The sequence below is a fragment of the Rutilus rutilus genome, assembly GCF_951802725.1.
Source record: "Rutilus rutilus genome assembly, chromosome: 4".
In the NCBI taxonomy this organism is placed as follows: Eukaryota; Metazoa; Chordata; class Actinopteri; order Cypriniformes; family Leuciscidae; genus Rutilus; species Rutilus rutilus.
In genome coordinates, this window is record NC_140212.1 from 27,585,876 (window position 1) to 27,730,054 (window position 144,179).

Below are 144,179 nucleotides of genomic sequence, written 5' to 3' on the forward strand. Positions count from 1 at the left end.
ATTTTCCTTGAGCTTTTGACATATAAGAGGTCATCATACTATAAGAATATCCTGTAAGTTTTAGAACTGAAACTTCCTTGTTAGTCCAATAAAAGCTTTTATTGACACCAGGCACAGCGAACAGGTTTTTAAAAGTGGGGATCAATGAGGTCAAAGGGTATCAAACCCCGCCTCCGCAGAAGAAGATTAACGCCTACTTCCTGTTTAGCCCCGCCCACCGATTCACGGATTACATGAAACTCATTATAATATTCAAAACTGTTATCCAATCATAGTAGTGGGCGTTTACTTCCAAGTCTTCAATGCGGCACGCCCTTAACATAGAACATAGCCTATTACTTATTCATTTTGATGTTTTTGAATGTAAAAACCAAGCGAACATCATAAGTTGACCTCAGACAACAATCTACACCACTCTACAGTAATTTGACAGTACCAGTTTTGGCCACAATCTTAAATACGGTTCCTTTAATTGTTAAAAGAATGTGTTCTCGATTAAAACACCCACGTGATCTTATTCCTAAATGACAGTGGTTCACTGTTTATTAAACCTTTGACAAGTACAATCAAAGTGAACATTTCATACCTATACATGACAACGTATGAAACGGCTTCACGTACATTCTTTTCAACCACAAAGTATCATTATTTCTGTGTTAAAATAATTAAAAGTATGAAGTTAAAAGTTTATATTTCGGATATAAACACTGATGTCTACAGCAGTGATCAAACCAATGAAAGTAATTTTTACGCTTCACATAAAGATTGCATCGCCAACACTTTGTTGCGCCAGTAGGTGGCGACAAATACTGACTGTTTAAAAATGTATTTGTCATTGAATCATTCATTCAAGAGATTCAAACAACGCTGATTCATCCAGTAATGAAATAAGTACAGTCTTTATGAGTGAATCATTGAATCATTCATTCAAACAGATTTTTTGTTTATTTTTATAATTAAAATTAATTGAATATTTAAAAATTAGACTGCAGCAATTATAATTTTGTCAGAACCTCTAGTAAATTTGTTATTTATTTTCTTTAGTTGTCTATTCAGAATTGGGGGAGAATCATGAATCAAAATCAAATTTTTACAATCAAAGAAATTTTGAGAATCGGAAAATGTTTAGGAAAAATAATTGTTAAAGGTATAGTGGAGGATTTTCTTTTTCCGGGTGGATCATCAAGACTATTGGTCCTCCTAGTTGTCAATCATTCTGGTGATATGTTTACGTAAGGCCGTCGTACGTGCTCGTCCCTAGGTAGTTTTCGCTTTCTGCGCATGCGCACTTTCGGGTGTAGCCTATGTGTGTGGTGAGCTACGGTTTCAGCCATTCATTGAAGCTCGCCGTTCTCACCGGGTTTTTTCAAAATGTCTGCAAGAGAAAAAATGTCTACGAATTGTATGACAAGAAGAGAAAGGCCTCTGAAGAAAGAAACAAGACCAGAGTGTTTTTGGGAGAATATTTCACACGCTGGCGTGCGCTAAAAGCACAGGTTGGGCTTCCCACTGATGCCTCAGTCGCGAAGTTTCTACTCGACAGGTAAAGTTTGGCATGCTATTTGGAGAAATCCATTTAAAAGCACTGCTAGTAACAGTTAATGTAAGCTATGATTAGCGATGCTAGCCCTTGCACAAGTCACGCACCGCGCAGACACGGTAAACATCTCAATTTGTCTAAAGTAGCCTTATGACCAAATGGTAAAAGGTATCACGCTGAAATGTTCTAAAACCTTGTGTGTTCATTTTTGATAATTCCAATGTGTTCACCATAGTATTTATTACACAAATGCAACAAGCTACTTCTCCATTGCAGATCATGTCTTGAGTCCTCACTCAATCGATCAGTATAATAAGTAAATAAAACACGGAAGGGCATTTGACATTTTGTCTTGCATGAATGTTTTTGAGGTAGTTTATAATTTGCAACATAATGTGCCACCAAACGTGACTAGCCAAATTTGGATGCCCTTCCAAACAATCTACTTTGATGCGTATCTGTGCACTAAAATATAAAAGATGTTTTATGCTTGTACTTTGTTATAAAGTAGGCTTGTATGAGCCATGCCGACAGCAACTTGTAAACAGAGCGTGCACGAGGAGAACTAGGCTCGTGCATGCTCTCTCGTGCACACGTTTAATAGGCGTTCCCTCTCGGGTGTTGCGCATGTGCATTTTTTCAAAAAGTGGAGAGGGCGGTTCTTTTCTAAAATTCGAGAAAATCCTCCACTATACCTTTAAGTAAAAATTTTTTTGTTCTGTTGTAGTGGAATATGCCATAGCGCTATTCAGGGCACTCCCCACACTCTTTCCTTCTCCAACTGCACCACCTAAGAAGATGGGACATGCCAGTGAGGCATTGCTTCATGTCCTTCAGGTGAGAGTTTGTTTACATTTTGTCACATCCAACACTTTTTTTTTTTTTCTTAAAGAAATTTGTCAGGTTTTTTATTTCTCTTTTTTTCCTCAGCCAACAGAAGACCCCACCATCTACCTTCAGAAGACTGGGGTTCTTTATCTACTGTAACAAAGTACTTACTGATGTTTTTTTGTTTTTTTTTTCAACCATCTTTGCAACAAATTGTTCTGGAGTTCTATTTCAGTTCCAGTGACAGTTCCTTATGCTTAAACGTGAACGTAATGCACTACTGTACCATCATCTTTTTTCCTGAGTGTCAGGTAATCTCTTTCAATTGACAGTTCCCCCAAAAATGAAAATGTTGGCATCATTTACTCACCCTCAATTTGTTCCAAACCTGGATCAGAGACTTGATGGCACCCATTAACTGCCACAGTAAATACAATGGAAGTCAATGGGTGCCATCAACTCTGATTGCCAACATTCTCCATTCATCTTCTTTTGTGTTTAACAGAAGAATGAAACACACAGGTTTGGAACAACTTGAGGGTGAGTAAATGATGACAACATTTACATTTTTGGGGTAACTATCCCACAGTGTTTAATGAACACACGGTAAATATTGTAATAAAACATTATTTTTGCTGTTGTTTTTTCAATACTTAAGTGAAGTTTAAGCAATCACTGTTTTGAGAAGGAGCAAGTAATGTTTTTCCTTTGATATCTATGGTTTTAAAAGACAAACTTGAAATATTGAAGAAATAATTGTTGGCTGTACTGGTCTTGATTTCAGTTTTTGTTTTCTTAAGTAATCTTGGTTTAAGTTTAAATGCTTTGTCTCATTTTAAGACTGAAAAGCTAATTTTGACAATTCTTAAATTAAGAAGAATTCTCTTTTTTAGTGGCTCTGGTTTTAAGATCTTTTCTCACAAATTAAGAAAGAAGAAAACGCTTAAAAAATAATTTGCAAGCTAGTTTTAAGTTATTTTTGACTAAATGCACTGCTTGGAATAAGTATTTTACTACTTCTTTCAAGAGATTTTACACTTTTCTGAAGCCTAGATATTCTTTCTTATTTCAAGAAATCTTACCAAGTGTAATTATCTTACTGCACTGGCAGATAATTTGACTTGTTTTTAGTCTGTATTAGTTTATTTCTTATATTTAGACAGTTAATTTTTGCAGTGTAGCAGGAGAGGAGCATCATTCTCAGCCGCAAAGTCAGCGGAGAGCACAGAAAATCTCCAAAGCAGTCGCTGGATAGCCGCAGAGGAGATGGTGAAATCAGCTGCAGTGGTTTTTTCAATTAAAGGCTTCAAAATTCTGAGAAAAGGAGTTTCCCCATAGCGTCTAGCAACGTAATACGAGTAAACGTTTCAAAAGGGAACCAAATCCTATGATTGGTCGAAGTCTTAAAAAAAAAAAAAAAAAATCAGGTTCGCGTTCGCGTGAGAGGCGCTTTGCTTTCACTAAACCACACCAGTCAGAGCCATAGAGAGAAAGAGTTGCGACACTCTTTGATGTCGCCGCTATGGCTGTCACGTGGTTCATGTAAGCCCCAATAGTTCCAAAACATACGCTGGCTGTCATGTTCTTCTATGGGACAGACAGCAGCGATTGTATTATTGAACGGTAAATATAAAATAAAACACACACCCAAGTACTTTTTCAGCTGTTATTGCATTATTGCATTTTGTTAATGTCAGTTTTGCATTTGGAGATAAGTTTTAGACTATATTTTTGGAGGGAAAAGCTTAGTGTTCATGTTCGCATGGGTAGTAGCACTGGCTTTAGCGGCTCTAACTTAACTTTTCCATTTTCATTCATCTGATGATAGACGTCTCATGATATTTATTTTAGCAAAACTGGGCTGTATTAGGCTATTGATTCCCATGATTTAGCTTATAAATTCCGATTCAGCCATTAGCCTACCTTTGATCACGCAAAGAGGTCTGCGGTGGCGGTCCGTTCAGAATTCACTAGAAGCTAGCTCACTTCTTCTGATGAAAGTGGCCACTGGCCACCCCCAGGACCACAACGTGAAACATGATCATGTTAAGACTAAGAATATAATTTTAAGATTAAGCCATACACATATTATCAAAACTATAACAGATTAAAAACGAATTTAGCAGCTACGCTTTTATGTTTGGGTAAGTGCAGAGTGAAGATTTTCCTCTATGGCTCTGGGTTAGTGTACAGAGTAGGCTAAGAGTAAGGGTAGCTGTAACTCAATCCAAGTAACTTAAGCAATTCACTAACAAAACACTTGTAACTTATGTTACAGCTATTGAGTGTTGAGACATCAATTAAGCATGGCTGATACAAATGAAGGTTTTCAAATAAAATACGTTTTATTAAACAATGACAGACAACAAAAAATGTGTGCTTGTGTGAGTGTGTGTGAACAAGAAAAACAAAAACCAGGGGCAGGTGATCCATGAAACAGACAGGACTGGTGATGGCCATAACAATCCTAGATGTCCAGCATTGTTCACACAAGCTGCTTCACTCAAGACAACAAAACATAATGAAAAGTTAGTATATCCCAAAAAATTAAATTAAGATTAAGATTAAAATGAATTAAGTCGCTATAAAGGCGGCAGCGATTCATTACCGAGCTCTTACTGTCACAGCTGACGAAGTCGCGCTAGCTAGCTAGCAGGCAGTGCTTGAAAATAAAAGTACATAAAATATAAATAATTACGCCGTGCATATAAAAATGAAGACCAGTACAAGCCAATCAGATAGATTCAGCAGTCACTCCACGTGCAAATTTGTTTTGTGTTTCCCATACACTACGAATGTGTTTCCCACAGTGGCAGCGCGAAACATAGCCAAAGTCATGGAGTGCAACTTTATGAAGCCAGGGGAAGACACCAAATTTGTTGATAAAGGTGGATCAAACTTGATGAAAAAATTATCGCTAGCGAGCTCCAGTAGCACGATCGTGGCCTGATTTGAGGTAGCTCGCCAACAGGCGGTTCATATATCGCGTCTTTTGCGCGCTCAAGTTCATTCAAAATGTAGGCGCGCGGTAATAAGCGCGCTCATAATTGAAGCGATGCGCTCGTTTTTTTCCATGTTTTTCGGAGGTGGAAATCCATTAGCCACTAAAACTTTTTTGTCGTTGTGGAGAGCGCAGAGCATGGTTGCATAGCAATGACAGACGCCACGGGAAAATCGGACCTAATTTTACTATTAATAATAAAAGATAAGCTAAAGTGCATTGTAAATGTCAGTAATTTATCTTTTTTTGACTCATTCTTTTTATAAATAATCATTTAAAGTCTGAAATATGTGAGGTTTATCTTTTTATAAAAAACTTTTTTGTCAACTTTTTGAACTTGTTCATGTTAGTATAACATGTTGCAAGACACTTTTAAAATCTGGCTATCATTTTTAATGGTATTATTTTAATGTTTATGTAAACAAAAAGTGCATATTGATGCTTATTTTATTTGTTATTTGCTGGTTTTCGACATAAAGCTTGGTGAATTGATTTCATTGTGTAGTATTAGTACTTTTTGAACAGGATTCTGTGATAACTGTGATCATTTTTGTCACTATAATCATGAAATGAAATGTTCATGCCATTTCATCTCTAGTTATGATCTACTGAAATCAACTAATTATGTGTTTTTTTTACAGTATAATATGCAAAGTACAATTTTCTATATAAATTTTTTTTTATATCTGATTCTGTTCTTTTCTCTGACACGCGTTGTTGGGTGTGGAAGGTTACTAATGTGATTGCTTTATCTGTAAATTAAATAAATGCTTTTTCAATGACTGAATTCATTGAAATAAAATGAATTCTTCGATTTGAATTTTTTTTTTGGCAATGCGTCGTAGGTCTTAAATTTCAATCTTTATGGTCTTAAAATGTCTTAAAAAGGTCTTAAATTTGACTTACTGAAACCTGCTACTGTAATATAGGCTTGTATTGGGTTTGTTCATCTCATGTCTGAATGATGTCCATTTATATCCACAAAAGTCACAAGACTCTATCATTTTAAGGGACTATTTATCAAAATGTTCTCATAGGGGAGCACACCCCTGGATCCCGCTTGACAATTATGTTAATCAGGGCATATATCGCTTACCTCCCAGGGAAAAAAGTTCAGGCTCAGGATTTTTTTCTACTATCACCCATGAATATGCTCCTTAATGTTACATACCTTAAGTATTTCAAAGTATTCCAAAGTATTGTCCACTTAATCTTTAATATTTGTCCACTTCTTTAAGACAGAAATGCTACAGTCACTGTAATTTCTTGAACAAGAACATGTGAACATCAAAAGATGCAAACTCAGAGCGAGGGTTTAAACTTTTATTTGAAATCGTGATGAACAGCAATTTGCACATTTAGAAACATATTGATGTATTCACATAAATGATTTACATTTCAAATCTGGTGAAATGGCACAAGTTGGGTTCCCAGATGAACGCTATAATAAACATACCAAACTCACAGCATATGCAGAGATGGTGTTTGTTAAGAGCTGCTGCTCCACTCATGATAACAGTGCAACACTTCGTTATGAAACACAAAGCGTGTCAGACACTGTTTCAAATTATGCAAGTGACATATCAGTAGGATTTCAGTACCATAAACATTCATATTTTAGTTATTCAAAGAAAGTGTTTGTTTGTTTGTTTGTTTCTCATATCTCTTTAGATAACTGGTATCAATCTCAGACTGGTTCATTAAATAGTTTGCCAGGTCTTCTTGGGTAAATGGAAAACACACTTCACACTTTCACATTATTAAGCAAGTCACAGTTCTCATGCAATACGGGGAGGAAGAAAGATCTTTCTGAAGATGAAAAGCATGATATGGTGCAGTGTATTGCAAAAGGCATGAAAACAACTATGTTCTGAAAACTAACTAGAGATTACTAAATTATCAAAAGAGTAATTTAGAGCACAGAAAAACCCAGTCAGATAAAGGCTTATTAAGGAAAGTTTCTGTTAGACAAATAAATTGTATTATAAGGGCAGCAAATTTTTTTTTTTTTTTTAAAGCCACTGTTGAGTAGCAAACAAGCCGTTGGTGTCTCTGGAGTACCAAGAACCTCTCCATGCAGGCTAGCAGTTGTGCATTAAGCTGCATTTCAGCCACCCCTAACTAAAGCTCAAATACCTGTTTACTGTCCCAACAGGGTAAACTACTCAAGTCTGGGATCTTGATTAATTCAAATTTCTATTGTAAAATCTGTATAATAAATTTGTATTTATTGTAATGTTTTCATTATTTATTAAAGAAAATCATAGAAGATCATAATTGCCTACTTTATTTCATCCCTATATCATAAAGAATGCAAAAACACAAACACTGCTGACTAACGTCGATTAGTATTGACAATGTTTTCATTTATTTCAATGTTTTGTTTCAAATGATACATTACTAAAAAAAAATAAGACACATAACCTACTGACATGCATAGCCTTTCTAAATGTACATTAAAAACTGAGCACGGGCTCACAGTCTTAACATTTACTAAGCTTGAATTTGGTCTAAATAATAAAGGCCTAAATTCATTTTCAGTACTAAATTTGGTGATTATAAATTCATTTAACTACAATGTTTCACTTGAATGTATCCACCACAGCCCACAACGAGCCCAACGGCAGAGTGCAACAGACTAATATTTGAGAGAGTGAGCTCTGACACGTTCACTTTCTAACTTTTAGTCTATGGTTATAGCACCACTTCACAAATTCACACTTTCAAACAATTAAGTAGAGTAAGGTTAATGCGTATTTGAGATAAGAATAGTTTGGACTACAAGTGAGGAGATGGGGCAGTGGAGGGAAGCTGATAAACTGTCGACGAACAGAGGCAAGCCATGCATTCTCATTCCTAAATGACAAAGATTCACCTGTCTATTAAACCTTTGACAATATAACACCGGAACTTTACAATTTTCGTTGGCATTGTCGGTGTTTCCCGAAAAGTTCTAACGAACATTCGAAAACAGCATCGCAAAGTTGTGAGGTTCTGTGAGCTTTCGACCCGTGGTAAGAAGCATAGTTTGTTTGCATGACATGTGGACTCAATAAATCCTTATCTTGAGCAAAATAAGCAAACTGACATTCAGTACAATCTATATCTTTTTTTTTTTTTATACATACCAATGTCATTTACGTCTTTTAGTTAGTCAAGAGATTTAAAGCGTCGTTTTTGAAGAGTGCTCATGTGCATACATACTCTAGTATGTAAGAATGAGCCTAGATTGAATCTGGAAATAAAGCAAAATAACTGAGAAAAATAAGAAATAGTCTTCTGATGCCATGTCTGTAATTTATAGCAAAACATTTAGCATTAATTCAATCTCAAACAGATTCATTAAAAGTAGTTATTACTCCACCACCTGCGTAACATCATTAACCAACGAGGTTATACGACCAATTTGTGACAATACAGTTTCGGGAAACAGTTGAGACTAGCTATTTGATTTCTTAAATGATGCATCGTATTATGGTAGTTAAGCAACGAGTTACGTCATTGTACAGGAAACGCACCCCTGGTTGAGAACCATCTGTATGAAGCCATATACAGCCAAAAAAATTAAGATCCATAAATTGCATTATGATTTAGCTTCCTGATGTGGGATTTTTTATCCTGTTCAGCTCTTCTGGATCTGATGTCATAAACCAGCACAACAATAGCAGCTAAAGCAGCCACGCCCACCAGAGCAGTAACAACCAATCGGATCACAGCTTCAACAGCATCAGAGTCTGAGGAGTAAAAGCATGAAAATGAGATCAGCTCAGTGAATAAATGCTAATATCACTGCCGACATCAACTAAGATCAGCGCTGCCGTACCTGAACATGTGTGACAGAGTTGACTGATGTCGAGATGTTGAGTCTTGGCACTGAATGAATTGTTCAGGACACAGCTGTAGGTGTTTTTATCCTGATAATCCACCTCCAGAGGCAGAGAGAGACTGATGCTGAAATCAGACACACTGGTGCTGGAGAATAAACTGTTTCCTTTGTACCAGGAGAGAGTCGCTTGACTCACATTCAAAACTGAGCACAGCAGCACATGTCTGGACACTGATGATGATGATGGAGTTGAAGGACAGTAACAGAAGATGACAGGAACAGGCAGAGGTGCTGGAAAAAACAAGAGAATAAAGATACATGTGGATGAATGGAGATATCAAATTAGATGAGAAAGAAACATTCAGAGAAACCAACACTGATCGAAAGAATAGAACTTCTATAAAACATAGAAGATAAATATAATAGAAGTTAGATGATATAGAAGTTAAATATAAACCTGGAAATCAATTAGGCAATTTAATGTTAAGGATCTAAAGAAGTGTGTTGTCTTTTAACATCTGAATTATAAGATACATATTTAGATCCACTTTAAAACTGGAATAAATAAGAGGTAAAAATCAACTTATTATTAAACTCACAATAGACACTGAGAATGAAAACCTTCTTCACACGGTTGGTCTGCAGTTGATAAAATCCAGTGTGTTCACTTCTGGTGTTTGTGATGTTCAGAGAACCAGTTTGAGGATCCACCTGCAGTCTGTCTCTGAATCTCCCTTCAAGAACATCATCATATACAGTAATGATGTCAGCCGTTTCATTGATTTGAACTATTAAATAGTTTCCGAAACTCCACTGAATCAGATCATCATAATCCTCCATTTCACTATCACTGTGTAAATTGACAGAGTCTCCCTCCATCACTGACAATAACTTCATCTCATCTTTTTCACCAAATACACCTAAAGAACAAACAGAAACAGGGATTGTCACAGATCAAGACTTTCAAATACCTTTATGATGGTAAACAAATACAACATTCACTAAAGTAAATCATTTGAAATTACATACAATTGAGTTAGAATAAAATATGAAACTGATATTTAACTTACCATTTAAAGTGACGATGAAAAACTTCTTCATACTGTTGATCTGTAGTTCATAACGTCCAGCATGCTCAATTCTGGTGCTTGTGATGGTCAGACATCCAGTTTGATGATCCACATTCATTCTGCCTCTGAATCTCCCATCATAATCATCATTTACAGTCACACTGCTGTCCACTACACTGATTTCAGCTATTAAAGTGTTTTCAGGTCCAAACCTCCACACAATAAGATCATTATTCCTCATTTCTCTATCAGTGTGTAAAGTGACAGAGTGTCCCTCCATCACTGACACTGGCTTCATCTCAACACCTAAAAAACAAACAGAAAAACAGAGTGAGACTTGCACAAGAAAATCAGTAATGCGGATGAGAATAACATCTCCAACGATAACTAATGCTGCTGGTATTTGAGCTTCAATGTAGTTACAGTGGGGAGAACAAGTATTTGATACACTGCCGATTTTGCAGGTTTTCCCACTTTTATGATTTTTATCATAGGTACTCTTCAACTGTGAGTGACGGAATCTAAAAAAATAATAATACAAAAATCACATTGTATGATTTTTAAATAATTAATTTGCATTTTATTGCATGACGTAAGTAATGCAAATTAAATACTTAAAAATCATACAATGTGATTTTCTGGATTTTTGTTTTAGATTCTGTCACTCACAGTTGAAGAGTACTATGATAAAAATTACAGACTTCTACATGCTTTGTAAGTGGGAAAACCTGCAAAATCAGCAGTGTATCAAATACTTGTTCTCCCCACTGTATATAAAGGACACTGAGGAAAACCAAACACTGAATCTGTTGCAGAAAGGACTAAACTCATAAAAAATATTTAAAACTCACCAACCAGACACCACAGGCACAAACAGAACCAAACCATGTTCAAATTTTCTTTCAACAGCAGTCCACAAATATAAATGACAGATGCACTGATGTAAGAGCTGGTGTGTAGTAAAGTGTTGTGTAAATAACCATGCATCTTTAACCACGTTGATGTGTGTGACCTTAAAAAAAAAAAAAAAAAGTATAGCTCTTTTTCCTCCGTATTTCACGTTATCTAAACCTTGCAACTTCCTATAACACACACTGTTCTGCTCTTCTTGCAGTCTTCTCTATCTTACACATCCGATTTAGATAATCAGCTCGGTAGGAAAGAAGTTCTTGAACTGACTTAATGGTGTCAGATAAGAGAAACAACATGAAAATGTGCATTGCAGTGGGACGCCTGGACTGGAATTGAGAACCATCTATAGATTGATGAAGAGAGGTGTGACTGGTAGAGGCCTTTCTTGGGCTTGTTAAAGACCAGTTGTGCTGCTGCGTTTTGAATCATTTGTAGAGGTTCCATTGCACATGTTGGAAGAGCATTTCAATAGTCCAGTCTAGAAATGACAAGGGCCTGAACGAGTTGTGCAGACCAGGGTGTGAATGATGGGCTTGGAGGGTTCTTCTAAGTAACCCCCCTAAAGAAGGTGTGATCGTAGGGGGTTTGTAGAAAGTAGCCTACTTGTAATGTGAAGCTTTACTTGTAAATATGAAGACACATTTCTATAGCTCTGACTGATTTTAAATTGTAATTTTTGCAGCCTCTGAAATGGATCATACCATGAAATTTACCTGAGCAGCTGAATTATGTAAACAAGGCTCATCCAAGGACATGCATTTATTGCATGGATAATGTTTAGAAATGCACATGCACAGTTCAGTTGAATGATAAAGTTTGCACTTAATGTAATTTAAATTTACTGTTAAACTGAATGTATTAAGTAAACTCTTTGCACGCTGTTTATCTGTTAATCTGACACACGTGTGATTTGTGTTCCTTTCTATAGCAAGAGTGGTCCTGTCACTTTTTCTATCAGAATTATCATTTCTTTCAGAAAGAAAAATAGAGCAGCATTTTATTTAAAATGTATAATAATAAATTGATAAATAAAGTTGATTTGTGTTAGGCCCATCTGTAAAATTATGCAGCTTTTTTTTAATCTTTTTTTTTGTGTTATATAGTATGTCAAATTTACAGATGCAGAAAAGTGCTGAGATATTTTAAGAGTGTCATGTCATCACTGCTCATTATCACAATACAATATTACTTGTAATTACAGCTGGTCATCAAAGATTACCCCAAAATCTCTAGCTAATCTCAATGGGATTATTGTTGATGATCCTAGCTGGATCTAGAGTTGGTGATGTAGAAAAAGTGGGTAACACTTTATATTACGACCCGCAAACAACTGCGTAAGTAAACCGAAATTACGGTGTACGTTTCTGTAATTATAGTGTACTTCCGTGTAGGTACAAGGGAACAATATGTTAAGTTTTGAGTAATAAAGGGGTAACAAGCAGATATACAACCTGCAAAGAACTTCGTAAGTAAACCGAAATTACGGTGTATGTTTCTGTAATTATAGTGTACCTCCGTGTAGGTATAAGGGAACAATATGTTAAGTTTTGGGTGATAAAGGGGTACAACCAGATATACAAGAAAATTATTTATAATGTAATTATTTAAAAAATGGTACCTATTCTGTTAATATATTCCAGGCAAAAATTGTACGTCTGTTGTATATAAAAGTTTTTTATCACATTTCTGGCAAAAAATGTTCTTGTGCAATGTAGTTACAGGGTAATTTTGACATCTGTGGGTTGTAAATTAAACTTTGTTGTTTGAGTATACTGTAGAAAAGACAATGCTTTATTAAGATGAAAAAGTGTTTTGACATTTTTTTGTAAAATAAAAGTCAGAAATTAAATGGGATCCTTTATTGTATATTTACTGCACTTACCCTGTAACTACACAGAACAAGGGGGTAACAAGCTCCACTTTAATTTACAGCCCGCAGGAGTTACACTTACCCTGTAACTACACAGAACAAGGGCGTAACAAGCTCCACTTTAATTTAATAAGTTTAATTTACAACCCACAGATGTCAAAATTACCCTGTAACTACATTGCATAAGAACAAATTTTGCCAGAAATGTGATAAAAACTTTTATATACAACAGACCTACAATTTTTGCCTGGAATATATTAACAGAATAGGTACCTGTTAGTTTTAAAATAATTACATTATAAATAATTTGCTTGTATATCTGGTTGTACCCCTTTATTACCCAAAACTTAACATATTGTTCCCTTATACCTACACGGAGGTACACTATAATTACAGAAACATACACCGTAATTTCAGTTTACTTACGAAGTTCTTTGCAGGTTGTATATTTGCTTGTTACCCCTTTATTACCCAAAACTTAATGTATTGTTCCCTTATACCTACACGGAAGTACACTATAATTACAGAAACATACACCGTAATTTCGGTTTACTTACGCAGTTGTTTGCGGGTCGTAATATAAAGTGTTACCAAAAAGTGATATAGAGTTTGAGTGGCTGGAAGGATGGGAAGCTCTGTTTCACTAGATTTAGTAGTTGAAGGTGATGTTCAACTATTTCATGTCTGCTAAGCAGTCAGAGATCTGTGCAACTACGTGGGATCGTCTAAAATCGAAAAGTAATGCTGTGATAGCATAGAACGAGCGAGCCTTGGCCAAAACAGTGGATGGACGTAATTCATCATCATCATGTTGACAGATTATTGTTTTAATTAAAATTACACTGTTATGATAGTTTGACTATAAACTATATTTGAGACCATGACCCTGTCCAAATAACCACACTTGTGGTTTTTGCACTCGACCACTTGTCTACTCTCATGACAGTTTGGCCATGTAGATTGTCTCAAGAACTGATACATGGCAGAACAGGGTTACCAACAGAATGTGTTGTTTTATTTCTCAGCCCTGCAACTCTACCTTCTCCCCCCTTCACGTATAACACTAACCTTAAATGGCTATGGCAACATTTAAGGCAAGACATGTTTGTAATCAACAGATCTCGGTCTCCATTGACTACCATAGTAAATATACTATGGTAGTCAATGGGGACCGAGATCTGTTGATTACAAACATTCTTCCAAATATCTTCCTTTGTGTTCAGCAGAACAAAGAAACTCATACAGGTTTGGAACAACTTGAGGGTGAGTAAATGATGACAGAATTTTCATTTTTGGGTGAACTATCCCTTTAACTAATATAAATTACATTTGAAACTCAATACCTAAAAATGTAAGATTACCTACCTACCTACCTTATTCACTTTCAGTGAGAACAGTGTTGTTGATCACCCTTTTCTGCCAGCACATCGACGTTTGGTGACAGTTTAGTTGTGGCAATTCTCAGGACTGATCTCAGGTGATCATCAGTTAACTGGGATCTGTGGCGTGCTTTGTTGATTTTCATCACGCTGAATGTCTGCTCACACACGTAAGTAGAGCCAAAGCCATCTTTGTGACAGCATCTTCTGTGCCAACTGTCGGATGTTTTGAAACTTGGTTTCCTTGAGTGAAGCATAAAACGTATCCACTTTCAAGGAATCAAACCTCTCCTTTAAGACGGAGTCACACTGCAGATCTATCAGTTCCAATGGGTGGGTGCAGGCTCTTGAACACGGAGGAGGATTTGTCAATTTCGTGTGTACTGCCTATACATATACAGGCCTCATCTCTTGCTGATTGGTTAAGCAATTTGAACGTGGTCCTCCCAAACTTTGTTAATATAACATAATTTCACGAGTTCACACTTACAGAGTACTCCCCCAAAAAGATGCAAAATGAACAAAGGACAGCAGCCAGGAAACGGTACTGATTCCCTCCAAAATTTTGCTAAGTCTCGCAGCTTCAGATGGGAGTTCAATATTCGCAGCATCGGACAAGTTAGCCCTGCTGGAGGCCAAACGGAGATGGAGCTTAGCGGCTTGACCTGGAGGCTCTTGCAGCATCCGATGGGAGTTCAGTACTCATGGTGATCGGATGGGTAAGCATTAGGGCTGGGTAAAAAATATTGATTTCTCGATTTTAATCGATGCTCATTTTTACGAACCGATATCAATTCTTAAATCCCAAGAATCGATTAGTCATCCCAAGAATCGATTAGTCATCCTGTTTCAGTTGATGAATGAATGTAACATTGTAGAGCGCATCCCATCCAATAAATCGCAATAATCTTTGTGCTTTGTTACTACTGATATGAAACAAAGTCTCAGATTTCAAATTACATCCGTTTTCTTACGAAATTCAAAAACATAAATACCGTTTTGGCGCAGTGGCGTGAGATCGCTCTGGCTCAGCTCAAGAGAAACACATGATCTTCTCTTCCGCCTTAATAATACCAGTTACTGCGCGAAATAAACATGAATGAGCATCTGAAAGTATGTTAAAAGGTAGAGTACAACTGGTAGGGGGGTGCAGGAACAACAGGAACCCAAGAGCAGATCAATTGAGAATAGGATTTATTGTCCAAAAGATCCAAAAACAATACAAAACATTAAATAATTGGTAGCCGAGCCACCAAGTAAGAGGGCGAGACAGAGGTGAAATCCAATGGACAGGCTGGGGTCAAAACCAGTAGCGGACCAACAGTTTCAAGGAAGAAGCCAAGGCAATAGTCCAGGACGAAAGCAGGGGGGGTCAAAAACCGGGTGAGCAAGCTGAGTCGAGATAGAGAACAGGAACTAGGCAAATAAACAACAAATAATCAGATAAGGTTTTAAAGGTTTAGAAGCAACCAAAACAAGACTTTCGGGCAAGGGGACAGTGGTTAAGCGGACGGAAACCAAGACACACTGATAGAGAACCAAAGAAAGAGAGAAGCATAAGTAGTGGAGAAAATCAGTGCAAAAAATGGGAAACAGGTGTGTGAGTAATGAGAGTGAGAGCACTGATTAGGATGGGATTCAGCTGTGATGGTAGAGTGAGGTGAACTGACAATCAAGGGCCCGTTCTTCGTACGTCGCTAACTCAGTTAGCTGGATTTGATTGTTGACGATTTGGCATTGGTTGGTTCTTCGAAGCTCATCCTGGACTTGCTGTCATAGCAACAGGTCCGTAAGCTTAAACCTGCTCGGGAGCAGGCTTATTTCATGTAAACAGGATTAGATCGCGGCTTTATAAGTGGAGGAGATAGGGAAGTCTGTCGCAGCCATGTCTTGTCCATTTTTACGACAGCAACCTGTTGCGGAAGGTGCAAGAATAATTCGCAGAGCTTTTCGAATTAATCGCGTATTGCGGGATAGACAGGATCCTTTAGCGCAGCGCGACAGTGTAATTGTTGAGAGATATCGTTTTTCTCGTGAGGGTGTTATTTACATCATTAATTTGTTGGAACCACACATTAAGTGTTCAACACGGAGGAGTCGGGCTTTGACAACTGCACAGACTGTGTGCATTGCCCTGAGATTCTTTGCGAGTGGCACTTTCCTTTACACTATTGGAGATGCAGAGAACTTAGTGAAAAGTGCTGTCTGTCGTGCCATTCGCAAAGTTTACCTGGCACCTAAGCAGTTTTTAGGGGTTTTTGTGGTATTTCCAAGTCACTTAAGACCCCAGATTGTAAAGCAGAATTTTTTTGCTATTGCAGGTACATTTATAATTGTTAATGACAGGCAATCATGACCATGCCAAAAAGTATGACTAACAGTATGTGTGCTTCCCTAACGTGATTGGTGCCATAGACTGCACACACATCCCCATCAAGGCCCCACCAGGCCCCAATGAAGGGGATTTTGTGAACAGAAAGGGGGTTCACAGTGTAAATGTGCAGGTAAGTTACTATTACAATTTATAATATTCCAGATTAGTAATATATTACATTAAAAAAAAAAGGAATGGAATCAAAAAGTATGCAGTTGACTGACTAAAATCTCTTAGATGGTGTGTGACTCTATTCCATATCACAAATGTGGAAGCAAAATGGCCAGGATCAGTGCATGACTCAAGAATTTTCAGAGAGTCACATTTATGCACATTATTTGAACGTGGTAAGGGAACATATAAATGTCAAGCTCACAGTATTACACACACTTATGCTGAGCCTAACAAAACTGCATTTTTCCATTATACAGGGGATTTTGACGGGATCCTGCTTGGAGACAGGGGTTATGCCTGCAGGCAGTATTTTATGATGCCCTTCCCTGACCCAAACCTGGACCACAAACCCGTTACAATGCAGCTCTAGCCAGGACAAGGGCACGCATTGAAATGACCTTTGGGCAACTAAAGGAAAGATTTCAGTGTCTGAAGGGTCTGAGGGTTGCACCTGACAGGGCCTGTGACATAATTGTTGCATGTGCCATACTCCACAATATTGCCACCATCAGAAAGGAGAGGACCCCTGTGGTGGGGGTGCAGCCTGATGATGACCTCCAGCCAGTGCACTTGGACCAACGTAGTGGCAGAGCTGCACGGGACAGAATTGTGGAGCACCATTTTTGAATGTGTAATAAAAGACAGGACAAATATGCTTAGTTCCTGGAGTTTTATTTAAACAATTCTTTATAAAGAAAAGCCAGCAAGTCATCTTTTGCCTGCAATAAGAGATAGTTATGTAAAGTCAGCAATACTACTATGTGTCAAATGGTGTATTAGCACTTACTCTGAAGGTCTTTTTGAAGCAACTATCTCTAGTGCAATTTTTATCTTTTTCAAGTTGTCGAGTTCAATTTCTCCTCTTAATTTGTGTTTTTTTCAGGTCAAAATACTCAATTTTTTGTTGAAGATGCCGTTTATATAGGGAACGGATGTCACCCTGTGTCATTTTGTAAAAAAAAAAAAAAAAAAGGGTCAAGACATGCCTCATGCAACAAAAGTAAAAAGTAAAAGTACAACACTGTCCACCTCTGTATCAGTTCTTTGTGCAGAGTCTTCTGCAAGCCTTTCTGTAGGCCTTTCTCTAGGTGTGGACTCCTGCAACTCATATTGCAGACAGAAAGATTAGGTACACAAGTATATACAAATTAGTGTAAAGTTATTTATGCACTTACAGGTTCTTCCTCCAAAGGACAGTCATCTGAGAGGGTTTCTTCACTGTCCTGTGCAATGGAAATAAATGGGTATTACAAAGTGTTGCACTCTCTTCCCTTTATGCAAGTTAGAAAAAGTACTCAACTTACTGCATATGCTTCAGCCACCACTTGCTTGGGAACAGGTAAAAGTGTTGGTGTATTATGTAAAACTGCACACACAAAAAAAAAAAAAGTCATTAAAATTATCTACACTGTAAAAAATATAGTGTGATCAATAACTCATCAATAACGTTGCCACATTAAACAAACAGCCGCGAGTGAAAATTATTATTGTTAAAGCCTAATTTGCACTTTAAGCCTCTGCTCCTAGCACTTTCAAAGCGAAAGTTGGCCCATTATCGCGTTATCCACTTAATTGCAAGACCGAACCAGCTGTACTCACTCAAGCGGTGAAAGCATTCTTCTGTATATCTGTGTATTTTGCGCGCTGTCGCGGAAGCGTCAGCGGAAGCGTTCAGCTCTCGTGTTCAGCCTCCTCGTGTGAAGACCGACTCGGGTAAAGACCATCGACTCTACCTGCGCGACTCCACCGAGCAGGGACACCAGAAAGGCACTTAAAATTCGCCTTTTCCCTTTCCACTTCTTATCTTATCTTTCTCCCGAATCAGCATGTGTTTTCAACACATTCCTGTTATCGTTCGACAACGCCCTTTCATCACGCGCACAAGGCAGCGCGATACTACTAATCTGCGTCCCATTCTCTCATCCTCACACACTCCTCTCTCTCTTTCCGTGGGTCTATGGAATTGTCAGTCAGCAGTCAACAAAGCTGACTTCATTCCAGCCTTTGCATCTCATTCTACTCTCAGTATCCTGGGCTTGACTGAGACCTGGATTCGTCCTGAAGACTCAGCAACCCCCGCTGCTCTCTCTAGCAATTTCTCCTTTTCTCACTCCCCTCGCCAGTCTGGGAGGGGTGGCGGGACAGGGCTTCTCGTTTCCAACAATTGGAAATACTCAGCGCTCTCTTCTCTATGCAACAACAATTCATTTGAATATCATGCTATCACACTTACAACTCCCAGTAAGATCCATATTGTAGTAATTTATCGCCCCCCAGGTCAGCTGGGTAACTTCGTAGAGGAGCTGGATGTGCTGCTGTCCTCTTTCCCTGAGGACGGCACCCCACTTCTAGTCTTCGGTGACTTCAACATTCATCTCGAAAAACCACATGCAACAGACTTCACCTCTCTACTAGCCTCCTTCGATCTCAAACGACACATCACCACAGGTACTCACAAATCAGGCAACCAACTGGACCTGGTCTACACACGCAACTGCATCACAGACAACATTTTGGTGAGGCCTCTCCATGTTTCAGATCATTTCCTCATCACCTTCAGTCTACAACTCGCTACCCCTGCGCCACCAACCCCACCACCAGTCACCCTCAGGCGAAACCTACGCTCACTTTCCCCCTCCCACCTCTCCTCTGCCGTGTCTTCTTCTCTTCCCCCACCCTCACAATTCTCATCTCTGGATGTGAATACTGCAACGGATACCCTATGCTCCACACTAACCTCTACTCTAGACAAAATCTGCCCTCTCTCCTCCAGGCCAGCACGCGCTACTCCTTCTAACCCCTGGCTATCTGAGGTTCTTCGTGAACACCGGACCGAACTCAGGGCAGCGGAGAGGAAATGGCGCAAATCAAAAGACTCATCTGACCTGAGTATGTATAAATCTCTCCTCTCGTCCTTTTCTGCTGATGTTCATGCTGCAAAATCTTCTTATTTCCACAACAAGATCAACAGCTCCTCCAACGCACGACTACTCTTCAAGACATTCAACTCACTCCTCTGTCCACCTCCACCACCACCCTCCTCCTCCTTAACTGCCGATGATTTTGCAAACTTCTTCACCAACAAAACAACAACTATCAGCAGTCAATTCTCAGCTCCACACACACAGGAACCCAGACCGACCCCTTCCACAGCCAATACCCCTCTGTCCTCCTTTTCGCCGCTAACAGAGGAAGAAGTATCTACACTTCTCCTCTCCAGTCACCCTACCACCTGCCCTCTAGACCCCATCCCCTCACACCTTCTACAAGCCATCTCTCCCACACTTCTACCAGCACTCACACACATCATCAACTCATCCCTCCATACTGGCACCTTCCCTACAGCATTCAAGCAGGCTCGGGTCACTCCACTGCTTAAAAAACCAACGCTAAACACATCTTTTGTAGAGAATTACAGACCCATCTCTCTCCTACCATTCATTGCAAAAACACTTGAAAGAGCTGTTTTCAACCAAGTAACATCCTTCTTGTCTCTAAACAACCAGCTGGATGTCAACCAATCTGGCTTCAAGAAAGGGCATTCAACTGAGACTGCATTACTGTCGGTCACAGAAGCCCTACGGATTGCAAAAGCTGCTTCCAAATCTTCACTCCTCATTCTCCTTGATCTGTCTGCTGCCTTCGACACCGTGAACCATCAGATCCTTATGTCCAGCCTCTCATCACTGGGCATCACAGGAACTTCACTCGACTGGTTTGAATCCTATCTCACAGGTAGGTCCTTCAAAGTCGCATGGAGAGGCGAGGTATCCAGAGCACATCAACTGACCACAGGGGTTCCCCAGGGTTCAGTTCTCGGTCCCCTCCTCTTCTCCATCTACACTACATCACTGGGACACATCATACAGGCACATGGTTTCTCCTACCACTGCTATGCTGATGACACACAACTCTTCCTCTCATTTCGACCAGATGATCCCACAGTAGCTGCACGGGTCTCGAGCTGTCTGGCAGACATCTCCACATGGATGAAGGAACATCACCTGCAGCTCAACCTGGCAAAGACTGAGCTGCTCGTCCTCCCTGCCAATCCGTCTCTACAGCACGACTTCACCATCCAGCTTGATTCATCATCAATCACGCCATCAAGGTCGGTCAGAAATCTGGGAGTAACGTTTGATGACCAGCTGACCTTCACAGATCACATTTCAAAGACAGCTCGATCATGCAGGTTTGCGCTGCACAACATCAGGAAGATCAGGCCTTTCCTAACTGAGCACGCAACACAACTCCTCGTCCAGGCCCTGGTCATTTCTAGGCTTGACTACTGCAATGCTCTTCTGGCCGGACTTCCAGCATGTGCTACCAAACCTCTTCAGATGATCCAGAATGCTGCAGCTCGTCTTGTCTTCAACGAGCCCAAGAGGGCCCACGTCACCCCTCTGTTAATCTCTCTGCACTGGCTACCTCTCGCTGCTCGCATCAAGTTCAAGGCATTGACGCTTGCTTACAGATCTATCACAGGCTCAGCTCCCTCCTACCTTCACTCACTCCTACGAGCCTACATCCCCACCAGACGCCTACGATCAATCAACAAGCGACGTCTCGTGGTTCCATCACAGAAAGCCACAAGATCACTTTCCAGATCATTCTCATTCACAGTTCCATGCTGGTGGAACACTCTCCCCACCCTCATCCGGAATGCTGAATCCCTGACAACATTCAAAAAACAGCTGAAAACCCATCTCTTCCATGAGCACCTAAACTCATAAAAAAAAAAAAAAAAAAAAAAAAAAACCTTTCCCTTAAAATCCCACTTATCATGCTTATGCTACTCTGAATAATGCCTGAACTTCGTATTCTGAACACTTCTTGCGTTGTTGTTGTCTTTTGCCTCTTCATGATGACTCGCTTAATTTAGTCCTGATTTGTAAGTCGCTTTGGATAAAAGCGTCTGCTAAATGACTAAATGTAAATGTAACTCATGGCAACATTTTATATTAACTAAAAGTTTAGAAGTTTTCACTTTCACAAATGGTTGAAATTACTGTACCAGCCATTTGGATTATACTTCATTTAATGCAGCAACAAATAATTTTACAGTGTACTAAGAGAATTGAAAGGTCATTTAGCCTACCAGTAATGAAGGTGTTGCTGCTACTGGTCCCTGGCTTTGGGTCTGAGGAAGAGCTGCCCCCATGATGCCCTCCACAATGGTTCGGTTTTCATTCAACCCAAGGACCACCACCTGTTTTTTTTTTTTTTTTCAGCCTTTTTCTTGGTGGCTGTTATTAACAGACAAACACATTATTTAACAGTGGCTTTTAAAAAGAGGAAAAAAAGTGGCTTTTTAAAATAAAGACAGTATAAGAATTAAAGGCTACCATTTTGTAGAATATTCTTGTACTTCACTTTTACTTGTCCCCATGATCTAGTGGGTCCCGTGGTGGCTCTGACATAAAAGAACAAAGTAAATATGAAATTATTAAAATGCAAAAATACATACTGTAGAAAGTAATAGAAACATCTACCATGGACAGCACTTACGCATTTAATTTGTCTGCTAATTTTTGCCAGCCCTCTCTCCTGGCTTTTGCAGACTTTGAGGTGTTTCCTGTCGTTTTAATTAAAGACTCAAATTCGTTATAACCTTCCATTAAAAGCTCTTGTTCTGCTTGGGAGAAAAACTGGGCACGTTCTTTGGCCATGCTGAACAGCCAATAACAACGTTGCTGATCATTGTTTCTACTATCGATACATATCCCCTTTTAAACCAACGCATGAACACGCAATTATCTCAGATAATTCAATCCAGCGATACTAATCATAAACAACAGGTGTGTTCGAAGAACCCAATTAGCCGGATCATTAGCACGATGATATCATCTTGGATGTCTTATTTGATCTCGGATGTAATAAGCAACGTATGAAGAACGAGCCCCAAGACACAAGACAAACACAGCAGAAAGGCTGAAGATCAAACCAGAGTCCTGACAACAACTTATCAAAATCCGTATTATGTGACATGGAATCGCTCAATCAGTGTTTCAACCGTGGAAAGACGTCAGTAAATCAGCTTGTAAACAATGTCATGTAACGTCACATTTACCTCAGAAAAACCATATCCAGTGACCATAAACTCGTTAGTCAGCTAGAAAAATTAACTCTAGAGAGGAGCATTTTGCTAAATATATGCACCATATTACATATTCATTATAATTTTTAATGTTCTTCAATTTTGAATGCATGTTTGAATAAATCTGGCAGGTTTTTGACAGCCACCATTTAAATGTTTATATTTCATATAACTTCATTATTATAAAAATAAATAAAAGTGTAATTTAAGTCTTTCTATACAAATCAGTTCATTTTTACCTTCAATATTATAGTAGGCTAATGAAGCCTATTAGTTGGGTCATATATAGCAATTCCGTGACCGTGGAGAGGGAAGGTTCGTTTCTCACTGGATTTGTCATCTATAAAGGTTAAAGAAAAAAATTAGTCGGGTTGCCCCTCACAAAAATGTGGGGAAAATCTTTGAGAGCCCTATATCCAAAATGGCTGCCGTCAGCCAAGCTGGAAATTAACTTTTTAATGGTTTTGGCCACAGTTCTGCATAATACATGGTTTCTGAGGCTATTTGGGTCATGCAATTCATAAATTATGTAGATTTATTGATTTGACCTATTTTTGACCTTCAAATTCAAGATGGCCGCCAATTTTTGGCTCTTTAAGGCGAGACACTACAGGTGAATAGGGTACATTTTTTAACTTGCAGATATCACCGTGAAACTTTGCCAGTTGATTACTCGCATGAATAGGAGGAAAAAATGTATTGCACGTTTTCTGTAATTTTTTGTTTAAATATGCCAATCAGGCTATATCTAATTAAATATGCGCTAATTTGCATACATTTTGAAGTGACGAATCTGACCATTGAAAAAAACAAGGTTCAAAATTATTTGTGCATTTTGTTGATATATTCAATGAAAAGACATTACAAGATACATTACAAGAATATCTCCTTTTGAACCCTGTAAATCAGAAAATACTGCCAATAGCCTTAAATTCATTTCGGCCCTATTTTTAGCCATAAAATGTCATATAAATCAGGCCAAGAATGATGTATCAACAAATCCCTCTGGACAAACCACAATATAGTTGCGAATACAACTGTAAAGTTTGGTGTATGTATATTCACCTATATTCACTGAACTAGCTACCGGATGTGCCGTGTCAGTTTAGCGGAAGTCGGATGACAAAATTATATTAAAAGTAAATAGGGTGTGAAAGTGTGTGTGGTGCATGCAAGGTGAGGACATGAGGCACCCAAATAGAGTGCGAAGCAAGCTCTTCAGAATCAACACACAGTCAGCATGGCGCACCTTCAAGCACTACACAGTCCTTATAGAAGATGAAGAGTTGAGGGGCCGTCTCACAAGGCTAATTGAGTCAACATCAGCACTGTCAGATCCTTTTGCAAATTACATCATGTACCACCATGTCTGTTGGATGAAGCACATCCACCGTGCCGATTTCAAGCCAGACGATGCAATGCATCTACAGAGTGTGTCGCTCTCAGAGGCAAAGATATTTTGCTGCCCGACGATTGTGCTCATCATCCTTGATACTGAAAGGAAGGTCATATATGTCATTGACAAGGATGATGAGGTATGCGCTGGCGTGGCGTGAGAAGATCATAGCACAGATTTTATCCAAGTAGTCACCCCCAGTGGTACTCTGAACCGTCCCGCTTCCGAGACTCACGGTCTTCAGGTGTGGGGGTGGCAAGCCGCCAGATCAGCCCCATGTCCACAAGGCTAACGTGTTCTTTTGGTTTTTCACTTACTGGGTCTACCTTGAAGAGCTCTAACAACTTGCTCTTCACAGTCTTACGCACTGACCCATCTACATTGTAGAGTGAAAGGCACTCCTGAGTCACTCTCCTCTCAAGGGCTGATTCAAGCTGGATCATTCCTGATCCCTCTGCAAGGTCCACAAGGGCTGCCAGCCCCAATCTCTCCATATCGGCAACCTTCATATGAGCACCAGATGGTGTACAGATCATTGACAGATCTCAACGTGCTGCTCTTGAGGTGGTGGTCTTGAACCATCAGTGTTTATACGAGACAGTGCATGTATGACAGAGCGAGCACGCTGTGGAGCTGTGCCATTCACTGGTAGATCTATCATGGGACGAGCTGGTGGCTCACTCTTGCTACCAGCTGGACATCTGTACTGATGGACCTCTGTCAGCTCTGCACACTTCTGCATCAACTGTGCAGAGATTTCCTTCTTGGAGAGCCTTGAAGCAGGAACTTCATCTGGTTTCTTGTTATAGCTCTCTGGCTGCACATACATAACATTTGTTAGATGGGCTCCTGTTGAGTTGCCTGTCAGGCTGTCAATCTTGAAGTCATCATTGTTGATAATAACAATAGCTGGCTTGCCATCTGCAATCTCCTGTGGGCAGGTTGCTGATGCCTCTACATCCATCAAAGCCCAGTGGTCATAAAGGAGCAGCGTGTCTGCATAGCTGATGCAGACACCACTCTTGTGTAGAGCGTCTACCAGATCTTTACTCCGAGTCATGCCATGGATATTTACACCCAGGTTGATGGCAGTGGTAGTGCGCTTTCCAGTAATATGGTAGGTGATCATGGAGGCCAGACTGAGTGTGGCTGGGCTGAGGCCGGCAGTTTTTTTCTGAGGCTGTTTTAGCCAAGTCAAAAGCTTCAACAGCAACTCACACAACTGTTCATCATTCTCAAGATGATCAATGTAAGGTGGCCAGGAAACAGTAGGTGTGTCTTTGATCATCTTTGATAGCCGTGGTGCCAAGTTCTGGAGGAGCTGCTCATCGCTGATGCCAAAGGATGAGACTGCAGCCTCAATATAGTCACCTCCTCCCTCAACATCATAGACCCACTCGCTTTTGTTAAGCACACTTCTGTCTTTGAAGCCAATTTTCTCTGGATACTCATTAATGAGCAGGTCCTTGACATAAGATGATTTTACATCGCCCACTGCATAGCCATACTCACTGACTATGCGTTTGTAGTCTGCTAAAAGAGACTGTAGTGAATGGATCTCACACTCAGTAAAGATGACAGAATCAACATGTCTAAAGAACAAATTCTTTGCCTCTGAGAGCGACACACTCTGTAGATGCATTGCATCATCTGGCTTGAAATCGACACGGTGGATGTGCTTCATCCAACAGACATGGTGGTACATGATGTCATTTGCAAAAGGATCTGACAGTGCTGATGTTGACTCAATTAGCCTTGTGAGACGGCCCCTCAACTCTTCATCTTCTATAAGGACTCTGTAGCGCTTGAAGGTGCGCCATGCTGACTGTCACGGCTGTATACTTTGTATTGTCGTCTTTGCTGTGTCTGGGTGTGTTTTGCTCCTCCTACAGGTGCGCTGCGGAGCTGGGGTAATCAGGTGGATTGGGTGCACCGCTGCACAGGTGTGCCTGTCAATAAAAGCTTCCTGTTTGGCGTCCTCATTGAGCGTTCCATTCTGTCACATCGATCCCTGGCCAGGACCGAGATGTTGATCGGCGTTGCGGCGTATTGCGAGAACTTTGTTATTGTCTTTGTTATGAAGAATGTGTAAATAAAAAGAGTATTGTAACCGCCGTAAACGTTTCCTCCTCCTTCATTGTTGCTCCCTAACAAGGGCATAACACTGACTGTGTGTTGATTCTGAAGAGCTTGCTTTGCACTCTATTTGGGTGCCTCACCTTGCATGCACCACACACACTTTCACACCCTATTTACTTTTAATGATGTTTTATAAACAAAGTTCGGGAGGAGCATGTTCAAATAATCATTCCAATCTACTCGTCATCAAACAATTATGTCTACCCTAATCAGCATGACAAGAAGTATATATATATCCACTCTGTCAACTCACCTAATATTCCTTGACAGTTTTCCAGCATCCCTCCACCACCCCGACTCCTCACTCTTGGCTCAATCTTTACAGCCAGGAATACGGGGGGAATACTCTGGGTTCGGGCCGAATACCGAGCCCGGAGCCCTCTCCTCGGACAGCACGGCAAATACGCATTTATTCTATCTGACTTATTTGTAAGTGTGAACTAGTGAAATATAATTTTGTCATCCGACTTCCGCTAAACTGACACGGCACATCCGGTAGCTAGTTCAGTGAATATAGGTGAATATACATACACCAAACTTTACAGTTGTATTCGCAACTATATTGTGGTTTGTCCAGAGGGATTTGTTGATACATCATTCTTGGCCTGATTTATATGACATTTTATGGCTAAAAATAGGGCCGAAATGAATTTAAGGCTATTGGCAGTATTTTCTGATTTACAGGGTTCAAAAGGAGATATTCTTGTAATGTATCTTGTAATGTCTTTTCATTGAATATATAAACAAAATGCACAAATAATTTTGAACCTTGTTTTTTTCAATGGACAGATTCGTCACTTCAAAATATATGCAAATTAGCGCATATTTAATTAGATATAGCCTGATTAGCATATTTAAACAAATTTTGACAAATTACATTTTTTCCTCCTATTCATGCGAGTAATCAACTGGCAAAGTTTCACGGTGATATCTGCAAGTTAAAAAATGTACCCTATTCACCTGTAGTGTCTCGCCTTAAAGAGCCAAAAATTGGCGGCCATCTTGAATTTAAAGGTCAAAAATAGGTCAAATCAATAAATCTATATAATTTATGAATTGCATGACCCAAATAGCCTCAGAAACCATGTATTATGCAGAACTGTGGCCAAAACCATTAAAAAGTTAATTTCCAGCTTGGCTGACGCCAGCCATTTTGGATATAGGGCTCTCAAAGATTTTCCCCACATTTTTGTGAGGGGCACCCCGACTAATTTATTTCTTTAACCTTTATAGATGACAAATCCAGTGAGAAACGAACCTTCCCTCTCCACGGTCACGGAATTGCTATATATGACCCAACTATATAGGCTACAACTGACTCCCATAGTTTACAGCATTAGAGATTTGTTTTCCTTGAGAAAATTTGCCATGTACCTGATATCCAGAATCTAATCGAATCGGAATCGAAATCTAATCGAATTGCAAGCTTGTGAATCGAAATCGAATCGAATTGTGAAATTTGTGTCAATACCCAGCCCTAGTAAGCATCAGTCGGGAGATGGGTGGAAATGGATTTCAATTAGGGAGGGCTCTTACAGTGTCCGAAGGGAGTGCAATACTCATGGCATTGGACGGGTAAGCCCCGCCGGCCGGCGAACGATGATGGAGTTTAACCGTTTTGACCAAAAAGGTTCTCACAGCATCCAGCGGGAACTAAATACTCAATCAGATCAGCGATCAGATGGGTAAGTTTCAGGCAAAGAGAGACAATATTTTTTTTCGGCTGGAGGGGGCTCTCAGGGCGTTTGACGGGAGTGCAATACTCACGGCCGGTGAACGAGGATAGATTTTAGCCATTTGAACGGAAGGACTTTTATAGCATCCGACGGGAGTTCAATACTCATACCGATCGGACTGGTAAGCCCTTGATGGCAGTAAGGTGGGAAATGTTTGGCTATTTTCAACTGGGAGGGCTCTCTAAGCGTCCGATGGGATTTCAATACTCCCAGCCATCGGACAGGTAAGCCCTGTCGGCAGTCGATCGGGAATAGAGTTTAGGCCATTTCGACTGGCAGGGCTCTCAATGGCATCCGACGGGAGTTCAATACTCAACAGCATGGAACTGAATTAGCCTTGCTGGCATTTAAATGGGGATGGTAGGGGTGAGCTTCTGTGGGGGCAGAGGGGTTCATACTGCTGCGGTGGTGAGAATAATTTGGACGAGGAACATCAAGATGGATTAAAGCTAAGTTCGAGTGTAAGCGAAGTGCTAAAGCTGGAGAAAAAGAGGGGTGGAATGCGGGTGGTATTCCATGAGTTGCGTGGACGAGTTGATTAGCTGATAATGGTTTGGTGTGCTTTTTTGATGTGAAAGCGATTAGATCTAATGTAGCTCTTGTTTGAATCTGTTGTTGGGAGGGGCCTTTTTGAGCGACTGTGGTTGTGGCGCCTATGCAAAAAGATTGCAGACTGGATCAAGAATTTGAGGTGCTTTTGGAACCAGAAAAGTGTGTGACGGGGTGATTTGAATCATCTGTCAGAATTTCTGAAAGGAAAACCGTGAGAGAGTCAGTTATTTGATTTTTGGACCCAGGAACATGCTTATAATGAACTGATCGCAAGCTGTGATCCAAATAAGGAGTCTTAGGAGTAGAGTTGTTCCGATTCCGATACCAGTATCGAAAATGCCTCCGATACAGCCGAAAATGCTGGCTTTGGTATCGGCGAGTACTGGAGTCCAGCACCGATCCGATACCACGTAATTTATTAGAAATAGGAATCTATTTACTGGTTAGCTCCTTTAGCTCTGACACAGTTCTTCTTTGCCGCTCTTAAAACAGTTGCGCTGTGCTGCCATTGGCAGCTGCTGTTTTAGAGGGGCGAAGAAGAATTGATCACCTGACGCCTCCTTAAAAGGAGCTAACGTTAGCGCATCATGTCGACAGTTTGGCAGTACTTTACTTATAATAATACTTAATACTTTTGAAAATTTGGGATTTTGCCGCTTAATGGAGCATTTAGAGCCAAGGTACTGTTTGCCAGGTCGTAAATATATCTCCAAAACTGTACTACCCAAATTATACGAGACAGGTAGGGAACAGATTTTGTGTATGCTGAAAGACGTGCATGCAATCAGCTTTACCACGGACATTTGGAGCTCCGACGTGTGCCCCATGTCTTTGCTAAGTTTAACGTCACACTGGGTGGACAGAGAGTCAACATTTACCCCTCGAAGTGCGGTGCTGCATGCCAACGAGTTCCGAGGGTCACGTACTGGCACATTAATTGCCGAAGCAATTGAGGGGATGCTAGTAAAGTGGAAAATCGTGCCCCATGTCTTTGCTAAGTTTAACGTCACACTGGGTGGACAAAAAGTCAACATTTACCCCTCGAAGCAATTGAGGGGATGCCAGTAAAGTGGAAAATCCCCAAGTCCAACGTTCATGTTGTTTTGCGCGACAACGCTAGCAACATGAAGAAAGCCATGGACAAGATGGATGTACCAAGTTTGGGATGCTTCGCCCACACTCTCCAGCTGGTGGTGCATGAAGGGCTACTGTCACAGAGAAGTGTGAGTGATGCACTGGCAAATGGTAGGAAGATAGTCGTGCATTTCAAACACTCACCACTGGCTACTACACACCTGGAGGATATTCAAAAAGATCTCCAAATGCCCACCAAACGTCTGCACCAAGACGTAGCAACAAGGTGGAACAGTATCTACTATATGGTCTAGAGTTTACTTGAGCAGAAGCGGTCAATTTCAGCATATGGAGCTGACCACGACCTGCCAGTGACCCTTACGGCTAACCAGTGGGCTTTACTGGAGAAAATAATCACTGTTCTGGCACCATTTGAAGAACTGACCAGACAGATTAGCTCCTCCACCTCTTCTGCAGCTGAAGTCATCCCCTCAGTCACAGTGCTGAAACGCCTGCTTGCTCGGGAGAACGAGGGGGACACGGGTATAAAAACCATGAAAACAACCCTTCTTGAGGCTGTCCAGAAAAGATTTAAGACCATCGAGAATGAGCCCTTGTATGCAGTTGCCACTCTTTTAGACCCACGATTCAAAGACAGGTATGTCTAATAATTTTATATATAATATGTATAATATGTCTATATTATAAACATAATTTTGAAATGGTGTTTTGGATAACTAGATATTGCATTATTATTGATTACTATTGCATTAATGTTACCACTAAAAGCTACTATGGAGGAGGTTGTTTATTTGTTTATTTTACACATTAAGACACTTATTATTTTTCATTGTTTTTAGATACTTCACAGGAGCAGACAGCATCAAGCATGCCAAGGATGCTCTGACCCGAGAGGTGGAGAAGATGGAGGCGTTACTGAGCAGGACCACACCTGAGGGAGCAGAGACAGTGCCAGAAAACGTACTCGGTTACTAACGTAACCTCAGTTCTCTCTAGTAGAGGGAACGAGTACTGCGTAAGAGTATCTTACGCTAGGGGAAAATCCTTTTTCCTTGAGATATTGAAGCCAAAAATTATCCTTAATTTTGTAATAATGCAAAACGCGTTGCGGCAGCATTGGCTGTTCTGCGGCAACTGCAGCAGCCTATCGAGCGAGGCCTAGCGTGACGTCAGACCCAATGAGGGTGCTTCGTGCCCGCTGCGTCACGTCCCGCCGAAACGGGCGTGGCCTAGGCCTATAAATACAGCTCGCAGGCAGCTGATATCTTGTTTTTCATCGTCGAAGCAACCAGAGCGTATGCATGCACGGCAAGATACGCAGTACTCGTTCCCTCTACTAGAGAGAACCGAGGTTACGTTAGTAACCGAGTACGTTCTCTTATGAGAGGTCTCTCGTACTGTGTAAGAGTATCTTACGCTAGGGGACCCAATGCAAGACGCCGTGCGTGCTGGGATCTGACACCAAAGACCCAAGAGCGGAAGCCCGGGGTTCATATAGTGCACAATCACCAGGGAACTCACAGGGAGTCCGGGAAGAGGGGGGGGGGCGAAGCCGCGCTCTTCCACATATAACAGCGTCACTTAGACGCGGATTACATCATACAGACAGGGCGGGGTACAGCCTGAACTGATGGGGAAAGTGGGTCTTACACAGTTTGCCCATTTTATATATTTATTACGGTCGCTCAGTGAGCTGTGCTCAGTGGACGCAGTATTCTCAACCTGATAGCATCAGAACAGACAATACTGGTCATTTAGACCGACAGCAGCCTGGCCTGCAGGGCGGGAACCTCTAGGTTGTAAAACCTAATAAATGTAGACGGGGAGGCCCAGCCTGCCGCCATACATATATCTTGTAAGGCAATCCCACTTGACCAGGCCCACGAAGAAGCCATGCTTCTCGTGGAGTGCGCTCTGATACCCAAAGGGCATTGCATGCCCTTGGAAGTGTACGCTAGCGCAATAGCGTCAACTATCCATCTGGATAGGCTTTGTTTCGACACGGCTAGTCCCTTAGAACGCCCACTGAACGAAACAAAGAGCTGCTCTGTCTGTCTGAAAACAGAAGAGCGAGACACATAAGCTCTTAATGCCCTGACTGGGCAAAGGAAGCTTGCGTCTCCTTCCTCATCAGAGACCGGTAGGGCTGACAGGGAGATGACCTGTGCCCTAAACGGTGTGTTGAGGGACTTTGGAACATAACCGTGCCTAGGTTTGAGTATAACTCTTGAGTCATTAGGCCCAAATTCCATGCACGTCACGCTCACTGAGAGCGCATGTAAGTCCCCTATGCGCTTCACTGAAGCGAGAGCCAGAAGAAACACCGTCTTGAAAGACAGGTGTTTAAGATCAATCGTCTGCAAAGGCTCAAATGGGCCACCTTTCATGGCTTCCAGCACCGTAGAAAGGTCCCAAACAGGGACAGTTGCCCCTTTTCCACCAAGGCAGAGCTGGTGCTGGTTCGGAGCCAGAGCCTAGTTTCAAATCGGTTCTTTGTTTTTCCACCGCCAAAGCACCAGCTCCGAACCAGAAAAACTGGTTCTTAAGTAGCACCAAATCATTGCAGGGTCTAGAACGGAGCCAAGAAAGAACCGCTTTCGTCAGAGGCTGAGGGCGGGGTTACCGTGGCCAACAAGACTGAAGGGAAACTTGTGACCGCCATTTTTAAATAGCAGCTAGTCGCGCTAATAGCAGCTCGATTATAATATCCGTCTATGTAAGTTACGGCGAGCTGCACGAACGCGTTGGATTCGCCGTGTTTGGATGCCGATTTATTTTCGCAAACCCATGAGCATCCATAGTAACGCAACGTCTATTATTGTTGATGCCTTGTTCGAGATGCATCGGAGCAGCGTGGACCGATCAGAGCTGCGGGAGTGTTTGGAGATCATACGACTCCTTGTGCTTTTTGATCGCTTTCGCAGTGCTTTGATTTCATGTGCTGATCGTTCTGCGAGAAGCCGATGCATCTCGAACAAGTCTGGTGTGTTTGTGTTTGGCGCTGCCGGACTAGCGTTGCTGGGCAACATGATACGTATGCAGTGACGTAATATATAGCTCTGTTGTGGCTCTCTGGCCGGTGGAAACGCAAACCGGTTCTTAGTAAGCTCGTCAGTCGAACCAACTCCGAACTGGCAATAGCTCTAGCTCTGAACCAGCACCCGGTTCTTGTTGGTGGAAAAGGGGTATGAGGGAGGTCTGGGAGGATTCAGTCTCTTAGCTCCTCTAAGGAAGCGGATAACTAAATCGTTCCTTCCTATTGACTGACCAAGCGTTGTTCTCGAGAACCCTGCTATAGCCGCCACATAGACTTTGAGCGTGGAAGGGGTCCTGCCCTTATCCAACAGCTCCTGTAGGAAGGAGAGTACCTCCGTCACCCTGCAGTCTGGGGGTGACACGCCACGAGCTGCGCACCAGCCGGAAAACACTGACCATTTCGAGGCGTAGAGATGTCGCGTAGACGGAGCTCTAGCCTGCGTAATCGTGTTTAACACTCCCTTTGGGAGTTTAGCGGGTACCCGTTGATGGCCCAAACATGAAGGGACCACAGCTCTGGGTGAGGATGCCAAATCGAGCCGTAAGCCTGAGAGAGGAGGTCTCTCCTCACTGGCACTGGCCACGGGGCAGTGCTCGCTAGCTGCATCATAACTGGGAACCAGGGTTGGTTTTTCCAGAACGGCGCTACGAGCAGTACTGAGCATCCTTCTTCCCTGATTCGCTCTATCACCTGAGGCAGGAGAGAGACAGGGGGAAAAGCATAGAGCGGGCGGCGGGGCCATACATGAGCCAGCGCGTCCCTGCTCTTGGAGAAAAATTCCAGACAGTGAGCATTTTCTTGAGACGCAAACAGGTCTACTTCCGCTCTGCCGAATTTCTTCCACAGCAGTTGGACTGTCTGTGGGTGTAGAGACCACTCGCCTGCCGGAACATTGTTCCTGGACAGTCTGTCTGGCCCTATATTTAGGAGCCCTGGCACGTGCGCCGTTCTCAGCGAGCGCAGGTTGCGCTGAGCCCACACCAGGAGGCGTTCTGCTAGCCTTTGCAGGTTCCGGGACCTGAGGCCGCCCTTGGCGATTTATGTAGGACACCACAGACATGTTTTCCGAACGGACCAGGACGTGGTGTCCTCTTATTTGGGGACAAAAACGCGTCAGCGCGTTGTCTACTGCCAACATTTCGAGACAGTTTATGTGCAGAAGCTTCTCCCGTTCTGACCATTGGCCGAAGAACGGTCTGCCCTCGAGCAGCGCTCCCCATCCCGAGGTGGATGCGTCCGTCCAGAAAAGATATTATCTGCCTGGGGAACAGAGAGCTTTTCGCCCAATTGACTCTGAGACCCAGATTCTCGAGGTGATCGAGTAAAATGGTCCTGTGCTCTACGAGCTCTGAGTGAGATTGAGCTAGAATCAGCCAATCGTCCAAGTAGTTCAGTACTCGCATGCCCTGTAGTCTGAGGGGTGCGAGCGCTGCATCCATGCACATCGTAAATGTACGGGGTGCTAGGGATAAGCCGAACGGCAGGACTGTGTACTGATATGCCTGGCCCTCGAAGGCGAATCTCAAAAATCGCCTGTGACGTGACGCTATCTGTATTTGAAAATACGCGTCTTTCAGATCTATTGACACAAACCAATCTCCTCTGCGAATTTGCGCGAGGATTTTTCTGGTCGTGAGCATTCTGAACTGTCGCTTCGCAAGCACCCTGTTCAGTTGCCTTAGATCTAGTATGGGTCTGAGACCCCCGTCTTTTTTCGGTACCAGGAAGTATCTGCTGTATAGTCCTCCTTCGCTCTGAGCTTGAGAGAGGGGCTCTATGGCCCCTTTGCTCAATAGTTTCACAATTTCGGCTCGAAGTAGATGTGCTACTTCTGTTTTCACCGTGGTTTCGACGCGCACCGCATAGCGGCGAGGGCGTCGGTGAAACTGCAGCGAATAGCCTCTTTTTATAATGTCTAGCACCCACTTCGAAACCCCGGGCAGCCTTGCCCATGCATCCGCATGAATAGCTAGGGGTTGAATGCGAAGCGCGCTCCGTTCGCTCAGCGACAGAGGGGCTTCGGTGTGCTGTAACATAAGCTTTGCGCTCATGACATTTGAGGCAGGGGGCGCGCTGATAACAGCGGGCAGATTGCCCGCGCTCGACCCTTCTGCAGCGGTCAACCGAGAGGGGGAGGGCTGGGCGAGTCCCGTAGGAACTGACATGTCTGTGCGTGGATGTGGGCGCGGAATAGCGGGCACATTTACAACACTGAGAGCATTGTCCGCCTGAGCAGAGCGAATGCACGTTGGTTTCGTTTTTACAGAAACCTTGAGACATGTAGTACGTAGTGTTTGTGGGCACTGGGTAGTGGGCACACTTACTACGTTTAATGCGCAATCGAGTCGATTTCATGTGCGCGAGCCCTGTGTGACGGGCTGAGCTAGTGTGTAGGAATGGGCACTGGGCAGTGGGCATTTTGTCTACACATATAACACCATCGGCCGTGGCCGGGACACCAGAAAATACACTCTTTTGGGGATTTATCTGGGTAGCCGTGAAAACGGCATTTGTGTGCAGGCAAGCGGGTAGTGGAACCGGCTTGTTGACTGCGAAAAACACTGGACCAGTCGCATTTTTTGGAACTGGACGAGCGATGAGCTTTGGTGGAGGTCCGGCCGCAGCGGGACTTGAACACCATCGTTTCCCTAGGCGTGCTAGGACGACTTCGGGGCCTCGGGCTTCACCGCAATTCTAGGCCGTGGCCCACGCGGAGCAGGGCGGCGGCTGGATGAGCGAGAGCGCGGTCTTGCGCTTCGGGCCTGTCGGCGCTGCGAAGTGGCGGCGGTGGGAGGAGGCTGAGGCTGTGAGCTCTGAGCTGACGGTTTTGCACGGCCTGCTGCAGAACTGGAGCGCTTCGGTAAGAAGTGCTTCATGGCCTGTGACGCTTTCTGCACCTCTGCGAATCTTTCCGCAAAATCCTTGACGGAAGATCCAAAGAGGCCAGCAGGGGAAAGCGGAGCGGACATCTCAGAGAGCGTTAGCCACAGGTGTCTCTCAGTCACGGTGAGAGAGGCCATGCTTCGTCCTATGTCCTGTGCAGCAGACTTAGTAGCGCGGAGAGCGAGATCTGTAGCACTTCGTAAGTCTGGCACGCAGCTCTCGTCCAGCTTTCGGAGGAGATCGGCCTGGAAAATCTGCAGTGTGGCCATGGTGTGCAGCGCTGACGCAGCCTCCCCGGCGGCGGAGAAAGCGTGGCGGAGCAGGGCTGACATCGTGCGGCAAGCTTTAGAGGGTAGCGCCAGCTTAGTGCGCCGTCCAGCGGAGGGCGGGCATAAGTGGGCTGCTATTGCCTCTTCGACCGGGGCAGCGAATGGTATCCTCTGTTCTTGGCATCGTCAACAGCGGAGAATGCCAAAGAAACAGAAGGGCGCATTCTAGCAGAATAGGGGCCGTCCAGGACTTACCGACTTCTTCGTGTAACTCAGGAAGAAAGGGCTCTGGTCTGGACGCAGACGAAACGCGCTCCCCGGGCAGAAAGTACCCATCCAGCCGGTTGTGAGCAGGCTGCTCAGGCGTAGACCACTCGAGGCCGAGGCTCGCCGCGGCCTGTGCGAGTACGCGCATGAGCTCTGTCTCAATGCTAGCTCTTTTACCTGACGATGCGCGGGCAGGGGGCGCGAGATCCTCAGAGCTCGCCCAGTCCTCACTGCCTGACGCCAGAATAGAGCAGGAATCATCTTCTCCCGGCGGGGCTTCCTCGACAGCTTCGTCGACGGAAGCGGCGGCAGACCACGGCCGCTGTCCGTCAGGAAGAGAAGCTGACGAAGCCGGTGAAGCAGGCGGGCGAACCGGCGAGCTTTGGCGGCTGGGAGAAGGTTCCGGAACCCGCTGAGCACGGCGCTTTTTACGGCAGCCGCCGTCAGCGAGCGCGAGAGCTGCATGATCCTCACCCAGGCAGGAAACGCAGATCACGTGGCGGTCCCCGTCGCTGAGTGTGGCTCTGCACGAGCCGCAGGAAGGCATCTTTAAAAAGACGCTAGCTCTTTTAGAAAGCGTGTGTCGCAGCGGCGAACACACACACACAACACAGAGAGTGAAAGGATATGAGCGCCGGATAGCGCAGCGGGAAGGCGATTGAAGGCGGCGCGGCTAGTGACTTCAGTGACGACTCGTCCCGCTGAAAAGGCTTCCTCAGACGGCGCGGCTTCTCTCCAGATCCAGCGTGTGCTTCGCTTGAAGGATGAAAAATCAGATATCAGCTGCCTGCGAGCTGTATTTGAAGAGTTCGGTTGCAAAACGCGATAAACGCCATTTTTTGACATTTGGATTTTATTATTGGAAATCACTGTTCAGATGTACCTTAATCTATGTGTGAATTGCTGCCATTAATAAGATTTAAAAATGTACATTTTAAGCCTACTACAAAATGTATTTTTTTCACAAAACGCGATATCCGCCAGCCCAGTTTCTTTACAAAGTGCGATATAACGGTTAGGCTATAGAACGTTCAGGATGCTGCGCGAGCTCAGGATGTCACGCGAGGAGAGAGTCACCGCTGGTGAAGTGCTCCGAGTTTGCTCAGTGATTTAACGATAATATCAAAACAAAAAACATATATTTTTAAAAAGAGGATTCAATAGGCTAACTAAAAAAACGTTTACCATTTAATTGTTTATACTGTAGGCGAGCTGTCAGTCACGTTGGCTACGTCAAGAAAATACACACACACACACACACACACACACACACACACACAAACAAAACATTGATTCACTAGCTTTTCTTAATGGTATTACAGTAGTAGAACATAGCCTAAGGTGGATATATAGCGTTTTGCAAAAAAAAAAAAAAAAAATGTTGCTATGTTGTGTATGTTCTGGCCAAAACTAACTCAGAATCTTATTATTATTAATCAATCTTTGTAAATACTATTCCATATATTTATGATGTATTGTTTTTTTAACCAATTTAAGATGTTTGACAATGTTAAGATACATATGTTGCATTTTGGCATGGTTTTTGACTTATTTATGAACTATTTATGGACATAAAATTAAAGGGATAGTTCACTTTGAAATTAATTTTTGATATGTTTTAGCTTACCTCAAGGGCATCCAAGATGTAGGTGTCTTTGTTTCCGCAGTAGTTTCAATTTTGATATTTTTAGATCAAACTGTTCTTGTCTGTCAGTCATATAATGCAGGTCTATGGTCACTGGCTCAAAACACAAGCACAGAGTCCAAATTAAAACAATTCCCCATCGTCCAAATGAAACAATTCCCCATCGTAAGTACACATTGATGGCCTAAGACACGAAACGAGCGGTTTGTGTGAGAAAACGAACAGTATTTATATCGTTGTTATCTCTTGAAAACAGCACACGTCCAAATGATCTGACGGCGCGGGCGGGTATAGATATATACATAGATGTCGCCTTGGCTACTGCAGTTCATTGGAACGAAAAATAAAAATATCCTGGATTTGAAGAATATTGTGTCCCTGGCCTTCACTGAGCTCAAGTAATAGTTTAATGTACAAAAAATTGTGAATGAACTTGACTGTTGATGTCTTAAATAATAATGTCAAATAACCAACATTTCTCAAAATGGATATATCTCGTTTTGCAACGAAACTCCTCATTTATAGGCCTAGGCCACGCCCGTTTCGGCGGGACGTGACGCAGCGGGCGCGAAGCACCCTCATTGGGTCTGACGTCACGCTAGGCCTCGCTCGATAGGCTGCTGCAGTTGCCGCAGAACAGCCAATAGGCGCGCGAGCCATCTTGCCTATGTCTGTATGCTGCCGCAATGCATTTTGCATTATTACAAAATTAAGGATAATTTTTGGCTTCAATATCTCACGGAAAAAGGATTTTCCCCTAGCGGAAGATACTCTTACGCAGTACGAGAGACCTCTCGTAAGAGAACCCCCATAAACCCCCACGTATGGAAGCACAGCCAGACAGCAACAGCAGCAGAAAGAGCAGCTTGAAAGGCCTGTTTGAGGAAATCCTACAGGAGCATGATGAGGAACAACTTGTGCAAGTAGCACAAGCACACAAGTTCAAAAACAGACATATTTGACAGAGCAAACGGTCCCACGCTCAGACAGCCCATTCCAGTACTGGGGAGTCAACCAAATTCGTTTTCCCACCCTGGCTGCCACTGCTGCAAAGTTTCTCTGTGCTCCTTGTACCAGCGTTGACAGTGAGAGACTGTTCAGTGCAGCGTAAAACATTGTTGATGCAAGAAGGAACAGGCTAGGAGGAGAGAGGGCAGAAATGCTCAAGAATCTGCCTTTGCTCTTGAAATTATGAGCAATACTAAATTGCTAAAATGCTACTGCAATGTGTAGCCTACTTGTTTTGAAGTATTTTTTGTTTACTGTGTAGCTGCTGCTCTTTTGATTTGTATTTTTTTGTTTACTTTATAGGTTGGTGTTGCACTATTGTTAAATTTAGATTTAAATGCCTTTTTATTTTAGTACATAATGGCTGCAAGTTTTTTTTAAAGGAATCATTAAAGTTGCTGTTGGACTACTGTTTTATAATGTTCTATTTAAAAATTGAAATGCCTTTTATTTTACAATATAGGCCATTATCACGCTGATACGTAGTACTTCCGCATTCGGTGATCTTTGTGCACTGCCACTTCCGGTGAATCACTCATCACTCTGGCGAACCCACAATGGACGACCCTAAGTTTACGTATACTGCATCCCTGGTAAATTTACCCAAAATAACTTTTTCTGACGTACATCGACTAACTGAACAACACTCCATCACAGCCCGCTCCAAAGTGGACAAGGGATACAGTTTCTTTTTCGAGAACTTCATCTACGACTACGAAGGTGAGTGGCTACTAGCTAGCTAACATAACATTAGCTAGGTAGGTTAGCTTATGCTAACGTCAGTTTGGCGTCAGCTCAGATGTTCGTATGGTTATAAGGTGTTTAACCTACGTTAAACCCAACTAAAGTAAGATTATTCACAGGCTGAGTCAATACTACGGAGTTCGGGAAGTCCCCGCTACAATTGAGAATCACTTTAGGAATGCAGACGCAGTTAAGACAATTTTATGTATTCCACTTAATACACAATAAAACAATATACAATAAGATTCGTTAACAACGTATACCTCCTGGAGTTCTTCTAAAATGAGGGCGAGCCACAAATCCGTGAGTACAGTTTACAAACCCGTGGGAACGGATTGCGAAAGCGTGGGCACGGTTTATGAATTTGTGGGTAACGTACAGATTGCAAAAACTGAAGGCACGGTTTACAAAACCTGAGAGCGCGGATTATAAACTCGTGGGTTCGGTTTATTAATCCGTGGGCACGATTTGTTAAACCAAGGGAACAGTTTGATAATTCGTGAGTACGGTTTATAAACTGAGCGGACAGATTTTAAGACCCTCGCCACGGATTTTTTTTTCTCTGACAGGTGACTTCCCGGGCTCCGTACTATTCACCCATTTCATTTGTATTCTGATAGGAAGAACGTTATCCTCTATCTCTGTCAGTGTCAGCTAGCTAACATCAACATACGAGTGTCCCTTTTGCTACAAAGAACAATCCACAGTATATGCATTAATTATAGTTTTGTCTACCAGTGTCCAACATCATTGGCAGGGCGGTGGTTGTCAGGTCTAGGTGTTACAGGTCGATGAGGAAGCGAGAACAGCCCCATTATTTGAAGGTTTTTTTAGGAAGCTAAGGCATAATGGCAAGAAGTTTAACCCCTTACACTGTTACCTGTTTACATTAAGTCAGTCAACAGCCATGTGCAATAAATTGCTATACCTTTGTGACATACGTACGGTATGCAAAATATCAATATCATGATAATGTAACTTTGCATTTAAATTCTTTAATATCCTGTTTGTTGAATCCAACATGTTAATGGTGTAAGGGGTTAACTACTCTACTGCGGTTGCAGTTTTCCTAGGATTTTTGGTTAATTGAAATGCTCTTCCTTACATTTCTATATCATTTGCAGCAAGATTTTCATTTTAGTTTAACTTTATCAACTAAAATTATTAGTGTTGTGTCTTTAATGTAGATTGTTTTCCAAGCTGATGCAGCCGAACTTCAAGAAACCTCATGCAGCTGTACAGCAGGCAAGGTTCTGTGCAACCATCTAGTGGCCTTGTTGTTCCAGAGTGCCCATTACAGCATGTTGCAGGTAAGAGCTGTGGTCTGGGATGATGTTTACATGGGCAGGTTGATTGGAGTGACACTGGTTCTAGAGGTCTACCTTTGACTGTTAACAAGCACATCCTCAATCCCGGTTTGCTGTTCTATCTCTTGTTTTGCAGGTGAGAGCTGTACCACCACCTGTGGCCTGCACAGGCTCTCTGCAAACATGGCATCGACCAAGGACAAAGGTAAGATTGTAGCCGCGTGGAGCTGCACCGCATTGAATAGACTTCCAGTCTATTTTTCAGCCGTGGCGTGAGCTGCCCCGCGTGCCACCCAAGGGGCAACATTCTCATCTGAAATTTAACAAAAAGAGACTGGGTTGAGTTTTGTCATTTTTTATTTTAATACAACGAAGATGATCTATAATGTTGTTTACTGCAAAATCTGTTGTTTAGTACAAATGCACATATTGCCTGGACCATATTAAAATGTTTAATATTTTTATATTATATTTAAAACGAAAAGAGGCAGGTTTGTGTTTTATATTTAGTTTTTTTTATAAATAGGCAAACGTTATGTGCAGTGAATATAATCAACACGCGTTGCCTGAACCACATTTGTGTGGCTATAATGTTTAAGATTTCTTTAAATGAAAACGAAAAGAGTTAGTATGGTGTTTTATAACATATTTCGTTGCCTAAAATATACACAGAGATAACCGGAGTAGCAGAACGAGCTGAGTGACGCGCGCTGTGTCAGAAGGTGGGCGGGGTTAGGATTTCCCAAGATGGCGCCGCCCATACCCCCCATAAACGGCTTCAAAACCGTTCTTCAGAAAGTCTATGGGTGACGTCACAGACGCTTTGTCCATATTTTTTACAGTCTATGGTGCCACCCTTCGCTCCACGAGCAGTGTGTCCCAAACGTTACACCTGGGACACACTGTTCACGGAGCGAAGCGTGGTGCGCGTGGCAGCTCACGCCACGGCTTAAAAATAGACTGGAAGTCTATTCAGTGCGGTGCAGCGCGTGGGGCAAGATCATGTCAAGCAAGATACTATTACAATCATGGCTACTTGTTAATATCATTCCCAGGGGATCCATGCAGAGCCGGTTCAGGACTTGGTTGTTAGGAGACCAAAGCCATCCGCCAGGAGTGTATGCAAATCAACACTCTATCAAGCATACACAGGTAATGTTACTACTGTAACTAATATCATACTGTTGGCTGCCGTATAATACATAATTGTATCTTGCCACTTTTATACACATAGATTATGTAGCAAATATAACACTGCAGTGAGCAAATCTCCAGAAAGACTCTTGACATCAGAATTGAAAACCAAAACAAGCTGCAAGAGATGTGTGGATAATTTAACTCTTACTGTTTTTAATTTTACGTTTCAGGATCCCTCCCTGACCCGCAAGTCTTGTCTCTTGGGAAAGGACTGAAAAACCTCAGGCCGCAACCACTAATATCCTCAGTGCTGCATGGCTTGTCTCAACTCTCCATGGTCGACTCCAGGTTCGGACCTGTGCCGCGAGGTTCACCCCTGTCCTACCAGTGTCCTCCTGTGGTCAAACGCGGAAATTATGTCGAACACCCAGATGCACCAACATTCCCTAAACTGCCTTTAGAGGGGTCAACATTTCCCACTACTTTTCCAAACTTTGACCCAAACTCCCAACAGTTTCTCCATTTTGACATCTTAACTGTGACACACGAGATGGCAGCTGAGAGAGAGGAGCAGACACGTGAGCAGTCTGAGTGCCCATTATGGCAAGCTTTACGCAAGCCTAGAGTGACAGCTAGTAGGTTCTATGAGGTTAGCCATGTGAAAGGGCCATCTTCTGGCCAGACCCTGGCAGGGCGGATACTTAAGGGAGTAGGCCAAACTCCCGCCATGAAGAGGGGCCTTGAACGGGAGCCACAGGTGCTGGAACAATATTCAAAACATTTCAATGTAAATGTCTCACGCTGTGGATTTGTCATCCATCCTGATGCTCCTCACCTCGGGGCTAGCCCCGATGCAAGGGTATATGACCCTAGTGCTGTTCCCTGTTTTGGGCTTGCTGAAGTTAAATGCCCAGACATCTCTAGCATTTCTGAGGCAGGACATGTGAAAATGGTGAATGGTCAGGCAAAACTGAAGCAGAATCATAAATACCACTGGCAGGTTCAAGGTCAATTGGCAGTTACTGGATTGAGTTGGTGTGATTTTATAACAGACACTGAGGGAGACTTCACCGTTGAAAGAGTCTGGAGGGATGATGAAATGATAAAAGAGATGAAAAAGAAGGTGGACCTGTACTTCTTTGGTACGTATATGAATGTGTATCTTCAGCAGAAAGTGAAATGAACAATGAATAAAGGAACTGAATTGATTTTATTAATTCCCTTTTTCTGAGTACATTATTTACATTATTTTGAATACTTTCAGGACGGACTGACATTTAGAATTGATTATAGAGGAATGACTTCTCATTAAATTATATACATCTCATTAAATTATATACATCTCATTAAATTGTATACATCTCATTCAATTATATACATCTCATTCAATTATATACATCTCATTCAATTATATACATCTCATTCAATTGTATACATCTCATTCAATTATATACATCTCATTCAATTGTATACATCTCATTCAATTATATACATCTCATTCAATTATATACAATTATATACAATGTTTTCAGTATACAGTTAAATGCATGTGATCGGGGGAAACACTATTCAACAGGGATGTAGCCTTTTAAATCAAGTGGTCCCTGGAAGTTGGTCATCACACAGCAGACGGTCCACAGCTGGTTGACTGTCCCAGACAAGGTTAGAGGAACAGTGTGTTGCCAGATGCGGTATTCCTTGACTCTGCGTATTGCTCTTTCCACAAGGATTCGAAGTCGGGCGATTGCTTGTGTTTTTAGAGCATCCTCTTTGGTGAACTGCGCTGTGGTTAGAGATGAAATAAGTTAATTTCTATTATTTCAGTGAGTGCCTCAGTCCTTTATAAACATTTGTCTGCACATCTTAATGATTATCATTTTGGTCACAGTTTCAATTTGAAATGTTCATTCCTTTCATGCCTACCTGTCATCTTGAAGGGTGGTATAATCAGCGTTGCCCCACGGTCAGCTAGCAGCTTCTCGATGGTGAAACCCTTGTCTGCCATGCAGCCATCTCCTGGCTCCAGTAAGTCGAGGAGTCCACTTCGTTCAGTCAGCTCTCGGTCAGAGATGGAGCCGGTGAAGAGACTTGACACAAAAGTCACAGCACCACATGGGGCAATCCCAATTAATCCCTTAAAGGTCGTCGTGTTTTTGTACGAAGAGAAAACCTCTGACTGGAGAGTGAGGGATGATGGATTCTGGCATCGCACCTCGGTGCAGTCGATGATTACCCGAACATCTGGACTGTACTGCACAAATTTGCTTGGCATGGTGTTCTTGACTTGCTGTTTACTCATCCAGATGGGAAGGGAGCCAAGGAGCAGGTAAAGGTAGTTGGCCCACGTTATAACAACACGTGAGACAGTGGACACACTGACCTGAAACATGTCAGCCAGCACCTTCTCTTGCAGGCCTGCAGCAACTCGACAGCAGAAAAGAAAAAACTCATCAACCAGTTGCAGTCTACGCGTTGGACTGGGAGAAAGCGGTTCAAATGTTTGTCCCTTTTTCTGAGCTTTCGACCAATAAACCACCATGGAGGCAGATGGTTGAATAGCCTCCCAGAAGTAACAAAAAACATCTCTTGAAGTGAATCTTGTGTAAAAAAGGATGTCCTTGTCTGAGACACAAAATCGGTGAAAAAGCACTTGACTCACTTTCAGCTGTGACAGCTCTGTTGTCAACTCCTTGACTTCGTCTTCCAATTGCTGTATGCGTGCAGCAGCAGCATCCAGTGCACCTGTATGAGATGAGAGAAAAAAATAATTTATTAATTACAAAAATCAACACAAAAATAAACGTTAAAATACTCAACAAATGTTTACTTCATCCCAATTACAAGCAATATAAACTGCATATATGGTTAATATTTGAAGAGTTCAGATGCAAAAGCCTCTAAGTGCCATCTGAAATGTTCTTCTAGAATAATAATTTTTATGAAGCTCGTATATTTAAGTTCAGTAATTTTCACTTAAATGGCAATGAAAATGAATCGCCATTTAAGTGAAATAACTGAACTTAAATAAGCTTGATAAAAATTATCATTCTAGAAGAAAATTTCAGATGGCTCTTAGAGGCTTTTGCATCTGAACTCTTCATTTTCTCTTAACCTTTGTTAGATCACATTTAAGAATTACAACCCTGTGCGGGAACGGCAGGTGTATAAACACAAAACTCACTCTTGCACTCACACAAAATCTCTCTCAAACGTACGTACACACTCACGCGCACACACACAAACACACTTGGATATGTGGTTTACGGGGACTTTCCATAGGCGTTATGGTTTTTCTAATGTACAAACTGTATAATCTATCACCCTACAAACCTTACCCCTAAACCTACCAATCAGAGAAAACTTTTGGCCTTTTTGGATTTCAAAAAACACCATTTAGTTTGTTTTTTATAAGCCGTTTGGTTTATGAGGACACAGATGTCCTCATAAACCACATTTCAGAACACAAGCAAGGCGGCAAACAAGGACATACCTGGTTTAGGAGCAGAACCGTAATCATGTTCAGTCAGAAGCTGCGACGAAGCTGCGACCTCCTCCATCGCCTCTTCCTCACATGGAAGGGACTGCTCCAGAGGAAGGGCTGGGCAAATGTCATGGCCTAAGCGAGTTGATGCTCTTTTATAAGCGGACTCCCTTCTTGGAGTCCCTTCTCCCCAGTTGTTCCACTGGAAACGAGAGGGCACAGACCCGATTTTCAGACGCTTGATGCGACCCCGGTTGGTAAAGTTAGCCATGTCAGCTAACGCTAGCCTGCTATCGTTAGTGTAGTAGTCTGATTCACTAAAGTGCCGGCTACAAACAAACGTGCTACCTTGTTTTATTTTAAAGTTTGGCCCTTCATCCCGACGAACCACTTTAATCCACTTCTTCCTTAGACTCAATTCAGTCGGGAATCCATGAAAACTTAAGTAGGGTTGGCGTTGTTTGTTTGATTTACAAAGTGGAACAGAGCAGTGACATCTAGCCTTCGTTTCAGCCATTGTTGAACTGCGCCGGAAGTGGATATGCACAGAGTTGACAAATCCCGCCCATGAAACCCGGAAGCGTGATAATCCCCTATTGTGGCTGCACTTTAATAATAAAAAAAAATTATTACAATTAGAACATTTTGATAATGTTTTAGACTTTTATTTGAGATATTCACATTATATTTGTATAACCATGTACAGAAATCCAATATGAAATATAACCAATAAACACCAAATAGAGAGTTTAATTTTATTTATAGTACAGATATATACATATTATTATATAAAACTGAAAAAGGTAATGTATTAAATACTTATAGATTAAACAACAACAACATTGATAATAATAATAAAATCTAAAATTGTGTAGAACACAGGAAAAAACAATAAATATGTTAAATTAAATAATTATGTACAGAGTTCAATATTAACAGTTATTATTATTTAGTGTTTACACATCTGAGCAAGATAAAATAACAATGGAAGTCAATAAATTAACTTAAAAAAACACTAAAATACAATGCAATACAATAAAATACTAAACTTTTGGTATTTTAATGAACAAATGGAAATAAATTAAATATTTAAAATATATATATTAAAAGTGCAGTAATATGTTTATACATATATGCATAACACTGTGCAAGGAATGTCTTTGTGTTATAAAACAGTATTTGAGGTCTGGGCAAGTCATTTTTTCTTTTCCTCAATCCACCTCTGCTTCTCAGCCTCATAGAATGGAGACTGGTGAAAGTCTCTCCATGACATTTCTGCACTCATTCCCTGAGCCTGATACAGGGAAAACACTTTAGCAGGACAGTAAATGTATTTGCCTGCCACTCCAGGGAAACCAGTGTGAATATGAGGACTGTTAGGTCCTTGTTTCAGTGGCAGGTGGCAGAATCTGCACAGACGAACAGACGGATGCTCCACTACTGACTTCCTCTTGCTTCTCTCCTCAATCACCCTCTTCGTTTCTGCCCCTCTCTGCCTAGAGGCCTCCAGTTCCCGCTGACAAAAAGGAGTCTCTGCAAAGTCTTCAAAAGGCATTCTGGGGTTGGTCAGGCCCTCTGCTGAATATGTGTCAAATACTTTCTTGGAGCAGTAGAAGTATTTAACATCACCACCTTGATAAAAGAAGTGTATTGAGGTGCCATCACCCATGTATCGAGACTTAGGCTGACCACAGGCTAAACAGGATCTAGTGTGCTTTTTTTGCAGCATATGCTGTTGTTGTTGCTGCTGAACTGCCTGCTGCTTCTCCATAATGTCCTTCACCATCTTCTCAAGCGCTGCCTGGTCCAGAGAAACAGCCTCAGGAACACTCTTTGCGGGTGGATTGACTGGGGCAGGTGGCAGTACTGTCACTGGGACACTGATGGTTTCACTGCCTGAGTGCAAACGCTGCCATAACTGCTGTGTCTCCAGGAGCTTTTCTGGGCTGGTGTTAAGTGAAGCATTAGTGTTCTTGTTTTTAGCAAGGTGTTTTATGTACCTGCTTATGTGCTGCTTTGTGGTTGAATGCAGAAGGCTGTTGGGGTCAGTGCAGGCACTCTGCACCATATTCAGCATCCACCTTTGTAAGTAGGTCCTTGCTCCCGTGGTGCTTGGCCAGCAAGCCATCAATGGATCATTTCTCATTGGATCTGTCCATCTGTTATGGTCCAACACAAAGACTCGACCTCCTGTCTTAATGGGTCCAGTCCGAGCAGCGCAGGGAGAAGCAGCTATAGGCAGTGGTGGTGCGCTTGGCAGTTCTAAAAGAGATTCACAAAATTATTAAATGAAGTATTTCTGTTTTGTGTGCATAGATTAGGCAGACAGATTAAACACACATTGATGTATGAATAATATAATTACCTGCATCTAAAAGAAACTCCTCAGATGTGTGTTCCTTCACTGTCACAGCACTCGGGGTAGAAAAACTGTGAAAAATCACAGTCTGGATCAGCAGCAAGAAGGGTCTCAGCAGAAGAGGAGTCCTCTAAGCATTTCTGAAATTGAGCAAAATGAGTGTAATATGCGAGCGAGAATTATAAAGTACTTCACAACAGAACGAGCATTCAACTTCTCTTTGAGGTGTTGACTTGTCCTGCAGTGAAGGGTTGTCTTTAATTCTTCTTGCCTGTTCTGATGGGTCCCGGCGTAAATGGCCTGATGTTCCTTTCCTGAAAGACACTTTGATTTTCCCGGGAAAAAACACTGTTTTCTTCATGATGCTTTTCTGAAATCATAATGTATTTATTAGCGTCTCAGCATAAGCATGAAAATACTTAAAGTGAAAAAGACTAAAGCATCAGTGATATATATAAAACATTTATTTTAAATTACCATAATATTCCATAATATTACTGTTTCTTAAATGAATGAATGCAGCCTTAAAGCACAAGAGACTTAAAAAAAAGTAAAGTAGTGTTTAATAAATTTGCGTTATTTAATATTCATTATTTAAATTGCTTAATATATGTATAATACATATTTAATATAAAAATATATATGTATAAATTTATATATAAAAAGTTTTAACAAGTTTAACAAATTAAAAATGTTAAATTATACCATTAAATTGCACACACACACATATATATATATAGTAATTTAAATGTAATATATATGTGTGTGTGTGTGTGTGTGTGTGAGATATTAATTACATTATAGGAGGACCAAACCTGCAGAAATTAAAGATGAATGAATACATATGTAAATGAATAAAAAGATAAATAAATGTGATAATAATAGGAAAATAAATAAAGGAGGAATAAACGACTTGATAAAATAAAAATTATTTATTTTTAATAAAATTCATTTTTGTATTTTTATTTATTTATTTATTTTCTGCTTTTATACATTTGTACATACAAAATATTTATTTGTTAATTCATTTTTATATTTGGTAAGCAAGACCAACCCACCTAATTATCATGCACGGCAAATAAATGTAAGAATAAATATAAAAAGTAAATCAAATTGAAATAAATAAAGGTTAAAATAAATAAATCTGGAAATAAATACATATTGGAATAAATACATATAAATATGAATGAATACATAAATAAATATAAAAAAAATAAAAAATTTAAAAAATAAAATTAAAAAGAATAAAAAAAAACATTAAAATATAAAAGCAAAAAATAATAAATTAGGGGGGAAATAATGCGTTTATTCCTTTATTTATTTTCCTATTATCACATTTATTTATCTATGTATTCATTCATTTTTAATGTCTGTAGGTTTGATCCTCCATTACATCTCACTGCACTGTTAACATATATTTAAACATTGTATTCAAGTAACCTACATAGTAAGATATCAATGATGAAACATTCACCTTAACAAACAAAGATACTCTTATTAAATAACAGCTGTATTTATAACGAGAAGTTTGGTTTACTGTTTCTTAACATCACAAACCATTCAATACAATTAACAATAGGATTACATGATAATACATGCAATTTAAATGATAAAATATATGAATAATAATGTATATGCGGTCACCTGAGGTAAAATCTGTCTGCAGGTAGTTTAGACAGTAACAAAACAAAACAAGTTTGCTGACAAGTCCGGTAAACAAATCTCGCGAATGCGAATGATTGATAGATGACAGACACTACGCTTTTTAAATTCCCCGCCACGGAAAAAGCGAAACAGCGCCAGGAAGTCTATGTGTGGCCAAAAGTATATTGCATCCGTAGTGTTAAGCACTACCATAGAGAATGAATGGGAAAAGTTAAGGGAAGTTAAGCTTACCCATATTCGGCTCCCGGGCGGTCGATTCCCCGACGGGGAGACCTAGTCCTTTACTGCTGCCCAAAGACCCATACAAAAGTTTTGCTAAAGCCACGAGTTACAGAAGGAGTTGGCCATACAAAAGGCAATGCGTTGGCCGGGAATCGAACCCGGGTCAACTGCTTGGAAGGCAGCTATGCTCACCACTATACCACCAACGCAGGCGGTTGGACGTAGGCTGGATGCCGGCTTGTGCGGTCAACAAGATTGCTCGCAACACATTAATATTACAGGCTTTTTTTTTGTTATTACAGGAAACACAAACGTTGTAATGCGCACGTTCTCAAAACTCTGCTGAAACAGACTTTCAAGAAAGGATTTGATAAGGAAGAGGAAGATTCATTACAGCCTGTGAAAGCATATATTAATCAGTGTAAGTCACTGACAACAACATATTTTAAGCATTCTGGTTTACAGCTACATCTGACACGCACCCTCAAACAGGAATGTGAGACTCGCTGGAACACTAAGCTTGCCATAGTGGAATCAGTACTTGGTTCTTTCTTGGTTCTCTTTGGTTCTGTCAATGCTTTGCTTTTCCTGAACAGTAACGACAAGTAGGCTCAGATGAGAACTGTACCCTGTAACATTTAACTGACTGGACATCTGACTTTATTTCAAAACTTAATTGCCTATAGCATAAACCACCATGTTAAATAGGGAAACACTCTGTTCTGTTATGCTGTAATCTGCCTGTAAATTGAGGCAACTATATTATTTTTGATGCTTTGGTTTTAAAAGTTAGCCTACATTGTTATTTTCTTATGTTTTGGCCAACTTCTCGGCGATGAAATATGTATATAGTACGACCATATAGGTCTGTGATGTTTAAAAAAACGACTTTTGTAAGATGCATGCCTGTTTTGCATGCATGTGGGTATAGGCTATTTATTTTCCTTATATGATCACAAAGGTTTTGTGTAGACGGAAATTTGGCTTCAGAATATTTTGTAATCAAATGCTTCAAGTAATATTATTTATCCCTGTTCACTCTAAAATGAAATAATAAACCAATGATAGGGTGCCTGCATTTTCACTTTCTGCGACCTCTGATGAATAATTAGAGAGCTGCAGCAAATGATAATGATGATAATAATAATAATAATAAATATATAATATGCGATTGTAAAATCGAAGTGATTGCACTGGCCTAGCAGTCAAACATCACTAATGTTATTATATAAATTAGTCTCAGGCCCTGTCCACACGAACACGAAAAAAAAAGAAAAAAACACTGCTTGATTGGTGAATATCCCTGAAGAAAAGCTAAATATAATTAAATAATATTTAATTATTTAAATAGTTAACTGGAATATTTTGAAAAATAAACTTTATCATCTTATGGTCAGGTAAATAACATTATGCCAAATGTAATAGGAACGTAATTAGGTCACAGTGATGAGTGATTGACAGCGCATACTCCGTGTTAAAGGGATAGTTCACTCAAAAATTCTGTCATCATTTACTCAGCCTCAAGTTGTCCTAAACCTGTATGAGTGTCTTTCTTCTGCTATCTTCTTTAGTGTTCAGCAGAAGAAAGAAATTCATAACATACAGGTTTGGAACAACTTGAGGGTGAGTAAATGATGACAACATTTTTGGGTGAACTATCCCTGCATTAATAGTGCATTTTGAGAAATGCGTGGCCTTATTTTATAGGGTCTGTCTCGGGTCGGGTTTTTCTTTGTGAAATGTATTTATTTATGCACGTCGGGTTTGGGAACTCATGACATTACGTTTTATTAACAAAGTTCGGGACGAACACATTCAAATGATCTATAGGTAACACTTTACAATAATTCATGCTTAACTAATGCACAGATAATCATGTGTTAATATATGACTCATGAAGAACTAAACCATTAATTAATAATTACTGCATCAGCAACTAATAAAGATTCTATATGGTTAATAGATTAAGTAATGTATGAATTGTTATTAATTAAATGTGTCATAATGTATTCATTTCTTAATAACATATTGTATTAACTAATAGTGTAAATAAATGCGTTAATTACCAGTTTGTCAAAGCTATGAACTTTAACTTCCAGTTGTCTGCTTGAATGAATCATTAACTAATGATTAGCCAATGTATCATTATGTTATGACTTTACTTGTTGAGGCACATGACTATTAACTAATTGTTAAGTAATATGCCATTTATGGGTTTTGACAGTTGCACATGTAGTGAATGTAATGTTGGTGAATGTGTGTGAAGGATGGGTGAGTTGGATTGCACACAAATATCAGCACACCAGAATCTGAACTCCTGACGCTGTTACACTGTGTTTAAACTGGACGAGACCAGCTGTCTACACTGGACATGACAGACCATTGCAAGTCCATTTGTCCTTCATTACAGAAGTAGCACAAGAGCTCGGAGTACGTCAGAAATAGAATGTGGCATCAGTTTACTGTCGGAGTTTTGTCGTGTAGCGTTGTGCTGAATCCAGTGTCGAATCACTGACTATAATGGGTTCTACTGTCTTTGTCCAGTCTAGACACAGTGTTATGAAATAACATGCTCGGCCGCATGTTCTCAGTGTACCACAACCTCAAGTTTAACCTGACATATTCCTGTGCATGAACAACGAGGTACTGGATGCGGCAGTTCATTGGACTCAGTGAAATCTTGTTTGTAGATGGTTGGAAATTGAAATCCATGGCTTAGTGTGGATGTCAAAACCAAAATGACATATTACTTAACAGTTAGTTCATAGTCATGTGCCTCAACAAGTAATGTCATAACATCATGATACATTTGCAAATCATTAGCTAATGATTAATTAAAGCAGACAATTCGAAGTTGAAGTACATGGCTTCAACCCATTGCGGTAATTAACGCATTAATTTACACTATTAGTTAATAAAATATGTTATTAAGGAATTAATACAGTATGACACTTTTCACAACAATTCATATACTACTTAAACTATTAATCATATAGAATCTTTATTAGTTGCTGATGCAGTAATCATTAATTAATGTTTTAGTTCTTCATGAGTCATACATTAGCTCATGATTATCTGTGCATTAGTTAAGCATGAATGAATGCATATTAGTGTACACCCATATTGTAAAGTGTTACCGATCTATCCAATCAGCAAGAGATGAGGCCTATATTTATACATAGCCCACTCAACTTTGTTCCACGACAGTTTTCAGCATCCCTCCACCCGTTTCCTTACACTCGCCTGATTACTATCCTAACCAGAGATACGGGGAGTACTCTGGGTTCAGGCCAAAATACAGAGCTCAGAGCCCTCTTCAAATATATCATGAAATGTCTGATACTCAGATTCTCAAATATGTCCAAGTAAATGTATTTTGTCTTTTAATCACCATTATAATGATATGTAGTTGATCTATAACGGGCGATAGGCGCCCCAACCACACACACTCCTCAGACTACCAAATAATTTCACAAAATGTTTTAAAAGGTAAAGATTTTTTAATTGAAACACTTGCAATGAAAAACACCTGCAATAGTTTCACTTTGTAATGTCATTGAATCATATAACAGTAAGAGAGAATAATAGATTCTTCAGAACTTTTTCAATTTAAACAAACAAAAACATTTAAAAATGTCAGTGATGTTTTGGATGAAAAATACATAAAAGAGCCAATATGTAACAGCTTTTGACAGTGCTTCACATGCTCAGCTTCTTGTTCGTCTTCTCACCGCAAAACGTACAGCAGCGGAGTGGCGCGTTCACAATAGCACCTTGTTATTCGGTCCACTGAAGAGTTTTTTTTTATATGGAATTACATTAATACTAAAGTGTGACAACATGTTTATGATGTGTCATGTGCCATCTATTTTTACTAACAGTTACCGTTATCTTCCACCAAATTTAACTAGCTATTAATACAGCTGGCTAGCTATCATCAGCTAGGCATCTTGGCCACTTGAGAGCATGTGCATGCGACAGGAAGAGTGCAAAAAACTCTCCCAGGTCTGAAAAATTGCAAAGCACGGTACACTTAATGCACACTAAATACACACTATTTCTAAACCAGCTTCTGGGCAGCCTTTGAGGCTAAAGCATATCCCATCATTCATCACGTTCAGGAACTTGCGGGCCCTAATTTCGCGTAATGTCTAGAAGAACTTTGCACTGTCAGTTAACCTCAATCATGCAGGTCTTCACACCCAATTAAACATTTTGGCCAAACTCCTGAAATATGTCATGTCAGTAATCAAGTGGTCAAGTGCGATACACTTCCAAATTTAGGAGGGGGGGCAAGCTTGTTGAAACATTATTTTTTTCTTCTTCTTTTTATTTTACTTTTTATCGGCATGAGGTTTATCTTCTTTTTCGGCCTGAGGATCTGCTGCTTCGCTGGGCTTTGTCCTTCCTGTAAAGAATGAGAAAGGCAAAGACTCAGCGAACACGCCTACTCGTCACAAACGATAAAACCAACCCATGAGAAGATGGACTTACCGAAGCAGACTTCCTCAACTCTGAACCTTCTTTCGTCCGTGGAAGGGTGGCGGAGGGTGATGGGCTGACTGAGGTTGATGGGCTGGCTGCCCGCTTGCAGGGCCTTTTGCCCCTCTTCGGCCTGGAGGTAGCGGGGCGCTTCCGGGTCTCCACCTTTTTTACTGGCATGGTTTCCTCACCCTCCACAGCTGACTCAAACAGGTGGTGGTGTTCTGTCACCTGCTTTGCATTTAAGTTCAGCACATAAAATCCATCAACTGTGGAGGTATTGTAGCCCATGAATTGTGCCACTTTATACCAGTCTCCGAGGCTGTGGGTGTTTTTCGCCTGTACGGAGAGAGGAAAGCATAGGTGATGAGTTAGAAACAAACACATCAGAAACTCACACAGCAGAAACAGGCACAGAAATACTTACATGGGTGGCAATGGAGGTCCTGACATCAGTGAACGTGGGGGTCCCAGGCAAGCCCATGCCAGCCCATGCCTCCTGGAAATACTGGTTCAAATTTTTACAGGAGCTGGGCTTGGATGTAAAAAAGAAGTAGTGGGCATCCTTCCCACCCACCAAGGTGGACCTTATGGATAAAAATTCCTGTAGCCACCCATACTCCTCAGCATCCAAGGCCAGCTGGGCTGCCCAGAAGGCCTGGTTGGTCTTATGAGTTGATATCTGCAGAAACAGTGACTAGCAGTGTAAGCATTTGGGGAGAGTTTTACGAGAGAACTGTGCAGAGAGAGAGAGAGAAATAAAACCACTCACGTTGATAACATAGATGCCCTCTCTGGCGGTCTGCTGGCCTTCCTCCACTTCCTTTATGGTCATGTTCTGGAACACCCCACCGTGATGGCCATAAATGCAGGCCAGGTACGCGGTGAGGTGTCCGTAAAATGACCACTGGTCCTTCTTGTCCCCCGACTTCCTGAGGCAAGCTGCACAAAGAAAGGGAGAAGCATTAAGGGGCTCTTTGGGACGCCACAGTTTGAGAGGTGAGGTGAAGCAAAAACTTACCCAGAATCTCTGGAATCTTCCGTTTGGCGGAGGAGCGGCACTCTTTTAACACTGCCTTTGGAATGAGGCAGCCTTCCTTGGCCTGAATTAAGGCCACTTCGTGCACCACTACCTTCCTCCGAAGCAGAGATTTTTCCATCGCTGTGGCCTCCACTTCCTTCTCGGGGGAGCGAAGAGACGTTAGAAGTTTTCTCGTGACCCGGGCAACTTGGGTGGAGGGGGTGGACCGTGATCTCCTCCTCAATATGCGGTAGCGGCGGGTCACATCTCTGAGGGCGCTGCTCAGTGTGTCCACCTGCCTTTTGAGTTCCGCCACCTGATCCTGGAGCTGTTTGCGAGCCTGCTGACAGCAGGGTTTGTCACAGGTCCCCTCCTCTGGAGGGGGTGGGGCATCCTCCAGATCCAGGGTCGAGGCCATAGGCACGGCCGGGTTGCTCGCCCGCAACTCTGTGAGGTCATGAATAATCTTCTTTCTCTTCAGCGCCTGCATGGTCTCTTGCTGGGCAACCCTTGTTAACTCGGTATGGTCCTTTAGGTGGCGATCCAGGCGGGAGGTGGACTTGCCGCAGGAGGGCACAGGGCAAGTGCCCTTGCGGACATCGACCCTCCCCGAGGAAATGCCAAGCAGCAACTTGCGCTCCTGGCTGTTGATGACCTTATGGGTCACCCTCAGATGCTGGCTGAGCTGGTGGTATCCATGAAGGCACAGCGGGCAGTCTACAAGACACATGTCAACAGTATAATAGATCAAAAAGTGGACCACTTTATCATCCCAGATATTATTTATTCAGTGGCCGCCAAATAGTAGCTTTGTGGACACTGCATTTATAGATGCTATTTCCTATTTAATAGCAATTCTTATTGATTAAACCACCTCTACTGTACTAAGCACTAGGGGTGGGAATATTTTGGTACCTCACGATTTGATTCAAATCGAATCTTGAGGTCACGATTCGATTGAGAATCGATTATCGATTTTGAGTAAAATTCCGATTCGATATGTGCATAGATTTGATTGTAGTTTACTGTTTTGTGTTACTTTTCTTATTTGACTGCGGTAGACAGTTTAATAGGACTAGAAGGGAAAAAAATCTACTGAATTAAATGTGAAACTTGACATTTATTTATTTTTTCTTCCCATTTTAGTCAACCCAGTATTATATAACAAATCAGGGTTTTTCCTGGGTCAAAATTGGTCTTCGGTGGTGGCTGACCGACATGGTCATCCACACACAGCAAAGAGTACCCTAGTACCCACATGATCCGCAAGCCCAATATTGACAATAAATGTTCAATTTAAAATAAATACAAAGACACAGGTTGTGTTTTTTTTTTTTTTTTTTTTTTTTAGGTAATTTACTACACATTGTCATAGGCCTATACATACTGTGGATTATTAAGGCTAAATTTTACTAAACACTCTTGCTAAATTAGGTAAGCACACTTACTTTATCATTTCAGATTAGGGGTGGGAATCTCTAGGCACCTCACGATTCGATTCGATTACGATTCAGAGGGTATCGATTATTAAAGTTTTTTTTTTTTTTTTTTTTTACTTGGGTACTTTTAAAGCAAAGTATTTATGATGACCCATAACTTACTTACTACATCTTCCTATATTAATTTTATTAATAAAACAAATGGAAGTGATTTGAACATTGCAAAGAACCAACATGAAAATACATGTGTGCCTGTACTAGCAGTGTACTTGTAGTAAATTATTACAAACTTCAGCATATTCTGAATATTTAATAATAGACTTCTAACCAACATCCTCTGGTTATTTCCAATGAGCAATATAATCCTTCAGACAAAAAACATTTTGCTGTAGCAAATTCACAAACAGTTTTCGTTCAAAAATATAGAATTATGTACCAGCAGCTCTCATATAATGCTTGTGGACTTATGCATATTCTGAATAACATACAAAGCCTCTCTTATTCACAACTAAATAATAAAGAGGTATGACTTGAAATGTTTGCTGTGTAGCCTACCACAATCAAAAACAGCTTATACAAAAAAAGTGAATGAACATCTGCAGAGAGCACAGTCAAAATGTAACTTTTTGTGACTGGCATTGCACATATTGCAGGGCAGTACAACGCAAGTATAACAGATCAGTTTACAGTATATTGATGTGAAAACTAAATAGGCTACTGAAAGCAGCTTTCATACAAAAAATACTAAATAGGTAACAATGGAATTGCCCATTTTCCATACACTAGCTTTTAACGAAGAGGGTGCCGTTCGAATTTGGCGCTCAGGCATCATGCGTCTGTTATGTGCGCGAGTCTGTTATGTGCGCGCCACAGACTGCGCGCGCACTGCACGTCCGCTAGAGTTCCGCCTTTTGCGTTCCGTCAATATTATGTTTTTTTAGAGATTTGATTTTTTTGACATTTGTGAATCGATTCAGAATCGTCCACGTCCGCATCGCGATGCATATAAGAATCCGCGCGGTGCTGTGATCGTTCTCTCCGTCACTCCGTCAGTAGCCTGCTTCACTCACAAAACCAATTACAGATCAAATAAGGCTTTGGCGGGACAAAAAATCGTTTTGGCGGCCGCCAAAAAAATGTCAATGTAGGAAAAACCCTGCAAATGCCCTTTAAGCTGACTACAATCATTAATTTTTTTTTATTAACATTAATGAAACGTATGGCAACAGTTATGAGGCTGCAAACTGTCCCTTTAAGAATGAATGCATGGATATAGTTACACATCCGATTTTCTCCCATTTGTTTCCGTTCGCGTAGGACATAACCATAGGACGTCACCAAAGGACATAACAGACTCTGTTTACATTGAGTACGCCACAGTCCAGACGATGTGCATTTTGACATAATTGTGAGTGTAGCTGTGAAAGAGAACTGTATTCGCAATCACATGCATGTGAGAGGCGGCATCTGTGCGTGTATTTCGGCTGTGTGTCCGTCAGCGTGAGCATTGAGTCCTTTTGCGGCTTATTGTGATTAACATCAATAACTTTAAGTAGTACTGCGAAGTTAAAGAAGTGTAACACTTTAGAGCAGGGCTATTCAACTAGCTACAGTTGAGGGCCGATTATCAAATCGAAAAGTTGAGGTGGGTTTGATCTGGGGGTTTAGTTTGTTTATTTACCAGATATAGTCATTCGGTATAACCAGCCTTGGTCATTCGGTAAAACCGCTATATAGTAAATATTTTAATAGAATAATATTGTTTTTAATAACTAAAGGAACTACAATAATATAAATATAAAGCAGATTAGGCTTTTTTTCTACATTTCCCCTTTTCTCATTTTCCCTGTGCAATGTTTGAGGGTTGAAATGTAGGAGGGTTTAGAGTAGTCTAATACAATTATTACATTTATGAGATCAGTGATAATGTTATTTTATACTTCTTCCATGGTTCACACTATATACTATCTCAACATCAATGTCAAATCATGTTTTTTAATGAATAATTATCTGCAAATTAATAATTTTAGATATATTCATGGTTAAACCGAATGACGTTTTTGGTGACAAATTTTGTCCATCTTGTAAAAAAAAAAGTTTGTTAATAAGCTTGTGATTTAGAAATTTGACCTAGCCTATTTATTATTATTAACAACCTATTTATACTTCAATTAATATAACTATCTTCAACGTGCATCACACAAAAAAGGTGAAAAATATAAGCTCTATGGTTTAACGATTAAAAGATGAGAAAATAAAAGGTACACTATGTAACCTATAGCCAGTGTCTAAAATTAACAATCACCAAATGCCAAATTTGAGCAAACATCGGTGTTGGCGAATATATGAAACAGAGTCAATTGCCAGTTGGCGGGTAACATTTTCTTTTATAAATTCTAACAATGTTGTGAGAACATGAACGTGAACAAACACAAACGACGCTCAGGACAGTTGACAAGCCAGCGCTGCATTGTCACAAAAGTTTATGCATTGGCAATTTAAATATTCAAGCCCAAGATGATTAGTCTGACTACGTCAGACTTCCTACGTCAGACTTCCTACTTCCGCTCAATTTCATTTCGCTTCTGTAGTAAGTCTGAGATAGCAGCTTATCTTTCAGTTTTCCACCGGCTTTCGGACGGCCGGGCCAATCAACGAACAGAGGGCGGGCTGAGAGCCGTGACGTAGAGGCTGATTGTACCGTGGATGCATAGATTTACTTCACAAATAATCTGCAAAAGTCGCGCACAGCCACGTTTACTCCGGTATTTCGCTCGATGGTTTTGTTTTCGCATCATACATGTGTTTACAGTGGAAGTTAGATGCGGCTGAGCATGCGCATAACACACGCCATAACCAAACGTCATGTGATTGGCTTACGGGTAACCAATGGTTTTAAACTTCAGACAAGCGCCCCCCGCGAGAAAGAAAACACTTTTCAATTGTGCCATGCCAGACTCTGTCTACAAAGCAAAGCGAAGTAGCAGAGTTTGGTATTACCAGGCTACAAGATGATGCAAAGGGAACTCAATTTATTACCCCGGCGCTGTGTGGAAAGTTTTATGCACACACATCCGAAGAAAAGCCGCATGTCAGACAGCGGGCGAATGCAGAATTGATCTCTTTTACATCTTCTTGCGCTTGAACATACAAATTCACAAAAAATAAATAAATGCTTGTCTCTGCTAGTAAACAAAGTCGGTTATGTCTTAAGTGAACATAAACAGTAGAGAAAGATGTGTACCAGTATCAGTGTATTGGATCCATGGATTAGGTCTTAAAGTGACAGCAGATTAATATTTCTGCTGCTGTCTGTTTTTAATGTTAATCAAAGGATAAATAAAAAAATCACTTGCTGCTCTTAACTGAATAACTTTTGACACTTTAATAAGGAATAATGTATGTTTAATTTATACAGTGAAGACTATCCAGTGTTATTTTACATTAGATTACTTGCAAATGTTAATAGGCCTATTAGTTAGGCTAGTAGTAGTTTAGCTGTGGTATCGAAACTGAAAAATAATTTGCACTGGTATCTAAAATTTTGGTGTCATAACTGCCTGTTTTTGCAGAAACAGTAAAAAAATATTCATGGCCAGTACATTTACTTTAGTTACCAGCCATTTGCAGGTGTGGAAAAAAGTTAGTTTTTAGTTTCTAGCGATTAAAAAACAACAACACTGCATGCATTTTGCAGAAGAACATTGTTGTGGTTGTGCCTCGGCTCTGCGTGACTGTGAGGATGAATATGGTTATCCTACTGCTCATAAATTATTAAGAGATATAACCAGTTTAGATGGATAGGACCTCAATCTGAATAGCTGAAGATGCTACTGTAGCTTTACACATTAATTGAATCTGTACTTCCTTGAAAATAAATTCTGGCACATGATGCGCTAGATCAACCATAATGAAATGACCCTTCACAATAGATAATGCTTTACAATTAACTCTGTTAGAGAGCTACATATGACAATGTATCCTCTGTTCTGTGTTTTGATTCCCGGAGGTTGGAGAATTAGCTGCTCCAAGACAAGTCAACCTTTGTCACTCGTTGTGACAAATAACTTAAACTACTCCCACACAATACATGTGTCAAAGAGTCTGGAGCAAATTTTCTCTATTTACGGATATGAGACACACATGGGTGAGTGACATATACATAGTTTACCATGAAGTTTACCAAGTGAATCAGGGAAAATGTGTAAAAACTAGGGCTATCAAAGTTTTGATTTATATTTCAGTTTTGATTTATATGCTGTTTAATGTTGATGATCATGTTATTTTACATCTGCTTGCATATGAAATCGTTTGTTTCAGCTTATTTTTTGCCTGTGTTTTGATCTGGAGATACTCTTACAGAAGATGTGTAATCAATTTTGATAATGAAACCAACCTGTTTGGAGCATTTATGAGTTTCAAACTCTTACAGAACAAATATGGTTTAGGTCAAGACGATTTCTATAGATATTTACAGGTTAGGCATTATTTTGATAAAAATATAAAAATAACACTGGAAAAATGCACATTGGGGTTCCTACAGACTATCTTAACATTAATTACATCATTTTCTCTAAATAAATTAGTTTCCAAGTTATACAAAGCCATTCAGCAAGGCAAAAAACCTAACACAGAGTACATTAAGAGGAGATGGGAAATGGAAGGTAACAAACAAATTTCAAATGAAAGTTGGGTGAATATATGTAGAGTACAATGGAGCACTACTGGTTTGAACACCTGGCGAGAGTTCTGTTGGAAGAATATAATCAGGTTTTTTATCACACCTATTCAAAAGAGACATCAGGGTAATGGAGATTCTTGCTGGAGGCTCTGTGGATTCTCAGGAGCCAATCATTTCCACATTTTCTGGGACTGCCCATTGTTAAGCCCTTATTGGTCACAAATATGTGAGCATATTAATCATATATTTGGTAGCAAAATACCTTGCAATTTTGAGAATGTGTATTTGGGCAATGTGGATGTTAATAACTGGAGAAATAAGGACAAGAGGTTGCTTTGGACACTACTGGCTGCGAGTAAGAAAACCATAACCAGGAAATGGTTAAAACCGGACCTTCCGACCATCGAAGAGTGGGTCAACATAATCCAAGAAATTTACATTATAGAAAAACTTTCATTTACTCTCCGGATTCAAAGAGATATGTTTTACAAAATCTGGACAAAGTGGTCTGAGTATGTCAAGCCCATAAGGTCAGACTTTGTATGAATGTTATAGTTTTAAGTGAAAGAAATCCTTTTTTGTACAGGTGCTCTTCCCATAATTGTTCATCGTAAAAAATGTTAAAAATAAAAATTACAAAAAAAAAAAGAAACCAACCTGTTTGTGTGTGAGAGTTGTCTTGTTTCACTCTGAATGTTTCTTCAATCTTCATGCCTTCACTCTCTTTACTGAACACCATATTTGTTTGTTCCTCTGTATCTTCTTGTCTCACTCTGAATGCTTCTTCAAAGTTCATGTCCTCACTCTTCTCTTTAATAAACACCATATTTGTTTGTTCCTCCGTATTTTCAATCTTCATGTCTTCACTCTCTTTAATAAACACCATATTTGTTTGTTCCTCAGTATCTTCAATCTTCATGTCTTCACTCTCTTTAATAAACACCATATTTGTTTGTTCCTCTGTATCTTCTTGTCTCACCCGGAATGCTTCTTTAATCTTCATGTCTTCAGTCTCCTCTTTAATAAACACCATATTTGTTTGTTCCTCAGTATCTTCAATCTTCATGTCTTCACTCTCTTTAATAAACACCATATTTGTTTGTTCCTCTGTATCTTCTTGTTTCACTCTGAATGCTTCTTCAAAGTTCATGTCTTCACTCTCCTCTTTAATAAACACCATTATGGTTTGTTCCTCAATATCTTTTTGTTTTACTCTGAATGCTTCTTCAATCTTCGTTTCTTCACTCTCTTCTTTAATAAACGCCATCTTTATAATAGTATGTCACGTAGATCTCAGCTGCTTCACCAGGAGTTTTTCTGAGTGGTTGAACAGTTTGACATGATTAAGATGAGAATATTTAACAGAAAGAAAAATAAATACAATCTAAATCTGTGCGTGCCTCTCAATCAGCTCCCTAGTTCACCATTCATAAAAACTTAAAATACAAACCTTTCTTCAGCAGTATCACAACAGACGCAGGAGCGTGGCGCTGCTGGCGCAGCCTTATGACGTCACATCAAAATAAACGTCCAGTTCACACGGTTTTGTCTAAAACCACAAAAGTGCAATAATAAAATACATGTCAGAGAAATTTAGAGTTGAATTCTTGGAGAAATACATAAGAGGGTGCGATGTTAAAAAAGGCAAATTGGTGATAACCAGTTTTTCTTTAGACAAAAAAAAAAAAAAAAAAAAATAGTAGCTCTTAATATTTCCATCACGTCATTTGGCAGCATGTATTTAAATATGTATTTCTCAAATAATTAAACTCTACATTTCTTTGATATGTATTTATTATTGCACTTTGGTGGTTTTAGACAGCAGAACTGGACTTTTATTTTGGTCTGGAGACATCGACGTCATAAAATTGCGCTGTGCTCCTGCTTTCCTTGTGATTCGGCTGAAGAAAGGTTTGTATTCTACGCATTTGAAGTGTTACATCAATGCAATCCGTTCAGGCAGTTATACTTTAGTAATACTTTATCTAACATTAATTAACTTTATTTTGTGTGTAAAGTGCATCCACACATGAGTATCAGAAAAGGTGCGTCTCATTTAGCTTCCTATATCGTGAACCAGTTTGTCGTAAACATGAATTTGGTCACTGGCGAGTAGTGATGAAGAAACTTGAAAATTTAAACTCTAAAATCCGTGTTAATAATTGAACCAGTTGTTTCTGAAAATGATTTAGTGATTCGAAACCCTCGATTCAGCGCACGTGCTGGTCAAAACAGTGTAATACAAATAACTGACATGTCTAAATATGAAGTGTGTCTATATAATTTGTGTTCTTTTATTAATTTGAAGCAAAAGGCTTTTTCTAATCAGGTAATTTAAGGCCATTAACTCTCACTCTGACTGACTTACCCTACTTAACTAGAGCTGATTGAGACGCACCCAGAGATTTATTTGGGATTTATTTTTATATCTTGATTATTTTCATTTTAATCATGTCAAACTGTTCAAACACACTCCTGGTGTAGGTGCTGAGATTCTCGTGACACATTATTATAAAGATGGCATTTATTAAAGAGGAGAGTGAAGAAATGAAGATAGAAGAAGCAGTCAGAGTGAAAAGAGAAGATACAGAGGAACAAACAGGTTGGTTTCATTCTCAAAGCTGAGTACACATTTTCTTAAAGAGTACTGAATCTCCAGATCAAAACACAGGCGAAAAAGAAGCAGAAACAAACTAGGCCTATGTCATATAAGCTATATGACTCCAAGTATGTTCGAATCAAGGGGTAAAGTGGTGTAACATTAAACTCGGGAGAAGACATGTCTATACAAACTATGTCATTACCAGGTCAGGTGTACGAGGCAAGGATGAACTGAATTGCAAGCAAACGATTTACTTACCATATGTAAGAGTAGCACGAGAAGGGAAAACTATGTAAAAAAAATATATATATATATATATTTATTACATGGCTTGGTTGAATTCTAATGTAGAATGCGGTCTGTTATTTCTTGATAACAGACCGCTGCTAAGTATAACACACTGTTGCCATGAAAAACGTTTTTAAATCAATATTAAAATTTTGTGTCAAATTATTGATTTATTTGGTAGGTAGCCATGTAATAAGTGGGATAATGTAAGCGCCTCCGCTTCGCGTCGGGGTCCTGATCAGCCTGTCGGGGTTGTATTCGCTATAACAACTGACTGCCTCGCTCTACATTATACCTTTTATATATATATATATATATATATATATATATATATATATATATATATATATATTAAAATGAGAAGTTCTACAGAAAGGATTTTACAGAAAATTATTTATACATTAAAATATTACAGGTTTCTTTAGCTATAACCTAGAAACATAGGTAACTTTGCTTATGTATTAGCTAGCTTTCATGAACTATGTGCAATATACAATTTTTTTTTTTTTTTTTTTTTACAGCATGTATTCATATTTGTATTAATATTTGAGCAAGATAATTGTACCTTGATCATTCATGTTAGTTCATAGATAAAATAATTTAAAGTCAATTTAAAATGTATTAGTAAATGTGGACAATACTACAACATTTATTAACCTTAGTTAATGCTAAAAATGTAATCTTATTGTAAAGTGTTACCATTTCATTTAAATCCAAAGAGTCTGCTATGCTTAAAGATGGCCATCTTTAAATATCTGCAAAGGTCAGAGCATTAAAATTAAATAAATGTATATTACATGTATAGTATCTCACTTTATTTGCTTCTATATTAGAACACTTGATGATTATCTAATTAAAATAACAATATGTATTGCAGTGATAAAAAAATTATTGAATGCGTTTCTGATTTGTTTATGTTTCTGTCGGCTGCATGAACATGTCAATGTTGAGAAAGCAATCACGTCACTAGCTTTAAATATGAAACTTCGCCGGCTAATGAATGCATACAAGTGACCAGCTGGATATAAACTAATGCAAATAGATGGGACACAGTTGTGACATTAAACATTTGGGTCAGGTTTGCGTGTGTTTCTGTCACGTCGGTTTAAATGCTTGAGGTACTAATGTTAGAGTCCTCACTGCCTCGACGGCAAACATACATTCTGTTCTTTCTCTGCTAATGCAGCATCTAGACAACAAGTTAATTATTTTATAATGATATGGCAACATGGACTGTAGGGTTCTTTATTCATACTGTTACGCTGTCAGTGTTTTAAATGCGCATCTGAAGTGTCAGCACTCTCCGCGTTCTCTCCGTGCAGCGCGCAGCCTCATGTGTTACAATAAACAACACGTGGTGCCAGTGATAGTGTATTATTCCGCCTCTAGAGGCCGCTCTCGCTCTGTATAATGCCAGCAGTCTCTTCTCAGCGCTCTGATACTGTGTAATGATAGCGCACTCTTCTCAGCCGCTCAAGCAACGGACGCAACGAATCATGATAATTTTTTGCCGATAATGATAGTTCCACCAATCAACTATCGGTACCGATTTATCGGCAAAACCGATGAACCTCTAATAAACCTCGGTCGACCTCTAATAAAAATCCACCCTCTCCTTTTATTTGAATCCCCATTAAACCAAAAGCAGTCTCATTAGACATACCCTTTTGATTTTCTGAGCAGTGTGACTCCTACTGCTCAGGCCCCGCCCACGGCCGCTGACTGACAGTCCTGCATTACCATAGTTTCCGCCCTCAGCGAGTTTTACTCTATCCGCCATTTTTTCCGCACTTCCGCACATGTCTCGTAAGCAATCCCGGTGTCCTGTTGTTGCATGCAAGAGTGGACATAAGAGTCCTCATTTTCTCCCATCATCCGAGCCACAAATGGTTGCAATGGATTAGTTTTACTTTTGAAGGTAATGCGCCGCAAAATCAGAATGCTCGTTTGGCCGGAAGCTATTTATTTTACTTTTAAGTTATAAATATGAATATTTTTCTTACACAAATTCATCGCTTTGCTTCAGAAGGCCTTTATTAACCCCCGGAGCCGTGTGGAGTTCGTTTATAATGGATGGATGCACTTTTTTGAGCTTCAAACTGATGGTTTTAATCCACTACCATTATCAAGCTCGGAGGTATCAGGGTGTTTATTAATATAACTCTGATTGTATTTGTCTGAAAGAAAAAAGTCATATACACCTAGGATGCCTTGAGGGTGAGTAAATTATGGGGTAATTTTCATTTTAAAGTGAACTACTCCTTTAACCACCTTAGGTGTGAGCGATCTAATGTTTAGGAGTCCTAGCTTTAGTATAAATAGAATAGTTTTTGTTCTTTAGTTTTGGCAATTTTTCTGGTTTAATCACGATCAGAATTTTTCTTGATTCCTGTTCACCTTATTCCGCCCCGCCCACTTTTAATACTTCGCGCTTCCGCATTTTGTCATCCGACTTCCGCTAAACTGACACGGCACATCCGGTAGCTAGTTCAGTAGTTAGAAGATTGTTTATAGTTAGCCAAAACTCTTTAGCAAAATGACAAATAACATTAATACCGTAAATGTTTTAAATTGGGAGCACGGAGAAAACTTCGTACGGCGATCACTTGGTCTCACATTGTCTCATCCATCGTCATTGTTAACGTGGCCAGAGGTAACCTGTGGGGACATATTTAACTACTTCATCCTGTCAGAAGGAGTTGATGGAGCAGCAATGAAAAATTATTTGTAAATAAAAAGGAATGAGAATATTTAGGGTTAAGGATAGGAGATTAGGTAATTGGTTAAATATAAATTATTAAATAAGTTGTATAAAATCAGTTGTAAGAAGTGTTTGATGTTTTCAGGAAGCTAGAGACACCTTCTACTGACCTTCATGTAGATATATTCCACCATTTCATTTTCATCAGTAATAAACCACGATGGTATTCATTTGCAAACTTGACGTGACTTATTCCTTCTAACTAGAAGACTTAATTCCTTTAAGTTTTAAGGAGAATCTACAGAGCTCACATTATATGGTTTTATAATAAATGACTGACAGGTAACATCTGGTCACATTGCAAAGGTTTATAAAAATAACTATTCACAACAGGTAAAATCTGTTTTACAAGATTCACAAGAAGGACAAGTTTCACCTTCCTTTCATAGAGGAGATCGGTAATGGTGAAGCCTCTGTCTGCCATTACTTCATCGCCTGGACGAAGTTATTAAGTGCACGATATTGAAGAAAAATGCGATAACTCATTAAACAATGCGATACGATAATGCTTAAAGTGTATAAAATTAACTTAAATTAGATTTAAAATTATATAACCTACATATGTGTTTCACATTCTTTTTGTGACAAGAAAACATCCCTCTAACTTGTGAAAGTGAACAGCAGTGTTTTACTGTATATAAGAAGTGTTATTTTAACATCAACCACGGGGTTCAGGTTATCCTACATTAGGTCTATTTAACAACAGAAACTGAATAATCAAATGTAAAAATCTGTTGGTGTATGAATTGGTAAGATGCTCGGCAACTGAATGGAATGCATCCAATGTCGACCCTGTGTAGAGCTGACAAAGGAGTTCGTTTCTCAGCAGAGTTATGTACAATGGCGCTGGCTCAACGCATTGTGTTCCCATTTCAGATGTAGGTGCTTCAGGTTGAGTTGAGATTTTGGAGCGTAGTTGTGGTCAGAGACAGATGGATCCTCCCATTGTGTTTCTGCCTCACAGGTCTGGGGCATGTGGCTGTGATCATCCTCACAGTTGTCCACTGCAACACTGACGCTCATCGATGATCTATGGAAATAATATAACCATAAACATTTTTACATTAGTACTTAAAATAGATCATCAGAATTAATTTATGATGCACTCATACTTAGAACAGTGTGAAAAAGAGAGATGCATTAAAAACAAGACCGTATACACACAATCTCCTAACTCTACGTAGGTCAATATCAATATTTTAATGATAGATGTAGCTAACGTTAGCTGGCCTCCTTACAGGAATAATGTGAGCTATTGTAAGACTGTAATGTACCATAATATATTGTACTATCGTGAATATTCATTCATTCATTCATTCATTCTTTATTTCAGACTCTTAGGTCCATATCACAAATGGCTCATTTCACTGAGCGGTACGGTACGGTACAGTACAGTATGTTACGGTTCGGGTTGGTAAACCATGAATCGGCTAGCGTTTCCACTGCCAACACTACCCTTACTTGATAGGCGTGGTGTAGCCTATGTCATTTTCGTGCGAAGAAGAAAGCGACATTAGCAACATTGGATGACATACAGCAGATGTCTTGCTTCTCGGCGTGTTTGTCACAAGAAGCCAAGCACCGACATTAGGCATTTCTCAATAGCAAGTATGCAAAGTTCGGACTTGCCAAGTCCGACTCAGGAGAATGACTCCCGAGGACGCGAGTCCGGTAATTCTGCGTCACTCAGCTCGCTCTGCTACTCCGGTTATCTCTGTATGTATATTTTAGGCAACAATAAAACTAAATATGTTATAAAACACCACACTGCCTCTTTTCGTTTTCATTTAAAGAAATCTTAAACATTATAGCCACACAAATGTGGTTCAGGCAACGCGTATTGATTAGCCTATATTCACTGCATGTAACGTTAGCCTATTTATAACAAAACAAAATATAAAACACAACTCTACCTGTTTTCATTTAAATATAATATAAAAATATTAAACATTTTAATATGGTCCAGGAAATATGTGCATTTGTACTAAACAACAGATGTTACAGTAAACAACATTACAGTGATCATCTTCACTGTAATAAAATTTAAAATGACAAAACCCAGTCTCTTTTTGTTAAATTTCAGTTTTATCAATATTAGCCATTATAAAAGTATAAGTGAAAGGTACAAGAAGCTATACAATAAGAAATAAAGCAAACAATTCAGTCAAACATACAGAGTCAGCGCTCTAGTCTAACCTTACAATGGTAAAGTTAAATAGCTTAAATATATAAAGTTATGAAACTTCACTTAGCCCTCAGCCAAAACGATTGGCCAGGGAACAAATGATAGATTCACGAGACCAAAGATCGCCCGTTAGATATACACAAGACGAATTATATCTCATGTTTAACCACTACAGAGACGTCAGAGTCAGCGGCAAACGTCAGAACGACTAGCCGAGGAAAGGCTGTTCCAGGCGGGGTACATGAGCGCCTGGTGATTGCCTGGATCAAATTTTCATAAATCTTTATATAAAACTTGAGCTTTAAACAACTACATTCTCGCCTGAAAAACTCTTAAAACTACATTTCGTGACACAAAAACAGTAGTATTATATTTTAACTGTATATAAAAAAATGGCACTTATGTTTTCATTCCCCTCATAGCACGCACAAGTGACGATACTCTGTCTAGCTCCACCTTTTAGTACCGTACCACTGTGCTAGGTACCTCAACGGAAGGGTACCTAAAACGTGGTACGGTACGGTTCGGCATTTTGGTACCATTCACAACCTTTGACAGTGGAAATGGAAATAATTGCGTACTGTACCGTACCGTACCGCTCAGTGGAAACAAGCCAAAAGTAAACGAAGTATAAGAAATATGACATAAGGTGGGCAATGTTAATCGTTGTATTTTGTTAACGGCTCGTTACTAATCTTAAATGTATTCATAGAACGGACTTCACGAATCTAATGTTAGGCTAACAAGCACATAGATAGGTAAGTTAGGTAACAACAGTTAGGTAAGTTAGCTTACCTGAATCTGACAACCTGTTCAGCACCCAGCGGGACTTCTTTACCAGAACATCGTAGCCGAGCCTTTACTCGGGGTAAGGGTGTTCGTCAGTCGGCTTCCCGTTCATAAAATGGTACGAATACACATAAGAGCGCTTGGGTGGGCACTTCAAGTTTAGCGCCTTCCGCCATTGCCTCAGGTGCTCCTCGTCTTTAGGTGGTGGTGGGTGTAAATCGTAAAGTACACCACAACATTCCGATCGCTATCCTCTTAGTCCAATTGTTATGGAAGCCCCTAACTGAGCATATAATACTTGACATCTTTTACCGTTACAACAATAGAATTACATCTAGAAACTAGCGTAGGTCCTTTCAGCCGGAAGTTGAAGTCCCTCTCAGCCGGAAGTAAGATGACAAAACGAATGTAATGGCGTCACCCTTGTTGTCGTGGAAAATAAGGTGAATAGAATTGTGGGAATAGACAGTCTCTATAGAATGTACTACACTTGCACTTCTACCAATTAAGTGGGTAGAACAAAGACTGTGATTTGAGGTGTGACTTACTAGTCAAACAGTGTAGCGTCTTGTAAATGTTGTCTGACAGAACATCCGCTCTGATTCTGCTGGGATGCAGGCCATCTGCATGGAAAGAGCCTAGGTCACTCCCAGAAAAGCTCAAACGTGTCCTTGCCTGCACTCAAAGCTAGTAGGCTTGCTGCGACAGTCGGCGTTGACGGTGTTACCGTAGCTCAGCCGCAGCAGGAGTCAGATTTCACCTCACTTCACCCATTTTGCCTCACTCTTGACTGACAAGACGATGGCGGAATATTTGGTTTCAAAGCGGCATGTAACAGTACCTATTTAAGTGTTTGTTATTGTTTTTCCATTTAAGAATAATGATGCTAGTGGGCTAAAGCTAGTAGCGGATGTTAAAGTAGCTGTAACAAAGCAATCCGATTGTTTTCAATGTAGAATAATATTGGGAATATGTTCACCCGCTGTAAAAAGTGAAAATAATAGTTTATAAAATTGATATAAAGAAGAAAATAGATTAAGAATCAACTTTGACAGACTTACGCTCTTTTGGCGTAAATTGATGAGTACGGCTGTCTACCGGAAGCAAGTTATTTTAGTCGATAAAGTTTTAAATATGGATATTTTTCTTACACGAATTTGGATATTTTTCTTACACTTCAGAAGGCCTTTATTAACCCCCGGATACATGTGGAGCACTTTAATCATGAATAGATGCGCTTTCATGGACTTCCAAAGACAGACACCCATTCACTGCCATTATAGCTTGGAAGAGCCAGGACATTTTTTTTATATAACTTCCGATTGTATTCGTCTGAAAGAATAATGTCATATACACCTAGGATGGCTTCAGGGTGAGTAAATCATGGGCTAATTTTCATTATTGGGTCAACTATCCCTTTAATGTAGAAACAACATAAAGACAGCATATTTTAAATAATTAATCTAACAGGAAGGAAATATACAGAAATTGAATTAAGTTATCAAACACTTCAGTCTTCACTGGATAAATTATCATTTAAATATAGATTAATCCTTATTAAAGGAACTAAAGTTATTCAGTCAAGAGCAGTGATTTTTATTTATCTACATTAATGACACATTAATGTAATGTCTGTCACAGCAGCAGGTTTATTAGGCTACTGTCACTTTAAGGTCTATAGTCACTTTAAGGTCTATAGCACATTACGTGTATCTGACACACATCTGATGTCCACACAACTCTTTGTGGTCATTTAAGACGTCAAACATACGCAGCATGTTTGAGCTTCAGCAAGAACCAATGAGGTTCATTCTCATGTTACGCAGCACGTTTGAGCTTCAGCAAGAGGTTTGTTCTAGCGCATCAAGCAGTTTCAGTTAAGCTTCTGTTTGTTTGCTGATCAATTTTTATGTGAATAAAAGCCTAAATTAAATTGTTTATCAAAGCGTCTATTCAGAATTTTTTTACTAAATCGTTCTGTTCATATGAATTAGTTTTACAATCTTTTTATGAATTTTTTTAAGAGTCAACGTGGTAGTTGCGTAGCTGTCTATGGAGAGTGCAGAACTGGCTCAGATTTTAATAAAAATATCTTCAGTTGTGTTCAGAAGATGATTGAAAGTCTTACAGGTTTTCAACAACATGTGGGCAATTAATGACAAAATTTTACTTTTTGGGTGAACTAACCCTTAAACATCCAGTCAGCCTTGTCGACAAGCATAGTGCTGTTCTCTACAAATGCAGCATCTAGTCAGCAAATCAATTACTTTAATATATGACGTGTCCTGTAGTGGACAGTAAATCGGTTATCAGTGAAGATGCATTGGCAAAATCGATATGTCAGTCAACATCTATAATGAATCATTCCAATACACTGACAGGCAGTTAATTAAGAGAAAGTTTTGGTAATATTTTCAAAAGATAATAATTACACTAGAAGAGAGATTTAGCTAAGATCAGATGCCAAATGCAACTAATTTGTGTCTTTAATAAGCACGGGTTCTGTGGTATGATGGGGCTTAAATTATAACTGAAATTCTCCACAATTATCCATACTGTTTTCTGCAAATCTGAACATAGTTGAGAGAGGACACTGTGTTTCTAATATTTAAGACATGAACAGGAGTATTGAGATGTTTATAATTAACCAGTTCTCCCAAGTAAAAAGGATGTGTCCTAATGAAAGTGAAGAGTTGAAAATACTAAGAAGTTCTGAGATTCCAGGCTACACCTCTTTCGGTAGCTTAGTTGGTATAGGATTTAGCATACATGTTGTTGGTTTAGATGCTTTATGTTGGTGTTAATGCTTTACATGTCTAAATGTTTTGATGTCTGTTGCTTTGTGCCATTAAACAGGTTCATTTGTATTTGTCTTTTTTCACCTTAGACCTGATGGCACTGAAAGAGGAGAATCAAAAACTGTATGAAAAGGAAGAGAAATATCAGTATGAGATTCACCATGATTTCATAACTGGAGAAAAATCTTGCTCACAGACTGAAAATACTTCCTCACAAAAGACGGGAGCTAGAAGTCATTTCACCTGCCAAGAATGTGGAAAGAGTTTCAATCAACATAGGCACCTTGAAGTCCACATGAGAATTCACACTGGAGAGAAGCCTTTCTCCTGCCAACAGTGTGGAAAAACTTTCACTGTAAAAGGAAACCTTAAAAGACACATGCGAGTTCACACTGTAGAGGAACCTTTCACCTGCCAACAGTGCGAAAAAAGTTTCACTCGAAAATATACCCTTAAAGCCCACATGAGAATTCACAATGGAGAGAAACCTTTCACCTGCCAAGAGTGTGGAAAGAGTTTCAATCAGAAATACAGCCTTAAAGTCCACATGAGAATTCACACTGGAGAGAAGCCTTACACCTGCCAACAGTGTGGAAAAAGTTTCACTGAAAAAGAAAACCTTAAAAGGCATATGAGAATTCACACTGTAGAGGAACCTTTCACCTGCCAACAGTGTGGAAAAAGTTTTACTCAAAAATACAGCCTTAAAGCTCACATGAGAGTTCACACTGGAGAGAACCTTTTCACCTGCCAAGAGTGTGGAAAAATTTTCATTCAAAAAGAAAGTCTTAAAGTCCACATGAAAGTTCACACCGGAGAGAAGCCTTTCATATGCCCTCAATGTGGAAAGAGTTTCAGACAAAAAGTAACCCTTAATTCCCACATGAGGATTCACTCAAGAGAAAACTGAGCATTCACACTGGAGAGAAGCCGTTCATATGTCTTCAGTGTGAGAAGAGTTTCACATACTGAGCAGACCTGAAATGTCAATTGTTAACTCATTCTCATTTTTGCTCATATGTGTCTGTTTTTGTCATGACAGTGTGAACACTACAAACTACATGGAATCTGATCTTTTCAATTCTGATTTTTGCTACTTCCATATGTGGTCCTAAATGCGATAAAGGTCAGATGTTTTACAGTGCAACCGCAGTCTGAAGAGTATATCAGAATTCATGCAACGTTCATTCAATGTCATTCTTGACATTTCGTGACATTTCCTGAACACATGCTAAGCTCTGCCAATAACAACACACTGGGCCAGCTAACCAATCACAGCACAGCACACCTCCCGGAAGGAGGGGCTTCATCGAAAACGACACGTTCGAGACAGACTAGGGAGAGAGGTGCTGTAATAATGTAAAATATGTGAAAAACAATTCATTTTTTGAACAATCAAGCATGAAAACATGTTGTAGTACACCCCAAAAAACATGAAAGGGCATAATAGGACCCCTTGAACATAAGTTAACTACACATTAACATAAACTATCAATGAGAAATACCTATATTTTTACAGCATTTATTAATCTTGGTTAATGTTAATTTAAACATTTACTAATACACCTGAGATAACATTAAATAACAATGAATTGTTGTATTTGGTTATACTTTATTGTAAGGTGTCCGTGTAACTGTAATTATGCATTTAAGTATGGAGTAATAATATTTAACTGCATACTTACAATAGGCTAAGGGTTAGGATGATGGTTTGTTTTAGGGTTAGTTGCATGTAATTATACATAATTTATAGTTAATACTATATTAACTACATGTAACACATAACAAGGACTCTAAAAAATTACCTTGTATTTGTTTTGACTAATGTTAGCAAATACTAATAAATACTGTAACACATGTATTGCTCATTTTTGGTTAATGTTAGTAATGCATTAACTGGTGTTATATAATCGGACAAAGTGTTTTGCAAAATTTTGCTCATGTCATAATGTGAGACGTAATTTGGTTTATGCAGTCATTGGCTACGTTTACATGCACAAATTTAGTTTCAATCGGACTGAATTTATTCAGATTGATGAATCCAAACGTAGTGTTTACATGAGCGCTTAACACGTGTTCGGGTTGATGTGTGCATTTATATGTCTCAAGATTCAAATCGGAATAGATTTTTTTGACATGCGCACACTGCACGAATATATGTTTCCTGCTGTTTGCACATAATAACTATTCTCCTACATTGGTTCTTTATTTGTTTTAAACAGCAGACTTAATATTTATCCATTTCTGGTCATAATTTGGAGACAATGAGCATGTGAACCGTTGTGCCATGCGCTTATATTTATCATGCCATGCAAATGCCCAAAACCAGTTGTCTGTGGATGAGAATCCGAGACAAGGACTGGTGGGACGTTGTCCTGCTCCACTTCACAGACTCTGAGTGAAAGGAGAATTTCAGAATGATGGGACACTCATTTATATGACACTTTATTCAACAGGAAGAACAGCTCATTGTGCTATTTCAATGTCATTGCACATGCGCAGTCCTTTCAGTTTCGGTTTTCAGTCCGATCAAGTGATTACATGTACTCTCAATCAGATTAAAAAACGAATAAACCACCCCTTTCAATCTGATCGAAATTTCGTTCGGATCGAGCTCAATCGGATCGGTTAAGGTGTTTACATGAAGGCTTTTCAGTCCGATTGAGCCTTCAAGCCGATTACTAACGGATTATTTGGTTGCATGTAAACGTAGCCATTGACAAGTCTTCCTAATGCTAGTAACAGATATTGTTTTATGTTACCTTCGTTAAGGGCTGGTTGCTCAGACGTGGGTTAAGCCTGGTCCTTGACTAAAAAAATTGAAGTGTCCAGTGAAGTTTCATCAATGACTGGAGCAACAAATCCATAATTTATAACATTCATAATTGTTATATTTGTTTGTTTCCACCAGGACACGACCTGTGAGTCAGTCCCATCTACTTCTGGAGACAGCTCATCGTCTGCACCTCCAGATACCTGTGGGGAAAAAAACACAACAGCTAACAAGACCTGTGGATGTAAGAGTTTGATCAGCCTTTTATTAAATCATTTGTTAACTCTTCTAATTACTTAGCTGGATGTTTAGTCAATCCATCCAATTCATAAATATAAATGTATGCTACAATAACTTTGACCACAAATGTGTTCCTCCATCTTACAGTTACATCTGCCAAGAGCGGAAAAAGGAAAAGCAATATGGAAACAACACTTGAAGTCTATGCTGGAAAGATTAGCGGTTTTCTCAACGCAGATTGAAGCTTCACTTAAGGATGAAAACAGCACAACATGAACATGAGCTCAAGATGTTGTCAATGTTCACACAGTTTCTTGAAAATGACTATTGAACACAGCTACAAGGAACTATATGTAATACCAGTACCAACCTGTCATACTACAATTGTTCCATTTACTTTCCATGTAGTTTTAATGACTTGGATCACATGGATTACTCTATTAATGGTGGTTTTGTCTAGAAGGCTAATGAAAAGGTAAAAAAGACAGACTACTCCATAACAAGTTTACCAGAACTGATGATCTACAACTCCCTGTAGAAGAACTGAATGCCATCCTTTGTGATTGAAGTGTGATTGTCTTTAGGGGCAATGACAGGAATATGACTCCCGTTGATCACAGAGGTCATCATCTTGAGGCAGCTTGATGTATTGAGGCATGAAGACATGGCACACGGCCTTGCAAATCTAGTGGACAATCGAGTAAATGGAGGAGTTTGCTATGCCAAACAACTCAATGACACTGTGCGGTAACCGCCCCTTTAGCCAGCCAATACAACCCAACTCCCTATGCGTTTCTCAGGGTCGCCTGAGCTGAGTGTTTTGCCACGAGAGTGATCCGGTAGCCATTGACATTCTGAAATTGTGGATGAAATCAATTTCACTGAAGCCATCCATGTCAGTCCAATCACTCCTGACTCCGCATCCACACACACCTCCGTACTGATGTAGCAGCCATGGCTCCACAAAATGCCATTATTAAAAAAGTTGCCTTTTTATCTCCTCCTCATCTACAACTGCTCATGAATTTGCTGCCTTTCACTGCACATAATGGGCTTTATTCACACTCTCTTCCACATTTAAAGTCAGCCAGCTTTGGCACGTAGCCTCCATAGTAACTATGGCGTTTTTGACTTGGTCGCTTCAAGATGTACCAAGGGTTACAGTCAACGATGCGAGTCGAATGATCCAAACACTGAATCATACATCGACAACCAAGAAGAAGGGCTTCAAGCTATATGTTTCAAGCTACATCCACTGTTATGAAGGTAAGATCTGTTTAATCTGTTTAAGATCTATCTAATGCTAGCGCAGCAGTGTAACTTAGTGTAAAGTTAGTGATACTATGTGTATGTCTCGGTCTGTCTTCTATTATATTTCAATCACATACAATTTTCATAACGCCATTGTCAATCTTAGATACAAACAAAGATTCAAGCACAGGAGAGGAAACTATTTGATAGGCCCAGTTCTACGGGGTGCTAAGCACCCTCAAGCGCAAGCAAGAGCACCCTTAGTTGATACTGTAATATATTGGCAAAACGTGTGGCAAAAGCTTTTTATTCAGTTTATTCAGAGTTATGTAGAGTCGCAAAACCTCTCATTAACAAACAAAGTGTAGACACGATGTAAGCAAGAGATTTACCGTGCATTGTTGGCAGCTCCATTGATGATAACGGAACTTTATGAGATTGCGATGAACTGACAAAGCGACAGCGTAAAGGGAGCAGTCTTGGCTCGATTTCAAGGCTACAGCCTAAATCTATTGTTTTTCATGCTACTAATAGGACCGACGACCAATCTACATATAAATGCTGGATTAACTATGCACGGGACAGAAAATATCCTCCGAGACCCAGGAAAAGACGTTTTGCCTCAGCAGAGGAAATTATATTTTAACAAATTTTTCTGACAAGTCTGGAATATTCTTATGTCTGGAATATTAAGTCTGGAATATTCTTATGAAAATATAATTAATATGAAAATATATTTTATATATATGAAAATATTCCCCATTATTCCATGTCTTTTTTTTTTCATTAGGCCCTACATGTTGCCCCAAAAACAAATTAATATGCAAATTAGATACAAATTATGGAATTATAAAATGCAAATTAGTGTACAGATTAATTGCATAGAATGGGAATGGCATTCATGGCCATGTTTACACGCATAGGCCTATTTCATAAAGTAAAATGGTATATCAAATCATTCTGTTATATCTTTCATAACATAGTTGAGAATCCGTAATAAACATAATAAAGAACTTTATACAAAGCTTGAAACCTAAAAATTGATTGGTGAATGACAAAAAAAAAAAAAAACATGTTTTCTTCCTGGTGTCCAGAGGACATACAGTAAATGGAATAAAGACATTTTTGAATGTTATGTCGTTTCTTTTGCTCCAAACAATGCAATAACCTAAAAAAAAAAAAGCCTAAAATTCACAAAACCTTTTTTTGTCTGGTTCTCAGGAGGATATGACATGTTAAAATACTAGTAACAAATTAAAGGAATGTAAAGGCAGACTAATAGAATAATAGAAAAATATTTGTTGTTGAATATATTTTTGAAATTCTATTCCAATTATTGGTAAAAGTGATGACCTATTGTGCTTCGCCTACATCTGGACTGGATCTGTGATTTGATTCTGGAACCTGCCATTAGGGCTGAGTGCTACCGATCAATGAGGAAAAGCCACAAGCCTCACAGCTTGAGCGTAAGAGAAGTTATCCTGCAGGTTCAGCACAGACTGGTTCCGTTCGTCAGATCAAGTTTCTGTGAATCATCGCATGTAATCCTCCTAAAGTCCATTTTAAATTCATTTGTTTCATATACCATAAATAACACTGGTATATTTTGGAATATTTATTGATATTTAAGTATGAATGCTAAGCCCTGGGATTCACAGAAACTGAGATCTGTTTTCTCACTTCTTTTACAGAAGGTTATAGATGACATCAGGTTAGTACTGTTATAATCATTAAAGACATTTTCTGTGGTAATCATATCAGTGAGACCTCAGATAAAGTAATCATCTGATCATATGATACACTGTATTTTAGTATTTATACTATCAGTCGTTCAAGAAAGTGCAAACCATCTCTTCAGGCTTTTCAAACAAATTAAGCCTTTTTTATTTTTTTATTCGTTTATTTTGTTTGTTTGATCAACTTATGTGTAACCTGCTTCATGGCTCATTTTGTATTTTATTGTCTGTTCCATAGGAGCAACTTGAGTAAGGGTGTCAGTTCACCTCTGACTGAACTTTCTTCATGATCTTCCAAGTAATACGGCTCCACTGATAATGGCTAAGGACGTTAATGTTCCTCTGGTTGACTCTGCATTTGGAAAAGTGCAAGAAGGAAGTGTTATCCTATCACATGCCAGCAAAGAGAGTGCCGAAAACCTGTCCACACACATGCTCCTTCTCCCCCACAGCTGCCACCTCATGGTTACAGGCTGGGACCCTCTACCTGCTCTTTTGTCAGCACTGAACATCAGCAGCACCACATGATGTCGCCGGCAACAACATCAGAGACCGCACACAAAATTGCCCACAGTACAAAAGAGCAGATTTCCAGCATTGAGTGGCACAAACTGGATTGGCTCCACATCACCTCCTCCAAATTCAGAGAGTTCTGTCACACCAGGGGACAGAGCTCTGCTGAAAACCTTACAAAAAGACTTCTGAGTCCTAGCCATCAGGAAGACATGTTTGTTCAGAGGATTCCCAGAGACAATGAAAGAAAAAATGGACTATTTATTTTTTTATTTTTTGTTACCTGATTCTGATAGCCTGTCACTCTTCGTTTACAGAATGCTGTTAATATTTCTCTTACTGGCAGTCTTAATCAGTTCTTATCAGTTCAAACCATTTCAATAAATTTGTATCTGTTTGGTTCACGGGTATTGATTTTGATGTATTTTTGCCCATCTCTGGGTCTGGGTGTACATGTTATGGTTTACACCTTCAGATACAAGACTACAGTCGTGCATGTTTCTGACATATCAATGAGAGCCATGTAGCATGTCACTCTTGTACTTTATAATGTCATAGAACTGGAAATAATGCAATAAGATGTGTGTATATATATACTGTATATAGCAATCTATTATTATTATTTCATATTTTCCTATGAATGTTTTTTTGTTTTTGTAAAAAAAAAAGTAATTAATTAGTATTTACAAATAGATAATATCTTATAACTGTTGTTTGTAATGACCATAATGAAATACACAAGCCCTAAAGAAAGGTAGTGTTGTTACTTCCTAAGTTATGAAAAATAGATGTATACCTCCAATTTTAGCCACTTTATTATGTAATGTTATCCAGACCAAAAATGATGTTCATTATAAAAGGTATTTCCAACAATGGCTAACGACATGAAGAAGGGGATTAGACAGAAGTCAAATCATTAGAACTATTTATTATGCAAATATTAGACAGTAAATAGTATTTACTGTGCATGAAAGTATTATTATTTGATTACATATGGCTTAAAAGCACTGATGAACTAAAGTACATATAAAACACAAATTATTCAGTAGTTATAAATTCAATGAGTATGTGCAATGTACAGCAGAGCATAAATAACGGGATACTATAAAATCCAATTTATAAAAAGTAATATACAAAGGTACGTTTAATCAAAGTGGTTACTAAAATGTTAAATAAATTACCTATGACCAATTGTATAGGTAAACAAAAATAGATTCAGCCTCTGGCCATTTGTGTACATTTGTAAAAGTTAACAATAAACATAATTTCATTACTGGTAACGATTCTGATTAGATTAGATAGATTTCGTTCTTGAAATTGTTCCACTCAGATAATGCTGGAAAAGCTCCACTGATTAATAGGTTACCGTTAAAACCAAAAATCGGTTTGTTACTGAAAAAAGTTCCAGATCACTTCAATGGTTTCTGCACACAAACACTGTTCAGCCAGTTAGACCAGAGGTCCCCAACCCCCGGGCCGCGGACCGGTACCGGTCCGTGGGACATTTGGTACCGGGCCTCACAGAAAGAATATATAACTTAACGTATTTTCCGGACTATAAATCGCTCCGGAGTATATGTCGCATCAGTAAAAAAATGCGTCATGAAGAAGAAAAAACATAATATAGCCTAAGTCGCACTGGACTATAAGTCGCATTGATTTAGAAATGTAGCCTATTTCACACAAAAAAATAATTGTTCGGATGGGACAGTTCACCCTTACGGACGTGATCGAGCGCTCTGAAAGCGGCACAAAAAGACTGCTTTAAAACTTTCACAGAGACCTCAGACAGAAAGCAAAATGCCTGTCTTTAAATTATATTTCGTTTTGTATTAATTGTATCTTAATTTTAATTAATGTTTCATCACCCAATTGCCTGGATTTAATAAGAAGTAAATATAATAGAAAATATTTAAATGATGTTTTATTAACAAGGTTCGGGAGAAGCACGCTCAGATAATTAACACAAGTGGAGAGCACTCAGCAATCAATGGTAAGAGGTGTGTATATATACTCAGCAGTCTCACCTCATTCCGTTGACAGTTTTTGCAGCATCCCTCCACCACCCCTTCTCCACACTTCTAGTCCTAAACACTTACATACGGGGGGAGTACTCTGGGTTCGGGCCGAACTCCGAGCTCGGAGCCCTCCCTCCGGACAGCACGCCATATACGCTTTAAACTTACCCATTCAAATTATATGTAAGTGTGAACTCGTGAATCAGGACACGGAGGCGCGGGCGCGTGAACTGGAGCTGATCTCATAAATTAACCGAAATTCAGCGTATAAGGTAGCCTACTTGCCTCACAGACCTGAGACATAGAAAGCTTGAAATGTCTAATTTTAAACAGAACAATTCAAAACAAAAGAAAGCTGACTGTTCTCTGCTTAATTCGTATGAAATGTGCATTTCTCTCTGGCGCGTTCACTAGGCATACTGCGAAGAGCGAGTCAGCATTGTCAACTTAATCTTTGCACAGAAAACACTTGTTTATTATTAAACAATTAAAATGTCTCCTGCTATATTTTACATATTCATAATCATTAATTTTGGTTCTTAAAATCGGTTCTTTGTGACAGCTTTTAGGTGCTTTATTGGCAGCGCCACCCTTACATCGCATCAGCACCGTAAACATGGAGATTTTTTTCTTTTGGGGGGCTTTTTGTTTGTGTTCAGGCTTTCTCAGTTGTCTTTAGGCGCGATATTATGAGTACCCTGCTAATAAAATTGCAAGTAAGCCTACACATTGGATTCACGTTTATTATTATATTTAATTATTTTTTATATATTTTTTATATTTTGTTGTATTTATCCGCCGCACCTTAAAGGCCGGTCCGTGAACATATTGTCTGATATTAAACCGGTCCGTGGCGCAAAAAAGGTTGGGGACCGCTGAGTTAGACTCTATAAACCAACATCCCTTACAAAAAAATACTGCCGTTTTTTTAAAAGTAATACTACAGTTTTTGTTACATGTAGAAAAATGCAGTTTTTTGGACACGAAAAAACCTGCAATATTGCAGTATTACTGTAAAAAAAAAGATGTCTGAAGTTTTACTGGAGTACAAATGCAGTATTACTGCTCCAATACATCTAAAGTACTAGTAAAATAATACTGCGATACAGATGCAGTACAGCTGAAGTATTACTAAAATACAGAATACAACTAAAGTACAAGTACTAATAAAATGCTGTACAGATACAACCGGATTATCCAGAAAATTGTTTTATTTTCACACATACAGTATATGAATTTATGTACAAAACAGTGAAACTGCAATGTAACAATACATGTGTTTTTTATTTTAATTTAAACTTTAAATAACCGGCTGAGAGTTAGGAAATAAATGAATAAATGAAACATTTGCAAATAAACACTTTATAGTCTATTTCCATTACTCAGGAAGGTTTCGTTTTTTGAATAGCTTGTCCTCATTGTTTAGCTTGGTTCTTATGACTGCCTTTACATCAGATGAAGACACACTGAATTTCTTTTGGATATAGTCTGAAAAAGAAAAGAAAAAAAGATTTTAGAGAGTAAAAACCTTTCTTCCATTTAGAGAGTGAGTGGCAAGAGTTTCTCACCCAAAGGTTACAAGGAAAAGCTCGCTGGTAAATTTTTTCAAATCTTGGGTGTTGATCCTATCAAACTGGCTTCTCTTGATCCGCACCCCCTCTCCCAAATTGATGTAATCGCCTACCTAGTGGGGAACAGCAGAGAACAGATTGTTTTGTCAGGGAAGACGCTGGAGCTTCAGTTTTGTCCATAGAACTCATCATCTCTCCTCTGAATCAACTTGTCCATGAAAGACTTCATGATGGCATACAAATCAACAGATATTGTGGCATCTTTTTCATGATTATTCACCACCTCTTCAAAGAGGGAGAGAATATTATATAGGGAAGAATAGAGAAGATAAACCTCAACAACATCTCCTTCCTCTTGCAGCTCTTCTGCATTCATGTTCAGGTTCAGCAAAATCCTCAGGTGCCTTGGACAGTCAAATCCAAGACTAATTAAATAGGACTTAAAAGCTGCATTAGGCGAGTGATAGCAGGGTTCAGGGACAGCCATCTGGTCACAACATGACGCAAAAACTTACGGAACTCAACATCACAAAACTATTTTGAGGAAAAAAAAGTTTTTCTCTTCTTTTTGCAGAGCTTGAGAAGAATGCATAGATTTTGAGAACAATGTTCTCTACATCCACTAAAAACTCATCCAGTGCATGTTTTTACTGTATTGTGGACAATGTGGGCATGACAGTTGCCTGTTAGGAGGTAGCTGTTTTTCTTCAACTTCGTGTAAACTGAGTTGTGAACACCATAATTCACATTTGTATTGTCTGCACTAAATGCAGACACTTGATCCAGAGTAAGTGACAGTTCTCTGACTGTTCTCTATACATGCCACAATGCCATCAGCAGACTCATTAGGATTCTCCAAAAAATCAATCATTTTTTGGGTTACTCCACTCTCAGGAGTGAAATACTGAATAGACAGAGGAAACATATATTGATTGCCCTTGTTAGATGCGTCTGTTTGAATGGATAATGGGATGGGTTTCAAACCCTTCAAAATATTAACCACTTCAGCAACTGACTTGGGGACAAGAACGTTTTTGACAATGGTCTCCGCTTTTGTACGTCCACAGGACATCTTCTTCATTATCTTTGAGTCACTGACTGTCCAATGCAGTCATTTGTTAGCACAGTCAGCACTGACATAGCTCATATTGTGCTTTACAGTGTGGTAAACATGGGCCAACTCAGCTGCAGTAACCTAAACGTAAAATCAAGTATCAAAGTTATTAGCATCAAAGTGAACAGTATGATAACTGTGTTGTGATTTCAGTCCTACAGCAACTGAGCAATACCACCACCCAAGCAATAATGTTAATCTAAAAAAAAAAAGAAAAATCATAGAAAGCATACTTTATGTACATGGCATAAATGACCTCAATTTATTATTTTACTTTACAAAAAGCTTTCTATTTCAGATAAATGCTGTTCTTTTAAACTTTCTATTCATCAAATAATCCTGAAAAAAAATGGACAACTGTTTTCATCATTGATAATAATAATAAATGTTTCTTGAACATCAAATCATCATATTAGAATGATTTCTGAAGGTTCATGTGACACTGAAGACTGGAGTAATGTTGCTGAAAATTTACCAACACAGAAATAAATGGCATTTTAACATCAAATAGAAAACAGTTATTTTAAAATTGTAAAAATATTTCACAATATTACTGTTCTTGCTGTATTTGGATCAAATAAATGAAGCCTTGGTGAGCAGAAGAGACTTCTTTTAAAACATAAAAAAAATCTGTTAATATAATATATATATAAACAGCCACCACTGTTTATATATGTGTGTGTGTGTGTGTGTGTGTGTGTGTGCGTAATGTATGTATGTGTGCATTTACGCACATACAGATATATTGGTTATACATAATTATCTGAGAGATTTGGGAGTGCATCTTGAAATAAATTTTGACATTTAAAACAGTAGCTTACCATATCAGCCTCTGGTGAAGTAGTGGCGGGTGACATGAAAAAACTTGAAATTGCTCCTTGGGCCCTTTGCTGTCGGTTGTTCCATCTATGGGTCTCTGTGGACACGTGTTGTTTGACGTCGCAAAGGGAGCAAGGAAGCAAGCCTTATATAGCAAGGAAGGTCTGCGCCTCCTGGGTCGACCACGATAACGTTATGCTGCGGTCCGACATTGTTTTGCAACGGTGTTGTGTTTTAAAAATGGCGCCTCTTGCGTTGTCGTTCCCCTTGTAGCACCTGCAAGTTCTCTTGTCAACCAACCAACGTTCTGCATTGAGTCTAGCTTCACCCTTTAGGTACCGTACCACTGCGCTGGGTACCCCAATGGAAGGGTACCAAAAAAGTGTTACCAAAGGGATTATTAGCCAGAGTCCCACCATCACTGATCTTCCCATAACTGCCAACATCTATGATACGGAAACAGTATTTGGCATCTACAACTACCAAGAGGAAAATAAAGAATGTCCCCTTGTAGTCGTAGAATAGAGATCCAGTGTTGTTGGGAGCCTGGATCACTACATGCTTCTCATCAATAGACCCTAGACAGCTTGGAAAATTCCAGCGATGGTGGAACTCTGCTGCCATTTCCTGCTAATCTTCTGTGATAGGAACAGGCATGTAGTTCTCCATCATGAAGCCCCAATGGCCTTTGCCACTTCTGCCACAATACCAGCTACAGTGCTGTGCCCAACCCGGGAGCTGAGGGCAATACTGCGGTTGTCCCCTGTTGAACCTGTGGAAATTTGTATTAAGAATTAAAGCAGAAATTTATATGAAAAGCATGTTAACCTCCAAAAAATACACCAGTTAAAAATACTACTACTAATAATAATAATAATAATAATAATATTATACACACACACACACACACACACACATATAAATATATATAGATATAGATATGTGTGTGTGTGTGTGTGTGTGTGTGTGTGTGTGTGTGTGTGTGTGTGTGTGTGTGTGTGTGTGCGTGTGCGTGTGTGTATGTATATTTTTATAATATATGTTTTAACCGACACATCCAGATTCAGCATGTTATAATATACGGTTCTTCTTTGGTTGTAAATACACACATGTATATATAAATACACACAAACACACACACATGCAGTATATATATATATATATATATGTGTGTGTGTATATGTGTATTTATACATACTTGTGTGTGTGTATATTTACAAACAAAGAACCATATATTATAACATTTTGAATCATACAAAGTTGCAGTTAATTCTACATATAGTAAATATCACATTTTACATGTTCTATTTGAATTAAACGTGATATGCTATATAAAAGCATCTAAATCGATCAAAATATTAAAATCAACCGGGTTCAGTAAACACATTTATAAAGGCCTACTCACCGTAAGTAAATTGCCAGCCGCTCACCAGGGGGAAAGGGTTCGTCGGAAACATGTGTTGTCCTTTGCAATCAGGGGACCCACCCTCCACAGCAGCTCATCAAACTGAGTCCTGTCCAGCCTGAAGTACAGCTGGAACTGGACTTCATCCAACCGCAGCTCCTGCACCAGCCGGTGGTACTCGCCGAGCTGACTCCGAGCCTGAATGGTTTCATGAACCCAAACAGAGCGGCGTGTGCACTTTCACCGTGGATAAACAGCCGAAATAGGCAGTGTTTTTTTTTTTTCGCCCTTTGTTTCTCATTCATTTTTAATATTAAGCCTTTTTTATGTACTGAGTCAATTTAGTCTTTTCCCTCCAGAATGTTTGTATTTTGCAGCAAGAAAACTGATTCGCTGTCACTGGATGTCATTCATAAACGTTACTAGGCAACCAGTAGTGGGAATGCCCACTAGCGACCTGATCGCCAACCACTGGCGACATGCAGCGACAAAGTCGCTTGTAGTGTGAACACACTGTTTTGAAATGGAGGCTGGTGGGGCTCTAGTGCAGAAATGGAGGAAGACACTGACAACTGCACATGGGGAAAACACTGGTGTCAAATCTGGACTATCATGTCCATATATTGTACAATAAGTCGATAATGTAAGTATTGCGACATACCTAATGTAATGTATATAATTGAGCAAGGGCCAGAATACTACGGTGGAGATAGTGACTTACATGTTGGCAGAAAACAGCTGATTGATTAGGAAAGGGATTGTGGCGTTAGGTGGGTGTTGGGTCACCATGTGTTGGAGCTCTTCCCACCCAACCTGGACAGCTGAACCTGGTCACATGGCTAGCTATTGCGTCTGATTTTTCAGGTCGCTCATACTATGAACACAGGAATCCAGGAAAACCCACTGCTTTCATCTCAGGCACAGAGAGTGCAGGGTCATGGATGACCTCGTTAAAGAGGATGTCCGTAAGATCAGTCACAACAGGAGAAAGCAAATGCGTAAATGCAGAATCATGCATATATTAGTATGGAGATACCGACAGACAATTGAGAATGAACTAACTAGTAGTATATTTGGTCTTCACCATGGACACAACATGTTCCCCTCTCTTGGCCTTGGGAAATTTAATTTGGAACTGCAGGTTTCCTGCTGCAGTCCTCGCTTGGCTACGGCCAGAATTTTCCTTGAAATTCAGTGCGGCCAGGTAAAGTTTGAAATGAGAAGGATTTGTAAGGGATTTCTCCAACATAGTTATGCTATGGCCACACTGCCCCTCTCTCTCTACATGTGTGGCTGCTCTAATCTGTTAACATGGGTGCCAAATTAAAAGCTTCCGCGACGCACACGTTCGGCCGTTACCACACAATATTGGAAACATTATACTATACAATTTACCTGCAGAGCATCCATAAGTATGAGAAGGCCACTGTGGAACCCCTCCAAGGCAGATGTTTGGTAAAGAGGGCTTAGCTTTTTCACATCACTAAGAAAACGCTTGTTCTTTAGCACCTTCTTCAGCTTGTAGGTGGCCTTTGTTGCTAGAGGGGAACAGAGATTAACCAATACATAAAACATGATGAGTGCATAGTTGCTGAGAGTGTATTATAGGATTCCGAATAAATTGCTTACTTGCTATTGTATAGTGCCTTACCGGGTAAACTAACAGACTGCATAGCCTGTAGAGTCAGATAAATGAATGAATCGTTTCTGTTTCTCATAATTTGACCTTTTCCTTGCATTGCAATTTTTTTCTTATTCTAAATACGATCAACATTTGATGTGTTTGGGGAATTTGGCTATTAACATGTAACATACATTCTGCTGAAATGAACAAAATGACTCGAAAAAAGATTGGTCATTTTGATGAACGAGATTCAAAGATCTTCCCACTACTACAATGAACACTTACTGTAGGTTGGTGCGGTTTTTATGTAGAAAAGGGAATGTTCCCCTTTTTTGTATTTTGGCCATTTGACTCTGATTGACAGTTCACCACTCTGGTTGCATGCATACTCACGATCTGCATTTTCGTTGTAGTGAAGAGCAGAAAGGATCAAACTAAATAGTTAAATTAAGATAAAAGGATACAATTGGTGAGAGGGACTTGAGTAAAGTGTGATTAATTATGTGGAAATAATTATGTATTGACCAATATATGACATGCACATGCAGTATTATTTAAGAACTAAAATGACATTTAAACTGTCACACCTGTTCAACATTCCCACAAAAGAGAATGCCACATTTTTCGGAGCAAATTTTAGCATCAGGCTATGAAAGCCTTCAACTGAGGAGGTCTGATGGTGAGGGCTCAGTTTTGCCACGTCTTTCAAGAGTCGCTGGTGCATCATCAGGTCGCAGAAGCGTTCACAAGCTTTAGTGCCTAATAAAGACAGTGAGTCCTTATCAACATATGTAACTGTACTGGTATTTTTATGGCTGGAAATATTGATATAGATTCCTAAATCCCATTACATCTGTATATCCCTATGGCACTTGAATTCAGCAGATTGTTGTCAATTTTAACCTTTAATATTATAGTCATGGCTTATAAAAAATATTTTCACTCTGAGCAGAATCAGTATTTTAGTTTTAGATTTCAGTATTGTACTTTAAAGTATTTTCAGTATTATAGTTTAAGGCATTAGTTAGAGATGTTTTTTTTTTTTTTGCTAATCATGTAGCATCACAAATCAACAAAATCCTTACTTGGTGTCAGCCAAGCTCGCATCTCAAGAGGTTAGTAGTGGGAAATTCGGATCATTTTACTGACTCGGATCTTTGAATCTCGTTCATCAAAATGAGCAAATCTTTTTTCAAGTCATTTCGTTAATTTCAGCAGAATGTATTTAAAATGTTACGTTAATAGCCAAATTCCCCAAGCACATCAAATGTTGATCACATTTAGAATAAGAACAAAAATTCAATGCAAAGAGGAGGTCATATTATGAGAAACAGAAATGATTCATTCATTTATCTGGGTCTTCAGGCTAAGCTGTCTGTCTAAGCCGTTTGTTCATCCTGTGACATCCTCATAAACTGAGCTTTGCAGTCTGTAGTACCGGATACAGAATTGATTAGTTCATCTTTTGAGTCTTCAGGTTTGAGTCATTCGTTTAATCACGTGACAGCCCCATTGGCTGAAGCTATGCAGTCGGTACGAGATACAGAATTGATTAGTTCATCTCTCGAGTCTTCGGGTTCGAGTCATGTCACGTAACTGTATGTTGTTATTCGGCTATATAGGTATCTTTATCAAAGTGATTTTTACCCATCATAGATAAAGTTTAAAGAATTACCAACTTTTTAGTGCCACATTCATATGGAAAAGAACCATCATGACAGAAATTCTAAAAAAACTGACTACACGTTTGTTTACAAGAAAGTTTGGGAATTAACTAATTTATGTGTCCAGTGCTGTTACTACACGTCACGTGACAAAAGAACTAAAGACTCAGAAGAATCAGACCCGGAGACTCGAGAGGTGAACTAATCATTTCTCTTTCCGGTAAAGACAACATAGCCTCTATGGGACTGACAGGAAGAACAAAAGACTTGGACCCGAACCCAAAGACTCAAGAGATGAACTAATCATTTCTATTTCCAGTACAGAACCTATAGGATGTTGCGCATGCGCGGCCAACACAAAATTAATGAATCACTCTCTGAGACAACTCTGTAGTCCCGAGTCATATTAGCCATCACTACAAAAGGTGTGTGGGCACAGACTGGGAATAAGTCGCTGTCATGTTGGTGCACATTTTGCACGTGGTTGGTTACGGACTTCCACTTTTTCACGGCTTCTTCACCTGTCTTGGAAGAGGATGCACACCAGTACAGGTGGTTTATGACACTTTTCCTCCAGGCCAGAACCTCTCCACAGCTACGCTCATTGCATCGATCTTCTTGGCGAGACCTTAAGCAGCAATTACAGAAAATAGAATAAATTAAAATATTAACATTTTCTCATAACAAGTAACTTATTTCAAGATCATTTGTGCTTTTGTCACTTAAGGCACAAGTTGTGATATGACGTTTATGTTGTGTATGTATCTTATTAATCTGAAATGCTGCCAAAAAGTTACCCTTAGAGCCATGCCAAGTATCGAATCAATGCTGAATGTCAGGTCGCTGCTCCATCAGGTATTTCTGTATAGAAGGATGACGATCTGTGACGATTGTACCAACCTTGCTGATTCCAGGAACTGGAGGCTTCTCAAAAAACCTTTGCATTCCATGTGAGGACTTCCACCCACTTCATTACTCTGCTAAATTGAGATTTTTTTTTTATTCTCTCAGTTTAAGAAATGGAAATGTTTTCAGATGTAAAAAAACATGTAGACTTTTATCCTGACAGTTAATAGATATCATATGAAACCTTTTTTTGTTTGGTTCCGGTTTCCGACCGACCCTGTCAATTTATGTGCGACCCAAATTTATTTTATGAGCTTGGGGAAGAAATAATACAAATTAAATAAATACACAAATAAAAAACTTTGAGGCGAACTATAATTTACGTTTTTGTACACAGTGCTGCGTGACGTAAGCGGTACTACGTGACGGCAAACGCGCCGGCGCATTTTGCTAGATTTTTTCCACATAGCGGCAAAATATGAATATGTCTACAGAGAGCGCGGGCTATGACATCAACTCGATAAAACATGCAGATGCATGTACTTTACGTCGTCCACGTAATGGAAATGGGCTAACATAAATAGGCTATGTTATGAAAAAATAGAGTATCCATCGCTACTGTAAAGTAAAAAATAAATAAAAATAATAATAATTTCCTACCTATCCCTTGCTGTCACTGAAAAAACTAAAACTAAAATTCCCTACCGACCCATTACCTCAACTGACAACCAACCGGAACCAAACTTTTTTTATGCCTGAGTATGTTTACATGCACAATCATTTAGAATTTTGATGCCATTATAACTTAGTTTTTGCAGTGTCATACTAAACTGCATTTTTACCTGGATTAAAGGGGTGTGCCATGTTTTCTACGCCTGCCATTTCCGTCCACTCACCACCAGAGGTCACCCGTTCACCATTAAGACTTTTTCACTGCACACACAGAGTTACCCTGGACTACATTTCCCATGTTCCATGGCTTTAATTATTTCCGCACCTGTAGTCAATCACAAGGACTATAAAACACTGATGCACAAGCTCACCGATCACCAAGTATCGATTCACCTTTACGGACAGATACGTCTTTTATTAATAAAGACAATGAGTTTCACCATAAAGGGACCAGTGTGTTGACAAGGGTTGGAATTGGTATGGTTTCCCAATTTCCATTAGATGTTATGCACCTGGTTTTTCTTGGGGTTGTGAGAAAGCTGATAGGGTTTTGGATGAGGGGACCACTTCCAACTCGTTTAGGTGCTCATCAGATAGACCTAATTTCTGCAGTGCATATGTCCTTTACCATGAGACTCCCCAGAGAGTTTGCACGGAAAGGGAGATCCCTTGTTGAGGTAGATAGGTGGAAAGCAACAGAGTTCAGAACTTTTCTCTTGTACACTGGTCCAGTAGCACTGAAAGACCATCTGCCGAATGTTCTATACCACAATTTTATGCTTCTGCATGTAGCCATTCGAATATTATGCTACCCCTCACTGTGTCTCCAGTTGTGATTTTGCTGAAAAGTTACTTGTCACATTTGTCGAGCATTTTCAATCTGTTAATGGTAATTATGTTGTGTATAACATACACGGGCTGACACATCTTGCCAATGATGCAAGGCAGTTTGGTGTGCTGCATAATTTCGGAGCTTTCCCATTTGAGAACTTCCTCTACACATTAAAAAAATTGATAAGGACCCCTACGCAGCCCCTTCAACAGATCATCAGGAGATTGTCAGAAAAAGCAAGTGTCAGAACTAAAATAAGGGTGTGCAAGGATGGTTTTTACCAGGAACATAAGAATGGGCCTTTTCCAAACAATGTGACATCTCAGCAGTTTACACAGTGTAACGCAGTTCGTTGTTATGGGAAGAAGGAGGCGGGAACCGGCAAACATTCATGAAACTTTAATGATAAAAATAAAACAAATACATAACGAAAGTAAAAGACAGCAGCCCCTCACGGACGACTGCTGTCACAATAAAATAAAACAAAACACAACACAAATTCAGGCCTGTCCTCTCTCGCTCTTCACTGTCGTCGCTCCTGTACACACAGCACCCCATATTGACAGAAAAACACAGAATTGTTGACATTTTTGCACATTTATTAAAAAAGAAAAACTGAAATATCACATGGTCCTAAGTATTCAGACCCTTTGCTCAGTATTTAGTAGAAGCACCCTTTTGATCTAATACAGCCATGAGTCTTTTTGGGAAAGATGCAACAAGTTTTTCACACCTAACATTGGTCACTTTCCTGTTGTATAAGATCACAGCGAAACTCTAGATGGAAGTAAATGTTGTGATGTTTGGCAATGTATTGTACATTGCATATGGAACAGTAAGAAACAGAATCAGTACAGAGACAATGGAAAGACCAATTTTTTTTTAATTCTGCAGTAATGGAGCCAAAAGCCTGAACTTGCCTGCCATACCACCATTTGCACCATCAGCACCTGCTGTGACAGTCCCTGAACCAAGACAAGATGGTACATAGAATTATTCCAAACCTTTTACAATAGTTTTTTTTACAGGAGTTTTTAGTAATTACCTTTTTAGTCTCTAACATGGATTAGAAACTGTTCAAGGAACAAAATAAAATGTATGTAACCAAAAAGGAGAATAAAACCACCTTCGCCTGGCTAAGTTGTACTATTTTCAAATGATAAACCTTTTAAGCCCTGCTTTTAACAATTAGCCTTAATATCAATGTGCTTTGATTTAAAAAAAATTAAAAAAGAATAAAAAAAAAAATTGGGGACATTATGTAAAATGCAAAATAAAAACAAAATTCCAAATCTTGTAAAATCATATTTAGCTGAAAAAAGGACATAGACAACATATCAAATGTTGAAAAGGTCAAATTTTACTATTTTATGGGAAATGTAAGCACATTTTGAATTTAATGCCAGCAACACGTCTCAAAAAAGCTGGGATGGATTCAACAATAGGCTGAAAAAGATATGTTATGATAAAGACAACAAAAGAAGAGATGCAGTCTCTCTCTTTATACGTTCAATTCTGTGTAGTTATAATGTTGCATCGTATGTTTGTCTGATTCAGAAAGAGAACTCCGGCTCTACCAGATGCTGGAAGAGATAAAGGGTCAAGTCAGGCAGAATACGCTCCTCCTTCAGGCCATTATGTGAAGAGAGAATGCAGCTGAAGTTGTAAATGAGGAGTTTCAGTTTCCATTAAGGAGCATGACAGGCATAAAAGATCTGGAGGATAGGCTGTCAAACAGAGACACACAACATTCTCTGGTAAATTCTAATGATGTTCTGTTACTTCACTTAAAAGAATACTAACATATGTAGAGATCTAGACCTGATTTACTGCTGCTTAACACATGATTTTTTTTTCATAGACAAGATATCTTACCAGCTTGGGTGAAACATCTGCCAAAGACATTGTCCACAGAACAAGCACTATAAATGTTCACCATTGTGCCAGCGACTGAAGCAGTCTCGCTTTAGCAGAAAGGCGCGTCACACACAGCAGATAATGGGTGTTTTCTGATGGCACATTCTGCTTCTTCTTCCAAAAGTACTGGAAGATGTGATGTATTTTGTTGTGTGTCCTACATGTCCTGCTGACTGGTGAGAATCAGAAGCAGAAGCAGCAGCACGAACTCAATCGGCAAGCTCCCGGACTAGAGCTTCCCAGAATTCCTTCGGTTTTTCATCCCCTTTTTGTTTTGGCATTTACCACCGCAATATCCACAAAGTCATTAAAAAGTGAGCGGTACCACTTTCTGGAACCTGGTTTGCGGAGTACAGAATAGTATCCAATGAGGGCATCAGACACTCCTTCCATGTTCCTATATGGAGAGCAAACATAAAAGTCAATACATAAACTATGAACACCTTTGCACAATTTTTCCCCAACACCATTAAATAAATTTTCTTCACTTGTTAGTCCGACGGTCATTTTGGTCCATTGACCCTCTGCCATTTTCACCCTATTCTTGACAGTCTCATCTCCATTGCACAGCAACACTTCTCTCATGTCTTTCCATTCCTCAAAGAGAAGTCCCATGTCCATCTGGTGCACCCCAAGGTCCATTACTGGACAGCTCATTTTTATTTTCCTTCATAAATGAAAAAATCCCAAGTATATGCATTGTGAGAGTCTGCAAGGACAAAAAGCTCAAATGAAATGAAACGAATGAAAACGAGTGAGTGAATTCGGACACTGCATAGTTTGTGCTTGCTGTTTAATAATCATTTGAAACTTAGTAAACTGGCAGCTCCAGTAGGATGAGAAGATCTTGAACTCTGTCGTGGAAACTAGCATTAACCCTTAATTAAACAATTTAATAATCAAGTAAAAAGGAATTTATACCTGTATGATATTACGCTGTAGCCACATTAGACCAGTGGTGTGGAAAATAGATGGATGGATGATTGAGCTGCGGGCGCCATCTTCTGGTCAGACGCGGGAATTCTTTTGATGCTTGACTCTCACAGTGCATTATGGGTATTCTCTAGCCATTGAGCGTACATCGGTTGTACACTCGTAATTGCGATGCGTTGTGGGATTGATTGAGTGCACTCGACAACCTCTACTATGGTTATGGACATCAATACAAATGTCTGCTCCCTCAAATAGTGGCCTTTTAAGGGTATAGGGGGCGATTTCGGACACAGCCTTTGTGTTTCGTTTTTGTCTGCCTTAATCATTCATTTGTTGTCACAGACACTAATTATGTTCTGCAGTGCACTCATCAATCATTATCACCAGCTCCACCCTCTCTGTCCGGTGCAACAGCTCATTTGCATTTAAAGTCGGTGTCGCCAAACTGCTCCATCTCTAGAATGTTCGTACGCATGGGTCAGAGTTTGCGTGCACACATTTCCCCGTCAAGTTTGTTTTTATAAATCACAACTTATGTGTCGGAAGTGGCATTCGCCTCTTTCAGGGCCTGTTTTGTGCGTATTTGTCAGTTTTACATTTATCATCCCCTGTGTGATGGATACAAATGTCCCATTTACAAATTTGTCAACTGTTGCAGGTATGGCAGCATGCTGGACACTTCCGAAATAGCTGTAGCAAATTGTCTTCATACACCATGTATTTCCTGGCTTTGTAGAGTTGTTGGCAAACCCTAGACAGTCAAAAGTCAGTTAGTCATATTATACTTTCTAATAAGGCATCTTGCTTTACCATCTCAAATATCCTAGATGCCCTGGCATTTTTTAACATGTCTGAAGTTTTAGTGATAACCTGTGTATACATCTATGTAAAACTAACCTCTACCACATATAGACTTACTTTTCACTCCCCTCTTGAGTGCTATCAGGCTCATAGGTGACATCTGAACATTGTTTGGAGTTGCATGTTGAGCTATCATCAAATGCAGTGTCTCTCATTTTGATTTGGCCTTTTAATTGGTGTTGAAGTGAGACATGGAGATTCAATACCTGTGCCAACACTCACACCAAGAGAGTGGTCTAAAGGCTTCACTTGAACTGCTGAAAAAACACACATATGACAATCAAACCCATGAAACACAACGCAAGAAGACTATTACCAGCTAATTGAATGAAGATAAACATAGCTAGCAACCTATAACTTTACTCCGTCTTTTCAGCTTTTGGGTTTCTGTCTGAATTTACACACTCTTCAAAGATGGTTCATCACATTGACAGGTAACATCTCTTGTTAGGGACTGTATAACAGGAATTGCATTACAGTATGATATCGGTAGCTACAAGGCCAAAATAGATGATTGTGCAAGACTGCCAACTTTTGGAGTGAGAATTACGATTAAAATCATAATCTTGAGATTTGATTTCAATCTTGATTCAATATCGATTAATTTGGATATACAGTACATATAGATTTTTTTCATGGAAAAACTCACTGATATTGAGTTTCATGTGTACTTTAACTGTAGGCAGAGTGTTCTTCATTCTTTTTCCTCCAGACATAACGCTGATCTATAGGAAGCTGATCCAACAAAGAAGTTACAGTTTTGTTTCATCGCTCCACAGAACAGAATCCCAAAATCTCTGTGGCTTATTTATATGATTTTGAGCAAATTGGAGCTGACTTTTCTTGTGCTTTTGGTCAGTAGTGGTGTATGTCTTGGGAGTTCTGGCAAGCATTTATTACATGCCTTACTGTGAAAGCTAAACCTAAGTTGTTGCTACAAAGTCTTGCTGCAGGTCTTTTGCAATCTCTCAAGGGTTTTTCTGCCCCGTCCAGGTAGTGTAACTACTGATCCTTTAACTTTGAACTTGTAAACTATGCTTCCAGCGGTGTCTTTAGGAACATTTAGTGCCGTCGCTATCTTTTTGTTTCCTGTTCCTTGCGAAGGGCGTTTATCTTCTCTTAACTTTTTGGACCATTCTTTTGACTTAGCCATATTTCTAACATGCAGTCAAACGTGATACTCAACAAACCTAGCCAGTTCAGATATTTCATGTGTTCTAGCTCAAGCACACCAGGTGCAACTAATAAAGCCCTTGATTAGTTGCATCGGATGTGCTTGAGACAACACCCGTTTTGCAGATTTGTGCTGTTGTGAGGGATTCTATTCAGGGGGTCGAATAATTTTGAGACTGCAGAAGTCATTAAAAGTCAATTAAAAGTAATTAAAAGTACATTTTCAGTTGAATCTGGGGAAACCACTTGAAACATTTGTTGTGTTGAGCTATTTTAATTACTTTTGTTTAATTTGTTCATTGCAAACAACTGAAACCTGTAAATTCTGAAGCACTGCATCAACATATGAAACCTAATGAAACATTACCCTTGAATAAATGACGTGTCATTTTTATGCAGCTAACCATATAATCTAGATTAAAACTTGTAAAGATTGCTCCATTCATGAATTAATAACTGGATCACACAATATGTGCAGAGATGTAGAATAAAAGATAATTACCTAGATGTTGATTCCTGATGGGTTCTGAAAGCACGCTACAGACTGCTAACAGCAAACAATGGCAAGTATTTGAATGTTTGAGCAGTAAGCTCATTAGCCACTGATGCAACAATTTTTCAGACCTATCACTCTGCACCATCTAGAGCTTCATGCCAGAACTAGGTAATATTTGTTAAAGCTTATAATACTGGGGCATGTTCAAGTTCAAAACGGTGCGCAACATTTTGCTACGGTTTCTGGGTTGAACGTCATGTTTCCTGGAAACGGTGTGCAACGGGGTTTGAGATAAGTTTTCTCTTGTTTGGTGGGTGTGTCAGAACTGCAGTCCAATCAGCAGCAACATGTATATAAAGCATGCCGTATTAAAGTGAACTCGCACAATGGGTTCAAGGAAAGTAATTTGCAAATGTGTTCGATGCAGCTCGGTATACGCAAAAACTGAGGATATTAGAAGACATGTTTGTCGTAAGTTTTATTGTAAAAATATAGGATATCAACATAATGATGTAGTTGTTTATATTTTTAGCTTCATTGCAAGTGTATTGGTATAGAAATAAACAATGGTAATTAAGTGCTTTTCCTAAAAATGAGAAAGAAAATACAGGGTATTAAAACAGTATGAACTACAAATAAAGTCAGTATGTGAGGCTAAATAGATGTGTTTTAGTCTGAATTAGGTAAGATGTGTGCTTCCATTTCAGTTTCAGCAATCCCTTCACTCGATTGGGATGTTCTCTTTTGTTCTGGGCGGAAATTGCAGTAACTTTAACATCAGGCATATTTTGTAGTATTAAACACATATTTATACCAACTTCATCAGGCTCAGAAAATTCTTCACAAAGAACACAAAGAATGGCCTTCTCAGCTGCCATAGTTGCAACTCTTGCGTCATCAGAACAGTGTGTTCAACGCATCACCGTTTCTGTTTAAAAAACGTTGTGCAACGTTTTGTCGGGGCTGAACGCAGCCCTGTTGACCTTGACAGCATTTTCTCTCTCCTGGTTATTAATTAGGCAGTGTCAAAGAAGCCAGTCTCAATTCTTGTCATTTTGGTATGTAATGATGTGATTCGTTGGCTAAAAAAATTAAAGTAAAGATGAATTTGAGTGATATGCTTTTTTTTGTTTTTTTTTTAAGGTTTCTGCAGATATTGCGATATATCGTTACAGTGAATTATTTTGTCCACGATAACCGTGGTGTGGAATAATCTGATATCGTGACAGCCCTACTTGACAACACTTGTGTTTTGTCACTAAAGAAGAATCAAGTAAGGTAATTATTTCATTTAGTTTCTGTCCTTTTATTTATAAACTTTCATTCACATTGTGGAATTCCACAGCAAGAAAGATTTGGAATGCAGCAACGTCTCCATACAATAGAAATTAAAGGGCATTTCCTGCAACCATTCAATATTTGAAACTATAGCAAAGGAGAAAGTCAGGTGGGGCCACAAGTGATCGTACTTGAAAAAAAAAAAAAAACAGATTTGGTCCACATTTAGCTGAGGTCTGAATGCAGCCTTGACTTCACACAGAGACATATTTTCTGGTGCCATTTTAAATGGCCAAGCCATTTGAAACACTTTCCACACAAAGAACATGAATAAGTTCTCACATTTGCATGACTTTTCAGGTGTATCTCTAAATGTAATGGCAAAAGAAATTTTTTATTACACTGATCACAATTAAATTGTCTTCCTCCAGGGTGAGCGCGCCGGTGATTTTTAAAATGGCTCCTTTTTTTTAACTTCTTACCACCCTCAGAACACTGCAATTTCTTTCCACAATGAGTCTGCAAATGATGTTTCAAATCTCTTTGATATCTGAAACTCTTTTTGCACTGAAGACACATGAACGGCTTCTCTCCAGTGTGAATTCTCATGTGAGTCTGAAGGTTTCCTTTCTGTGGAAAGCCTTTCCCACACATGTTGCACATGTAAGGCCTCTCTCCAGAGTGACTTCTCATGTGGGAGTCAAAAGATGCTTTATATGTGAAACTCCTTCCGCACTGAGTGCATGAATAAGGCTTTTCTCCAGTATGAACTCTCATGTGAGTCTTAAGGCTTATTTTATAGGTGAAACTCTTTCCACAGTGATGACATACAAAACAGTTCTCTCTTGAATGAATCTTCATGTGGTAATTAAAAGATGCTTTACGTGTGAAGCTCTTTCCACACTGATCACATGTGTGCGGCTTCTCTCCAGTGTGACTGCTCACGTGAGAATTAAAGTAGTTTTTATATGTAAAACTCTTTCCACACTGTTGGCATGTGAATGGCTTCTCTCCGGTGTGAATTCTCATATGGACTGTAAGGTTTCCTTTTTGAGTGAAACACTTTCCACACTGTTGGCATGTGAAAGAGCTCTCTCCAGTGTGAAGCCTCATGTGGACTTTAAGGTTTTGTTTTTGAGTGAAACTCTTTTTACACTGTTTGCAGGTGTAAGGCTTCTCTCCAGTGTGAACTCTCATGTGAACTTTAAGGTTTCCAAGATGATTGAAACTCTTTCCACAGTGATGGCAGGTGAAATACTTGTTAGACTTGTTCCGACGTCTTTTTCGTGATGATGTCTTTTCAGTCTCTGTGGATTTTTCTCCAGCCATGAAATCATGATGATTTTCATACTGATCTTTCCCCTCCATGTCATTCAGTTCTGGACTCTCCTCTTTCAGTGCCATGAGGTCTAAAGCGAAAAAAACAAAACAAATACAAGTTAACACCAGTTTAATGGCACAAAGCAACGAACATCACAACCTACTAAAGAACAGAGACATTTCCTGTAATCTCAGAAACTCTTCTCAATAGTTAACTTCACTTTCTTTAGGACACGTCCAAAATGCCTACAGTCCAAAAAAGCTGGCAGTTATTAGTTTAGTTTATTTTTAATGAAGCATTTCTACTGCCTCAAGTGCAGCCCAAAGTGCTGTACAAAGCAATCAACGAAACCAAACAATACAAACACAACATTGAAGGAATGTTAAAATCGGGGTGATTCTGTCCATCTTTCTCGTACTGGTCAATAGTCTAGCAGTGGCATTTTGAACCAGCTGCAATCATAATTACTATTGTAACGCGCTTATTAAACCACAATTTGAAGTTACAAATGACTTGAAGAGAGATGTAGCTGCAAACAGATGCCAAAATCAAGTGCTATTTAATCTTTCGACAACATAGAACAACAATATTCTCTTGGATGGCTCAGTATTAGGTCCTCTGCTTTTCTCCATGTATAAGCTTGTCATTAGTATTCACTGTAATGCCAATAATAGTTTGTATTTACTCACAACCTGAAAAAAAAAAAAAAGCACAACCTTACAAGTTTGTGGAATGCATTGTTGATATTAGGGCTGCATCAACTAATCAATAAAACTGAAACAAAAGTAATGAGAAAAAAATTCACTGAATTTGATTATCACTTAACCAGGCCAGCGCACTGTGCATGGAAAACGTCTACCAGTCACATCATTTTACAGTAGTGAATAATGGCAACTATTAAAAAATACAGCGCGAGCTGCTGAGGGAAAAGTGTATGACCCAAGTGTTTTTTTGAGAGATATGTTGTTGTTTAATGCTTTCGAGACATGTTTTCCCCAGTGCATAACTTATATCCTTGCCTGGAAATGTTAAAAAGTCATATGAATTTCCATTTTGGGTAAAGTTGCATAAACACTGCATTTTTTTCACCCTATGGAAATAAAGCACTTCTAATATGTAGCAAAAAATAAATAGATAAATAAGGCCATAATAAATAAGTTATGGCCATAACTTTGTTCATCACCATGGTAACTTGCGCTGCACGGCTAACTTGCTCTGAAGCAGGTTTTATTCTGGATTAGAGATCACAAACCCAAACTGGACCAATCAGCTGTGATTGTGGCATATCTGATGCAATAAAGCCACTCCCCCTGTATCTCTTGCTCTAAATTACAGCAGTTTATAGTGACAAGTTTGGAGACAAATTGTATCTTATGCTGCTAATTATTTTTTATATTTATATTGTATGGATTACAATTATGAATAATTCATATATATAATTCAATATATATATATGAATTGACAATTAATATTAAACGTTGCATTTGACTTAATATAATTATATACTAGCCACTTTTCATATGGACAAGCATCACTTTCAGAGATATTTGTAATGGAAAACCCTAATGATGAAACGAGATCAAGTGTGTGACCCAGCTTGTGTGTAGGACATGAAATTAAAAGTCTAAAAGTTGTACAAAATCTCTTATGAGAGGCTTTTGAAGGACAACATGTATTAAAATCACCAAGAATCAACAGGTTATCAGAAATTGAGACCACATAGTATAAAAAGTCTGAAAACTCTGTATATCAAGACACAAAGCAACGGACTGGGTAGGTCTGATATTGGTCATTTATCGAGAGCCAAGTCTAAGTCAATACTGATCTTGCATTTATCAAGGAAAAAAATCGTATACAGACAAAAAAATCTAAAGTTAATTACATTTCACGATTTGCTTAATACAAACGAAATGTTTTTGTTAGATACTGTGGCTTTATTAAGTGACAGAAATGAGTGGTTTTCATTGTTTTTAAGACAGAAGATGATCTTGAGTCTATTGTTAAATAATTGTTTTCTTTAGGCTACTTCTACATGTCATAATAATGAATGTCTAACATGGAAGTAGGACCTCCTCAGATTCAAGTGAAGTTAGAACAGAGTGGTGCAGGTTTGACATCACTTTGTAGGCCAAAACCCAGAAGCAAGTTAGCATTTTAGCACTTCTGGTTCCATCATTGTGAAAATCAATGGGTTTTTTTAATGGGATTTTGGTTAAATGGCTGAAATAAAGTCTGTGGTGAACACAAGCTCAAAGACACTTTCATGTTTTATTCTACGACATAAAATACATCAATTACCCCACTCGCGATTTTTTTTAATTAAGATGATGCGTTTTTTGAAAAGGCTGGTTGCTAACAAGTAAGGGCTGTCACATTACGTTCGAAAATCGATTGCACAATCGATCGGACCAACCAATGCAGGTTTCGAAAACGAAAATAGGGAATCGATTTTAACGGTCTTTTCTCGGAGCGCGTCCAGCTCGTCACGATACGCCCGCAGCGAACGCGTGTCACACAGCGACTGCAGGCTCTGACAAACACACATAACAGCAAATTATACTTCTGCATAATGTGTCTCTTTTTACAACAAAACTGTGAATTCTGCCGGTATTCAGACAGTCTCATGCATACAGATACAGATTCGGGCTACGGTCTACAATCTACAAATTTGTTTGACATTTCTAATCATAAACACAGCCATGTTGAAGACTGCAGTAATGTTCTTCATTGATATTATGGCAGTCCACTCTGCTTATTGTTTTTCGAAAATGTTGCACTCCTGTTTGTCATTGTGCACGAAACTTAGCCAATAAATCATCAGGAATATTTGCTGACTTGTGCGCGTCTTTACGTTCGTCCTAATGCCTGTTAGTTGTCTGCTGATTTGCCCATATTCGGCGTTTAAAATGGAAACGTCTTTAGACATGGAAAATCGATTTTACAATCGATTCAATGAACACTTATGTCTCAAAAATCGAACAGGATTTTTTCACAAAAGTGACAGCCCTACTAACAAGTGGCTAAATGGGAATACAGATGCTGTCAAGGCAGCCTCGTTATGGTTATAATTGTGCTCTTACAAACTATTCTAACTTAAACGTTCTGGGAAAATGTTTTTAGATAAAAACTGAAAGAGTTGGAAGCTTTTCAGGTGTAACTTTTCATATTGATGTTGAAGTCGTGGGACCGTGGTGTAGTTTGTTTATAGCCCACCTTTGGCTTTTTACTTCTGGCGACTGCATTTAGGCTTCAAAATTCATAAAAGTTGTGTTCATCAGTAGGGCTGTAATGCGGCGCTGCTGCTTGGTGACATATGGTTTCCAGGCAAAATAGAATAAGAAAAGATGTTTATATGTCACTTTAACACGAATACATATTAATAAATGACATTTTGATGTTTGAAAGTCTCTAGGTTTTAACATAAATGCAGATATAAATGTAATTTAAAAAAATATATAATAATAATAATTTTCAAATTATTAATAACGATTTTCAAATACTGCACCTGTCAATACAGAACAAAATATTCTGTAGCCTATTTTGCCGTCAATACTGCCGACGTTGTCTTTGCCGCTATATATTTATGTTTAACATGAAGTATAGGCCTTCCACAACTCTATCCCAATATGTCAAATATATCACCAATGAGACTTATCATATGTCACCTAGCAGCAGCAGCGGTCAGACACGTTTCTGGTGTGCAAAGACATAGAAAACGCCACGCAGCCGCCACGCAACAGAAACACCACGCAGCCAGTGTGTCGCCGGCTTTAGTCTCTGCATGTGCTGTTTGTTAAGGTTTCCAATAACGTGCATTTGATAACGCAAAACATCGGACGCGGTTTGTGTTTGGTAATTACTGTAACTGTAATCATTTAAATGCGTGGAGCGTGTCTCGGGTTTCTCAAACTACATCTCTGCATGCTGCTGAGTTTGTGTGGCTCATAACATTCATCTGGGAACGCAGTGTGCACCATTTCAGAAGATTTGTAACGCAACTCATTTGTAAATCTACGCCAACACAGGAGAATACATAAATATATATATCTGAATATGCAAATCGTTGTGCATCGCGATTTCAAAATAAAAGTGTAAAATTTTGATGTTCAAAAAATTACAGCGGCTGTTGCATTTCTATCGTACACAAGTGACCAAATATTAAAGATTAAGTTGACATTTGAATTAAATGTTGTTTGGCCAATATTAAACAAGGATTTGATAATGCCAGAGCCCGTCTACGGAGAGCCTGCCCACTCCCTATTAAGCCCTGTTGTACCGAATTTTGGTTGTAGTACCACCAGAGTTCCACTGGGGGGCGATCGCCATGAGTGCAAAATGAATGGGAGTCAATGGGGCTAGACAGCTAAATTTGTCTCTTTCACCCAATTGCCGTTGAGAAATCTCAGATCTGATTGTAGATTTTGCAAGTTCAACATGGGTTTTAGGTCGAAAGTTGAATGAACGAGTACTTATGTCCTTTCGATTTCTTACAGGTTGAGTTGTTGTTGCCCATAACACTCTAGCATTCTGCTAATGAACGCTGATTGGTCAGTGAAGGACTGATTACGACCAGAGATACCGCTTGATGGCATCGTGGCATCCGAAGCGGGACCAGAAACAAACAAAACAAAAACTCTTCTAGCACGTGTATTTACCTGTGTCAGCTGTGTTGTCGATGCCTCGAGAGAAAAGAAAGTGCAGAGCGCGAAAGCACCAAAGTGACTGAAGGATTGCCGTAAATCAGTATCTCTGGTCGTAAATGTGTATGACGTCATTGACACTTTAAAAGACTTTTTAAAGCAAATAAGTGACTCAAAAAAAATCTAACACCCAGCAATGTGTAATTTATTTGCATCTCCTTTCGAATACAACATTCAAATTACTAGACAAAAAATTATATCCTGAGAAAAGTGGACCTAGACCTCCATTCATTCTGCACTCGTCCTGTGAGCGCCCTCATGTGGAATCAGAGAGGAACTGCAACCAGTTCAGAAGCCGGAAGTTTACTGAGAGTGAAACTTCTCGCCTTATTAGACATTCTCTGATAATGCCGTAGTGTAGCCAGGCCGTTGGCGCCCTCTGTAGGCATTTGTTGTAATGCGTAATGTAAGTTATGTTTATATGATTTTATATAATTTATTTTACATGGTGTATTTTAACAGCGTTGTTCAATAAAACCTATATGATTACTTACTTTGATACTTTATTTGAACCAATAATTATTGCTTGTTATTATAAATTTGGTTAACACTTTACAATAGTTCATTAGTTAATGTATTAACCAACATGAACTAACAATGAGCAATACATTTGTAACTGTATTAATCTTTGTTAATGTTAGTTAATAAAAATCCAGCTGTTCATTGTTTGTTCATGTTAGTTCACAGTACATTAATGTTAACAAATACAACCTTTGATTTTAATAATATAATGTAGTAGTTAATGTTGAAATTAATATTAACTAAGATTAATAAATGCTGTAGAAGTATTGTTCATTCTTTTAGTATATGTTAACTATGGTAGTTAACTAATGTTAACCAATGAACCTTGTTGTAAAGTGTTACCTATATTTGCATTTTAAGTCATTTTAAAGGCTGTTGTTCACATTTTTATCACCACAATTTGTTATCCAATTACTCGATTGAATAATCAGTAGAATACTCGATTACTAAAATAATCGATAGCTACTACAGCCCCATTCATCAGTGATAATTATGGACAAAACGTGCAAGTATCATGAACTTTTGTTGATCAGAGCTTGTTTTTAGCGATAATCTAAAAGCCTATGGGAAAATCCTATTAGATTTTCGTTGAGGAAACCAGTGTGATGCGAACTGTCGGTTGGCCTACAAAGTGACGTCATACCTGCAGCACTCTATTTGTCTGGTCATGTGATCCCCACGTGCATGTCCCCTAGGGTTGACTACCGAAACCAATATGGCACCGATACTGTTGTATTACAAATTTATTAAATGTTTAATTTAGGTTCCAACATTAAAAGTTAAGACTTTGATTTTAGTAGGGTCAGTTTCGAGCTAGAGACTCCGGCCAGTCCTGTTTTCTCTATTGTGTTTTAAATAAGTCAGATCACTGAGATTCTCACCTTTCGGAGCCCAAATGGCTTTCGGAGCCCCTGGCCCAGACGTTGAATCGTTAGGGTGATTGGATTAGCTGTAGGGGAGACTTTCACCTTTTGTCTTTAATGGCTCTGGGATGGCTCTTGGAACCGGAGTTCCTGGCCAGTATCAGCATTTGAATAGTTACGCTGATTCAATTGGACTGGTAGCGCTCTCAGAGTAGGGTGTGTTCCTACTTCATTTGCATGCTTTGTTCAGAGTCTCCGCCTCTATGTAATCCCTCCCCCTTGGAATGTATATAACTGAAGACTCAAATTTCATCATTTAATGTTTTTAGTATTATTATTACTTTTTTACCTTTTATTAATATTCATAATCAGTAGTATTATGTATCTCTTTTATACTCTTTATATACATTCATAATTATTTGTACTCATTGTATTTTGTGAATATGTGGAAGAGACTTTGGGAGACTTTGGACTTGAGTGTGCTGCTGGACTGAAATGTATATGCAGTTTTTCATCAAGCATAGTATAAGGGGAATACATTCCAACGTTAATGGAAACCATATGTTCTTCTGCTGAATGTATGTGTTCCTATGGTGATGTAGTTTTTTCCTTGGTCAGGGATATAAAAACCAAGCCCTGTTTGTCTGAAAATCAGGAAGAGATGGAAATGTAGGAAAGATGACTGAGAAGCTGAATTAGACCTTCGCTTGGTCCATTGTCTCTTCCTCCTATGTTTTATAACCCAAATAAATAAGATATCTCTTGGCAAAATCACTGGTGTCTGTTTCCATGAAATTAAACAACAGGGGAAAGCAAGATGCATACTGTATTAGATTTAGACTGTTGGAAGAACTGCAGCAACGCAACGCGAAGTTCTCAATAAAGAATAACTTCTGTTTGAACGCGATCCCAACGTCTCCTGGTCTTCGATTCTGAGTTTCCTACAGTACCTATATGACTGTTATGTACCGGACCAAATCAGAACGCAGATTTCAGTGCCACTTAAATGCCTGACCAGTCGAGGTGGCGGCAAGGGACTGTCTTTGACGGTCATTAAACCGTTCAACTAATGCACATTCATTCAAAGATAGATGTAATTAAACAAGGTGTTGAAACTATTTGAACTTTGAGAGCCACTTAACAAAGCAGCAATGCGCCGCATAGGTAACGCTGACGCCATTCTTTAAACAACGCTAAAAGGATGATACGACAAAGATTTTGCGTTCCTTGGACATGGCAATCTTATTATAATAATTTTTTTATGAATATAAGACCTGAAGGACAGATGCCGGTAATCGCACGCGCTCAGTCGATCTCTCTCTCATTCAAGGTCTGTTTAGACTTGTTAAGTGCAAATCTACAGAGCCACCATGATAAACGCAGTCTTATTATCATTATTAATTTATTTAACATTCAATACACATGCACAAAGTGCAAAGAAAGAAGGGCGTAGCCTTATGAAAAAGAAGAAAAACCGCAAAAATCGTGATTGCTTGCATTCCTCTACTAACGCCTGTTATTAGTACTGTTATTTAGTGTTAAATTATTATAGTTGGGTCAGGTGGCTTAGGTTTTATTGTGAATTTGTAATGTACATTTGTTGTGTTTTGCATCTACTTATATTTATATATTTAAGTATACTTTAAACTTTTAATATATTGTTCAATTTAATGTTTTTTTTAAATAAAAACGCTGTTCTTTAATGTCACCCATTGTCGTTTTGTGGCTCTTTTTTTTTTTTTAAGTATCATTTCAGGCACCAGTACTGTTTTAAAAGTATCAATTTGGCACCGGTATCGTAAAAAACCCAAACGATACCCAGCCCTACTGTCCACATGAGGGACCCGCTCCATGTCAAATAAAACCACTTTAATTAGGACACTCGTATGACATTCTTCAAAAATATAAGAGATGCACGATATATTGACAGCCATATCAGTATCAGTCGATACATGTTCATTTTTAATGTTATCGTTATCATTCCGATAAGAAGATATCTTAAAGCTGATAAATAATGTATTATTTCCTTCAGCTGAGAGACTGATGTGCGCTGTTCAGAGACAGATGAGAGACAGTTCACCATGATGGATTTTAATTGCTCAAAATATGATTGGAATCACTTTGAAAGGGAAAATACAGCTCAGTGCAACATGTGCAGCACAAATCTGTCATATAGGCTACATAAAATTATAAAGAAAACACCACCGTAAAAGAATGTTGTGAATTCTTTGTTCACCCGTGTTTTAGCGCATCCACAAAAGAATTACACCATGACTATAAGTTTGCTTGTGCATTTGCAGCCTTATGTGCAATTGTAAGTATAATAGTTTTTGTGTGTATATCTGATTTCTCTCATATAGATGCGTTTAGTTAAGCTAATTAACACAGTAATAAAGCACATGCAGCTCAAACAGCAATGGACAAAATTAATAACTCTAGTGATGGGTCATTCATGAATGATCCGTTCATTGCGTCTGTCACGTGACAAATGAACGAAAGACTCGGAAGGTAAAGTAATTATTTTTTTCCCCTGTAAATTATTTTTGACTGCATTATAATGATTTCTTAATTCAGAATATGATCAAGATTGCGTAGGTGGATGTGTTCGGGGAATTCAGCAGTTAAACGTATAACATTTAAAGCCACTTAAATGAACGAATTGACTCGAAAAAAGATTCGTTCATTTTGATGAACGAGATCGAACAAGAGAGTCAGTAAAATGATCCGATCTTCCCATCACTTAATGTGGACTGTTATATTACATAACATTATAATTGTATACACAATAGTAATAAAACATTGTGAATTCTTTGGGTTTAGTTGCCGTGTTTCAGCGCGTTGTTACGGGAAGAGCGCGTCCACATCACATTCAGACTAGCACAAAACTTAAAGTTCACATTTACTTGTGTATTTGCAACTTTTTGTAGTTGAAATGTTTATGATGCATAAATATCTGATTATTGACATAATGCTTTGTTTGAGTCAATTAAGCCGCTAACAAAGCGCTTCAGTTACCGCTGTTCATTCAGTTCTTCAGCTTCAGCAATGCTGTTACTTGAAACAGCAATATTCATTTTAGATGTTTTTTTCAGAAACATTGATGCATTACTTACAATAACTAGCACTTTTATTTTTCTCTTATTTCATCAACTATATTTATTGTCCGTGCATATGCAATTCTTTTTTTATTTATCCATGGCATGTGCATTTTGATTCTTTATACGCAAGTAATGTCGTCCAATTAATAAATGCATTATAGAGGCATTATTTTATTTATTTGTAAGGCAATGGACTTTTTGATAAAGAAATTTGGAGTGTAAAATAAATGTTAAAATGTACACTGGTTCACTATAGGCCACTGTACTGTATATGTTTGATATAGGTTGAAGTGCTTTATTGGTTAGGCTAGACTTTTGCTTTTGTAATCAGGCTCTCAAATTTAATTAAAAAATTTGGATTTACATTTAGATTTATCAGCCAATATATCGGTTGACGGCTTTCAAATATAAAGAATTATCGGTATGAACCAATATTTTTGTATTGGTGCATCCCTAAAAAAAATATGATTCATTTCTGTAGAGCTGGACATTTTAATAAGGATCAAATGACTGAGTTAAGCTTTGAGAATGACACCAACCTGTTTGTTCCTCAGTATCTTCTTGTTTCACTCTGAATGTTTCTTCAATCTTCAGGTCTTCACTCTCCTCTTTAATAGACGCCATCTTTATAAGTGTGTCACGCGTATCTCAGTCACTTCACCAAAAGTTTTTCTGTAGGTTTGGCACACTCTGTCATGATTGAGATTTAAAAAAAATAATAATAATTTAACAGAAAGAAAAATAAATCCAAACTAAATCTCAGTGTGTGCATTGAAGCTTCACATTTGATATTTATTTTTTTCGTTCATTATATTTAATAGACTGCATTTTGATGAAAACATTTGCAGTTGTTTGTTAAAGTTGTCATTACACACAGTGTTTGTGTTCTCGTTGCATTTACACTGTTTTGACCAGCATGTCTCGTCAGCGACTGCGTGCGTGTGGTGAATCGAGCGATTCGAATCGCTGAATCATTTTGCGAAGCATTTGGTTCGGTTCCGTTCGGTTCAATTCAATTCACAAATATTTGATAGCGCTTTTCCTAATTCATGACTTGGATTTTCAAAACCTCCGTTTGCAACTTGCAACCCATCACAACTTGCCAGTGACCGAATTCGTGTTTATGATAAACTGATTCACGATATAGGGAGAGAAATTAGACCCACAGGTCTTCTGTTACTCATGTGTGGATACACTTGACTGCCAAAAAAAATCCCGTTCATTAATGTTAGATAAAGCATTACAACGTTATATTCAGTGATAAATAATTCGCTTTCCATCTGTAAAAACTATACATTTACTGAACATTTTGTATCGATTTAAACACCTAAAATGATTTAAACACAAACCTTCTTAATCCGAATGACAACTGATGCAGGGAGCGCAGCGCAGCTTTATGAGGTCATATCGCCAGATCAAAATAAAAGTCCCATTTTTTTTATACCTGATATCATATGGAATTACTTTTGTGTCTTTTTTAATCTGAGGTATAAAGTCCAGGGGTCAGAAAGTAAAAGTCCTGCCATGTCCCAGCAAGCAATAGCCGTCTTTTCAACGTCTGGGTTAAATATAGACCCGATATAGAAAAATAATTTTATGTGTAACCCACTTTTAGCCCAAATAACATTTAATCTGGATAAATGTATTTTTTTCCAAAATAACTTGTGAGATGTATGATATTCCATCATGTAAGCAAAGTCTACCGTGATTACAAGTTGTTTGGTTTACTTTATTTTACATGTTATATGTGTAGGCTGTGCGTAGCCAAGATTTAGCTCGTATTCAGACCGGGCTATGCATAACCCAATTTTAGCCCAAATAACATTTAATCTGGATAAATGTATTTTTTTCCAAAATAACTTGTGAGATGTATGATATTCCATCATGTAAGCAAAGTCTACCGTGATTACAAGTTGTTTGGCTTACTTTATTTTAGGCTACATGTTATAGGCTGTGCGTAGCCACGATTTAGCTCGTATTCAGACCCGGCTATGCGTAACCCACTTTTAGCCCAAATAACATTTAATCTGGATAAATGTATTTTTTTCCAAAATAACTTGTGAGATGTATGATATTCCATCATGTAAGCAAAGTCTACCGTGATTACAAGTTGTTTGGTTTACTTTATTTTACATGTTATATGTGTAGGCTGTGCGTAGCCACGATTTAGCTCGTATTCAGACCCGGCTATGCGTTAACCCAATTTTAGCCCAAATAACATTTAATCTGGATAAATGTATTTTTTTCCAAAATAACTTGTGAGATGTATGATATTCCATCATGTAAGCAAAGTCTACCGTGATTACAAGTTGTTTGGTTTACTTTATTTTACATGTTATATGTGTAGGCTGTGCGTAGCCACGATTTAGCTCGTATTCAGACCCGGCTATTGTAGCCCACTTTTAGTCAAAACTGATTAATTGTTGTTTTTTGCCAGGCAGTGCATGAAATGGTTGATATTCCATCATGTTCGCATTGGTATGATATCTACAAGATTCAATATGTAATTTCAAGACATGGTCGATCTGTAGTCACGATTTAGCTCCGAATTGGACGGGCTATATGCGGTCTGCTTTAGCCCACCTGGCGAAATCAAGGCAATCTGGTCTACGTACGGCTTGGCTATAGCCCAGATTCAGACCAGCGATATAGTATAAGAATATTAGTCTTTGAAATGTTTTCGCTCACACAGCTTAATATGTTTTCTGTCACACATAAACATAACATTCATACACAATCTACGATAAAAAATCAAATCAAATGCAATTGCATTTCCCAACCGCTAGATGGCACAATCGAAACACTACTGAGACATGTCTACTGGGACTACTGGCATTGCGCGACTAGATAATATTGAAATTTCGCGATAAACATTTCCGCCATTTTATTTTACACGAGGCAGCTGTCGGAGAGCAACGGGCGAGCAACAGTCTGAGTGAAAACCTTCACATTTCTACTTCGATCTTGTAAGTATGCGTGTTATTTTTGATATGTTCATTGTTTAAATTAGTTAGTTGTTATAATGTGTAGAAACCGTGACATTTTAACATTAACATTGCAGAGTAGTATTTTTCTCCAAAAAGTTAAAGTTACCTGCACGTGTTATTGCAAATGTATCTAAATTCAATGAATGTGGTAAGCATGAAACTATTCATTACTATTTTTTATTATTATAAAGATACCAGTATATTGTTTTTAAATTAGAGTAATAAATAATAGTTTTTGATTTAAAGCAAATTTTGTAAGTAGCCTACTTTACATAAAATTTAACAGCAGCATAGTGCAACATGAAAAGAAATTATTAAAAAAAAAATTCCTTTCCAATTAATAAAAGGTAGTGGCAAACATAAAGTCTTTACACTTGTTTTTAAATAATTACAATATGCAGCATACATTCAGTTTTCAGTGAATTTGTTTCAGATATAAAACTGAATGCTGCTTCTCCATGTTTTGTTTTGACTTTGGAGATATAAAAGTAGCTGGCTACTGTCCCAGATGACCTGAGAGGTCTGCTCTTCATAGTGCATCAGAAGATTATAAATTTACTTTGGCCTTAAAATGTTAATTTAATAACCAACTGTAGTTTTTTGATATGAATTTTTTGACAGACAGATAGCCAGTGTAAAAACCTCAGAACTGGAGTGATGTAATCCACTTTATTTGATTTAAAGACACTGTTTATTGCAAATTATCCAGCAATCAGTCAACAAAGTACAACAATTGAATATACAGAACACTTGTCAATGACTACCATTAAATGTCGTGTTACCAACATTCATCAAAATATATTTTTTGTGTGTGTTCAACAGAAGAAAGCCATACAGGTTTGGAACCAAGTGAAAGTGAGTAAATGATTACATGTTTTTTTTTTTTTGTTGTTGTTTTTTAAGTGAACTACGCCTATAAGTATCTTTTTATGTTTATTAGAGTTATATGAGTAAGTGATAAAGAATGACTTATAGTGATAGTTCACTTTGAAATTAAATTTTGATATGTTTTAGCTTACCTTATGGGCATCCAAGATGTAGGTGTCTTTGTTTCCGCAGTACTTTAAAGGCGATTTTCTCAATGTTTCGATTATAAAAATTTAAAGTTGTCCATTTATGTTCGCGATATTGCTGCATCCACTCACAAAAATAAATGTTTTATATATTTACGATAGGAAATTTACAAAATATCTTCATGGAACATGATCTTTACTTAATATCCTAATGATTTTTGGCATAAAAGAAAAATCTATAATTTTGACCCATACAATGTTTTGTTGGCTATTGCCACAAATATACCCGTGCAACATAAGACTGGTTTTGTGATCCAGGGTCACATATATGAAGAGTTCAGATGCAAAAGCCTCTAAGTGCCATCTGAAATTTTCTTCTCGAATGTTCATTTTTATCAAGCTCATATATGTAAGTTCAGTAATTTCACTTAAATGACAATTAATAGGTAATTTTCATTGCCATTTAAGTGAAATTACTGAACTTGCATATATGAGCTTGATAAAAATGAACATTCGAGAAGAAAATTTCAGATGTATATATATATGTATATGTATGTATGTGTGTGTATATAGCCTATATATGTATATATATATATATATATATATATATATATATATATATATATAAATATGCATGCCTTGTACAGAATTGTTCAATACGCGTATCGTTACACCCCGTATTGCATCACCATTACGCGAGCAAAAATGTTCAATTATTGATATTAATTAATTTATAATATTGATATAAATTATTGTCTATATTGATATAAATTATATAGTCTCAATCTATATTCTGTTAACTCTATATTGGCCAGCTCTAGTGTGCATCCTAGCAAAAGTGATTGACTGTAATTAGTTAAATGACTGTAACAATGCTTTTCTTGAGCAATAATTATTTCCTTTTTCTCATTTGGCAGACGCAGTGATGACCAGCTTTCCATCAGCTATGGAATGTGAAATAAAAAATGCAATTTCTAATCATTTCAAACAAGCACCAGGGAGGGCAGGGGGTGGGGGTTATGGATCAAAAGTAAACAGTTAATTCTTAAAAAATTTAATATCTTAATTTGTTTTACATATTTTTCCAATGTTTTATTTGTTCATTTTTATGTTTGAATGTTGTCTAAGTTGTTGTTGTCTATATAATTGTTCAAAATAAATCCCTTTATATTCAATTAGTTTGGATGGATTTTCATTTATGAGAACCTGTTATATTTGTTGACCTTGGGTATCACTGTTATGCGGATGATACGCAGATCTACATCACTACAAAGCCGGACGTACATTGCTCATTAAATACTTTGCATAGCTGTCTAGCAGAGATTAGTTCATGGATGCAGAACAACTTCCTGATGCTAAATGGCTCTAAAACGGAACTGATGCTGATTGGTACAGTGGTGGCTATTCGTAAGGCTGATCAGGTTAGTCTGATTGTTGACTCTAGCAGGGTAACCCCCTCTCCACAGGTGCGGAATCTCGGTGTAATTTTCGACCCACAATTGAGTTTTGAAGCACATATAAAACAGGTCTCTAAAACTGCTTTTTACCATCTGAGAAATATTGCTCGACTTAGACCATTTCTCTCCTTTGCTGACACAGAAAGACTCATACATGCCTTCATCACAACTAGGCTAGACTATTGTAATGCCCTGTTCTCTGGCCTTCCAGCAAAATCATTAAACAGGCTACAGTATATACAGAACTCTGCTGCTCGTGTGCTCACTCGCACCTCTCCTCGTGAGCACATCACACCGGTCCTTTCACAGCTGCACTGGCTTCCCGTAAAGGCGAGAATTGATTTTAAAATTCTCATTCTAACATATAAGGCATTTCATGGTATTGCTCCAGAGTACCTATGTGATCTTATTAGCCCTTATATTCCATCGCGTTCTCTCCGTTCTGCAAATTCCCTCTTATTACATCAGCCTTTGTGTAAGCTCAAGACCATGGGGGAAAGAGCTTTTTCCTGTAAAGCCCCCAAGCTATGGAATTTACTTCCTTCTACAATCAAAAGTGCGCCAACGTTGGGACAATTCAAAGGGTTGATTAAGACACATTTGTTCAAGGCTGCTTTTTCTTAATTGTTTTTATTGCTCTTGCTGTATTTGTTTTACTGTATGCGCTTTGGGTTTGAGAAAAGCGCATTATAAATAAAATGTATTATTATTATTATTATTATTATTGAGTGAAAAGAATCCTTATGCCTCATTTTGTTGTCTATTACATGTATATGTAGTGTAATTGATGACTAGTCTATTCTTGGGCTATGGTTAGACGTCTATTAGATTTTCACTGACAGCCCAAAATCAGCCTTGTTTTAGCCTAGACCCATATTGTCTGTCTATTAGACGTATATATGTAGTCGTTTAATAGCGGTCTAATTGATGACTAGTCTATTCTTGGGCTATGGTTAGACGTCTATTGGACGTATAAATATAGTCGTTCAATAGCTGTCTGATTGTCTATTCTTGGGCTATGGTTAGACGTCTATTAGACGTATATATGTAGGCATTCAATAGCTGTCTATTCTTGGGCTATGTTTAGACGTCTATTAGATTTTCACTGACAGCCCAAAATTAGCCTCGATTTAGCCTAGACGTCTGGGCTGTGTTTAGACGGCTATTAGACGTCTATTAGACGCGAAATTGCTTGCTGGGTAATGTATTACGTGAATGCTAGGTTAAAGAGATGTGTCTTTAATCTAGCTTTGAACTGACAGAGTGTGTCTGCTTCCCGGACAATGGTAGGAAGACTGTTCCAAAGTTTTGGTGCTAAATAGGAAAAGGATCTACCGCCAGCAGTCGATTTTGATTTTCTAGGTATTATTAACTGGCCGGAATTTTGAGATCGCAATAGACATGAAGGACTATAATGCGTTAAGAGCTCGCTCAAGTACTGCGGAGCTAAACCATTTAGTGCTTTGTAAGTAATCAGCAATATTTGAAAATGTATGCAATGTTTAATAGGGAGCCAATGCAGTGTTGACAGAACAGGGCTAATATGGTCATACTTCCTGGTTCTGGTAAGAACTCGAGCTGCTGCGTTTTGAACTAGCTCTAGTTTGTTTATTAAGTGTGCAGGGCAACCACCCAGTAGAGCATTACAATAATCTAGCCTTGATGTCATGAACGCATTAACTAATTGTTCTGCATTTGTCAATGAGAGCATACGTAATTTAGATGTATTTTTAAGATGGAAAAATGCGGTTTTACAGATACTAGACACGTGACTTTCAAATGAAAGATTGGTATCAAAGAGCACACCCAGGTTCCTAACCGACGACGAAGACTTAACAGAGCAGCCATCAAGTGTTAGACAGTATTCTAGGTTATTACGTGAGGAAGTTTTTTTGTCCAATAATTAGAATCTCTGATTTTTCAGAATTTAGAAGTAGGAAATTACTAGTCATCCAATTTTTTTATATCAGCTATGCATTCCGTTAATTTTGTGAATTGAACTGGTCCCATAATCCGGTCCTAAGCCCTTGATCACTTGGAATCAGCAATGGAGTTGATTTTATTATTTACTTTTTTTTTCCTTTAAGAATTTGTTTAATGCAGCATTCAAATGTTTATAGGTGTGTTTGGGTTGTTTTAAATAAATCATTTAAAAATTAATATATTATAGTGTTGTCTGTTGTGGTGGTGATTAGACGAGATATGTGGTGACGTCACAATCGTACTGCATTGTGGGACATATAGGTGCCTGAAGTGTACATTGCCTGAAGTAGACTCGGTCCCTCTGTCAAAATCGAGGGAAATGGTGGTGTCAGTGGCCCTCCAGGAATGGAGTTTGACACATGTGGTATAAGGGGGTAATTTCGGCTTTAGAGAAAAAAAAAGTCAGCTGGCAGCAGAAAGTGGCTGCCATTATAACCAGACGTAAACAGCCATTCACAACAACCAAAAGATGGAGGTGTATGGTATGAATAATACTAGTGGAAAACTAATTAATCTGCTTTTATATTATATTATTGTTCTTGTTTATATAAAGTAATAGTCAAAATAATACCAGTCAAGTAATAAAGTATCCATAATAAACACAAGTCATAAAACAATGTATGAGCATCAAATGAGACTGACAAGGGCCAAAAGCAGTTAAAAACATGATATTCTATGTAAAGAAAAGTATCAAATCAAACATATACCACAAGTAGAATAAGGAATGATGTTATTCTAAAATCAGGAACACTAAATAAAACAATGCTTTGAAAGTTGTAATATTTTATTCAAATTTATGTGCAAAGCTTTCAGGTTTAATTTTTGTAATTCGTACCCAAAAGATGGTGAACGCCAGAGGAAACTCTGGTGGAGGGCCGCAGCGGTCCTGACGTGCAAATCGGTCTGAAACTGCTGGCCAGCGGGCCATTTACAGCCCCCCCTCCCTCCGGCCCCCAACTGATGTAAAAAAATCTAACATAATCCGGCCCGCAAAATTATTATTTTTTTATATTTTTTTTTTCTAGTTGCTTCAGAGAATCAGGTAAGAGAATCAGCGGTAACGCCCACACGAAACAATCAGTGTGACACCACACACACACACACACACAAGACAAGAGAGAGACAGTGGATCTAACAACCGTGACAGTACCCCCCCTCCTAGGAACGCCTCCTGGCGCTCCCCGACGAACCTACCTGCCGATTGCAATCATCGATAAGGGAGTGATCCAGGATGTCCCTAGCAGGTACCCAACTTCTCTCCTCCGGACCATAACCTTCCCAGTCCACCAAGTACTGGAATCCGCGTCCCCTCCGTCTCGAGTCCAGAATACAGTTTACCGAATATAATAATAATAATAACTTTATTTTGTATAGCGCTTTTAAAAGTCAATTCTCAGAGCGCTTTACATAAGCAAAATTAAGATAGATAAAATAGGCATGATAAACACAATACAAAAAAGTATTACAATTTTACAAACCTAAAAACAATTTAATAAAATACCCATAAAATACATCACATAAACAACCACAAAAATCACCTTTCACCCAAATGCTTCCTTAAAATAATAAATTTTAAAGGATGATTTAAACATTTTGAAGGATGGTGCATTTCTAATTTCAGAAGGCAGAGAATTCCATAACTTTGGGGCAACTGAAGAGAACGCCCTATCACCCATTGTTTTTAGGTACGTTACCGGAACAACTAAAAGACCAGCATCGGCTGAGCGAAGATTACGTGTCAGAATGTAGGGTATTAAAAGCTCAGAAAGATATTGAGGAGCAAGTCCATTTAATGCCTTGTAGGTCAACATAAGAATCTTAAAATCAACACGAAATTTTACAGGTAGCCAGTGCAAGGTCTCTAAAATACGTTTTATATGATCTCTATGTCTTGTCCTAGTCAGAATACGTGCAGCAGAGTTTTGTACCCACTGAAGTTTGTTCAAAATAGATTTTGATGCTCCTGCTAACAAGGCATAGCAATAATCAATTCTAGAGAAAACCAGAGTATTGATTAATTTTTCCGCTACAGGAAAAGGCAGCATGGACCATAATCTGGATATATTTCTGAGATGAAAAAAAGAAACTTTAACAGTATTACGTACGTGAAGATCAAATGTTAAATTAGAATCGAAAATTACTCCCAGGTTTTTTTATTTAGATTGGAACTGTATAACAGAGCCATCCACATGTAAAGCTACAGGTTTCACTCTGCGTAACTGGTGAGGCGAACCAATAAGCATAACTTCAGTCTTATCACTATTTAGACATAGAAAATTAACAGACATCCAATTTTTGATATCTGTAATACAGTTAGAAAGATGTGAAGCAGCCACATTTACATCAGGTTTTGAGTGAATGTATATCTGGGTGTCATCAGCATAAAAATGAAAATCAAGACCAAGAGACCTCAAGAGTTGGCCAAGAGGAAAAATATAAAGACTAAGGCCACATTTACACATAGCCGGGTATTTAGAGAAACGAATATTTCTCTCCCTCCGTTTTCAAAAATAACATCGTGCATACAACCCGCATAAATATGCCATCGAGCAACATCATAACTATGACAAACCTATGGGCGGCAGTGTTGGGAGAAGGATAAAGCCATGCAAGCCAATCAGAATCCTCAAAATCGACAACAACGAATAGCACGAGCGACTTCCAGTTCCTTTCAAAACAACAGACATGGCGCGAGGTTCGTTTGTGTGGACAGACAGCGAAGCAAATGCAAACAGGCCAAAAGCGTTTGCACAAAAGTAAAAATGAGTACCACCTTAACAGCATCCATGATCAAATGGTAGCCAAACAAACTCTAAACATAGGGCGCTCACATGACGTAAGCATTTTCTGGCGCATAATGTGACGTTTGAGAACCTAAAACCCCGTTTCTCCCAGTTGACACGGCAACACATAACCAGCGTTTTCAGAAATCTCCACTTTGGCCGGAGTTTTTAGAAATAATCGTTTTCTGGGATAAAAACAGCGTTTTCGTGTAAATGACAGATCAAAACGCAGAGAAATATCTGCGTTTTCCCATCGTGTAAACGGGGCCTAAAAAGTAAAGAACCTAAAATTGAACCCTGAGGTACACCATATTTTACCATGCCAACCTCAGATCTGCAGCCACCCAGCACAACGAATTGTTTGCAATCTGAGAGATAAGACTTAAACCAGCTCAGAGCAGAGTCAGATACACCAAAGACAGACTCTAGGCGAGAAAGTAAGGTACAATGATCAATAGTGTCAAAGGCGGCACTGAGATCAAGCAGAATCAATGTTGATAAGCATCCAGAATCAGAAGCCATCAATAAGTCATTTGTGACTTTAACTAATGCTGTCTCAGTGCTATGCATTTTACGGAAGCCAGATTGAAGAGGCTCAAAGAGGTTATTTACAGACAGATGAGAGAGCAATTGTGAGGCAACAATACGTTCTAAGATTTTAGCAATAAAAGGGAGATTAGAGATGGGACGAAAATTTGTTAAATTCTCAAAGTCACGGCTATTTGTTTTTGGAACAGGGGTTACAGCGGCAATTTTAAGTGCAGCTGGCACAACGCCAGAAGACTTAGGGCCCTATCTTGCACCCAGCGCAATTGACTTTGTACACTGACGCATGTATCATTCCTAGTTTGCACCCGCGCAAAGCGCGCTTTTCCCTCCACAGAAGCACGTCGCTAAACTAGGGAATGAACTTGCGCTCCCCGGGGCGGTTCAGCGCAAAGAGGAGGCGTGTTCCGGCGCAAACGTTCCTTCATGCTATTTTGCAGGTTTAGAAAACAATTGCGCCACTAACCAGGAAAAAATAGTTTAAAGTCAGTGGCGCGTTGCGCATGTTATTCATATGCTATTTTAAGGGCGCATGCTTGGCCATAATCAATGTAGCGCACGTGCACAACATACACTTTGATTCTCTCATCTACACAGAAGCAGCAGTTTTCATTTTTGCAAATCATACATTATTACGATAGATAGATAGATAGATAGATAGATAGATAGATAATTTATTATAAAAGCATACATCTAGCTTACACATTTACCCAAATTATCATACGCCTTTTTAACCGAAGTTAATTTGGGTGGGTTTCTCCATCCCCAACGTCCCTGACGAGAGCGTTGCTCTCCTTGGCTGTGAACCGCTCCTGGCGCGCGCCTGGCAAATCCGCCGTTATAATAGGAATCCGCTTTAGAACAAGAGCGCCTGCTCTTAAAGGGAATGTGAGATGTCGCTCTGATTGGTTTATTTCACGTTACGCCCAAACCACACCTATGAATAATGAAGCTACTTCAGACCAACCCCTTTTAGATTTGCACCAGGCGCAAGAATCATTTATCCCGCCGGGAAAATAGCAACAGCGCCAAGACCCGCCCACAAAGTTACTTGCGCTGTGCGCTTGACACTTGCGTTTCAGATCGTTAAAATAGGGCCCAGAGAGTCATTTATAATACTCAAAACAGCCAGACACAATGAAGAAAAGCATGACTGAAACAACCTAGTTGGTATGTGATCAACATTTGAGGTGGTAGCTTTCATTTTTAAAACCACATCACACAGGGATTGAGAATCTAACGTGGAGAATTCTGAAAGATAAACACCAGAGAATTCTATGTTATTTAATTTTGGGGTAACAAATGTATTAGTAGTCATAATCTGATCTCTTATCCCCTCAATCTTATTGCTAAAAAACACAAGAAACCTGTTACATAATTGAACAGAAGAAGAGACATTGGAAAATATTATTTCTGTTTAAAAGATTGTTGATTGAATTAAACAATTTTTTAGGGTTATCTTGATTACTTGCAATAATCTGGGAAAAATGAGCAGACCTTGGCGATACAATTTCAGACCTATATTCACCCAAGCTTTCTTTTCAGGCCTGATGATACAGAGTTAAACCAGCAAAGCGCCATCTGCGCTCCATTTTGCGACACTGACTTTTCATTGCGCGCAGATCATCGTTATACCACAGGGCAGATCGTTTAAAAGAGACAGCACATGACTTCAGAGGAGCAAAAGTGTCCAGGCCGGATGAAAGTATTGTGTACGGCCTATTTACTTTGTCATCCAATGCATCAGATGGTAAAATACAGCTAGTAGCAGAGTCAATAAAGTCAGAGAAGTCAGTGGGCACGATAGATCTCCACTTACGGTAGTGAATAATACGAGAAGTAGAAGTAAGTATATCAGGTAGCTCCAAATTGAATAGTATGGCTAAGTGATCGGATAGCCCAAAATCAGATACTGACAACTGAAACACAAGTGTACCATTTTGAATCACAAGATCTAACATGTGGCCTTTGTTGTGCGTGGGACTGTCCACAACTTGGTGTAGCTCAAAGCACTCTAATAAAGATGTAAAGTCCCTAGTTGATGAAGTGTCTTTTTTGTCCATGTGAATATTAAAATCACCACGAATTAGAATTCTCTGAAATTTTAAAACCAACACAGACAGTAATTCAGCAAAGTCAGATGTAAATTCTTTGTTACCCTTGGGAGGCCTGTACACAGTCACAATGACCGTAGATAATGAAGCAGAAACACTTAAGGCAAGGCATTCAAATGAGGTAAACGAAGGGATATCCACAGAACATAGTCCAAGAGGCTTTTTAAACAGCACAATGATACCACCTCCTCTACCCGTTGAACGCGGGAGATCGCATAATCCATATCCCTCAGGAGTCAGTTCATTAAAAAGTAGACCATCAGACTCTTTATGCCAGGTTTCTGTTAAGCAAATGAGATCCCAGTTTTGGTCAATAATGTTATTAAATCGAGCACACATTTATCAGTGCAGATTTCAGCAATCGCACCGGAGCGGCCGAGCCAGGTGTAGCCTCCTCACGCAAGACTGCCAAGTTATTAAAATCAGCCCCCGTTGGTCTCCATGGCGACTTCAGCAGTTTACGCAGGGCTATCGGATAAGAAACATTATTTTGAGACGAACCTAGGTACCCACACCGTGATGATCGATGTAGGTAACATTTTGGGCGAAGAATTCCATAGGTATTGCAAAGTGCGCGTGGTTCAGTCCCCAAAGCATGATTCCCATTAAGGTTCAGCAGCTGGCGAGAAGTGTACCTTATGGCCATGGTAGAAGAGTCCACGCGAATAGCAACATCACAATTGTGTAAGTCCTGGGTCACACAGCTGTTGATGATTAATGATCCGCAAACACCCAGAGATAGCAGTAGTCCAATGACTGTAACGCGATTCCACATCACGATGGAAAACATGAGTGACATGTACAGACTTGTTACCTATGATGCTTGCAGGGTAAGTAAAAAAAAATAAAAATCCATTTAAACATTTAAAACCAAATGATTGACGGGAGAAAGGAGCGGCAGCCAAACGCGCCAGCGTGCCCTTTCAACCGGAAGTCAGTCTCTTGTATGTATTCCAAATAAAATACCATATTACAACAAAAGAACAAGAAATAATATGTTGGTTCCCCATCTACGAGTCGCGGCGGTGGGGGAACCGGGGCCGGCGGATTAATGTGTGAATGAAACACGGGTTTAATCTTGGATACATGAAAGGCGGGATGAATTCTCCTGTACGCCGGAGGAAGTTTGAGTCGGACTGCCACCGGACTAATGATCTTGGTGATAGGGAACGGGCCAATAAATTTAGGAGCTAGCTTGTTAGATAAGGAACGGAGCGGAATGTTCTTGGAAGAAAGCCACACTTTTTGACCCACGACGTATACGGGAGGCTTCGACCGGTGGCGATCAGTCTTAGCCTTTTGTTGCGAGCCCCCACCTGAAGAAGAGTCTCACGGGCTCTGGTCCATGTGCGGTGGCACCTCTGGACAAAGGCGTGAGCGGAGGGGACCGCAACTTCGGATTCCAGACTGGGAAAAATAGGTGTCTGGAAGCCTAAGCTACACTCAAACGGAGAGAGGCCCGTGGATGACACTGGTAATGAATTATGAGCGTACTCAACCATAGAGAGTTGCTGACTCCAGGAGGAAGGATTCTTGGATACCAAACATCGCAACACTCTCTCCAAATCTTGGTTGGCTCTCTCGGTTTGGCCATTGCTTTGGGGATGGAACCCCGAAGATAGACTGACAGTCGCACCCAGTAACTTACAAAACTCCTGCCAAAATTTGGACACAAATTGGGGTCCCCTGTCAGAAACCACATCCATCGGGAGGCCATGTAGCCGAAAGACGTGATCTACGACAGTTACCGCTGTCTCCTTGGCAGATGGTAATTTGGGCAAGGGGATAAAATGAGCCGCCTTCGAGAACCGGTCCACTACGGTCAAAACGACTGGGAGGGTGGGAGGGCGGTAATAAAATCTTGCGCAATGTGGGACCAGGGTCTCGAAGGGACAGACAGTGGTTGGAGTAACCCATCTGGGGGTCGATTGGAAGTCTTACCAGTGGCACAAACCAAGCAAGCCAAAACAAAATGCCCCCACTGAATGACGTCGGACCGTAACCCCTCCGGCACAAACAATCGATTCGGTGGACCACCGGGCAGAGGCGTTACCCCCTTCTAAGGCCATTCCGACCCTCGATTCGACCTCCCATGTAAGAGTGGAGATCACTAATGTCTTGGGTAAAATACACTCTGGAGTAGACAGGCGTTCGGTAGGATCAAAAATACGCGACAAAGAATTGGGTTTGACGTTTTTGGAACCCAGGCGGTACGAGAGAGAAAAATCAAATCGTCCGAAAAAAAGTGCCCACCGAGCCTGCCTGGAGTTAAGTCTTTTGGCAGACCTGATATATTCCAAGTTCTTATGATCAGTCCAAACGGTAAAAGGTACCCCCGAACCTTCTAACCAATGACACCATTCTTCCAACGCTAACTTGACTGCCAACAATTCTCTGTTACCAATGTCATAATTGCATTCGGCGGGTGATAAACGATGGTACAAAAATGCGCAGGGGTGCATCTTGTCGTCTGTGTAAGAACGCTGAGACAGAACTGCACCTACCCCCACCTCTGACGCATCGACCTCCACCACGAACTGACGTGAGGGATCAGGGGCTATAAGAATGGGGGCCGAAACGAAGCAGCTCTTAAGTTTGGCGAATACAGCCTCAGCTGTATCGGACCACCTGAACGTCATTCTGGGGGAGGTCAAGGCGGTCAGAGGCGTGGCTAGTTGGCTGAAGTTGCGAATGAAACGCCGGTAAAAATTGGCGAACCCCAGAAACCTCTGTAGGGCCTTACGGGAATCTGGGCTTGGCCAATCTACCACTGCCTTAACCTTGTCAGGGTCCATACGCACTTCCTCAGACGAGATGATATACCCCAGAAAAGAAACAGACAAGGGCTGGGTGATAAAACGATAACGATATGTATTGCGATAGACACGTAATCAATATCAATAAAAAATGCGTTCGATAAAACGTTCGATAATTTTTTTTTTCTTCGTCGGAAGAAACCAGAGGTTGCGAAGCAAGTTTGGTTGCATGAACAAAGGCACTCACTCTCTGGTAACCTAGCAACGTAGGCGGTGACACGCTAACAGCCGGTCAAGTAACAGCATGGTTGCGCCATTTCGTTGTCTCATGTTGGATTCTTCAGTAACAGAACCGGCGTGGAGTGATAAGTGGAAAATGAGTGCCGCAGCGATTGTTGATAAAACAAGTCAGCTCGCCATTATGGCAGTTTTGGGGATTTTATAAGTCAAACCATAGTCAGACCAATGTCATCTGAAAATTATGCAAGACCATCGTCGGTTTCTCTATGTTTATATTTAACACTTTGCACTATTTTATTACACTTTATTAAGAATTCCTTACGTATTTTTAATTCTGCACCTTAATGTTAAGAGATAATTGTTAAGTGTTCATTGTGATTTTAGACTTATGTTTACATTTTAATTATTTGAGTGTTTTCCATGGTTGTGTTGACATTTCTGCCTTTATAACTGAGGGGATTATAATCAGAGGAAGATTAAGTTTAAAATAAATTTTTTTTAAATGTAATATATTTGTCTCCTGGTCCTTATTTTAAATAGGTCATAAAAAATATCAATAATTATCGATATCGACCGATATGAAACACTTATATCGTGATACAGTTTTCAGCCATATCGCCCAACCCTAAAACAGACTGTGCATGAAAAACGCATTTCTCCGTCTTGACAAAAAGCCCATTCTCTAGCAGCCTCTGAAGCACTCACCTGACGTGCTGAACATGTTCCTGGAGAGAAGATGAAAAAATCAATATGTCGTCCAAATCAATGGTGTCTCCCTCGCTGGTCAATCGGCCCTCACCGCCCCCGAGTCTGCGGTTAGGACGAGTGTACCGCTCCATGCGGTTGAGGCGAGCATCCACTCGCAGCGCCAGGTCGATTAGTCTGTTAAGACTCTGGGGAAGGTCCAAGATATATATCTCCTTTTGGACACGGTTGGCCAGCCCATGCAGGAACATGCCCCACTGCGCCTCCTCGTTCCATTTGCTCTCTGCCGCCAACGTGCGGAACTCTATGGAATAGTCGGCGACCGGACGATCACCTTGTCTGAGATCCGCGAGGAGTCTGGCAGTGTCCTTGCCTGCCACTGCACGGTCGAAGACCCTCCTCATCTCGGCGGAGAGTGCCTGGAACGAGGCGCAGCATAGGTCTTGGTTCTCGCACACCGCCGTTCCCCATAGTGCTGCTCGATCCGTGAGAAGGGTGAGCACCAACGCCACCTTGGACTCCTCTCTTTCAAAGGTTCTGGGCTGTAGGAAGAAGTGCATGGAACACCTAGTAAGAAAGGCTCTGCAAAAATTGGGCTCACCAGCATAGCTCTCAGGAAAGGGTAGGCGTGGCTCAGGTCGACTGCTCGGCTCCGGTGGTGTGGGGGGAACTGGCGGTGTGGGTGGTGCAGTGGGATTTCTCAGGAGTTGGAACTGTTGGGTGAGCTCGGACACCTGCGTCATGAGCGCTTGCACAGTCGCATGTTGTGAAGAAAAAGAATAGCATCCACTGTTGAAGGCTTCAGGGTCATTGTTTGTTGTGGTAATCAAATCAAAACTCTTTTAAAATGCAGCTTTTCCTGAAGTATTGGGAACTTTTAGTAACTCCCCACGCTCCAACTTCTCCCTGATGCTCTCCATGGTCAACTGTCATCTAATGCATTGCACGCACGTAATCACATATTTATAATATTATCAATATAACAATATTTCATACAGTAGCCTGCGCTCTGCACGTATATTATGGGCACGATGAAAGGAGAAAAGCTAAATGAGCCAGAGTCCGACCAAAGCCGATCTGTAAAAAAAAAGAAAAGACCCGACTGCTTCCAATAAGTGACAAAATAATGCCAACATTTTCCTATTTACATGTTGTGATTTGTATATCACAGCGTGTATTTGTCACAGCGTGTACAAATAACATGGTCACATGAGACACAGACATCTTCTAACCGTATGCATACTGGGAACTATATTCTCAGAAGGCGAAGCACTGCTACTTGGGCAGAGTGATTTGCTCACAGCACTTGAGAAGCCCCGTGGTGAGGAGCAGAGCTCGCTCAGAGTTGGAGTAAATCACTCCACAGAAGTAGCAGTGCTTCACCTTCTGAGAATATAGTTTCCAGTATGTATACAGTTAGAAGATGGTTGTGGCTCAAGTGACCTTGTTATTCGTACATGCTGTGACTATACAAATCACTAGACGGCGGGATTGAGGAGATCCTCGAAGTATTCCTTCCACCGTCCAACGACATCCCCAGTTGAGGTCAACAGCTCCCCACCTCTACTGTAGACAGCGTTGGTAGGGCACTGCTTCCCTCTCCTGAGACGCCGGACGGTTTGCCAGAATCTCTTCGAGGCCAGCCGATAGTCTTTCCCCATGGCCTCACCGAACTCCTCCCAGGCCCGAGTTTTTACCTCCACAACCACCCGGGCTGCAGTTCGCTTGGCCTGCCGGTACCTGTCAGCTGCCTCAGGAGTCCCACAAGCCAACCAGGCCCGATAGGACTCCTTCTTCAGCTTGACGGCATCCTTTACTTCCGGTGTCCACCACCGGGTTCGGGGATTGCCGCCTCGACAAGCACCGGAGACCTTACGGCCACAGCTCCGAGCGGCCGCTTCGACAATGGAGGTGGAGAACATGGTCCACTCGGACTCAATATCTCCAGCCTCCCTCGGGATCCGATCGAAGCTCCGCCGGAGGTGGGAGTTGAAGATCTCTCTGACAGGAGACTCTGCCAAACGTTCCCAGCAGACCCTTATAGTACGCTTGGGTCTGCCAAGTCTGTCCAGCTTCCTCCCCCACCATCGGATCCAACTCACCACCAGGTGGTGATCAGTTGACAGCTCCGCTCCTCTCTTTACCCGAGTGTCCAAGACATACGGCCGCAGGTCAGATGAAACGACCACAAAGTCAATCATCGACCTACGGCCTAGGGTATCCTTGTGCCACGTGCACTGATGGACACCCTTATGCTTGAACATGGTGTTCGTTATGGACAAACTGTAACTAGCACAGAAGTCCAATTACTGAACACTGCTCGGGTTCAGATCAGGGGGGCCGTTCCTCCCAATCACGCCCCTCCAGATGTCACTGTCGTTGCCCACGTGGGCATTGAAGTCCCCCAGTAGAACGACGGAGTCCCCAGTCGGAGCACATCCAGCACCCCTCCCAGAGACTCCAAGAAGGCCGGGTACTCTGCACTGCCATTTGGCCCGTAGGCACACACGACAGTGAGAGACCTATCCCCGACCCGTAGGCGCAGGGAAACGACCCTCTCGTTCACCGGGGTAAACTCCAACACATGGTGGCTGAGCTGGGGGGCTATAAGCAAACCCACACCAGCCCGCCGCCTCTCACCATGGGCAACTCCAGAGTGGTGAAGAGTCCATCCTCTCTCAAGGAGTGTGGTTCCAGAGCCCAAGCTGTGCGTAGAGATAATCCCGACTATCTCTAGTCGGAACCTCTCAACCTCACGCACAATCTCATGTTCCTTCCCCGCCAGCGAGGTGACTTTCCACGTCCCTAGAGCTAGTTTCTGTGTCCAGGGATCGGGTTGTCGAGGCCTCCGCCTTCGACTGCCGCCCAATCCTCTCAGCACCAGCCCCTTACGGTCCCTCCTGTAGGTGGTGAGCCCACGGGAAGACGGCCCCACGTCGCTCCTTCGGGCTGAGCCCGGCCGGACCCCGTGGGGGGAGGCCCGGCCACCAGGCGCTCGCATACGAGCCCCAACCCCGGGCCTGGCTCCAGGGTGGGGCCCCGGCTGCGCCATACCGGGCGACGTCACGGTCCTTGATTTAATGTTACTCATAAAGGGTTTTTTGAACCACTCTTAGAACCTTCGCCTAGGACCTGTTTGCCTTGGGAGACCCTACCAGGGGCATATAGCCCCGGACAACATAGCTCCTAGGGTCATTCAGGTACTCAAACCCCTCCACCACGTTAAGGTGGCAGTTCAAGGAGAGGCATACTTTGTATGTAAATAAGTACAATACATTGTTTGCATTTTTAATCATGATAATGTTTATATTGCATGATCGACTTATTAGCCAACATATTACTCATCTTACTCAATTAAGCAAGACAGTGCCCATGTCTAAGCTAGCGTTTTCTGCTGTTGCCCAATGGCTTACATCCCTATATTGGCAAGCTGCAGCCATCTTTTAACCCACTGTTTGATTTATTGGTCTGTTGCAGTAGCAGTTAATCAGTTTCTTGAGACAGCAGCTACAATGACACATATATGACCAACTGTGAGGTGGCAAATAATAATTATTTATTATAAATTAACATTTATAGGGTAACATTTTTAGTTAACACCAAACAACATGAATAAATCACAGTAGTTATTTTCAGAAAGCCTTACCATTAGTTCGACAGACAATTTTTGGTCCATCTTATTTTGCTTTACAAATTCGCTTCCACAAATTCAGTGGTTCAAATTCGACAAAAAAATGTAACATTTCACATCGGGAACAACAGGAATAGCAGTAGATTACCGATTCATAATTTCCATCTGCTGTTTGTCGACCTCACCAGCAGGTGGTGCAAGCAGCTGTTGACGGAGACCAGAGCAACTTGTGTAAAGAGTCATTCATTCATTCAAATGGATTTACAGAACTGGCCGACCTGCCAACCTTCAAGAAATTTAACGAATTTTTAAAACACGAGAGGATAATAAAAAATGCTTTCTGACATTTTGACAGAAAAAACACAAGCAAGAACAAAATTTAAACTTAGCCCGTCAATTTTCATTTTACAATTATCTTCTCTCTCTGTGTGCGCACGTGTTTGTGAGAGACAGCTCGCGCAGCACTGAGACAACGGTATCCTACTTTGTAATCCATAAGTAAGTAACGTGCTAGTTTTCATACAAAATAAATATATAACATAAATAGGTACTTTAGTTATTATTAACACAATAACGTAACACATGCAGGCTACGTTTCTCAACACTGAGAATGAATAAATAAACGCCTGTTTCTCCAGATTCGCGCTTATCTGTCATCCACAGATCACAGCACTTTCATAATCACTAAGCCATAACGATTTCAATTTTATTTAGATTTATTGTTCAGCATTACTTGAGTATTTTACAATTTGCATGGCTGAATGATGTCTTCCTCTTATCTGAGTAACCATTAATGAATGACGGAGTATTTTAAGATAATCCATGCGATCACTCCCGTGTGATAAACGAATCCAGATTAAGATAACTCAATTCAATATTTCAACTTTTCACATCCACCCCAGGCCGTTTACCTTCAGGAGTTAGAAGTACCGTGACAACTGTACGGTCCTCTAAAATCAGTCAGACGGCGGGCCGTGGGAGTGGAAGGGGGATCGAGCAGGATTCTTTATTGCTGTCGATTTTCAGTCTCTTTTTAATGATAGGCCTTACGCATCTGTCAATCATCCCCGCATGCTATTTGGGAAATGAACCCAGCGCTATCATTGGTCGAACTCCGCTTATTTTGCTGTTGCTTGATTTGAGGACTGCACGTGCACAGAGGCGTCACCAGGTTTTTGCATAGTTTAGAGTGAAAAATCGTACCAGCGTACTTTGAGGTCAAAATGCGTATCCGCTACGCAAAATGCGTACAGGTTGGCAAGTCTGAAATGGAGCAAGCAGTAAGTATATGTCATGATTCAGGTCCAGTATATTGTAACAACTGAGACAATCAGACACATACCTATTTGTTACATTTAACAAATAAGCTTTAAAGCCCACTCTTAGGAATTAAATATTCCTCCAAAAGAGGCAAGAGAGCAGAAAAGGCCTCAGTCGCCAGGGCAACCATCAGATAAGATGATTTTATTGCTCTGAAACATTTGGTCATAGAACAGATTTTCCTGTATTAATTTATATACATACTGATCTATGAATGAACATGCATCCCAGAACATTGTGTGAATGATTTTACTGTCTTGTGTAGTGTCTTTTAATTCTATTAATTATTTGAGTATATGTATTTTATGATAGAACCAATGGTCAATGTAACCTCACCTATACCATGTTTGGTTTCTACAAATTGGTACTTTGAAGATCGAAATGATTGTGTACATGATATGTCGATAGCTGCACAACATAAGTATTTTAATAATATTGTATAGTTTCTTCATCAGCAACCAATCCAGCTGCACATGCAAATGAGCACGCTTAAAACAAAGATCCATAAATCAACAACAGAGGAATTTTCCTGCTTGGAAATTCCACCCTTCTCATTGGTCAAGCAAACCCAGAGACGTGGGGCTTTTATCAGGCTTTATAGAGACAAATTCACACACTCTCTCTTCTTCTGGCCTCTACTGCTGCTTCTTCGGGTTGTCTGTGGGGACGGCCCTGGCAGGCCGTGACCACAGCCTGCTATGCCTTCACTCTCCCAACAGAGTCAGACTGTATTTTCTTCAACCCAACTCAGAAGAAAACTGCAACTTTCCCATCACTGAATGGGCAACCATCAACTCTTCCGACTTCCTCACTCCTTGGTTGCCTGTGTGGCCTCTCCGGCCCAGGGCCGGCAGCCCACAATCTCACCAACTTTGTTGTTTCTTGTTTATTTCCACAATTTCACACATTGCATTTGTTGCTACATCAGAAAGTTGTTGGGGGTAGCAATCACAAAAAACAAGTTACAAAATATATTACTTTTCCAGCAGCCAAGGACTACACACTTTACCCACACAAAATATGATAATATATCAGTCATCACAATACAAATAACTTGAGTTTCAAACAATTATGATGCAGCATGCCAACTCAAGCTGGATACTGTTGTACAAGATCTGCAAGAGCTTATAGCCAACTTTTCTTCATTCAACGCCGAAGAAATCGATTGAGACTAATAGAATCATCAAAATCCTTCTTCAGGAACTTCATGAAATGTTTCCACTGCAAAGGCCATGCAAGTATACATTTAATGAGGTGCTCTGAAAATGATAAGCTGATGGTTCTTTTCATAGTTAAATGGATCTTTTCCATAGTTCCATTTCCTCCTTCCGGTTTCATTCTGTCACTCACCATTTTACTTGTATGTATGTGTGTTTAGATTAGTTATGTTTGTGATATAGTTAATAAAACTTGTGCACGATACGTATTTGTTTCTGATTCTCTGCTTGCAGCAAAGTTTACGTTACGATTTAGATTTTGACTACAGGCTCTTAGTAATACTGTACATTAAGAAAGACATTTCCCTCCCCCAGAAATGAATATGTGTTGACGGGACGAACAGGTGGGTTGATTGTAATATTAATTTTACTACATTAAGTTAATTCTATTAACTGATCCAAATATTCATAATCAATTATAACAAGTTATGATTAATTATTAGTATTTCTTTAGAGCTAATTTGCTACAATATATATGGAAAAGCTGATTAAGATACAAAAGCTGTGTTTACATTTAAGTCTTCACAGTTAATTTGTACATGTAAGTAGCTTTCTCTACCGTGAACGAGATTATGTTATTCCCCGATGCTGATGTACAGATCAAACGTTACATATGAGGTAGACATATTTCTCTCAGTTGTTTCGTTTCTTTAACTTTATATCGCAACGCTGTGCTGCAGTACTGTGGGTTCCCTCAATACGTAGCTTAATGGACTAAATACAGTGATATAAAAGACCAAACTTGCACCTTATTGGGATATAGGGTATACTATTTAGGCTACAGGCAAGCAGACTCAGAATATGAACGTAACCCGCAAAGTCTCACGCTTAGTGTTTCCCAGTGATATACTGGCATAGTTGGCTTGACAATGACATTGAATGTTCGATATTCACACATTTAGGGGCCGTCTCTAAAGTTACATATGACATTGGTATACACGTTTCTAACTTCAATAGCATTTGAAAAGAATGACTTAGTCATAAAACCAACTGTAAAGAGTTCATGTAGGTGTTAGGCATGATGCACACTCTTTCATTTGTCCTACTTGTTTAAAGGTTAGAACTTTTTTTTTTTTTTAAATGAAAGATCAAAAAGGATAAACAAAACACATTTATTTTCACAGCCTTCTTTGAACATATTTGCAGTGGCAAGGAACCCAAACTTCATCTGTGACAGAAATAGAGAAAACATCCTTGGGAGAATCCAAGCTAAATTGGGGTGCAAGTTCTCCTTTGGCCAGGGTCTCACATAAGCATGCCTTTTCCCGTGTCTGTAAGTGTGAAGGCAAAAAAAAATGTATTTGACACTGATCACAATTGAATCCCATCCATAGTGAATGTGCAGGGGTGTTTCTCAAAAACAGCGTAAGCAGTTCTCTCCTGTGTGAATTCTTATGTGGCTATTTAGGGTTCCTTTATGAGTAAAACTCTTTCCACATTGAGGGCATGTGAAAGGCTTCTCTCCAGAGTGAATTCTCATGTGGTTATATAGGGTTCCTTTATGTGTAAAACTCTTTCTACATCGAGGGCATGTGAAATGCTTCTCTCCAGTATGACTTCTCATGTGTGCATTAAGGGTTCCTTTATGTGTAAAACTCTTTCCACATTGAGGGCATGTGAAAGGCTTCTCTCCAGTGTGAATCCTCAAGTGGCTTTTAAGGCTTCCTTTTTTAGTGAAACTCTTTCCACACTGTTGGCAGGTGTAAGGACTTTCTCCAGTGTGAATTTTCAAGTGGGTATTAAGGTTTTTTCTATGTGTGAAACTCTGTCCACACTGAGCACAAATGAATGGCTTCTCTCCAGTGTGAATTCTCATGTGGGAATTAAGAATTTCTTTTCGTGTGAAGTCCTTGCCACATAGTTTGCAAGTGAAAGCAGTCTCTCCAGTGTGATGTCTCATGTGGGTATTAAGGTTTTTTTTATGTGTGAAACTCTGTCCACACTGATGGCATGTGTAAGGTTTCTCCCCAGTGTGAACTCTCATGTGGACTGTAAGGTTTTGTTTTTGAGTGAAACCTTTTCCACAATGTTGGCAGGTGAAAGGCTTCTCTCCAGTGTGAACTCTCATGTGGATTTCAAGACTTTGTTTATGAGTGAAACTGTTTCCACACTGATGGCAGGTGAGGTAACTGTTAGTTTTGGTTTTCTGAGCTCTGTTTCGTGAGGAAGTATTTTTAGTCTCTCTGGATGTTATGACTCCATGATGTTTCTCATATTGATATTTCTCTTGCATTTCATCTAGTACTTCACTTTCCTCTTTCAGCAGCATCAGGTCTAAAGTGAAAAAAGACAAATAAAAAATGTAACACCAGTTCCACAAAGCAAGACATATCAAAACTAACCTAAAAGCATCAAAGCATCAAAACCAACAATATGCTTGCTAGATCCTATATGCACTAAGTTTGTGAAAAAGGAGTTGTTTCAAAATCTATAATCTCAGAATCTCTTCTCAACATTGTTAACCACTAAAAACCTGCAGTCCAAGAAAGCTGGCAATTATCAAACACCTTATCATTTGACCCAGGATAATTGGATTATTATAGACCAATAGCAATGTTTAGTTTTGCAAAGAACTGGAATTTCAGTCAGGATTTAAGCTCTATCTTTGCACAGAAACTGTCCTTATTAAAGTTACACCTTTTAACAACACAGATCACAACATTTGCTTGGCCAGCATGAGAATTATGTTGGCATTTGTGGACAAGCAGTCATATCTAACTACTACCATTTTGCTTGTGTAAAAGAAGAGAGGTCTCATTGAAAAATCAAACACCTTGGAAATGACAGGTATGTACTATGTTTCAGGAATGGCACAAAGGTGTGTGACTGTTCAAGTCTTTGGGCCCTATTTTAACGATCTGAAACGCAAGTATCAAACGCGAAATGCACACGCTACATTATGGCCAAGCATGCGCCCTTAAAATAGCATCTGAAAAACGCGCCACTGACTTTAGACTAGGTTTTTCCTGGTCTGGGGCGGAATTGTTTTCTGGAACTGCAAAATAGCACCAGGGAACGTTTGCGCCGGAACACGCCTCCTTTTTTCGCTGAACCGCCCCTGGGAGCGCAAGTTTATTCCCTTATTTACAGACGTGCGTCTGTGGAGAGAAAAGTCCGCTGTCCGCTGGGTGCAAAATAGGAATGATACATGCGTCGTTGTACAAAGTCAATTGTGCTGGGTGCAAGATAGGGCCCATTGTCTTTAGATCGGTGTGTTCAATAATGTGCTTTTTTTTGTCATTTGTTGTGTATCTTTGGATTATGTTGTGTTGTAAATAAATCCAAACAATCAAAAAGCCATTCTTTTTTAAGTCTCTCCTCATTCTTTGTGCAAGGTTCCTCATAATGATAGGGCCTGATAACACCTGATAGGGCCATTATGGGAGGGTCTTTGTCTTTCTCAGGTGTGAAACACATCAATATTCATGATGATTCACGCCCTCCTCGTATAAAGCTTTCTTACACAAAACATGTCTTACAAATTTTAAATCAATATATTGTTTTATCTAAATGAGTAGGCAGGATGATTTTCACATAGTTTTGGAGCAACAGGGTTCGTACACCTTTTCCAAGATCAAATTAAAGCACTTTTCAAGCACTTTCAAGGTCCATTTTACCAGCACCTTACACCACCGTAAATAACATACCAATACATAGTCAAAATTAATATTTAGTGTTTTTATCGCATTAAAAGAGATAATGCTATAAACAGCCAAAATTGTGTTTCGTAATAGCAGAAGGATCATATATTTAAGCAAATCACAAGTTTTATTTTTCAAAATGTATCAGTGTCTAAGTAGACTTTGCTTACTATCTAACCTGTCTGAATCAATGTTAAAACAATTACCCCAAACAAAATCACTTGACAGGTTCACTTCACTTTCAATTAATTTATTGAAAACATAAAAAATGCAAACATTCGTCTTTGAGGTAGACAGTCAATCAGATTCAGCTCATTGACCTTTTTTTAACAATATTGTGCAAATCAAAACAACCTGAGTTGTCAAACACAGAATTAACAACACAAAATAGTGCAAAAGTATATGCGGCCAAAAGTGCTACATGTGCGTTATAAAGATTAGGCCAAAGGTTGCATTTTATGTATAAGGTCTATAACCTCAAAGTGCATATTTAATTTAACAATCAACTCAACAAGTAAAGAAATCAACTTAAAGTTGACTTCAATCGACTTTATCCACTCCTGTTGAAAAAAAATAAAAAAAATAATAAATAAAACAAACAACAACAAAATATACACCAAACAACACAGAATACTGCAACACAAAGTACTGCAAAACGAAACAAATCACCTTAAGTGGCCTTTATCGCCCTTTTGAAAAAAAAAAAAAACCTGCACTAAACAGAACATTGTATGTTAAGGCCATATGGTACATTAAGGACCTATGAAGGAGTGTCTTTGAGCTCAATCAGCTTGTCGTTTAGCTGTTTTTCTACAGCCTCCAGACTTCTTTGTTTTTCTTTTGCAGCTCTGCGAAGACAATTTGATTTCGAGATGAAGCTGAGTTTTCCAACCGATTCAGCTTTCTCTGCATTACTATCTGCAGATTTCAGGAGGACACTTATGTCCTCCTCCATCCTCTTCTTTTTGGCCTTGATCTCACCTATCTCCTCCATTATTCCCTTCCTCTTCTGAGCAGTCTGCTCATCTTGTTTTCGACGTTTTTGGTCATCCAGATAATTGTGATATTTCTGTCTGGCAGCAGCTGCAGAGAGTAGTAGCTCTTTCGTGTAGACTATGTTGAGCAGCCCTCCAATATGGTTCACATGGTCATGAATGATCCGCTGAGCAATCAGAGAATGCTCTTTCAGGTTCTCCACCATCACCTCTTTGTTAACGGAAAACCCTCTCTCAACAGAGGCTTGACCATGTGAGAGGACCAGGACGAGTTTTACTACCTCCCAGAGATGGTGAAACTCTGCCTTGTTTGATAAATGTTCATGGAAGAATTCATCCAACCTTCCCATCTGTGGGTTGAAATTCCTGAAGGAATCTGACGCACACATCAGATTGTGGTCATAAAAGTGGCCAAACTCCCTCAGAATGTCATCACAGCTTTGTTCTTCAATGCGGCCAGATTCCACGAGGAGTCGTAAAACAGTGCTGAGTTTTCGGACACTTGTCTCTTTGCTTTTGAGGAGCACCCTTGGATCAAGGACAGACATGCCTCTAACAAGTGGATATTTAAGTGGTGACTTTTCAAACAGTTTGGACACCATCTTCAGTAAAAACAGCTTGCAGTTCTGTCTGAACTCCAGGATCAGCTTCTCAGAGGAGTTTTGTTTCATGTTTTCTAGGGCTCGCTCTGTGACAAATCCGATTCTCAGTTTGGTGACATCTATGTGGTTGACTGAGTTAGCATAGTCAACTTGGAGAAGCTTTACAGGGGTAGTTGCATCCTTCATGACACTGGGCTTGACAAACTTCTCCATTAGACTCCTCAGCATATTTGTGAGATCACCGGACATAAACGGCAGCATGGGTTTGTCTGTCTGGTATAACTTTAAAAATGGTGTGATTTCCCTAGCTACCATTAGAAAGAAGTTCAGCTTTGCTGGGAAGAGGGCATCTTGCACAACCATCTCAGCCGTCTTGAAAGACTTTGTAAGTGGTTCGGTTACAGTTTTCATTTTAGCAGCACTGACGTACATTTTCAGAGAGGGCAAAATCTGAAGGGCACGCTCAGCCACCTCCACATTTTCCAGCCACCGATGACTACAGAAGTCAAGAGGGAAGGATGTGCAACCAGTGACTTCTGTGTAGTCCTCCCTGCGAGCTGGAACATCCTTGAATAGCCATTTAAGGCTTGACAGAGCATTTCCCAGCTCCCAGTCTGTGGATGCACACCCTGCTCTGAAGGAGTTGTGTAGTATATGTAATCCACAAGTTCCAACATTTAACATTTTCTTGCCTGTTTGTTTCTCAATGTTCTGCTGGGCCAGTGAGAAGAGCTTCAAATTAACATTTGGGCCATCCATCGCCAGCTGAATCAGGTTCTGGAAGCTTATATCCGAACACACTTGTTCAACCTTCTCATGCATTTGTTCTGCAGTGTGATGACCCATGAAAAATGATGTTAGGTACCTTGAGTGTACTTGGTTACCATCCCAAAATCGTATGTGCATGTCAAGCTGGCTTTTCTTAATTTCCCTATTTAGACTTTCATCAAACAGAAGTACATATTCAGACTCTTTCTTGGCTTTGGCCTTCATTAGTGAAGAGAAATGAGGAGCAATCCCAAATGTGGTGAGGTATGCTGCTTTTCTCTCCCCACAAGTAAATTGCTTTGCAATGTCACTGTCAGGAAACATGGTTCTGAAAATGTCTGCTGCATTCTCACATGATTTGTAGGAATAGTGGCTGGTTACAACTTTTGTTGCCCAGCATATTTCTGCTTGAAGTGTTGGATTAGAGCTGATAAATGGTTTTATGGTGCTTGTGGTCTTGCTGGTTGCCTGATGTGGATTAGAAGATTGGACTGAAGGAGTGGATGTGGATGGTAGAGGGACTACTCCACCGGCTGCTTCCGCTGCACTGTCCCTGCTGGTTGTATTGATGGATGTAGTTGTGCTTTTCTGCCCAAAAAAATCACTTACTACTGGACCTGTATTCAGATGACTTCGCATCAGGTCTTGATGCTTTTTTCCTATATAACAACAAAAATAGGAGGGAAATGTTATTTTTTAAATTAATTATGTTTATTCTCAATACAATTATCCGTAAAATGCTGAAAATGACAGTTGTCAGTTAACCATGTTGCTGTATAAATGCTGAATTATCACCTTTAAAAATGTTTATTCTCTTAATGGTTCATAACATAACATACAGTAAGACAGCTATGGAGACTGGAGAGTAGCACTGAATGGGAGGATTTGAGCCAAATGACATGCAGGTGGGTCATTATGTGTCAAATCAGACAAAATCCAGGAAAACAGTTGATGCACTCTCTAAGATTTTGCTCAAAGTTTATGCTACCCTGAATGGCAGTCTTTTCACACTTTTTCCCAAATCTAGGGCATGCAGTACAAACTTGTAATAGTTCAGTCATATTTACATGTTTGTCTTTCACCCTACAAAATTTGGGCTGCCTATGAATAATACTTTTCATTATATAATGTACAAATATTGCTTCCCAGATAATGTGATTTTCAGGCTGTAAAAACTGAAGTAATTTCAAGGGCTGAAAATATGAATACAGGATTTGAACAGAAAATCTTTACAGGCCTTGGTTTTGGACACATTCTTGATATAGACAAGGTTTGAACACAGTCTGAGACAGACAGTGCAACAACAACCTGTAATTCAATTTTAACCCAGAAGACTCTGAGAGTGCACCTGCCTGATAAATAGCCTATATTAATTAATTATTATTAAAAAATATATATATTTCATTGCCAAGATATAGGCTACACATTTATCTACTGGAATAGAGCAGTGTAAATATTGCATAAGACCATCCTCAATCTAACAGCAGGCTACTTGTATGACACTCTATCTGACACGATTTCTGTTCAGCAATCAACGATTGTTGTTATGCACTGGACTAACGTTTGCATGTTTTAATTTGCGGGTAGTTAACGTTACAGTTACTGTGCTGTAACTATGGCTATGTTCACTGCATATTCCAAAAATGTACGTGCCATAACGGACATGCAATACTAACATTACATCATCACACCAAGTACTCTCAGTCACAAAATGCGCATTCCTAGCTAAGTTAGCAGTTACTAGCGTAAACAAATAGGCGCTAACCTGTACAGTAGGCTACTTCAGTTAACTTAATTGAAAAGTTTATGACTTACCTTTCATGTGACTCGAGAGAGCAGACTCGCCCATTGTGAAAAGCTGCACGTCTTTTTTGCAGACTTTACACGAGGCAACTCGTGGGGTTTGTCCCCGTTTAATCCACAATTTGAATTTAGCATCTTCCAGCCAACGTTCATTGAAACGACAACCTCCCGGCATGTTGAAGTAGTGGTTTCATGGGGGTGGATGGCGGAGTAACACGTGAAAATAGGCCGGCAGATCGCAGTCATACGCACAAGCGGGCACCGCAGGTTTCATTCTAACATTTTATTTCTCCATTCAATAAACGGACAATTCAGTCACATAGGTATTTGTTGTGGAAAAAAATTACAATTACATTTTAAGCATTTTCAAGCACTTTATCCAAAATTTAAGCACTTTTCAAACCTTGAAAACACAACATCAAAATTCAAGCATTTTCAAGGATTTCAAGCACCCGTACGAACCCTGGAGCAAATATTCTAGGTTACGTGATACAGTTTTCAAAAGTCTTGTGAAGAAATAATCAGTATGGGTTTCATGACCTTATTTCAGTGACAATTGTTTTTAGTTTTTTCACAAACCACGCATAAATGTCATTATTTCAAAACTACAAACTTTTATATACATGCTGCTGAATATAGTGTAATCAGACTTTAGCCATGAAAATGTCACAAGTAACAGAAATAAGCACAAATGTCAGAGTATGTCAAAACAGCTGCAGGGCCCAGAAAACACCTCAGACCCCAGAGGGTTAATAAGACAAACACGTCTGATGGAAGCTGATCCAAAGATGTCATTGTGTAGACAATCGTGAAGTCCATAAACCAATGAATTGTGAGTAAAAGTGATCCAGAGGTCACAAGAAGCGAATGTCAACTGAGGACAGGTAGTGCATGCAAGTTTATGCACTCTGGTAAGGGGCAGTCCCTTAACTGACATTGGGCACATGCTCCTGTCTGTCAAGCCAGACTTTGTGCAATTGGATGCTTCTGCCAAGGTCAGGTATGGATGCCCTTTATATAGGTGGATCTCGAATACGAGATGATTAAAGAGAACAAAGAGAAGTGATACAGAGCACAAAGTTACAGAGTGATCAGGGCACTAATTTTATGTCTGGACTTTTTGAACAGATGATGCAGACACAGGAAAGCCACATACTTTAATCTCTTATTGTGTTTCCTCCTCAGGATATCATCCGGAAACAAAAAACTTAAATCTATGGTCAGGAAATACTGCTTTGGGACTGTTAAGGAGTGGATTAGGGTGTTCCACTAGTGTTGTTTGCGGCAAGAGAAGCTACACAAGAATCTTTGAAATTTTGTTAAGTTGATTTTTGGACACTGTTTGAGGTCCATTAAAAATTTCTAACGTGTCAAATGTATTGTTTTACTAGTGCTTATGTGTATTTAAATGTCTGAAACCTAAATAAAAAAAATTAAATTAAAAAAAGTGTTTGAAAACACATTCAGAATATCATCCAACATTGCGTAGGTGGATGTGATCGAGGAATTTGGCTGTTAAAAGTATAACATTTAAAGCCACTTAAATTAACGAAATGACTCAAAGATTTGTTCATTTTGATGAACGAGATCGAACAAGAGAGTCAGTAAAATGATCCGAACTTCCCATCACTCAGTCATGACTCATGAGAGCAGGGGAAGGGGCGGGGCAGCGGCAGCTCAGCAAATCATATAGCCTATTTTGTGAATTGTTCATTCCTGGTTGATTTCTAACATTATTCTCTCAACAGACATTTACATCGATAGTCTGGCATTATAATTTATTTGCTTTTGGTGTACTGTGAAGTGGGTAAAACTGTTTTTAATGGCAGGCTAGCACAGCGTTTCCCAACCTTCTGACGAGAGCAGGGGTGCCGTGTAAAAATTGCTAAAATGTGTAAACATTTTTTTTTTTAAATCAATCTCAGATCGTTGGAAGTCTCTCAACAAATAATGCGCACAAATTTATAATAAAAATGCAAATCATAAGTTTTCGGCGTTGAATTGCGGGGGTTGCGCTTACGCGTGATTTTATTCCCGTGCCTCATTCCCAGTGCGTCCACATAAAGCTGCCTATTTTTCATGTTGCGCTTACGTTGAAAGACACACGAAAACATTGTCACAACGTCCGTCTTGGCGTGTATTCACATAAACACATCGGTTATGTCTGTGCTGCTGTCAACGGTAATGCGCGCGATTAATGTGTTTCAGTTTAATGCGTTAAAAATATTTACAAATATTTAACGCAATTAAAGCAGCATCCGTTTTTTTTTTTCTTTCATCCTTTCGCTAGCGTTACATTATATAATCACGTTCTTCTTCATGCAAATGCTTTTAAACCATGCAAGCGAGAAAATACAAATGAGAATGCGCTGTCTGTGATGCACGACACACGACACACAGAGCGATGCGCGCCAGAATCGACTTCTCTTTCGGAATCAAATAACACTTCATTCATAAAAAGATGCCATTAAACAATTATTTGAAATATACTGTCTTTATGTTGTTTCTACATTAATTTGGAGATTAACTGAGAAATTATTACATAAAATATATTAAAAACAAGCTATCTTGTGCAATTATAACATATAATAATTGAGCAATGTTTATATATGAATAAAAGCCTTAAATATGTCATCATGTAAAGTGATCTCTTCAGAAGAAATTAATGATTTCCTAGACTTTAAATGGATGGACAAAACATTTTGATAATATTAAAAATATCTATATGACAGTAGGCCTATACGGCAGTTCTTCCCTGTGGTATTGAAAATTGATACATTTCAAGGTATAGTATCAAAGTAGTATCGTGACAACATTAGTGTAGGGTGCCACACATTTTTTTCAATTTTCAAAGGGTGCCTTGACTGAAAAAAGGTTGGGAAACACTGGGCTAGCAGATACCGTTGACTCGCGCTAGCCTAGCACCGGCGAACTATGCAACTGGAAGGACTGGATGAAAAATGTTGAAAACGGTCTCCACTGATAAATAACACCCAGGCTAACTTGGAAATGAGGTCCGATGTCCAAAATCCTGAACCACCCCTTTAACACAAATTTTTTATTTTATTTTTAAATGTTGGTAACCAGACAGTTGGCGGCACCCATTGACTTCCATAGTATATTTTTCCTACTATGGAAGTCAATGGGTGCCGTCAACTGTCTGGTTACCAACATTTAAAAAATATGTACATTTTGTGTTCAGCAGAAGAAAGAAACTCATACAGGTTTAAAACAACATCAGGGTGAGTAAATGATGACAGAATTGTAATTTTTGGGTGAACTATTTTTTATGTAACACAGTGGCCCAGTAAGAGAATGAGATTTTATACCAAAATGTTATATGTTAATTAATTGATCACTGATAATTTTTTCACTGATAATTTTTTCACTGATATTTAATTTTACTAATAAAGTTATACAAATCATTCCACTGAATTGACTTGGTAATTGTTGCTACAATCAAGCACTTGTGGTACTCCCATTCGTTTCAATGTTTTTATGCTTTTAGCTTTTTGAACATGCGCATCATAATATATAGGCCTGTTTTACAAAACTTTACAAATTTTCCCTTAAATGTGTTATATATCACTGAAAATGGGAGAATCTCAGCTATAATGTGTTATATGGCACATATGCAGGATAATTATGGATCATTATGGAGCCCGAAATTCAGCAAATCTTTGACATAGCCTTAATCAATATTAAAGATATCGAGGTTATATTTTCACAGAATGTTCTTTACATTATGTAGGATGATTTTATGTAGAAAACAGTGAATCACAAAAAAAAGGACTTTAGCTGGGTTTTCACAGGCAGGGTCACATATATGCATATGACCTCAATATTTTTTGGTGACGTGATATATTGCTCATTATGTTTACATTTTGCCGTTCACGCTGTCATCTCGTCTGCTCTCTGTGTCAGAGCCGAAAGCGGGGCTCAGGCAGCTTTTTTTTTATTCAACAGAGCGGACATTGACAGGTGAAAAGAAGGTGTCAATTGAGGCGTTAGAGTTTTTTTTCTGACAACTACAAGTCAAGTCATCTTCATTTATATAGCGCTTTTAACAATGTAGATTGTTCCAAACCGGCTTTACAGAGATACAAGGATAGTTTAAAGTAACAGAGACTGTTTTGGCTTTATAGCAGTTCTTGAATAAAGTTATTTTTCAGCTAAAGTTAATTTGATTGATTCACTTCGGTCGCAATGGTCATTAGTTATTAACTTAGGGGCCGCTAACACAACACCGTTTTAACAGGAAACTCTACATAGACTTTAAACGCGAAACCTGTGAGAGCGCTGATGGCGTGCACATGAGT

At 39.5% G+C, this 144,179-nt stretch overlaps 7 protein-coding genes and 1 long non-coding RNA gene across 13 annotated transcripts in view; 3 read left to right on the top strand and 5 right to left on the bottom strand.

The window, feature by feature from the left end:
- LOC311289640 overlaps positions 1–2,504 on the top strand; it is a 2,767-nt gene extending 263 nt beyond the window's left edge. Inside the window, exons 2-3 of the long non-coding RNA XR_014627188.1 lie at positions 2,268–2,377; positions 2,471–2,504. This is a non-coding gene — a long non-coding RNA (uncharacterized lncRNA). The remainder of the gene's footprint in view (positions 1–2,267; positions 2,378–2,470) is intronic.
- Positions 2,505–6,660: 4,156 nt separating this feature from the next.
- On the bottom strand, positions 6,661–11,487 carry LOC311289866 (uncharacterized protein). Its single transcript, XM_084408115.1, has 5 exons — positions 11,117–11,487; positions 10,266–10,571; positions 9,795–10,115; positions 9,193–9,486; positions 6,661–9,103 (listed from the first exon to the last, which is right to left on the bottom strand). Exons 1-5 carry the CDS (start codon positions 11,250–11,252, stop codon positions 8,934–8,936), a joined length of 1,227 nt encoding a protein of 408 aa, XP_084264241.1. The 5' UTR covers positions 11,253–11,487; the 3' UTR covers positions 6,661–8,933.
- Positions 11,488–39,638: 28,151 nt separating this feature from the next.
- On the top strand, positions 39,639–43,503 carry LOC311290150 (uncharacterized protein). 2 transcript variants are annotated; one of them, XM_084408469.1, is made up of 5 exons: positions 39,639–39,818; positions 41,030–41,152; positions 41,286–41,354; positions 42,205–42,301; positions 42,517–43,503. In XM_084408469.1, the coding sequence occupies exons 2-5, from the start codon at positions 41,144–41,146 to the stop codon at positions 43,467–43,469; spliced, it is 1,128 nt and encodes a 375-aa protein (XP_084264595.1). In that variant the 5' UTR covers positions 39,639–39,818; positions 41,030–41,143; the 3' UTR covers positions 43,470–43,503. The 2 variants fall into 2 exon arrangements, with proteins under 2 accessions (XP_084264595.1, XP_084264596.1); XM_084408470.1 differs by lacking the exon at positions 39,639–39,818 and having other exon boundaries at positions 41,019–41,152.
- A 3,224-nt stretch (positions 43,504–46,727) lies between these two features.
- On the bottom strand, positions 46,728–48,267 carry LOC311290156 (uncharacterized protein). The gene is made up of 2 exons (XM_084408476.1): positions 48,133–48,267; positions 46,728–48,029 (listed from the first exon to the last, which is right to left on the bottom strand). Exon 2 carries the CDS (start codon positions 47,911–47,913, stop codon positions 46,963–46,965), a length of 951 nt encoding a protein of 316 aa, XP_084264602.1. The 5' UTR covers positions 47,914–48,029; positions 48,133–48,267; the 3' UTR covers positions 46,728–46,962.
- Positions 48,268–53,493: 5,226 nt separating this feature from the next.
- Positions 53,494–63,160, bottom strand: LOC311289978 (uncharacterized protein). Of its 2 annotated transcripts, XM_084408255.1 has the most exons (7): positions 63,087–63,160; positions 62,294–62,953; positions 55,517–56,233; positions 55,268–55,437; positions 54,923–55,177; positions 54,508–54,834; positions 53,494–54,421 (listed from the first exon to the last, which is right to left on the bottom strand). In XM_084408255.1, the coding sequence occupies exons 2-7, from the start codon at positions 62,901–62,903 to the stop codon at positions 54,323–54,325; spliced, it is 2,178 nt and encodes a 725-aa protein (XP_084264381.1). In that variant the 5' UTR covers positions 62,904–62,953; positions 63,087–63,160; the 3' UTR covers positions 53,494–54,322. The 2 variants fall into 2 exon arrangements, with proteins under 2 accessions (XP_084264381.1, XP_084264382.1); XM_084408256.1 differs by lacking the exon at positions 63,087–63,160 and having other exon boundaries at positions 62,294–63,060.
- Positions 63,161–63,478: 318 nt separating this feature from the next.
- On the top strand, positions 63,479–79,973 carry LOC311290134 (uncharacterized protein). Of its 3 annotated transcripts, none has more exons than XM_084408457.1 (6): positions 63,479–63,547; positions 64,121–64,238; positions 73,149–74,418; positions 75,971–76,076; positions 76,220–77,338; positions 79,298–79,973. In XM_084408457.1, exons 2-3 carry the CDS (start codon positions 64,154–64,156, stop codon positions 73,967–73,969), a joined length of 906 nt encoding a protein of 301 aa, XP_084264583.1. In that variant the 5' UTR covers positions 63,479–63,547; positions 64,121–64,153; the 3' UTR covers positions 73,970–74,418; positions 75,971–76,076; positions 76,220–77,338; positions 79,298–79,973. The 3 variants fall into 3 exon arrangements, with proteins under 3 accessions (XP_084264583.1, XP_084264582.1, XP_084264581.1); XM_084408456.1 differs by having other exon boundaries at positions 73,149–74,405; XM_084408455.1 differs by having other exon boundaries at positions 73,149–76,076.
- Positions 79,974–98,658: 18,685 nt separating this feature from the next.
- Positions 98,659–110,716, bottom strand: LOC311288934 (uncharacterized protein). Its single transcript, XM_084406617.1, has 3 exons — positions 110,649–110,716; positions 109,839–109,989; positions 98,659–100,204 (listed from the first exon to the last, which is right to left on the bottom strand). The coding sequence occupies exons 2-3, from the start codon at positions 109,921–109,923 to the stop codon at positions 99,021–99,023; spliced, it is 1,269 nt and encodes a 422-aa protein (XP_084262743.1). The 5' UTR covers positions 109,924–109,989; positions 110,649–110,716; the 3' UTR covers positions 98,659–99,020.
- A 22,413-nt stretch (positions 110,717–133,129) lies between these two features.
- Positions 133,130–144,179, bottom strand: part of LOC311288935 (uncharacterized protein) — a 19,336-nt gene continuing 8,286 nt past the window's right edge. Inside the window, exon 3 of one of the 2 annotated variants that reach the window (XM_084406619.1) lies at positions 133,130–134,325. In XM_084406619.1, the coding sequence (XP_084262745.1) occupies positions 133,406–134,325 (920 nt within the window). In that variant the 3' untranslated portion in view covers positions 133,130–133,405. The remainder of the gene's footprint in view (positions 134,326–144,179) is intronic. The other variant, XM_084406618.1, reaches the window with a different exon arrangement.

Bases quoted from the DNA above. Each gene is read 5' to 3' on its own strand.
- LOC311290156 (XM_084408476.1), bottom strand. From the start codon at position 47,913: ATGAGAAATGATCCATTGATGGCTTGCTGGCCAAGCACCACGGGAGCA.
- LOC311290150 (XM_084408469.1), top strand. The intron at 41,355-42,204 runs GTAAGATTGTAG...TATCATTCCCAG, and splicing joins GGCATCGACCAAGGACAAAG to GGGATCCATGCAGAGCCGGT. The intron at 42,302-42,516 runs GTAATGTTACTA...TTTACGTTTCAG, and splicing joins ACTCTATCAAGCATACACAG to GATCCCTCCCTGACCCGCAA.
- LOC311289866 (XM_084408115.1), bottom strand. From the start codon at position 11,252: ATGCATGGTTATTTACACAACACTTTACTACACACCAGCTCTTACATC. The intron at 9,487-9,794 runs GTGAGTTTAATA...TGTTTTTTCCAG, and splicing joins TTTCATTCTCAGTGTCTATT to CACCTCTGCCTGTTCCTGTC. The intron at 9,104-9,192 runs GTACGGCAGCGC...TTTACTCCTCAG, and splicing joins ACTCTGTCACACATGTTCAG to ACTCTGATGCTGTTGAAGCT.
- LOC311288934 (XM_084406617.1), bottom strand. From the start codon at position 109,923: ATGGCGTCTATTAAAGAGGAGAGTGAAGACCTGAAGATTGAAGAAACA. The intron at 100,205-109,838 runs GTTGGTGTCATT...TTTTCGCTTTAG, and splicing joins AGATACTGAGGAACAAACAG to ACCTCATGGCACTGAAAGAG.
- LOC311290134 (XM_084408455.1), top strand. From the start codon at position 64,154: ATGGCATTTATTAAAGAGGAGAGTGAAGAAATGAAGATAGAAGAAGCA. The intron at 64,239-73,148 runs GTTGGTTTCATT...TTTTCACCTTAG, and splicing joins AGATACAGAGGAACAAACAG to ACCTGATGGCACTGAAAGAG.
- LOC311289978 (XM_084408255.1), bottom strand. From the start codon at position 62,903: ATGGCGTTTATTAAAGAAGAGAGTGAAGAAACGAAGATTGAAGAAGCA. The intron at 56,234-62,293 runs GTTGGTTTCTTT...TGTGTCTTGTAG, and splicing joins CAACTCTCACACACAAACAG to ACTGCCCGCTGTGCCTTCAT. The intron at 55,438-55,516 runs GTAAGTTTTTGC...TTCTTTGTGCAG, and splicing joins GAAGATTCCAGAGATTCTGG to CTTGCCTCAGGAAGTCGGGG.